Below are 144179 nucleotides of genomic sequence, written 5' to 3'. Positions count from 1 at the left end.
ACAGGCAACCACAGCAAAAGAGGGTGCAGAGCCGCTTTAACCACCATCATGCTAAAGGCCCGTTCCATCATAGATCGGGCCTTTGGCAGGTCGAAGGCACGTTGGACATTGCTGTCCTTCGGGGCTCTGGAGGTTGACCACACTTTTGTCCCCTCAGTCATCAGTGTGCAGTGTTGCACAACATCTGCCTCACAGCGGGGGAAATCCTGGAGCCAACAGAGGATGTCAGTGACATTGGTGTGGTTCCATTTCCAGTGAGGGAGAAATTTAGTGGACATGGCTGGCATTATAGACTGGCGGGGCTGCTCTACGCTCTACGTGTGCACCCTGTAGCATTGCAGGAACATGACTATCTGTAGACCATGGGAACATGACTGCCTGGGACATCACACTGTATGATATGCCATGTGTCACCATGTAGATGGTTAACAATGTGTCTACCTCATGTGACCAGCCTTGTGAGTGTAGTGCCCTGCTAATTTTTTGTTTACATATTGTATTGTTAAATGTGCAAATTCAGTTCAGTTTTTATACTGTAGTTCTGCTAAGTTATGGTTTGTTTGGGTAAATTTTTGCCATAAATAAGAAGAAATGTGTATTTTGGCTAAGTGTTGAAATATCCCGCGGGTTTGGGTAGACCTTAAAAAATTTAAGGTCTTGCAGATGTGTTGCAGATTGGTTAGTCAGATGGCACCATAGTCAATCAGTGTCAAGTCCAGATAATTTTGGTAACCTATTGGATTAAGTGAAGGGGCAGGACTTTACCCAGGAAGGGCAGAGGTAATTGAGTGAAAACGGGAGAGAGACAAAGGTAACCAGAGGTATGCCCGTTAGCCTCTAAATATATATCCCAGACAGTGAGAGTCATATTTTAACCTAGACAGTTTCTTTACATGTCTCTTTCACCTTATGATTATACATTTCAGTTTGAAGACCCTTAATGCTTTATTTAGTGTAATGCAGAGGGTTTCACATTTCACGAGCTGATGGAAGGGCTACATGAGTTGCAGGATACTTAAACTTACTTCAACAACAACCTTGCATTCACTCATTCCCACATGGTAGCTAGGCCACCTGCTCATTACGAGCATTAACACTTTCATACACCGATGCACAGCATCTGGAGCAGCTTAGGGTTCAGTATCTTGCTCAAGGATACTTTGACACATAGACTGCCGAGGCCACAGTCGCCCCATACAAATATACGCTCGTACATTCATGCATTATATCATTCGTCTGAATTCTACTTTTACAAATGTTTAATTAAATCTGTTTTTTTTTTTCTTGAACACTAGTCTTCACATCCAGTCAGGTAGTCAAGCTTTTGACTGAAATGCCGCTTAAAGTGCTTGCTACAAATAAATCAGTTTTCAGATGAAAAAGTTCAAAAGTTGCTCCTTTTTTAGGTGCACTAATAAAACAAAGAAATGCCACAGGTAACAAAGTTGAAGGGCATGAGTGCATAAAAAACCCGGACTATTCCACTGGCAGATGTACGTGTTATTTACTGTTGCCACTATTACTGCTGTGTCATAGTCAAACTGAATACACTGTTTTAAGACAAGAAGCTACTAGTGTTTAAATGTGAGACAGAGTAAGATATAAAATATTGATGTAGTTTAAAGACTACTCCACTACTGGTGGTATCTCACTTGTCATACTGACAAACTGTATGTATGTATGTATGTATATATTTCTTGGCAAAGGGTTAAAAAGTGAAATCCTTTACATACATTGCAGTGTAATCATCAATCAAATGTCACCCAGTCACAGTAATTGGCGGCTTGTTTATTTCCGCCACAACCCAGAGTAATCTATAAACTGTATCTATATTTTACATCTGTCTCTGTCTCACATTTGAATACTAATTGCCTCTTATCGTAAAACAAGGCAGTTATCAGCAATAAATACTCAACGACCACACATTACACAGTAGAAAATAAATGACATAATTAAGCTGTCCTATTGAAAATGCGCCATTCTATTCCTCTTGAATTTTGAGTTGGAAATAAACAAATCCAAAGTTGCATTTGTGTATTTCTGTTGCAATTTGCAACCTTGTTAACCAGAAAAGTTAAGCAGGGGGTCATGCTGGACTAGAGAAATAAACTTCCATATATCCTAAGGGTCATGTTTACAAGAACAACATCCATGTAGAATCTGTTCTCAGACCTTCAGTACTTACTAGTTTGTCAAAAACAATTTACATATCACAAGAAAGCATCATCAACAACAACCTTCATGATGAACTGATAATGAATATGTGTGGAATTGATGAATCATCAAAAGTTTATTATTATGTTATCAGATTAGTACAACTGTAGTAGCGGGACTTTATTTTCTTAACTTCTTGCTGTGATGTGCATGTAAATTTTCAAAAGGTTAATATAGATGAACAAATCATCACTTTTACTGTAATTATACTTTATATCTGAGTCTTTAACAAAGCATTCACTCAGGCTGTAATTATTCATTTTCAATTATTTGTTTGGATATTTCAGGAATTGTTGATTCATTTGAAATAGCAGCAAATAACATTCAGTACAGTGAAGTGGCATTTGAATTCTACTCAATTTTTGTGTAAGAAAACATCATGATACAACAGCTATTGTGCGTATTTGTCTATATTTAAAGTACAAAGCCATTTTTGTAGAAACAGTGTCTACATGTCAGTCTGCATGAGGGCGTGTTCTACGACATTATTATAATTTAACTTGGTGTTAAACAGCCACAGCAGAGGAAAAAAAAAACAAAAAAAAAAACAAAAACAAAGCTAAAATACAGTGGGAGGAATTTTATTTATCACTTTTGATATGAATTACACCACCACAGAGGTTGGTTTTATTAAAGTGAACATAATTCTCTTTTCTCTTTTCTTTTTCTTGCTGAACTTCCATCTCTGACTGATTCATTGTCACATTTTCTACTTGTGTGAAAACAGCCTGAGCATTCAGTCCAATAGATGTGTTTTCAGTTTCTCACAGTGATCGTCTCCTGTAATTAGACAGAGACAGATGTTGCTTCCAGTTGGCTGTGCCCTCCATGATTGACAGGTATCTCTTTCACTCAGCTCTGGCCATGTGAAGTTGGGGGGGTTTGAACAATGAAATCACAACATCTTCCTTGTATTGACATTACAGGCATACACGAACACCTTCAGCAGGTCACACTCTAAAGCCACTTAAAAAAAAAAAAAAAAAATCTCTTGTCGTGCTTCTTTGTGCTCTTAGTCCATTAACTTTATTGCTTCTCTTTTTTTTGTTGATTATTTTGTTAGAAGAATATTTTTCCTCTCTTGATTTTGAGGATAATTTTACCATCATTGCTGAATGAATTATATCCTTCATTTTTGTATATTTCCCTGTGTTGTTTTGTACATTTTCTTTGTGCCAAATAAAAAAAAAGCTGCAAATCCACCTTTACATATTCATTTTTACTATCATACTATTGGTGGAAATTATTTTATGTGCTGTCACATGTAATTAGAATTTGATGAGGACGTCTTGCTGCATTGGTAATAACCATGTGTTTCCATTAAGAGAAATTCTACATATTTGATTTAGACTTTTTAATTACAGCAGACTAGAAATCAATGTATGAGTTTTATTTTATCTGTATTTTTTATATTAAAATACATGATTTGGCTCTTTATTAATTTCCTTTATTGACTGAAACACAGATAAAATGAATTATATTTTGATTATTCCGGCAGCTGATGTCAGAATGAATAATGTGTAATAATGTGCTGCCAACTGATAAAACAAACACAAAGCGTGAAGCCATGTGAGAAGGAGTTCAAATTTGGGAGATATCACAGAGCTGTTTATGAAATTGACAGTTTATGTTTCGCACTATTCATGTGTTAATTACTACACATGATTTGGATTTCATTCACTCCTTCATTTAGAGGTGTATTCAAAGGAAAATGTATTCCTGTCCTGTTTGAGGGAGATACAGAACAGAAAAGACCTGACTGTGACGCTCTGGAGCCGTGTCTGTCTTCCACTAGAGGGAGGCATTTTAAAAGTCAACTGAGTTGCTCCTCATTAGGAGTCATTTATGGACCAGGTGCAGCTCATAAAAGTGCTTCAGCTCAAGCAATTAACTTCATTAGCTTTGCTGAAAACATTCCCCTGCATATCACACAATGCAGCTTTTATTTCATTTCCAACCAGGCACAAACGCTGCCGGATGCAACATATTTATGCAAAGACTCTGATCTGAACTAAATGCATGGAACAACAGCTTCAGTATCATTTAACCCAATTTGCTAACATTTTTAGACAGAATCATTTTCATCAGCAGATTCCCACTTGTGTTTGCTGTTAAGAAGTAAAGTGTACTGACTTGTATACAGTAGATGTGTCAGCTGCTGATATGATGAATGCCTCGTGCTGCACATGAAGGTGACTGGCTCTAACACAGAACAGTGAAACCCATGGGTGGGCACTGTAAATAGTAGAGTGAAATTACCATGAAGGCTGCTTTGGGCGGCTGCTCGTCTGCATTGTGTCCTGTCCCTGTATAAGTAGAAGAGTTTTATGGGAGCTCATTTGTTCGGGACCCTTGGCCCTCCAGGGTCTCTCATTCCTCAGACAAACCAGGCATTTCACAGCTCGGGTGGAGGGGGAGGAACACCCCGACCCCCTTCTATAACTAATAACCTCAGACACGCCAAGCACGCCTTACTCATACTGCATGCAGTGTATACTGGACTCTGCAACCTCGCCTGTGAATTACCTTACTCTCATATGCAACAATTTTACAGTAGCATAATGTTTTTGCAATTCTGCCTCTGTTTTGTTTTTCTAAAAAAATATCAGAATATTAATATTGGATGTTGGATTGCTGGCCACACTTCTCAGCTGGATATTCAGTTAATATACACTTGTAGCAACTAATATGTGAGTAATATTTGACTATGGTCAGATAACTAAAACACTGGTTAAGATTAGGGGAAAATGGAAGTGACGTGAACAGATAAGTCGACACTGACTCGCAGGAGAAAGGACATTTATGTTTTGGCGGTTTTGAAAGTAAACACCTGATGGAACACTAGGCAAGATTGCAGAGAGAGTTCACATGATATGAATTTTAATCAGCTCCTTATGTCCACGAGTGCTGTGCAGTGGTCTACACAGGAGGGCCACGAACTGCCCCAAAAGTTAGGAGCACATGTGTCTACAAATTACCAGCTGCACATGTGTGCACCACACCTGCATATGAACACACAGAACTGCATGCCCATCCAGTGTTCATGCTGCTGTGCACCTCCACATTTGTCTTGGAGTGCATCAGGGCTCTTGCTCTCATCCACCTCTCCTCCGCGCTCTTCTTCCATGCTGCTCTATATGAATATCCCACTCTTTCCTGCATCTGCCCTGAATGTTACCACTGAATGTGCACTGCTAATGCAGATTAGTTGAATGTATGTAATTTGTTGGCGGCAGACTTGCTATCTGTGTATGTATGGATCAATCCTGTCTCCTAATCATTATGTTCATATACAACCAATTTGCAGTATCAAACTTGCGAGGCAGGAAATGAAGCTTAGCAGAAGTTCAATCAGAAAGACTATTTGCATGCTAAGTCTGTTTATTTACATTCTCTTTTCCACTTCCACACATTTTGCCACGTCTGTGAGTCAATCATCTTGCTACTTTTCAGAGTTTTAAAACTGTTCCTGTTCTGCTTTTGTTTATGAGACATTTCTATTGACTGCATCTGCAAGCACAAGATGGCACGCCTTGTCTTTTTTTTTTTTTGCTAATTTGAACCAAGAGTCACCTAAACCAAACAACATATGGTACGAAAGACTCAAATCCTGCTTTCCAGTGTGCTGTGGTTTGCGCACCTGACCATCAACCACAACCTCATCTCTGCAACCCCTCAAGGATTGGAAAAAAAAATGTTGACATTGAACAATCTCTGCAGCAATTACATTTCCTCCAAAACATATAAACAGCATACAACACATTTTGTTGGCGACAGGGTTGCTACGGCTGCACATGCAAGCATGTAGCCTACACAGTTTTACACGTGTGTCTCCGTCCTCCTCATGTCTCCTGCCTACTGTACTGAGGCGCCTCATGTATGACGGCCTGATTAGATGCAGTGGTGTCTCCAGTTGGAGATGTTATCTCCGTGTGTCTGTTCGCTTTGCTTTGTGTCTGCGTTTCATTAACTGTCATCCACATGCCTAAGATCTTTCCTGTGCCTTATTGTTCAGCTGGTTAACTATACAGCTGCTTAATTAGGCACAACTTCAAAGTCGCACTCCGCACCGGTGCTGAGGTGGGCCAGATATTTATATCATACAACGGCACCCAAGGTCCTGAAAAATTAATGAATGGTTAGAAGGAATCCGACTCATGGCTGGTGAAGGGAATTATGAATCAGTTGGGTAACACCAGGTGGACATTTTGAGGCCACATTTTCTTTACTGTCTTTCTTCTCGCAATAGAAAGACGTTGTGAAGTTGTATGAGCGTAGGCTGAGCATTTTCAGCCGTAAAGACGCAAGCATGGTTTCATCCTAGCTTCCTCCTGCTGTCTCTGTAGTCTACAGTACAACACAGGTACATGGAATAAGCTAAAACATTGCTTATCCTCTCAGCACTACATCTGTAAATACACACCTTTACATATAACTAAATAGCTTGTGTGACTATAGCGTATGCATCTCCATCACAACACCAATGCGATATAATTCACCCCTAATTCACCCCTATTTCAATGCAATGTGATTCAATGTGAAAGAATATGATTTGACACGATGGAAAGAATACGATGTTCAATTTGGTACAGGGACTTTGATTTTATGTCATTACTTCTTCATAAGCAGACAGCAAATCATAAATTAATGAAAAAGGTGCCATTTTGCTTTACATATTGGTTTTCTTATTACTGCAAACTGGCCATTTCACAAGTCCTTTGTAGTGAAAAAAAGTTTATAATAAAAGCAGGCCTCTTTCTCTCCTATTCTCTGTCTCCAGTTACACTTTTATAACACCTCACTCATTTAACAGTTAAGCAGTTTAAGGATGCCCAGGATTAACAATGGAGCATGGTGCAATGAGCCGCAATAGACCGATGAGCTGAATACTTTCAGCAGGTAGGCTAACTCAGCGGTGAACAGAAAGCCGTGGTGGTGTTGCTTTATGAACAATAAAAAATAACAGTAACATTTCACAAACAGGTCTTTCATTACTGCTTTTAAATGTAAAAAAGCTAAACAATTGTCATCAGTCACTGCCTGCTGTAAACACCAGTCTCGCCATCGTAACACCTCGCAGACTGAATCAAACTCATAAGTCCTACTTTAAGGTTTTTCTTCAGGAATAGTAGTTGATCCCCATGAGCATGTCACTCCTTCTGCTCAGTATTGTCTTGCTGTCTGGCTCCATCCCTGTCACTGATATCCCAAGGACTGAGGCGCAAATGTCCATCCGTCAGCCTGGATCTCAGCTTGGAGAGAGGCGATTCTCATGGCATGTTGACAAAGCAAGTTGAGCCGATGAAGAAACTCCTCTGTAGAACTCAATGAGATTCTTGTCTCAACACTGCAAATGCTGCACTCTCCTCTGAGCACTGCTGGAGGTCACTGAGCTCAAACTGCACTTCTATAGGTTGTTCTTCGGGTGCACATTTGAAAGGGGTGATCCCTGTAGTCTGCAGAGCGGTGGTGGAATTCCTCTTGCATTTTTCCATCATTTTGTGGTTGTTGTCTGAGCACAGTTGATGCAAACCATCACGTTCATTAACTCATGGAAATGGGCCAGATTCCCCTCTTTTAGCTCCATGCAACAGTTCAAGTTTTCTTTGGAAAGATTTGATGCTGTCAGACTATGCGGAAATTATCTTTCTCACCGAGAAAAAGGGTCAGGTCTACAGTGAGCACTAGGTCACAGAGTCCTTCAGTCTCACTTAACTGTGGCTGATATTGTCCCTTTGACAGCATGAACTTTGTTACTTGTTTCCACAGGTTGAAAAAACACTCTGCTCACATCCTTTCTCCTCACTGAGCTGAAAGGCAGTGAAGTTTAGGACATCCCCAAATCCATTGCTCCAGAAATGTTTTTAGTAGGCACTGATTCAGACCTCTGGACTTAATGAAATTAACAGTCTTGACAACAACGTCCATGACATGCCCCATTTTCTTTCTGTTCTTGAACACTTTGTCACAGAGCAATGAGACAGAACTGGTCTTACTTCTGACCATCACTGAAGATCCATCTGTTGTGACACCAACCATTGATGACAGCTTCATTTTGTATGCATTGAGAATATGACACACAGATTCCCCTTGTCCTCTTTTTATCCGACTCTCCATGCTTAGCAGTTCCTCACCAATGTCAAAGTCCCCGGAGATGGTTTGAATGAAAATCACAAACTGTGCTGTATCACAGATGTCTGTGCTCTGGTTCAAAGCTATTAAAGACATTCTGTTGCTATATGAAGTTTCAGTTACTCTTAGAGAACATGGCTTAAATCCTCAATGCCTCATGTCACATTTTCCTTGGACAAACTTATGTCTGTCAGCTTCCCTTTTTGTTCGGGACATAAAATGTCAGCCACTTTCACCAAGCAGTCCTGAACAAACTCGCCATCACTGACTGGCTTACTGCATTTAGCAATTTCATGAGCTGCCACATACTACAGCTTGTCTACATTACAGCTTCACTACTTTTCACAGGATTTGTGGAGACTGACTGTTGGGCAGATAAGCCTTGTTGAGTCCATTCAGGTTTAGGTTTACAATCTTCACTTATGAGCTGGTCATAGGATTTGTCATTGGTCTCATAATGTTGGTTAACATTAAATTCCTTGAGCACTGAATTCACTTGTTTTCAGATAAGGAAGATCACTTTATCTGTCCCATGAGGTCTAACAAAGAACTAGTTGATCCATATTTCCTGAATTTTCTCTTTCATCTCAAAAATATGGCATTTTTCCATGGTGACTCTCAGTTCCATATCCACTGAAATTGCTAACTTTAGCTAAGAGCATGTGCATTGGTGACAGAAAGTAACACCTGCGATATTCGCCAAGTGCCACCAGTTGCAATGCAACCAGTAGCTTTGCACAAGTTGGCAGACCTAACCTGAACGATGCTCGTTAGGGCGATACAGTTTTATTGTCAATGTCCTGCCCAAATTGCATCTTGGAAATGAATGGTAGATCGCTCTCATCTGGCTGGAAATGCCTCTGTAGTTTGGCCTCCACTGGGGAGATCATTGAGATGGTGGCTTTTCATTTCCTCACAGGGGGTGTTGGGACACCAGTTTGATGATCTCTTGGATCAGTGTCCTGTCTTCCTCTGTCAGGCTTTATCTTTGTCAACAGCAGGGTGTTCAACATGGAAAGCTACTGCTCCCAAAACACTCAGGGGACTGTTCCATCTGTGCCTGCACTTCACGAAGAATTGCTTTTGGGCTTCTGTGAGTTTCACCATTGGCCATTATGAACATTTGTACTGACCTATAACTCCAGATTCTATGAGTGTATGCGCTGCCTTCGCACTGTTCTTCAGCTACTTAAAAGAACCAGCGGGATCCATGCTCATAGAATCTGGAGTTATGGTACATAACTAACATCCTATTTTATTTGGGGACTCACTGGTGGGATAATGACAAAGCAGGATATGACCTATGCCCCTCTGAGTCCTTCTGTGTTACAGTGCAGTGATGCATCACAGTACATCACATGCGTACAGATGGCACAGAGTACTGCATTGTACTGCTGTGAGAAGTTAGGATGATGGCTACGCACTTTAACAGTCCAGCACAGAGCAGAGTAGGAGAGAACAGCTCTCAAAGAGGCATGAGGAACACTGTACAGTTAAAACACCCCAAATAACAATCACTCTGTCAAAGCACTCAGAGTGAGTCAGACAAATGAGAGACATCCTGCAAATAGCAACGAATCAAAGAGCAGGGGGAGTTAATATGCAATTACAGTAGTTATAATTCTCTTTCAAATCAAACATCTTAAATGTGTATTTCAATGCTGGAAAGATGGTTCTTTCATAAAACTGGGCTGTCTATGTGGTGTGCTATGTGACCAGAGAAAACAGCAGAAAGAACTGTCGTATTCCCTTTGCTCAAAAACCTACAGCAACCACTACGCACTGGGCCCATTGCCCAAGGCCACTCTCAGGGTGCTCCTATTGGATAGGCCTGTTTTGCAAGCATATGACTATTTAGGATAATGAGTTCGGCTTGGGTTGCTAGAGTGTAAACTTCAGAAACTCCTATAAACACCTACTACTGTTAGGCTAAACTCTGATGGCACCACCGGGTAACAGATTGGGGCAGTGTATGTGCTGAACAAGTCTTTCACAATGTAGTTGCTGTGTTAGTAACAAAAGGCTCTCGCTGGTGCACTTATTATTTACTTATGCTCACAAGTGAAACACTTCATCTGGTGGACTTTTGCTGGAAATGGGCAGCCGGCTTCTGAGTCTCTCTCTCTGTTGTTTGTCATGTTGTTCCATTGACTGATTTATTATCACATCAATAATAAGGTACAAGGAATTATGGAAATTTTGGAAGTAAGCACAGAACAAACATGCATACCTTATCCTGTTGTACTTAGAAGGATGGATGTATATTAAGACAAATCAGCCAAACTACAGGTGGCCAAAAAGAGTTGACTACATTCTGGGACAATCACTCAAAAACAGAAAATGCTGCATTTTAAATTGTGTTAATTTTGCCGTCTTTCCAGTGTGGTTGTTTTCTACAACTACTACACACTCATCAAATCACAGTAAGGATTACAACACAGTAAGAAGTCAGAACATTGTTTAATAGACAGTAATTTGGTGAAACCCTTTTAGGGCAGGCTTAATGGTTTGGGTATGGTTAGGTTTAAATGGCCTTCTTTAAAAATAAAAATACATCTCAGACCCTTTGACTTCAAAATCTTTACTTTTCATCTGCACATTTCAATGTCTCACAAAAGTCTATTGCTAGAAGATTTGTCTCGCTCAGTGTTTGGAATAGTATTTGCATTTTAAGGCATCTTACTCATTTAAAACATGATATGACATCAGACTAAGAAGACACACACACACACACACACACACACACACACACACACACACACACAATCCAAGTTGACCCTTCCGGCCAGCTAACGCTTCTTCATATGTTTCAATCTGTGGCTGAGTGAGGCTGGGGTCAGCAGATTGCTTATGCTGATCCCAGTGATTGGAGTGCAGGTGATTACCATAAGCAATTTAAATGTTATTGATTTAACCTCCCACATGCTGTAATTGAACACAGTGGCCGAGCACCCAACTCTACTCCCCCACCTCCTAATTCTCTTTTTCATTCCATTTCTGAGGTTTTTCTTGCCCTCTTTCCCTGCGTTTTTCAGCTCACTTTTTTATTTTTTATTTTATCGGCCTCTCTCCCTTCCTTCTGTTCTTCCTGACATCAGTCTTCATGCTAAACTGCAGGCCTCTCTGTCAGTCTGTATCTTCTGGCCAAGGAAAGGGGTGGAAGCACCAATAGCCAATCAATAGCAGTTTGTCATGGTAACAATGGGGATGTTCAATTAACAACCAGTAGTGGATAATTTACAGTCTCACCATCATTACTTTTCCATTGTGTGTGTGTGTGTGTGTGTGTGTGTGTCAGAGAGGAATTGGGAGAGGGGAGGTGGCACACAAAACAGTGTTTTTTGTATTCATGAGAATCATTTTCTGATAATTCCACTCTTCAATAGACCATCATTACTAATCACCAAACTTAACACAAAAGCCCAATTTCCTACTTAATTACAATTTTGGTGTTTTTAGATAACAAGAACAGTGTGATTGTAAATTACAGAGTGGAATTGACAAAAAAGACAAAAATATTTTCATTAAAATATTCCCAAATCTGTTTAATATCTTCTTCATTATACTGAGCCATAATGGAAGACTAGATTCAGCGCTCAGATCAATTAATAAATGGAGAAAACTCCACCTGGGAGACACACTCGCACATTCTCCATTTTTCATCATGCTCTGCCATTCCTCACGAGGGATCACAATTTCTTGTTTTAATATTTTAGTGTTCTAACTTAAGCTTCAGGATTCTCTCCAGGTAGCATACTAGATCATCTTGACATTTCAAAGTACTGAAACCTTTGGAATAAAGTGTTTTTTATTAAATTCTATTAACATAATTTATGTTTGTCAGACACCCCACCTCAGTGGCAGCTGAGTTGGGGCTGTGGAGAGACTCTGCCGCCATATTTCATCCTCTGGCCCTCTCAGATGGAAGACTGGGCTGCTAAGACACATGTGACACAGTGGTGATGATTAGTGCAGGAGACAAACTGCCCAGCACTCAGTGTCATCATTCACTTCCTGCTTCAGCATGGCATGAACCACAGGGAGTGTCTGAGGAGGATTAATACGTAGCTCTTAATTTAGCTATCAGTTCAACAAAGAACTTAACAAAGACATTGTGCTCAGTAATCAGTCAAAAAGCTTATTAGTAAATTAGCAAATTATATTGACCACTATACCAATCTTTTAAATAAATGCTGTGGAAATGCATGCAAATATGCTTATACACTGTAAAACTAATGTTGATGCTGGTGCTGGGTTTGCCCACATGACTACTCATCAGTTGTTTGCTACATTGCAGGTTGTACACTATTCCATGCAAATGCAGATGGAGTGCAAATGGGACTACGGTTAGGTGGAAGCTTTTGCAGCAATCACAGATTGGGGGGTTGGAGGATAACTCTTATTACAACTTAGTTTTGTAGTTTTGGCCACAATTTCCATTGGTTGTGACTGTGCACACTGCACTCACCAAAGTAACTGTTGAAATCTGGGAACACACTACACGAAACCCTGCAGAGCAAAAAAATATACAAACAGTCAGACCATCAGCCAGGTTGTAAACAAACCAAACCATTTTATTTAGCGTTCAAACTGACAGTGCGTACACCTGAAATGTGAATCACACCTGAACCAGGAGCAGTCGTGGGCTATGTATTTTACCTAGGCCTTAAGTGGACTAAAGTCTTTTCCTGTGGCCTGTCTGATTTGTAGGTCCCAGTGGAGCACTGTTGTCTGTTGCTATGGCTACCTGTAGGTTTTTTTTATTTCACAACACAATCTGGTTTGTGGGCGGGGCTAAGATTTTAGCACCACCCCCAATCTGGTTTGTGGGCGGGGCTAAGATTTTCCTTTGAACTGTGACGTCACTTGCTCTGTGACATCAAAGCACATCAACAGCTATGACTTCTCATGCTCTGCTGTTCACCTCAGTTCTAGATATTTTTCATTTTTTCATTTTTATATCGAGAGACAACAAAATAAGATAAGATGGATCGGTGGCTGAAACGCAAAGAGGACAAAGAAAATCTTCTCGACAACATTTGTGTAGCTCCTGAGGAAATAGACGCCTCAGAGCTGCACAATATGTTCTTGGAACAACGAGAAGACGACCGCAGAGGACAGTCTCGTGGTCGAGACCTAGAAGGGAGATATAAATGGCTTAAAGCTGGGAAAAAAGCAATCAGTGACTTAAGCAAAGACCTTCGCAAGAAATCAGGCAACCTGCACAGTAAACTCAAGCGCCAGATAGAACTGGAGGAAAAATGTCAGGCTGCTGAAAAAGAAATAGAAATCATAGTCCAAAACAACCACAGTCTTGAGCGAGAAATTGTTGGAGGACAGAGGCAAATGAGGGACCATCAAGTTTTGGAGGATGAATATGAGGCTAAACTGAGCGTAAACAAACTCGTGAGCCGGGAATGGAAGAAGCTGCAGCAAACGGTTCAGGACCTCCGGAAGATAATCTCCAGGCAGAACGACTTGGAAAAGAAAATTCAAACAACGCAGGAGGAGAATCAAACCTTGAGCCAACTCATCGCTGACCAAGAACGACAGCAGCAGGATTTGACCGAGAAACTTCACGATGAACAAGAGATACAGGCCGCGTATGCATCAGTGAAAGCTAAGAAAAAGGAAAGGATGGACCACCTTCACAACCTCCAAAGCAGAATCCTGGATTTGACAGCAGAGTACGAACAGGTGAAACCCTGGCTCGATCGGTATCAACAGAACAAAGCTGAGCTGAACAGGCTTGACAATAAGAAGGTTGCCCTCGTGCAGGAACGTCACGAAATTCGCAACAAGATTAGACAGCAACAGTCTCTTGTAAGGGAGAATAAAGACATCACATCTGCCGCAGAGACCATTCGCCGAGAGAATTCTGTTCTCCGCAAACAAGTTCAGGAGCTCCGTCAGGAGCTCCAGGATTTTGGAAGAGTGGAGGGCAGATAGGAGGACAAGACGCTGGACGGCTGGACAACAAGCTGGGAAACGAGACGGTTAGGGCTGAAACCATCAAAGCCAAATAAAGGAAGGAGGACGTGAGCTTAGATAAGGTCCTGCTGCACATTGAGAGGAAGGACGAGGAGCAGGTCCATCAGTCCCTCTTAGACTGGCCAAACAGGCGCTAGGGGGGACAGCACGTGCAGCTGGACCGACATAAGCGCCGTCTGAATCAACCAGAGGGGACTTCGGGCTGCGTTGTAGTTTTACTGTAACACAGTAAGGCTTCAGCTCCCAGCCCTGCTTCCTTCTGTGTTCTTCCTTCAGATGTGGGGTTTTCTCCGGGTGCTCCGGTTCGCCCATTGACAAAGTCAATCAAAAAAATGTAGCAGTCCACACGACTTGTTTCCACAAGGCATCAAGCTTGTTTCCATGATCCTTTACAAACTTCTACACTGAATTTTGTGGCGAGGACGCAGGAAACTTTTCTTCTGATGACTTCCATGAAGGTCATTATTAGTCCAGTTGTTGCTGCGCTCCTTTGCTTTTTTCTCTAAAAGAAATAAATAAAAGTTTAATCTTCATTTTCTACTCACTTAAGTATTCATTGATAAGCTCTGTTCTGATGTGCAGAGCAAATAATACCTATATATCTAAATAATAAATATCTAATATACAGTATATATCAAATATATTCTCATTTTATTCTTTTATTTTTTCAAAGATAGCTGTGTTACATATTTTTGTTTCAAAGGCTTTTAAATAAGTACAATCGGTGTCAAGTATGTCTCAACAAGCCTACATTTGAAAGAGGAGTAATTAAAAAGCTCCTGCATGTCAATCTGATTTGTTAAAGGATGTGACAATCGACATCATCCCATTTGCTTCAACAGCAGAGGGGTTCACTTGAAATTCTGTAGCCTTCAGAGTCGACCTGGAGATCGCACAGGGGGGACATTTGATTGGATAAATGCTCTAATGAGTAGCACTGGAAACAAGACCACTGAGAGAGAGAGTAGCAACAAAATGACGTTACCAGACTGATGGGACAGAGCTTATTAAAAGACATATAACATTAAAAATATATTAATTTACAAAATGTAATTTGTGATTTAAAAGTCTCCAGGCCAGCAGAGAAGGCTTTGCATATTTTCAACATGTCTGATCATCTGACTGTTTTTGTTCCGAGCTCTCCTCAGTGAAAACTGAAATTCTGTAATTTTCTGACACTGTATGTCCATGAAGCATTTTATACCAGCAAGTTGAGTTGGTCGAGAGGTGTCATCCACTCTGATGACTGGACTTGTCGAACTCACGATCCTAGAGTGGTACAATTTTCTTCAGAAATAGATATGAATATATGTCATTCATACATAGTATGAATTATATGATGCGTATAAGAATATGCAAATAGATTCCTTCAAAACAGAAAATAGCATTATTTAAGTTTGTGCAAATGTTTATAATAATATAATATTTATTTATAATAAAGGGAAACTTTTATTGAGTGAAAGTGACAGAGATTAAAACTACTATTATCTTGTTCCCGCAATAATTACAAGGAAACTTCCTGCCTTTGCTGCAGTGGCGGCTCCTGATTTCTGTCCACATGTAATAATTTAAGCAATGCCTGTGATTGATATCATGCTGAAACTCCAACAACGTGGGTATCCCATGCAGCATTTTGAAGTAAACTGCAACCATGCCATTCAGGCGGTCTGTTTGGAGTTAATGAGTTCTGCGGGAGGAAAATCAATAACCTGGAGGGAGGCTAATTAACTGCTAATCATTCAGCCCCATTTTGGTAAGACATAAATGTTGCCATTATGAGAAGTCAGCTTAATAATGGATGATTCTGACAATTTTTATTAAAGAAATAAAAGCTTGCGTATCAGCTGCTAGGTCAGATGTTGCTCAAGGGATTACATTTTTAGCCTCCAAAATGATGTCCACATTATACCAAGATTACATTTGAAGAATTTATGCCAAAGCAAAAGTGTAAAAAATATTATTATTGTAAATAACGGTATAGGTGTAACCTAACATATGAGCCTATACAGCCCAGCAGGTCAGGGATACTGCCAGTCAAAAGTTTCACAAAACACTTTAGTATATTTATTCAGGTTTCTTCCTTTGTTGTTAGGTAATCTGCACAAAAGGTGCAAGGCATGGTGTTCTTCCTCATGTAACAATCTTTCATTTGTGAATTAAAGTTGAAAAGCTAGCCTTTTTTTCTGGCATTTACCTCCCATATAAACTGGGGCATAAAAAGAGAAGATGCCCAAAGTTAAATGACGGAATTGGTCCAGCTAAGCTGTGGTTGGAGCTGTGGCGAATGTAGGCATCCGCTCATGTTACAGTACTGAGCTAGCCGAGCATAGTAAGAGGCAAGCCCCACAATGGGCAGAAGGATGAAGCGACTTTGACAGACGGGGTACAAGTGGACAGCTTCAGAGTGGCTGAACTTCATGTTCCCCTTGTTCTTCACTTCTTGACTGCTTGATGCTAAAGAAAATTTGAGAGTAGAGCTCAGGTCCTGCCAGTGTTATGATATTGTACATGAGGACCTGAAAGAGGCAACTGTACAGTGTACAGAAGCAGGAAAGAAAATCTGAAAAACTGAGCATACACATGGGGATAAACCTCGTAGCAACAGGTTTAAGAGGGTCAATCATATTCAAAATACAACACTCAGAGAAACACTGACATATCTATGTAATCTGTGTCATCTGCCTCTAGCCACACTGCGCTACCTGGGACTGTAATTATGGCATAGGTAGCAAAGTCACACATAGTGTACAGATGTGTGCTGGATGGGATTAAAATCCCTGAATAGTGCTTTCAATATTAAAATCTCCATATCTCCGCTGGGGAAATAAATCCACACTAAATAGGAGTTTTTTCATGATGGACCTAAGATTTTGTATTTCAGGAACAATTAAAGGATAACTTTCGCTTTTTACAACCTGGACTTTATTTGTAGCATTAATTACGACCATTTACACACCCCGACAACTTTGGTGGCATTTGGAGTCGTTTTGAAGAAATTAGCCCCAGAGGAGCGGCGCGTATATCCGTATAATGCGAGTAATTGGGGCACCCGTGCGTAGCCTCTATAAACGCATAATCTGCGGCGAAACTCGTTCATATTCCAATATTTTGTTATGATATGCTGGTGCTATTCCCCTCTGAGCCCATGGTGGCATGTTATCAACATCCAGTGTCTCTATACAACTACTTCTGACGTGGATGACGTCATTTTCGAGCGCCGCGCGCTGCGAGCAGCCAGCCACAACACGGCTAACACTGCGGCGGTCGGCTAGTTTAGCTGTAGTTCGTGACTGTTATTTTTCACAAAATGGATGAATATTTTTCCGACTCTGATGTGGTGGACGATGACTTTGTTTACGACGGACGTCCTTACCGTTTTGAGCCAGAGTACACGGACGAGGAGCTCGTTGAAAGGAGGACGCGGAGGCAGAGAGAGGAACAGCTGGCCAAACAACAACAAACGGCTGCGCGTCCACGAGTAGACGGTAACTGGTGGTGTTCTTGTGGACAATGTTCATCGATGACAACAGATGAGGATATGTTCATTGATGACAACAGAGGAGGATGTGACAATAAATGTCTGTATCACAACACTGGAGGATTTCCGCGCAATGATAAACCGGGCTGTGGTGGAGACGTTTTTTCGTGTCCCTAAAGTGAACTGGAAGACCCAGCCAAAACCTGCTGGACCAATTCGGCAACTTTCGATTGAGTAAGTAGCTTACACAGATGTATAGATTGTTTATTTGCCTTGGTTTTGTTTGCCAGAAGTTTATCATTGCGCGGAAATCCTCCAGTGTTGTGACACAGACATTTATTGACACATCCAGACGCATATCTCCTGGCCGCCACTCTGAGCAACAGAGGCATTCCTCCTCTGTTGTCATCGATGAACATTGTCCACAAGAACACCAGGAATAGCACCAGCATATCTTAACAAAATATTGGAATATGAACGAGTTTCACCGCAGATTATGCGTTTATAGAGGCTACGCACGGGTGCCCCAATAACTCGCATTATACGGATATACGCGCCGCTCCTCTGGGGCTAATTTCTTCAAAACGACTCCAAATGCCACCAAAGTTGTCGGGGTGTGTAAATGGTCGTAATTAATGCTACAAATAAAGTCCAGGTTGTAAAAAACGAAAGTTATCCTTTAAAGCTTTCAGATACTGGCAGGGGGGTCAAGTAGTTAAACCATACTCCCATAATTCATAAAGCAAATATACCACATGCTTTCTGCTAAGAGATTAGTTAGATTTTTAAGGATCAAGGCCGTTCCAAAATTTAAAAAAGACAAATATTTCTCAGTCTTCTAATTCTGCTACAATTTCCAATTTCCATCCATACATCCAGCCTGAGGTTGAGTTCCTACAGCTGACATCAGCTACCACACTAGTAGTTAGAAACCTCATTATTCTGAGTCCTACTATCTTGTTAATGCATAATTCTGACTGCTGTTATAGGTATAGTACATGAAGTGCCACATGCAGAATTAAATTTCTCCATCTTCATTTCAATAAACTCCACCAAGATTCATAGTTATTAGCAAATTAAAAATGCTAAAAATGCAGTAATGGGGGTTGTCAGTCCAATAGCTTTGAGGGATGCTCGAGTGGTGGACATTTCAGTAGCTGCTTGTTATAACTGTAACACTTTCTGTGAAGGTCATATCCATAATGAATTATAAGCACATTCATATGTCATTACAATACAGCTATAATTTATATATGTTTAGAATCCTGCATGACAATTTCTAACACGTTTTGTACAGGGTTAGAAGTGGTGGACATAATGCACTTTAAACTTTCATAATGCTTTAGAGTCTGAGTCCTGGGTTACACAGCGCATCATAATCACCATAACTTTAGCCTTTAGCATTTAGCCTTTTATAAAGACACACATACTGCTCTAATGTATCAGAAGTTGTCTTATAAATGTCATATAAACATCAGTAATATTCTATAGCTCGACTTTGTGACCTTTAAGTACAGTGAAAGCACTCTGTAAGGCTATTAGCAATTGTATGATACTATAACACAATTATGAGGACATGTGAGCAGCACTTGTCTTACACTTTACACGCAGACAGCAAGAAGTAAAGAAGCAAAGAAGTTTACACACTTTAATTAAAACAATCAGTGGCACTATCGCACCAAACTGTGGTCAATTTTGCATGACTGGGGTAGTGTTAGGCAATCTCTTAGGACAGGTGTGAATGTGCAACAGAGAGTGAAGCAGCTTGTTGCTGTGAGCATGTGAGCTCAGCCGACAACATCAAAAAATAACAGTCTCTTAAGAAAAGAAAATCAATACAATTTCAGTTTAAGGCTTTTAGCCACAGATGAGAAAATGTTGCTAACAGCTACCTAGCTTTTCAACAATTCAATCATGAACAGCATTTCCTAATGCTGTTCAACAGATGACCAATGAAATGAAATCCATGATTCCTACCCAGCCCCTTCATACGAGGTGCTACTGCTAGGATTTTGCTGTCATTCCTTTCTTCTTCTTCTTCTTCTTCTTCTTCTTCTTCTTCAGAGCCATCATAAGGTGGAAACTGGCCCCATTTATGAACTGATTGAAGAAAAAAACAATGAATTAGCCATTCAAACATCCACAGATGGAACTTTAAAACCTCAGTACTGCTTGTCCTGTTCAGGGTTTCAGTGGACAGGAGCTTATCCCAAAATCCACAGGGTGATGGGATGGGTCTACCCTGGACAGGACACAAGTTCATCATAGGGTAGATAGACAGTCTGCAGAAAACACAACCCCACCCAACATTCCAAATTAGGTTTTCTAATTTAAGGCTTTTTACAACCATTTTACACTTCGACATGATGAAATATAATGTAAGTGTGTTCTTAATCTTCTAACAGAAAGTCTGCTCTACCTGAGTTTGGAGACCGTATGTTGCTCAGGTCTGTGCTACAGTGATGTAACTGACTATTACAGCAGTTTGTGTGTGATCATTTCAACATTTCTCCTAGCCGACGAGGCGTAGACAAATCCGCTCCTGGTAGGCAAAGACTGAGTACAGAAGGATGTCGGTGTGTGAGTTGTATTGCTAGCCCTCTGACAGATCAGATTGTGAGGATGAGGGGGGAAATCTGTCAAGGCAACATCATACACAGCGGAGATTCCTCTGATGCTGCGGTTGAGACTGCAACACTGCACTTGGGAAAACCAGAGCTGCTGAAGGTTTGAGCGTGCCGGAGAAACTGGGATCTGGATATGGCAGCACGAGGAAGGGAAAGATGGAGACAAAGCCTAAAAAAGTGCAAACAGATTTATTGGCCTGCGCATGGTATGCTCCGGCTTTCACCCTGTGGCCCTTGCAAATCAATAATTGAACAGAACAAGGATAATAGCTGCTACACACACCGTACACTCTGAGCATGGTGAGGAAAACTCATTTGGGGGCAAAATAAATTGCTGCTCGTGGTCCAGAGTCGCTCATGACCTGTCTCCTTACTGAAGAATGGATGGAGAGTGGTGTCAGTTTCACACACACATTAGCTTGTATGCTGGGATTGTGTCAATGCCTTACATCCTTTCCTCCAACACATAAAGCGCCCATCTGTTTCCTCTCCCACTCCCTGTCACAGTAGCTCTTAAAGGTGTGACCTGATGCCTAATTCCCCAAATTGGAAAAGCAAACCAGTCCTGGATTCTGGTGACATCCCCGTTGTGAGCTCTGCTTTACTCTATTCAGTCCATAATGAGATTGTGAAATACTGGAGCACAACTCCTCAGCTCTGGAGCTTTACTGGGAGGCAGATTCTTGAGTTGTAATTGTGGATGAAGACGGCACTGGAAAAGAAATGCTGAGCTGTTCAGGGATGAGAAAGCAGGGCTGCTGCTCTCAGGGAATGGCATACAGGCCCAGATCAACTTACAGTACTTCTGTTGCACACCGAAACTTACACCTCACCTAGCCAAACATTGTTTTTCCAAAATGGAACGAAGTCAAAGGTCGATTTACTCCTTCCTTGTCATGTATTCAAATTTTGCTAGCCCAAGCAATCTCATTTCTATCAGACAATTCTACTGGACATGTTTTATATCTAATACTAGCTCCAGTGCAGGAAGTAGTATTGTGGAGGCTGGAGTGGTGGATCGCATCTCTGTGAAAACACATCTCCCATTTGTTTTTTTTACGATGACCATGATCTTTCCCCATCTTTAACAGAACTAAAGTAGCCTAACACTTACCATTTCTCAACAATAGCTTATTTTTTTAATCATTATTAGTTTATTATTTTATTATTATTATATTGTTATTATTATTAGCAAATGTGTTAGCAAATGTGTTAGCAAATCCTTCAATAACCACTGTCTTTATCTGACTGTGTAGCAGTCTGAATATCTGACTTACTGCAGCTACGTCTGCTGTTTGGAGCCGGGCAGGTGGGGTTCAGTAGGCTTATCAGAACTTTTTCACTGAAGTAGCTTCCTGTTGCTGAAGAATGTGTGGACTATATATATATATAAAAACCCCTGCAAAAGGCCCTCTCTAGAGTTGTTCTGGATTACTGCAAAAATATGAGGTAAGAAAAAACACGAATCTTATTTTCAGGTAATTCTTCACTGATTACATAATTATGAATAATGTATTCCATTTTGACCAATACGTAGATCCCCCTAACTCCTACACACAAGACCTTTAAAAGCTTGATAGAGCTGAGTGGAACTGCAGAGTTGGTGATACTCCGCTAAGGGTTTAATTGCCCCCTTTCACATTAAACATGGCCACTTGATAATTTTTCCATAAATAAAAAATGTTGGTTCGTGCATCTTTTAGTCAAAACAGCTTTCAAAGTCATCATTGAACATAATCCAGGGCGTTGCAGAATCATCAAGTAACGCTGGGTTGATTTATGCCCCCTCAGGGGCTGGGTCTCATGTCGCTCGTGGGTCAGATGTGAATTGTTGGGATTTATACCTGCAGCATTTATGTACAGCATGATCCAGATTACCATGACATGTGGTATCTATGAATGAAATCTGACGGTTTGTCCAGCACCAAGGAACGGACATGTCACCCAGTGCAGCGTTGTGGGTTATAGATGTGTTTAATAATTTTTGAACAACAGTAGAGCTCTATGACATATATAAAATACACATACAACATCAGGCACTGAATACACTCAATGCTCTTTACAAGGATATATTTCAAGTTGGGTTTTTGTGCTTTTCATGCATAAGGAGAAGAATTGGAACAAGAATACTGGGGAGCAACACGTTATCCTATAGTCATCAGCATGTTATTTGATGGTATTATGCTGTGTCACAAACATTGCAGCCTATAGATGCTGCTAGTGGGACTTTTAAACCTTAAGCTTTGTTGTTTTTTAACACATGGGATCATCAATTTTTAAAAGTTCACCCAAAGACAAATCTAATACAGGTTTCTTTGAATCCTATAAGTCCTCTCCTTGTTTCCTTATTTAGCCGCTGCAGTGGGCTGTACACATACCTACTTGCATATGCATCTCAATTAAATTGTCCGTGCATAGATAAAGCAGAATGAAAAAAATAAAAATAAAATTCAGGAGGTCAAACTGCATCCAGAGAAAATAAGGAGGTAAAACGGAGATTGGAAAGCAGCACAGCTTTGATTTCTTCACTTTCCACCAGTCTTGGCAGGAGGAGCAGAGCAGCAGATTCATTTTTGACGATAGGATCAATAAAGATATTTTTGCCCCCTTTTCCTATCCTCCTGACACAGACACGTCAAATTTATTGTTTACCTTGCACTTATTGAGTTTTGAACATTGTTAAATCATACCTTTCAGCTGTTTAATTTCACCTTGCGCCAGACCTTCATTACCCCCCCTAGCATTCTGTCTTTATACGTGCTATCTGCTCCAAGTACAGAGGAGGGATAAAGAGAATGGAGAGAAAGAGAAGTGGAGGGAGATGAAGCCACCCACAAGGTGTTAAAAAATCTTTCCTCTCCATTATTTGGTCTCTCCTCCCTTTCCTATGGCTTAGGTTCCCCTGCATGAAATGCTGATGTGGTTTCCCCCTCCCTCCCCTAGGCCTTTCTTCTCCATCTTTTCCCTGTGGCAATAGATCAGATTTCCTCCAGGGAAATCATTACTTGGCATCATTACCATTCCCAACACTTTTATCTCCTACTCCTTGTTTCCTCACTCCATCGCTTGATTAAGTTTAGGGAGGGGAGGAAAAGGGGGGTGGGGGGGGGTACCTTTTAACGCCAGTCCCAATAAATAGGTCTTGGAGGAGTTGCTTTGATTGGGGTACTTTGAGGGTACCAGTGTGGATGTTGTCTTATGGGACAGCTCCTTTTCTGTCCAAATTTAAAATAAAAACCTTCTGTCATTGGTGGAGACCAACTGCAGCAGATGTTCCAGTTCAACCTTTATTAGCAATGGTAATTAATTTAGCAGGCTGCTGAGTGTGTGTGTGTGTTAGTGTTCCCTCTCACATTCAGCTGTAGCAAACAGTGAGCTTATATACATATACACGCAAAAAAGCAAAGGAAGGCAAGAAAACATTCAAGCAACACGGATTGATCATAAGGCAGCTCTATGACAAAGCCTAGTGTGCTTTGTAAAGGAGAACACAGCATAGAGACCTGTGCTTCAGCTGTTTAGGGTTTGGACACATGAGCAAGAGCTGCGAGGAGAAGCTGTCAGATGTGTTCTTTTACACATGCCACACTCCTGCACATACAAAGACAGGATGGTGGAGCTGAGAAAATCTCCATCATCTCGAAAAGCTGACAATTTGACAGTCGTGGTACTGCAATGGTCTCGGCAGTTAAAAAAATGTGTTGAGGCACTGAGGCCGGTAAAGAAGACTGTACTGTATCAGTAGTTCCTGTCTAAGTCAAAACAATGGAAAGAAACAGTGGAAACTTGTGTCTTCCTTGAAAAACCAACTGCTTCTGGACAAAGACATTAATGAACCAAGTTAAAGTCAGTGGAAGGAGAACAAGCATTTTGCTGAGATCCATGGGCGATGTTGAGGTGTTGAAGTTAAGGCCTGTTGAGGTGTCTGGCCTGGAAGTCAGTAGCTTGTCTGAGGACCTTTGAGATTCTAAATGCCTTCATGACAAACACCATTCCTGTAAACAAAGAGGACATCTCACGATGAGGATTTGAAATGACGGTCTCACCTTAAGAAATCAATCAGGCTAATGCACACAAGGCAATGGAGACATGGTACATTGTAATTATTGTCAGTGACAGACCCTATGCCACAAGAGGAAGGCTAGGACGGACCATTAAAGGAAAGTGCTGCTAACCAACAAAAACACATGCATGGCTTTAGTAAACCAAATGTCAGTAGCACGGGCTGATGACTTGTGGCAGCAGCAATTTAAGGCGGATCATTGTCTCATGGACATGGTCACAGAATCACCAAAGTTTGCCGCAAGGTCCTCATTTAAATTCCCAGATAGTCAACTGGCCAGTGACACACCATCTGGAGTCTGCCGCAACCTTTCTGTGCCGGCACACCAGTAGCAATGCTTTTTATGTCAACCAGCAAAGACTGATTTGCCAGAGCTGAAGGCAGAGTATGGTGGAGTCTATGGCGTCAGAGCATGTCAAAAGTGTTTGTGTAATTACTCTCACTGCCAGAAGGGAGAGACGAAAATTATGCACTGCAGATTTAAGTTAAGAGAGAGCCCAATTACTGTCTGGTGTTGTAGGATCAAGTTTAATTTGCAGTTAAATTAAAGTTATTATTAACATATTGGTATCTGCTCATGTATTGCATTTAATATACATTGAATTTGCAATAATATTTAATTTATTTGTTAGTGTAAGAAATATATGCATGAGGCTCTAGGACAGACTGTTGCCACAGAGCAGAGCCTCACAGTTTTCTGGCTGTGTAGTGGACTGTGTTGGTAATTCGGTTGTGGTTTAACCTCTTGACAAAAACAAATGGCACCATTTTCAGAAGAAATGTTTTGTTTCCACCTGCTTTCTTATGTTCAAAGGAAAGCGGATCAATGTAACCCTTTTTTTGCTTTGCTGTAACGTCTGCGAGTTACAAAGTAAAGCTACAAAGTAACACTTTGTAACTGCCAAACTTAACAAACTACTCAGTCCAAAATATGGGCTGTCGCTAGCTCCAGCTTTCAGCAAACTTGTTGCAAAAGTGTTTTTGTGTGTGTGTGTGTCTGTGTGCGTGTGTGTGTGTGTGTGTTTGTGTTTTTGTTTTCTTAACAGTTGCCATGACGTGACATTGTGACTGTGCTGTCTGGACATCTTTTTTGTATGTATGAATTGCCTCATGGGTGGCATCAAATGGTCTCGCTAGACAGAGTAGTCAGAGGTTTCCCACCTTTGGTTTAAGTCCTGTGAAAGAAGTTTAAACAACTAAAAACCTTAAAGAAGTATAAGATTACTCGGCAGAGAAGATAATCTATGATGCTGAGCCGTTTTGAGTGTTGACGCCTGTGATTGATTAGTCATTCCTGCAGAGGTCAGGAGGGGATGCTCTCGGCCACGTTGCCGCAGTCTCAGAGACTAGCTCCTGTTTTCACGTATAAAATGAGTATTTATGATTTTTTGTTTTTGCTCAGCTGTTTCATTCATGTTCTGTTATTGAATGTTTTGGAAGCATTATTTTGATTTTTAGGTTGCTAATTGGTGTACTCTTGGTATACTACCATGTGGCCAGCATAGGTATGACACATATTGTGTGCATTTTGATCATATTTAGCTCAGTGAGACACATATACAGAGCATGAGGTTGCCATGTATGTGTGTGTAGTTAACTTTTACTATGTGACATTAATTAATAATGCATTTGTGTCTTCATTTCTAAAGTAACTTTCTAAGGTAAGGAACAACAGATATAACTAACCTGTCACATTTGATTTTATATGTTTAAAAGTGAGAACAATATCCTTACTTGTTTAAAATGGTGTTTAAATAGATGCAAATGTAGTGTGACAACAAATATATTAATGTCCTTCAAAATCACAAAAGGAGGGATGTTGTTGATTACTCATCTATTTCCTGTGGATGTGGTGAATACAGTTCCTGTGAAGTCTGAGCCCTCCACATCTGAACTCTTTGTCTATCTTCCTTCAACTTTGGCAACTTCTCCATGCCTCATGAGTGGAAGGAGCGATTGTGCCAAAAGATGATGGAGAGAAAAGGTTTTTTTCCTGCAGTGAGTCTGATGTTCCTTGTGCCAGGAGTCCAAAGCACACAATTCAGGTGATAGATGACAAACCCTTCAGAGAGTGTTCAAGACTTTTGCCCCCAGGTGGAAGATTTGAGGAAACAATGAGGCTGAAATCATTTCAGAGTCTGGAAGTCCAAGAAGGGCCCAGACGTCCTTGATAGTTGTAAAAATTGAACTGTATGCATGTGTGTGAGCTACGGAACGTTAAACAGGAGAACTGTTTCAGCCCAAGCACTGACCCTCATGTGAAAGATGCTGGGTCCTGTCTATAGCCAGTGATTTAGCGTGCTTGACCTTGGAAGTGGCTACTAGCAGATCCATTTAATTGCTGCTAATGAAGGAAAAAAAAGACTGCAGACTGCCATCTGCCCAGTGGGGTTTTATAAATTCAAGTGAATGTTGGCAGGAACATATGGACGGCCAGTCATATTTCAATGCTTCATGTAGGGACTGTCTGTGATATAAAGCTTCTCCAAGTGCTGGCGTACCAAATTGTTTTGAGGAAAACATTAAGATGTTTGCTCTGAAGAGAAACATGAGCAGTACCTCTTTAAAGTGCTGGACCAATTGAAAGAGGAAGGATTAAAGACAAATGTCAGTTCTGCTGTCCTTTTCACACCTACCTTGGACACCAAGACCCCACCAAAATTGAAGCAGTGAAGTCATCCTGAGAAGATCACTGCTGTTCCCTGATTTGTGAAAGATCTCTCCAGATTCTGACATCCACTCAATTAGTTGTTGTGGGGTTGTCCTGTGGTTGAGAGGCCATGGAAAAAAGGCAAATACCAAAAATATGTCAGATGGAGGAGGGAAAGAAACCAAAAATGAAACAAAAGAGTGGTACAACCCTTCAGAACCATTCAGTTTGTTATCAGAAGCCTCTTCCCATCGGAAATAATTATCCAACACATAAGCTTGAATTTTTGGCCTTAAAGTGGGCTGTCACAACCAAGCCATGTTCGAGTTCCACATGGACAACCATCCCTTTATGTACGTCCTACCCACAGCCAAGTTTGACACTGCAGGGCATTGCTGGCTTGCTGATCTGGCAAGTCCACCGTCAAACATCGCTCTGGAAGAATGTGGATGCATGTTCAACAACTGTGTTTGACATGCCTTGAACCCTGGATACACTTGACAAAAGTAACAAGAATAACTGAATAATTGACTTTCTTATTAGTCATCCCTCTACTTCTTCTCCTGTACCTGATGTTGAGCCGTCTGAAAAAATTCTGACTCAGTTTGTAAAGAAGGTGGAGAATATCAGGTTCCAAATCCAGCTTGAACGTCTTTCCATTCCTCATGTCAATGATGTTGATTTTTACCCAGTTTCAACCATCAGTTTGAGTGTTAGAAAGCACAGTCTCCCATATGAACCATGAGTAGGTATTCTCTTAGTCCTTTTCCAGACAGTTTCAAGCATGCCATTGTTGACCAAAATAAAAGCTAATTTAGAATTTAAGTAGCTACATAACAATATCAAAACACTATAGCAAAAGTGTCTTTTTATCTCAAGTTTCTGGAGAGTAGTTTCATCCCAACCAATATTTTTTTTATGGATAACAAGAGTGTTTCTAACAGTTTACAGGTTTATAGTACCAAGACTTTAGCACAGCTCAACTTCAGTTCTTTTAGATTGAAGTGCCTTAGATGCAGTTGATCAAAGTATCCTCTTAGAGACTTAGAGGCTCCAACAGAACTTTTTCTGTTACTCTCTTCATTGACTCCTTGACTCAGTTGAATTGTGATGTCCCTCAAGGCTCAGGTCTTGGCCCCCTTCTGTTTTCTATATTCCTGCAACCTCTTGGCCAGGTTTTTCAAAATCATGATGTTTCTTTTATGCAGAGGACATTCAATTATACACCCATTAAAACCTCACAACCCACATCTCTGTTATCAAATCCCGGAGGCCTAAGATTTCCTTAAATCTAATGATGATAAGTCTGAAGTCACTCTGTTCTGTCCCCCAGTTTCCATCAGCTCTTTTGGTGCTAATCTTGGTGTTCTCTCAAATATTATGCAGCTGCTAGGAATCTTTGTAATATTTGATGCTAAGATCTGTTTTGATGATCAAGTGTTGTTCAGTCATGTTTCTTCCAGCTCAAGTTAATCTCTAAAATCAGGTCATTTATCAGTTGCCGATGAGAAGTTGTACATGCTTTTATCTATTCACAGCTTGATTATTGCAATGCACAACACACTCAGGTATCAGCCGGGGCAAAAAAACACAAAACACTGCGGCTCGACTCATTATAGGAACAAAGAGGCATGATTGCATCACCCCTGTGCCTGCCTCCCTACACTGGCTCCCTGTCAGATTCGAATTGATTTAAAAATTTTATTGATTACTTTTAAGGCCTTAAATAGCCTTGCTCTTACATATATTTCTGATTTCTGTTGCTATGAAAGCCCCCACACTGTTGAACTCCCTGCCTGCTGAACTCAGACACACTACGTCTCTGGCTTTTTAAAAATCTCTTCTTAAAACTTTTCCTTTTGTGAAAGCTTTTGGAAATGTTTGATACATGTTTTATTTATACTTTTTTTATTCGTATGTATTTGATCTTATTCTCTTCTTTTTATTGTCTTCCTCTGTGCTTATGTCCTTTGGCTTTTTTTTTGTTGTTAAGCGCTTTATTGAATTACATTTTCAGTCTGTTTTTTTTTTTTTTTCTTTTTTTAAATTTTTCATTACAGACAGGCCAGAAATACACATACACACACACAGTTCTCCACCTACCTGTCCACATTCGACAACTCAGTCCAAGCTGAACTACTGCCACCCTCCACCTGATGAACATCCAGTACAAAGAGAGACTACTGACACTGAGATCCCAAGCCTGAGACACAGAAAATAGATAAAACAATCAGAGACAAGACATTGTTACAGAAACCAAAGAAGAGACCGCAAAAGGCACCAAACAGACTAACCTGTAACTCTTTATTGAGCCTGGCATCAGTGACAGTGAGCACACGTGGTGCTGCACTAATGCAGGTCAAGGAAAAGAAAGATTGTTTTAACCTTTCCTCCATTAATAAATACAAAATAACTTGTTATAAGTGGATTGGCTAATAATGGGAATGATTTTATATAGCTACTGAAATACACTACATTTAGAGCAGTCTTTGAGCAGTATTTCTCTGTTCTTCTATCTATCTATCGCTAACACTGGCTGAGCTAGCGCTGTGGTAACGTTATAAATTTCTAGTCTGAAAAATAGCTGGTAACCAAAGCTGTCGGACATATGTAGTTAAGCAAAAGGCACAATATTTGCCTCTGAGATGTGGTGGTGTATAAGTACAAAGTTACAATGGAAATACTGCAGTACCTGGAATTTGTACTGGAGTAGCTGAGAGTACAATGACAAAGAGACAGACTTGTACTGGACTACATTATAAGATATCTGCAGCGACTGCTCATTAGCTCATTAAAAAAAAAAAAAAACAGAATAAATGAACGTGAACTAGTAATCTTTTGGGGATTGTGAGCCCAGAGCTGCGGTGGAGGACATGCCCTCCACCGCAATGATTGAACAGCTGGACAGAGGGCTTGAACAACTGTTTACAAGGAACCAGGAGCGCCGGACAGGAAACTTTTCATGTGGATTCAAATGAGGTCTAGCATGTGGGCCAATCAGTGTTGGGCAAGCTACCTGGAAAGTGTTGTGAACTAAGATACCACATCAAGGGTTAAGGGTTACTCTACATCAAATGAAGCTTCACTGCACTGGAGCTACCCCCAGAGAAATGTAGCAAGCTAAACTACAGCAACATGGCAGCTGTTTACAACATCAAGCTATTTTTTTTTTTTTTTACATTGACCCAGCTTCATTCCAAGTCAGTGCTATGTGAGTGATCAATGAAACTGAGTCAAACAGAGGCAGGCAAAAGTGTTAAGTTCAACTATGTTATAATGTTTGTGTATATGTGCGCGTGTGTGTATATGTGCTTATGTGCTTGTGCTTGTGTGTGTGTGAGCACAGGTGCACACACATACATTGGGGGGCAGGAGGTGGCTCAGGAGGTAGAGCGGTCGTCTATGTTATCAGAAGTGCAGTGGTTCGATCCATGGCAGTCTACATGTCAAAGTATTCTTGGGCAAGACACTGAAGTTTTGTGATTTTGTTAATGCTTGTAATGATCAGGTGGCCTTGCTAAAGGGAGCTCAGGAGAGGCAAAGAGCTACAGGAGGAAGCTGGAGGAGCACCTGCAGGGGAACAACACCAGAGAGGTTTTGCCAGTGACAGCAGCAGGAGCCCTGATTCTGGAGATTGAGAATGGCCAAAGAAAAAAGGTGGAAACACTCATGTCTGTTTTAGGGTATTAGGGTAGTGAGTCGTAATTTGAACGTGATCCAGTCAGAATGTGGTCTGTGACAAGGGTTTAGAAAATCCATGTCAATGCTTATCACAGTGGAATGAACTGGAATACAGGGAAGTTGTCACCAATTTTGTTGACTGGTGTGAACTGAACCACCTGCACATTAACACCAGGAAGACCAAGGAGATGGTGATTGACGTCCGCAGAAAGGTTTTAGAGATCACACTGGTGAGCATCCAGGATTTGGACATTGAGAGCATGGGGGAGTACAAATACCTGGGTGTGCACCTCAATAATAAACTGGACTGGGCCACTAACACAGACGCCCTGTACAGAAAAGGCCAAAGTCCTTTGGAGTATGTAGAACAATGTTAAAAACTTCTTACGACTCTGGTCGCTTCTACGCAGTGGTCTGCTGGGGCTGTGGGAGCTCCGAGAGGGACAGGAAGAGACTAAACACACTGGTCAGGAGAACTGGCTCTGTCCTGGACTGCCCTCTGGACACCATTGAGGACATAGGTGACAGGAGGATGTTAGCCAAGCTGACATTGATCATTGACAACCCCTCCCACCCCCTGCATGACACAGTGGGGGCCCTCAGCAGCTCCTTCAATAACACACTGCTGCATCCACTCTGCAAGAAGAAATGCTACTGCAGGTCCTTCAGTCCAACAGCTGTCAGATTATTCAATTCAGGGATTGTATAATGTTGCACTGTGTCCACACATATAATGTTTTTTGCACTACTGTTGTTTAACATCATTCTATCTCATACATGCTATACCCTGTGCAATACTACATTCCTTTATTTTCTTTAAGTACTACACCTATGCATATATTTTTATTACTGTGCAATACAACAAATGCTGTACTGCACTTTGAATCCTTGTGCAATTTTTCAATATTTTTTCAATATTTCCATTGGCAAAATCTTTTTATAGTCTTTTGTATAAAATGTACAGCTATGTATAAAATATATATGTATGAACTATTGTTAATCTGCCTCTCTACCCTAGCCAGAGTAATATGCTCCATTTGTTGTCTTTCTAGACACCTCATTATAATACAGTAGACCCGTCACCAATTTACCTCCCATGCAAAGTGCATTTTCAGTTGATGTTAAGATGTATGCCGCAGCAACAGTTCCCAACATGGGAACAACAACAATTATGTCTGTATTTTATTTACCTCATATAATCTGTCGCTCTATATTTATCATACTATCTATTGTTGAGCTGCACTGACCAACTGATTAGTGGACTGACAGAAAGTTCAGTAATTCTGCTTAATCGATGACGTCATTTGTGAAAGAATTTACCAAAAAATATCTAGTTTCAGCTTCTCGAATGTGAATATTTGTCTTCTAAGTCTTCCATGAAGTTAGGCTGAATCTCTTTGGACTATTGGCCAGACAACTTTAAAGGCATCACCCTGGGCTCCAGAAAATGTGTTGGCTTATTTTATTATTTTCTGACACTTTATAGACCTAACAATTAACAAGAAAATAATCGGAAAATTAATCTATAATGAAAATAATCAGTAGTTGCAGCCCTAATTAACGGCAAGTCTTTCCATTGTGAAAGAGGTATTCTTCCTCTGATGCTCCTCCTAAGGTTTTTTCCCCCTTTTCCTTTCTATTCTATTCTATGCAATACATTTAAGTTTGAGTAATGACTTCTGAACAAAAGCAGTCTGATAGAAGTGATAGCAAGAAATGCATGGTATTGTGTTTTAAAATCATCATAATTGTGCTTCCTATATACCTTCATTAAATTGGATAATGCAGTGTAGAAACAGCCATATTGTGAAGTGACTGATTGTATTTCCTCAAGTTGCTCATATTGGGATTTGTATATGTAGATTTGTGTTAACCTGACTTCTCTGCCACCATTGACACTAATTCTTTATTAAGTGTTCATCTAGCAAGACCCCAACGTTTATGGGAGAGTAATACCAAATTGTTCAGGGTATTTTGAGGTCTGAATAAAAAAAAGCTAAACACTTAAACACATGGTGTTGAATGCTAAAGTCTGCATTTGCATGCAGTTTCACTCACTCTATGAATGTACTGTATACAGATCACATATTTCTGATCAAATATAAATGAAAGTGATAGGCCTTCAGTGCATTGGCTGTGATGATTTTTTAAAAAATCCCTTATGCAACATGTTGATTATAACTGTCAGTCTTTCCCTGTATTTGCTGTATTGTTAAGCAGCTTACCTTTGTGCCACATATCTATAATTCATACTCACAGTTTTGGTTTCTTTGTTGTCCCTGCAGGCAGTCCCAGGTAAGTCCTGGTGCCTCAGTGGTGCTGTTTGGGGCTCGGAGGCCCTGCGGTAGAGCCTTGGGCAATGACTTTGGCCCAGCGGCTCTCCAGAGACAGTCCCGCTCATCTGGTTCGCTCCAGAGACAAATACAAACACTCCAGTCTCCATCAAGCAGACACTCGGCCTCTCTCTTCTGCTTTCTCTCATATTCTGTTTCTCTCGCGCTCTGCCCACGTATTCAACCCGAAGTGATTTACACCATACAAGTGCTGCATGTGGGCGTGCTCTTCCAAATTGTGCAAGTGTGGTCAAGGGGTCAGTGGTGGAGGCAGCCAAAAGACGTCTTTCATGACTTCACCAGCACAAATTCATCTCGCCAATCAAACTTAGACAAGAGGGACATGATGAGAGTCATGCTGAAATCAGCTGTATGAAGTATGAAAAGTAACATGTTGTCACATCTAAACACATATTTATTACTTAACAACTGCTCAGACATCTCTACTTCCTGTGGGATTGAATCTAAACAGCAAACAATCACAAACTGTCACAACAGTAACTCCCAGGTGACAATCGAATCCAATGCTAATACAAGCTAACAGTGCAGTTTCTGGCGTTGGGGTGATTTCTGTGACAGCCCCACAATCCAACTGCCTTTTCACAGCTCCTGCTTTTTGACGGATCAGAAATGAAGCTCCCTCAGCCTCTGCAGGCCTCTGTGGGCCACCTTGGCCTTTCAGGCTAGGGCTTGCTGGGGTATTAGGGGTGTCAGGTTCTGTGACAGGACGGTGAACAGTAATTACAGTGAGGCCTCCGCCCCCGTCAAGATCCCATGGTGTCAGGAGGACAGCACTGGATTGGCAGGAGGAGCACCAGCCCCAGAGTCTCCAGAGGACCCATTAGAACGGAGACCCAGCGTCCTGATCAAGCCAACCCCAGTGCACTTCCACTGCACAATTACAGCAAGGCCGCTCAGTTGTGGAGCTCACTGTTGTTGTTAGCATCACCTCAGTCCACAGCCTCCTTAATAACGCACTCAGTAGCGAGAGCTTGCAGTCAGCAGGGTGAGACGTGCAGGTTGAGTTAATGATGGGGGTTACGGCTTCCGTGTGATGTTACATGAGATCTGATTGGTATAGAGATCCTGACCTTGTGGTGCACTGGACCTATTATTGAGGAAACAGGACTGCAGGCTTTGTAATTGCTCAGAGTTTGTAAGTATAGTTTTGGTTAATATTCTATTCAGGGCACATTCTGGATGTCTTACTACTGAAATGAAGACAACATGATTTTGCTGAGGGTTAGGGGTGTTTTCCATTTTTTTTTTTTGTTTGCTTGCATACTTTCACTCTAATGATGTATGTTTGCTGTTTATGTGACACAGCTGCTTGCTGCTCCTAGAAGTCTGGGACTGGAAGCGTGTGGAAGACTACACTTGCTGATACCACCAGTAACCACAGGTGGTGACAAATGTACAAGGGGCTGTCATTTTAAGGATTATATAACTTTAAAGCTGTATTAACTGTTTTTTTTCTGTTCCTGTTGTACTCATATGAATAACTGTAAGAAGCAGAGACTTGCCACTTAATTCCTCTCCTTTTAAAAGATAAAGTATTAAATTAGCGTGATATTTGTGTTACTACAGTTACTACTATAGTATGTTCTGCTTCTGCCTATAATGGAGAAGTTTTACATTGTGTCATTGACACTTTACTCATGTAAAGGATCTGATTATTTCTCACAAGACCATTAGTGAGGTCGGGAATGCGTGCACATTTTACTGAAAGTTTGTGCATATGTGTTGTGTGTGGGTAGGCGGCCTATTGCTTTCTATATTTTCTAAAACTGCACCTCTGTTTATCGCTGATACACACAGTTCTCCTCAGATCCCCCATCTGCCCTGCTTGATTACACTCATCCTTCAGAGAGAGGGGAGGAGAGAGAGAGGGAGGAGTGCCTCTGAGTCTCCTCCGCCATTTCACACAACAAAATAAGATGTTTCATCACACAACGCTTCTCCACCAAACGAGCTGGGTGGGTTGGAAACTGAGAGAAAATTGCCTTTTGAATAATCCGCTTCTTGATTTTTTTTCTTTTTTCCTCCTGAAAGGTTTTCTGAAGGTTATTGTTGAGAATAATGCAGCTCCTGCCCCCTGCAGATGACAATCATCTTTCCAATTTGTTTGAGATTAGGTCATATGGAAACAGCGCATCGTAAACACACAGGGTCGGCACGGCAGCGATGGAGGATGGGGAGGGTGGCACCGTTTCCCCCTGTTCTGGGTGCATCCAGCCTTGATTGCCATGACACTGGCAGTGGAAGAAACCAGGGCAACAGACAAACAGAAATTCACAGATCTCTGTTACTAACTGGGAGAAGGAGAGAAACCGACCCCCCGCCCTCCTCCTGAAGCAGCATGACCAGATTGGATGTTTGATTTGCGGCTGGATCAGTAAACACACTACGGCTTCGGCTGTTTCTTTTGATTCAGCGTAAATCATATCTGAGCAAACAAACGAGTTCTCAGTGTTTGAAATACGACAGTATTGACATCAGCCCTGCCATCTGAGAAGAACATTTGTATTTCTCTTAGCACTACTAGAGGCCCACTTTTATCAGGAAAACACATACAATAACATTGCAGTGCATGGCTTGCATTGGTCAGCTGTGACGTGCCTGTGTGTGTGTGTGTCAGAGGTAGATTGCGGTAATTTTTCTTGCATGGTTGAACTGTTAGACTGAGGCCTGAATGAGCATCTGGTAGAGGTTACCCTGCTACATCAAAAGACAGATTTCTGAGACCCAGGAAGCCGAATGCCTGCAGAATCCTGCATCTCCCCGACCATTAGCTATGAATCCTGACTGCACTGAGGCTAATGACAGACAGATTCCTCAGCAACGATAACTCGTCTGAGGCGCTCTCTGAATAGAGGATCAGTTGACAGGGTCAGATTAGTGCTGGAACATGTGTTGAGATGCAACTACACAATCAATAGGGTGCTAATTGTGTGTCTCGGGGACATTGAAATCTTTTGCTATCTAGAATGTCAATAATCAACTGGGTTAGCTGCACCAAATGCCTTTTCTTTACTGAAGAGACATGAAACCATAAAGCTTAGAAATAAAGATTAGCCTGATGGTAAGACAAAATCAGACATATAATCCACTGCAAAACCAGAATATATTGTAAATGTTAACAAGTTTATGGTGTGTGGTGCCACAGGCTAGCAATCTGAACAAAATCTAAATTCTAGGCCCCTCTGCTGACCCTGTGGACACAACTGATAGTGGGAATGTGTACATGTAAACCATAGCTGTTCACTTAGTTTGCAATTTGGGCCAGTTCATGAAACTGAACCCAAATGAGGGCTCTGAGAAATATGTCTTGAAATCTAACCAAAATACAGTACGAGTAATCATATTAGCAGCCATAGATACAGTAAAGTACAGCTACAGCATGGGAGTGCATACATTGTATTTTGTAAATACTTAGCAACAACAGCAGCACTCTATCAAGACACATCGGCCCAAAGCATTTCTACATTCAAATGGCAAGATACACCATGTTCAGAAATCAGTCCAACACAGACATGAGTGTTTGTGTTTCTATTCAGTGTTTGGCATATAGTTATAGTTATAACAACGTGTCAGTGCACAGTATTTCATCTAGACAAATTATTTCTACACTGAAAGTGCATCGTACATCCCAATAAAAACAGTAATATTCAACCTGTTCAAGGCTTTGATGGGAGAGGCAATGTAGCGATCTTAGCTGTGGAGACCGACAACCCAGTGGACAAGCCCTGTGTCCTGCCCCGCCATCCCAGGCCCTCACCAGTATATTAACACATTCCAAGTCCAGCTTGTTCTCCTCAAAGAATGAGACAATTTTATTAAAAATGACCTCGCCGGTCAGGTGTCTCTCCTGAGGAATTAGTCCAAGTAAAGCCTCCTGAAAGTCATCGTCATGTGAGAATCTAACATAAAGGCATACCTGTGCCACATCGCTGTTGTCTGTTGGTTCATCTACCGCAACAGACATCACGTCTGTCTTACTCTGTTTGTCCAAAAGACAAATCTGGCATTAGGCATCTGATATAAAGACCTCTAATCTCCTTGTGGTTGACATGTCTGATAATGGAATTTTCTTCATTGAATCAATCATGAAGTTTCAGGTTTTTTTCATCTGTAACCACCTCATCCATTGATGCAAGCATGTACTCTTTGACAGGCTCTGATTCAGGAGACAAGGCTGACGATTCAATAGCCCTGATGTAAACTGTGTCTGGCCAGTTACGCTACAGGAAACAGCAAAGAGTCATTAAACTCAACTGATCTCATCATATTGCAAGCATGCAGCTTTGAGTGTCATCTACCAACTGAATTACGAACCATCCTGTGTGCAACTTGCGTGTGATACTTGATGGTGGTTTTAATATCTGTTGTGTACAAGGCAAACGTTGGCCTACAGCAGAGATCATAAAAAAGCTGCGATTTTTCCTGTGTTTTCATCCTCTCGGGATCATGAATATAGGGTTCATGGCATCACCAGATTTAGCAGGAGACATTCATACTAGGAGACCACAAATATCTGTATTAAATTCAGCATTGAATCTCCGTTCACCTCAGTCAGGGATGCTACAACAGCTGTTTCGACAGTTGATGGAAAGCTGCTGCTTATACAGCCATGACTGAGGTGTGGAGGCATCTGCATTCCTAATACCACAGCTGTTATAGTATTGTTTAAAAATTAAAGAACATAGTACAGAACCAGTTTACTGCTCATTGCTCCCTGTTCAATTCACTATTATATCAAAAATGGCGTTTGGTTGCGCTCAAAATTTGATCAAGGCCCCTTTTACAGGCCCTGAATAGTGTCAAAGTGGGTCTAGTTTTAATGGACAACACATTACCAGCACAGATGGAACATCTACATAATTGGTGGTGAGATAGTTCTCTGGCAACAACTTCAGAGAGTCATGACTTTGGTACAAACAATCATTATCCAGATAATTATATCCTAATTTGATGTTCATCTTTTCTTTTTATAGAGCAAATGTCATAATTAGTTTTAGCTACCAGCGTCTGATTGGTGAATCAGTAATGATGACCAGAGTGTAGCGTGTTGTTGCTGAGGACTGACTAATCTTTCGGAGGGTCGTACTCAGTTGGGTAATACATTCAAATCAGACCAAAAATACAAAAGTCCATTATCCCAGCAATAAAGAGCTAATGACCCAACAACGGGAATATATTTGCCAGGGCGCCCATCTCCTTGAAAGGGCCAAAGGATAAGGAATCATTAAAGCAGTGTTATCTGGTCCAGATAGCATTGGCATGTCTGTAAAGATCATTATTTTTGCCCCTGGAGCCGTTTGGCAAAGGAGAGCAGGGCTAACTGCACACCCAGCGCTAACTCCAGGGTCAGCTGCAACACAGGGATGAAGACGCTAACGATACGCAGCCTGGCAGCTAATGCTTTTTCTAAATGCTCTTAATGACTGCGGACCCTATTGCGGGAGAGCTCGGGATCTCTGTTTTTCTTTGTGCTTCGTCAGCTCGCTGTAGCTGAAAGGGACACGGCCAAGTTGTTGCTTTTTCATTTTATTTAGTTTTGTCAGGGTTTCTTCTACTTTGATGTATTTTTTTTTTTACCCTCTTTTCGGGTGGAGGGAGGGGAGTGCGCATCTCGCTGAAGGCCCCAGTGAGCTGTGAGCGGCTGATATTGTAATAAACACTCTTAAATAAAACACAGTCTTGCAGTGTTGTGCCTCCCAGTTCAGCTTCCCTTTAGTAAAGCTGAGTGTTTATGTGAAGGACTAATCCAAATTTCAGACAGATGCAAGGGAGCAAGAGGAGGCTGACTTTAGCTCATACACAAGTAACCTCCTCAAGTCTGCTACTTGTAGGAAATATTCTATGTGGTTCACTCCACCATTACAATGATAATATGCAAGTTAAAACAAAAAAAAAGCAATATTTTTTGTGGGTTATTTATTATGGATAAATAATACAGGCTTCATCCTGATTTTGTTCTGTATAAGTAAAGTGCCAATGTTCATAATAAACCAACATGTTCTATGTAGACCTGCAAGAATCAGAAGGAATTTCTGCCAGTGATACTGAAACCTATGTATTGTCAGTGAGCAATCAGTGTGGCAGAGTCAGCTCAGCTGTTACTTCCTGGTCAATTATGTGCCATTTTTTTGCATCAGGCAAAACAGGGAGACTATAAGTGCTAGAGCAAGAAAGATATAAGTCCTGCATAACATCAACATTTCAGTATTGGCTTTAGTAGTTTGAATAGTGAAAATCACTTCAGGAACAATGATAAAGAATACTGCAGCATGCGAGAGATGTTAACAGGAGCTCTGCCCACAGCCAGCTGAAGCTCATGTCAGCCAGTCTTCACACAAACAATGTCCAGGCTACAGGATCCACAGGAACCGTCAACTACTTCCTATCAAAGATATAGTTCCAGTGAAAACAGTTGAAAGTGGGTTCTGTGGATTATTCACTGTAACCTGGACACTGTTTCCAGAAAAAGATATTGCTGCTGAATATTTTAAATGGAATTTTTCCAATGCTGTGAGTACTTTGGACTAAAATGTATTCACTTCCATTGTATAGTTGTGGAAGCATAAGGTCAAATAATAATTAAAACTGTTTGCATATACCACTTGAAGTAAGTTTTTTTTTTCTGTGTTTGTTTTAGGTAATTTTGTGAACTTATCCTCAAAGTCTGGCCAGAAAAAATGCAATTTGTAAGAAAAATACATCACACTTTGGGGAATTTTCCATTAATGGGGCGTACTGGGCAATTCACTGTTAAAATGTATATGTATATACAGTATTACTAGTTAGTTTAATTTGAAATCAACTAATATCTGTGTGGAGTAATAAGTTACAAATTACTTGTCAACTTGCACCAAAATAAGTACAAAAATATGACGACTATTAAATGTGGCTATATATTTTATGGCTATATTATGGTTTGTAATGACACTATTGCTAGTGTAGCCTCAGCATAACCTGGTCAGATACGCTTTTTCCTATCCACACTTCCGATGCAACAAATGCGGTCTAATTTTAATCTATGCGAGGCTGTCTGCAGCACTCCATGCAGGCTCAGGTTCAGCTATGTCTCATGGGTGTTACCCTGCCTTAAGTGTATATTTACACTTCAAGTCTATTTTTTTGGCAATACGCACATAAAGGCATGGTTGATGCCTCATAAAAAGGAATTAATTAATGTATTATTTACATTTTGCAGGAGGAGCAGAGTGTGCTGCTGTCTGGACACAGCCAACCACACACACACACACACACACACACACACACACACACACACAAAAAGTGTCTGCTCAGAACATGGTGGTTTATGTTGGTAATTAGTGAGGTGGCTGTTATGTGTCTTGTCACCAGATGTATAATGTTTTTGAGTTCTTATTCCCTTGGTTGAATATCATTAACGGGTTGATATCATTGATGTCTGGTAAATGCGTATTAGCCAGCGGTTACATATTTATGGTAATTGAACCAATATTACCAAAGTCTTGTTACTTGCTATATATATTACTTCATTTCCACTAAATGGAATACATTACCCCCAACACTGTCCAGAAACCAGTCTTGATGAAGGTCTTCTAACACACTGTATTTTAATGCCCTCATATTATTTATCTCAAACTGTGTGTAGGTGAGTTGATTTCAAGCTGTCAGTAGCATTTTTTGCAGCCAAAAACATTTATTTAGAGACATCTTAAAATTGTAAAAGTGTACCTCAATAGTTAAAAATTAAAAATGAACCTAAAAATTCAAAGAGAAAATTCCTCAGATGGTAGTCGCATAGTAGCGTTACTGTGTTTGTCAAAAGTGAGGTTTGTGTCCCAGCTTCCTGACATTTCATTTAATATTACTTTAAAACCAAGAGAGGAGGTTTGAAGTCTCAATAGGCCTTTGTACACAAGTGTGTCATCATCATAGCAGTGGAAGGAAATTTTGTGCCAATATACAATGTGGCCAGTGGGAGCTTTTATAATGAGAATAACATTGGTCTCAATATCATCCCCTGAGGGACTCCACAATTTACTAAGGCATGAGGGGAGACATGGTTACCAATTCACCAGCATCAGCTGTCCTTAAAAAAATCATTTGTCATTCTAATAAACAGTCTCAATACTGTGATGTAGTCTAAAATCTGACTGAATTGTTTCGTAAATTTTGTCTTTTCTCAATGCTACGGGGAGTTGTAGAAGGACAGTCTTCACAAGGAGCTTTGTATCAAAAAGGTAATTTTGAAATTGCTCTGTAATTGCTGCATTCCGATGGATGCAAGCCAGATTTTTTAATGAATGGTTGCACACAGGCAGTCTTCAAATATTGTGGGACACAGCCAGAGGAGAAAGAATTTTTTATAATTGAGAGCAACCGAGGGGCAGTCATATCCATTACTTCACAGATAAATTTTGGAGTCATTATATCTACAGGGCTCTGCTCTTTTAAAAACATAAAAGCAAACTGATTATAAATGATGAAATCATTACAATAGAAGTCTTGCTAGAGAGAGCTCTCACATTAAAAAACCCCGGCTTAGCTGAGGTAGATGGAGGTAAAAAAGAAACAGTAGGGTGCAAATGAACACTTAATAAATTAGATGACACAGTAGACCTTACACAAAACCTCCTTTTGTTAATTTTGACCGGGATGATATAAATGAGTCAAGTAGAAAGAGTGCTACTGTCAAAAGTGGAACTAAAAACGATAGGGAGTAGGACCTGGGGGACACCAGTATGATGGACTGGCCAGGAGGCACAGGCCAGCAGTTTGGAAAGCTGCCAGATGCAGTAGTGCAAGCATGGTGTATGCCATATGTGTGAGTTATGTTTAAGTGCAGCGCATCTACTCTGAAAAGATGCTTCCTGTCCCAAAAATATCAATATCATACTGTCTACAAAGCGCATACTATGGGAGCTGCAGATGGAGGAGAGCCAGGTGTAGGTGTAATAGCCCGGGAAATTTCCCCACAATGTCCAGTCTTGGTGCCCGGAAAAGGCAGTGTATGAGCACCAGTCATTGGGGCAACGGTGTCTTCGGTAACTAGGGATTCTATGAACGTGGTTACGTAGAGTGGAGATACTTTTAGTCAGTTTGGCAATGGTTTGGGTCAGGTGGAGACAGCTGTCACACCCAGATGGACAGGTGAGTGGTGGCATGCTAGAGTCAGACAATATATGGGGAAATTAGAACGGCTAAGCAACAGCGTAGGGCATGCTGAAATCACGGAAAATATTAAATACAACCAGCACCATGCAATCTCTCCAACCATCTGCGCTCCCCTCCACCACCACCACCACCACTGTTGAGTCACCATGTTCACCACCAGCAGCTCCCTCAGAACTGAACAGCTGACAGAATTGTATGTTTAAAATAGTGGGGTTAGGCTAAACAACCTTTGCATATTTCGCTAGTCTTATAAATAATAGGATGCACTGTCAGGTCACAGTTAATACATTAGCCCAAACTGAATTTTATGTGTCATCATTAACTCATAGCGTTCGTATTCTGTGACTTCACAGTGTGGTTTGGGTCAGTTGTGACCAAACCCAAAAATCCTATCGTAACAACTGTCTATACCAAATTTTGAACTGCAGAAAATATATGACTGGCCTCTCTGACCTCCACAAATAGACGATTAATCCTTAATTAGTCTTTCAGAGAGCAGGGAGAGTGCATTTTTTAGACTTCACACTACTTTTTTTTGGAGACGACAGACATCTCCTATCATTCAGAACCATGTCCTACCTATTTTAACTAAGACATGAAATACACAATGACTTGAGTATATTTTGTGAAAGCTGAGAATAGGAAGAAAAATTTGGGAAATGTGGGGTTTGTAATATAACATTAATAACATTACAAACATCAAACACTGTCCTCACTGCTATATCATAAAAAAAATCCTCATATACTATCTAATTCTAACTATTAACTATTAATTCAACATAAACTAGCATTTCACATTTCACAAACAAACAAAAAAGGATTTGGCAATGGCAAACTAGTCTTTGCATTAGGAAAATATAAAAATAAAAATATACACAGACATGACATGTACAGTTTCACTGTTGTAAGATTCCTTAAAACCACCTTTTTCCTTGTTGGTGGATCTAAAATCCATTTCAATAAACATGGGTCAAATCTGACCCCGGAACAGCTTCAGTGTGCAAACATGTATGGAGCCTCTACAAAAATAGATTATTGTTGATTTTTGTGAATTTTGAAAAAGAATGACATTTAGGGTGTTTTTACTGCTGCTGAATGTCAAAAGGGGTCAGATTTGACGACAACAGCATATAAGGGTTAGAATATACAATTAATAAGCATGTCATTTCATGGCATTCTTTTAACATGTACATTTAATAATAATGATTTTGAATTACTGAATGAATCTGCTGGTGCATTAAAAAGTTGAAAATATAAATGACATGGATTGCCAAGGCCTGCCAATAAAAATCACATGCCTGGCTAGTTGCTTTCCTCGGGCACTGGGACTGACAGATAATTCACCAACCTTTTTTTTTTTTTTTTTTTTTTTGCTTCAAGATGTAAGATATTTACATTGTTTTTGCAAAGGACCTGCATGGACTCTGCACATGAAAACACTGTTTTGACCATAATAATCATAACACCATTTGTTCCAGTTTAGAATAGTTTTAGAGCATAAAGGGACTACAACCTGCATTTCATTGTGCAACCTTGTGTTGTAGACTGACAAATCACTGAACTTTGACCCTACACAGTATATGGGCAAATGGTCATAGTGTTCTCGACCTCTCCTGAGCTAACAACAGACATTCCTTGTTTGCTAAGGCTGTAAAAAATCATACAAACATCACCTTCATTCATCTGCATGTTGTAGTGGTTCAGCCGGCCGTCACATTGTGTTGCCTCGTCCCGATGACACCGAACAACATGGCAGTAATTGCGCCACATTATCAGCATCAGGATTCCGGGGTTAACATCTGACTCCAGAGCAGCTGAGCCATAATAATACCTGACACATGCTTGCCATTAGTGAGAATTCTCCTTATGGTTGCCACACTTTCTTTTCATTTGACTAGGCTGTAATCTTGATCTACTCTGAGTGTTTCATCTACTAAGGGGCTTTCAACAGCTTGAACCTAATCAAAGAGTTTCTCTCTCTGCTTTGTGTCTTTGGATAAAGAAATTCAATTAGCTTAATTGGCCTGGATATTATGCTCTGTAATGTGATGTAAGCATTGGTGTCGACAAACTTCACAGGGCACTTTAGAAGCACCTCGCTAATTAGAACAATAACTTTAATCCAAATGTTTTACCTCGACGTTCCAGATTATTCTAAATTGAAATCCAGGTAATTAGTTGAAACAATCCACGAGGTGATGGCTGACGCCCCGTCTTGAAAGCTGCTGACGGCAAAGTAGAAATGAAGCACTGGTTTCTCTCTTGTTCGATGTTTGACACATGACAGTGCCACAATAGTAAACCCACTTTTTCCCCTGACAAGATGAAAGCCTATTGTCTTTTTAGAGCTGAACAAAAGATGCATTTGAAAAATGTGTGAAGATCTCATTTGAATGGGAAATTTCAACCCTGCAACCAAGGCTCTTCACTCTCTTCACTCCGCGGTTTTGTAAGCTCCCTTTCATCGGAACAAAACTGAAAAGGGCATTTTGCAAACAGCAGAGACAACAAACTGAGGAAATGATTGCACTTTAGATCAATCATAAATCATAGGTTGCAACATGCTCTGCTGGTTAGGGTAATGGACAGGGAACAGGCTCTTTCTTGCAGCTGGTTTGCATCTAATGCTGTGCCCTTGAGCTAGATACTTAACCTTAGTTGCTTGAGCAAACACAGTGACATGTATATGGATATGTATATAATGGATATGTAAACTCTGATGGTTTAAGTTTCTTCAGATATAAATCTCAGTCTGACAACTATTGAAATAACAGTTCGGACTTTAAGAGCGAGAAAAAAAGACACCACACTCACTGGTAACACAATAAAACTGTATTACATTTGTGCTTAAAATTATTACAATTACAGTATTTACAAGCGTTGTCCTAAAAATAAACATCTCATGCTGGATGACACATAAAAAGAAACCATTGTGCAATAGCAAGCAAAAATGAATATTTCTTTCATATCAACACAGTATCATGACAGTTCATGTCATAGTCACGAAACTAAATCTATAGGATTCGCGTACATGGACACAAATTTTCAATTTTTTTTCAAAACACTCAACATGACTTTCAGACTAATGTATTTCAGCTGGAGGTATCTTTCGTGCCTGCACCACTTTTCTGTTGAATGAGTGAAGCACCACATTTATGAACTGCGCTGGAATCGCACAGAGGTAGTCGAGGATGTCTGCCACACAAAGGACTGTGACATCAGAATCCAGAGTTCACGTCATGTGGTTGGGTTTAGGCAACAAAAGCACTTTAGTTAAGGTAAGGGAAAGATTAGTTTTGGTTAAATGTTAATACAACAATTGTTAGTCAAATAGTCAATTTAATCTACAGTATTTGTGTACAAGAACATGAATTGAGTGTCATGAAAAAAATGGAAAATTCACGTCCACGTACAAGAGTCCTCAGACTGAATTACGTGACAGTTTCACAAACTGCCGCGGTACTGGATTGTTTATGTACACCCACAATTTACAAATTAAATAAGGTTTTTTTTTCTTTTCCAGCTAAGAAATGTTGCTGAGCGTTGTCGCACACGCTCAGATGCTGATATTTAATCCTGAAAGTCAAAGGTTTGTTTTCTCCTCTGCAGAAAAGGACGTTAACTCCTCTGCAGAAGGGAGCCATTGTGGCCGAGCTGACCGGGTCTTCAGGTGACTGAACCCAAAGCTTTGTTGAAAAAGAAGCGGCCATCCTCAACATAAGCCAAACGCCGATTGAGGAATCATCGATTGGATTCAAGTATCAGCATGTCAAACTATGCCAAATTTTGGACAACAGGTGATACACTGAATGCTTATCAAATAAATAGTATACAAAAAGTAACCAACCCCCACCATCCCAACTGATCCGCAAACCCCTACAACTGCTACAACAACCTGCCTCCACGAGAATTTCCCCACATTTCAGTTTGACCAGTCGCCACCTTGGAAATATGAGTTTTATCTGAGTTCCAGGCAGTTTTGAGATATTGAGCTTCAAAGTTTTTGCATTTAAAATAGCAAAAATGATATGTGGACCAAGTGTCTTTTATACATGAAAAACATCCTTAACACCCTTAAAATCCTATCAGATTTGTAATTGCGTGTTTTTGGAACAGGTCACATACAGATATAACATAATTGTAAGAACTCACTTTCTGCTTGGAGTTATAAGGCCTTCTGAAGAACAGTAGTACAAAAGGCCAGGCAAGTTCAGTCTGTTATTTTAGTCATTTTAGATCTTGCTGAGGAGTTTATTGTCCTTGTTAGCTAACTATCACACTATCCAGCTAATGCTGTTATCCAGCTCAATACAAGCACATTGGGTGGAATAAGATCAAAACATAACCTCCATTGTTCAACATTGCCCGTGAGTGGAATAAAGGAAAATACTTCAAAAACCCGAACGTGTCCTTTCAAGCTTGGGTCTTAATGTTTGCATTAGCTACATACAGGAAGCTAGCATTAGCTGGCTAGTGTGACAGCTAACAATGAAAATAATCTCATCGAGATCTAAAACATCAAAAAAGTAAATAAATAAATAACTTGCCTGGCATTTGTACTGTTGTCCTTCATGAAACCATTAGTAAAATCCTCAGTTCTGAGGTTTCTTATAAACATTATGTTGTGTGACACTGTCTCTACTCGCTGTCACTGAGCACTGCAGCGATGCGACGAAGAAGCGGAACCTGATTGGTCCTCTTGTGCGCATCCGAAGTGATGATTGGCTCACTGATAGAACATAACAGAACCAGGTCAGAGTTTGACTTTGTAGATAAAACATATTCGTTTTCTTCATAAAAAGTCCAAAAATGCACACAACTTAAAATATCACCTCACATAATGTTAGTAAGCTGTCGCAGAATGAGGATATGTGAATAACTCAATTTTGACAAATACATCAGATAACCTTCTAATTCCCAGGTTACGCAGTGTGAAAGCAAGGTTTTAATAAATAGAAAGACTGTCTCCAAAAAAAAATGCCATCTTTCACAAGAATGAGGCTGGAGTCACAGCCCAAACTCGGGCTGCCCAGAATTTTGTCTACAGGCGTCAAATCTGATCAATAAGTGGTGCTTTAATTTATCTTTTTGGCCACTTGGGGGCAGTAGTGCAAGCTGAAAACACAACATCTGACATACTGTTATACTGAAATTGAAGTTGTTGCCTAACGTGTTCGCAGCCAGCTGTAAAATCCAGCAGACACAGAGAAACATTAACATTTAATCGGAGTTGTGTTTATGTTCACCTGAAGAATGGAAGTCCAATATTCACTCTCCTTTTAGCTCTGCTTTGGTCTGCACTACCTCCTGTCAAAAACATCTTGCTCTTTTGCTGCTAAATATTTTCTTCACCAACTCGTTGCTCACTTCGCTGGTTGGTGCAGAGCAGGCAAGAGGCTGAAAAGCTCTGAGCTGAAAGTCACATAATGATTCTCTGTGGCTTCACTGCCAGAGAGGCCTTTCACATGGACGGCAGTCATTTTATCCAGACTTAATAGAAAGACAAATACTAATTAGTGCAGCTTGAAAGTATTCAAAAGCTGATTACTTTGACCAGAAAAGATCTTCTCATTGACTTCAAAACAGCCAATGGCACTTTTGCACTTACTCTGAAATGGTGATACCAGACCATTTCAAACCTAAGACCCACAGCATGTGACGCTAGCTTTCAAGAGTCAACCGCACAGGGGCTCAGTGGTGGTCTAAAATATATGTTAATAGAGTGTGCAAGGTTCAGTCCATGGAGAGGAAAGCACTGATCATTTCAAAAACTCTGATTCATTGCTTGCTGTGTGATTTGTAGCATGTTGATGCACTTGATCAATTTTGGAATCTCAAGATTGTGAAAGGACTCTATGGACCAGACCAAGCCTTGTGAGACTGCAAGACTGAGGTCTTCGACCTGAAGAGGGATCCACATGCTCATAGACACACACACACACACACACAACTGTACTTCTATGCTTGTGAGGACATAATGCATTCCCTAGGCCCTAACCCTTAACTTAACCATCACAACTAAATTGTCTAACCCCAATGCTTACCCTAACCCTAACCCTAGCCTAATTCTGAGCTAACCCCTTAAACCAAATCTGAACTTTCATACAGCCTTTTGAGGGTCTGTCTGAAAGGGTGGAGCAGCCAAAATGTCCTCACTTTCCAAAAATGTCCTCACACCCAAGGTCTAAAACTCTGGCTCTCACAAAGATAGCTGTACAAGTATGTATGCACACACACACACACACACACACACACACACACACACACACACACACAGACTTAATTAGGTTACTTTTGGAGACACTACATAGACTTGCATTAACTTCCAGGAGACTTACCCTATCACTACCCCTAACCACAACTTGTCTAACCCGAACCCCAACCCTATCCTAACTCTTAACTTAACCACTGACCCAAAAAACAGCTGTTTGAACCGGTCGAACTGAATTGGTGAACGGCTTTTGACCCAATTACGCCAGCCCATCCCCAGTTAACAGGCCTTTAGCCTGAAATGTGTCCACAAAAGTAGCCTAAGTCACACCTACTCACACACACACACACACACACACACACCAACAAATCAGTCATCAGCATTATTTTTGATGCTCTTCAGTTTACATTCACTGTGTTTTTAATCTGATATACAGCAAAAAGGTCTTTATCTCAAAATTACATTGATTGACAATACTTCAGTGTATTTTAGATTCAAGTACAAGTTGTTGGACTGTGCAGTCAGGTGTGAACACTGTCTGTCCTCGTCTGGTACGATGAGACAAGGTTGCTTTTGGATGGGTCATTTTTTTTTTTCTTCCAACAACCAGGATCAGCGGTCGGTTCGAAATTGCTCTGAGGCAGGCGTTTGTTGGCCGGGAGAAAAGAGGCAGCATCCGTAAGTCACAAACAAAGAAATGGACAAACTATTTTTTTCATACTTGTAGTTTGTTGTAGGCTTCCAGGGCCTTTCCCTGCCACACTGGCGGTCTCTATGGCTATTCTGTACAGCAGTGTGTCCCCCTCCCAGGGAGGCTTGCTTAGTTATGTACATGTGGGGGACAGGAGCTGGACAGGAGGCAATAGTGCTTTTTCTTGCGTGATTACAAGCTCTCCTTCAGTCTCTCTCTTTCTCCCACTCCTCCTCTTCCTCCTCCATGTTGGCCTACGAGGGTCAGCGGACCTGGGGAGCGTAGCCCTCCTTCATCAGCCCCTCCTCGTAGTCTGTCTGGCACAGGATCATGTTGTTCTTCAGGAAAAACTTGTCTCCCACACAAAACCTGCACCATGCAAAGAGACAGAGGAGGGGAGGGGTTTACATAAGCATCAAAGCAAGAATCTCATCATTAGTACTGAGCTGTAGGCTAGCAGGCCTAGCCAGATGCAGCACTAGCTTCCTGACTATCGTGCCGCCCCCGCCCATGTGCAGATGAGGAGTTCTCCTCAAGGAAACAGTCAGCTCAATTACAAGGGGGGATGGGGGATATGCAGGGCTTAAGGGGTGGGGGTTGGTTTGAGTGGAAGGGGGCTCTGGTATATTTGAATGGAATTATATCTGTTTCAGGCAGGGGTTCCTTTCCACCTGCAGCAGGGGTGGCGGTGGGGGGGGGGGTATGGGGGTTGCACAGTTACGCTTGACCTTTCAGCACAGCACCAAGTGGAGATTATGTTGAATGCATAAGGGCAGTAACTCTTGCTGTATTGTCCTGAGGGCCGCTTATCTCCCTCAACGTGCAGGTTGGACAAGGTCGGCAAGCAGCGATGCCAGTGTTTACCAGGGGGGAGGTGGAGCCGGTGAAGTGGGATGGGGACAGTGAGGCTTGCCTCCGTTGACTTCCCTGGATGTTAAGCCTGCTGAGTTCAGTGCTGGGAGCTGCACGCAGCGGGGGCACCTGATGAGCTTGGGTTGTTTGCAGCATTTATTCAGGGCTGCGGGGCAGATTGAGAGCATGATTTGTTGCATCCATTTGGGACCAATTAGCAGGATTCAAATACACCGTAGGTACTGGCACAAAATACCACAAAGTGTGAGAATGGTGTGTTTCTGGAAATAAAGCCAAATGTTTTGGAGGAAGAGCCGGATGAAACGAGCATTCTCGTCTGTCAGTCACCCGTCCAGTATGTACAGTAAGTGACTCCAAGCCCATCTTAAGTAAACCATCCTGCCAAACTTCCCAGTGCTGTAGGAAATGAATCAAGCGCCCTTGATTACTCCTTCTTGGAAACTTTGTTCAAGGAAAATCAAGAGCATCCTATCAGGAAGTACTTTTAAAGCTGGGCTCATTAATGCCCAGGCCATATGGGTAGGAGACAGAAAGGCAGACTTTGCACATAAAATCAGCTCAGTCACAGCTGACAAATATAATCTTATGTGTTTTCTCCAAAATTCCTCCTCACTCACCCCCACCAACCTTTCACTCCAGCAGTGTGTTATCATCTCAAAAATATTTTCTGTCAAAAAAAAAAAAAAAAAAAAAAAAACGAATGTGAAGAGATTTAACAAAAAGAATCGCCACCCAGTGTAATTTGTGTGTAGTTGTGGAATATAAACTCCATCCCAGACACGGGACTGAAGGCATGACCTTGCTGTTCTCAATGGTTGAGACAGCCCTGAGGAGGGAACAGATAAATGACACACATATGGTGTTAGACAGGAGTGAATTTAACCGAATGGTGTCTGTCTTGTGCTGTACACATACCGCAGGTGAAAGCCAGCAATTATAACATTGGATCGGAGTTCTGATTGGAGCTCAGCAAACTAAACTAAACCCGTATCCATTCATCTGTGCAGAGATAGTTTCATGTAATGGTGTCATCCACTCTAATAAAATGTCCTGTCTGTCCAAGAATCTATAAGCGTCTGTCTTTACTGAAACCAAGCCCACTTCAACCTCATCTGCCTTCATTTTATTTTTTTTTTACATCTTCCTTCTACTGCTAGCACTGTGTCTCTCTCTTTCCTCCTCCTCCTCCTCCTCCTCCTACCAGCCCTCCACTTATTTCACACGGCCAAATTGTTTCTGCTCGGTTAAATGTCAACAGCATATGTGACATCTGTGCACCAATTATGATGAGGATATTGCACTGGGCCCATCACAGGCGTGTCGAATAAAGAACCTTGTGTTGCCCTAGTATTCACACTTTCTTAAAAACAACAGAAGAGTACATCTTCTGTGTACCTCTCTCTATTAGATAATGCTGATATATTGGTTTTGTGCTACTGAAGCTAGTTTGTATTGGTCAGTGCTGATATAATAATAAGGACACAGTTTTACTGCATTAGCTTCAGCAGTATCAGTCTATAAAACCTACAATGAAGCCTGATTCACCCTGATCTGATGAGATGATCATCCACTTTAAACTTCAGCCCTGCTTTCAGTGGAAAATTATAGCGTCCCACAGCAGTTCAAAGACCTGTCTGCTCTGACACAAGCACACATGTGGATAAAAATACTGCAATATTCAAATCATCAAACCTCAAATATACAAATATGGTTCATTTGAACAAAATATCTGCGATCACCAAATGAAAGGAAAAGTCAACATGAAGTGTTTGTTCCACTGTGAGCCTCAAACATAGTTTGAGCCTCATATTCAGAGTGATTTCATTCAGTAGACGCAGTTGTCAGAAGTTGAAGTATTGATGCTTCGATTTATGTTTGGGAGGAGGGGTTGTGTTGTTTTGGAATGCCCTGAAGACTCATTAGCAATGAGCATTTTTGTCCTGGCAACAATGTCATCTTGGTTATTTCTACAGGTAGACAAACAACCTGCATAGCTGAAAATCCTGCAATTCATTTTTTTCTGCATGGATGCAGATATTTTCCTGGCAAAGGAGGGTGGCATTCCCATTTTTATTGCCACCTGCATGACTGACTGAAAGGGTGCGCTGTTCATCCCAGTTGTAACCCCCCTCTATCCCGCTGCATGACGGAAGACTTTTCATCCACAGTGCAGTCATTTGAAACACACGCTATGCACAGTTTGCCCTTTAAACCCTATACACATTGTCAGATGAGACGTCATATGAACTAGGTCATTTAAAGCATCCTCATGTCTTACTGTGCTGCTCCAAAACCTGCAATTGGTGTTCAGTTTGGTTGAGATCTGGTCACTGTCAGGACCGTAGCATATGGTCCACATCATACGCACACTCATCAAAGCATTCATTAAGCCATGTGTCCTGTATGGAAGCATCTGTTTTCATTACTTTGTTTCTCCACTTCTTCAGGTTCAGGCTTTCCCTTTGTTTTGTCAGCCATCTGTACCTATAACACATGTATCGAGTGTGAGCTCGATGCTTCGGAGCTAGCTGGGGCTCAACCTTCATTAAAGGTGGTATGTTCTACTTGTATTCATGTTATCGTGTGCAATCATATTATGGTTTCTAACCTTACAGTCACTCGTTCTGCCGGTGCTGTCCTCCTCTCTCGCTGCACTGCCTTCACTTTCTTCCCTCCATCTTCCTTCCTTTACTTAGAGGTGACTGTGACTAATGAGTCTTTAGAGACCTCTTGTTGTAGGAGTAAGAGAAAGAATGGCTTCCACAGGCACACACTTTAAAGATGTATTGCGATGCCAGCAATTTGCCTCGGAGGCCTGTGTTAACTAGAGTATTCACTTTCCACTCAAATGAAGAAACAGGGAGATTGTCAAAGAGAGAAAATACTCTCAACTGCACCAAATCTAATTACTGTTAGGATGCATACAGGTTCAGCAACACTTGGCCCTATGACACTGATGCTTAATTGTAACAGCATGTTGTAAATCTTCTGTGGCAGATTGCTGCTGGGCAATCAGACAGCAGCCGCACAAGGACGCGCTGAAGATGAGTTTTTCTTTGGGGAATGTAATGTGGAGAATATAATTTCACATCAGGAAAGGAGGATGTTGCCATTTTTTATTTATTTTGTCTTCATCTTTGGTGCTAAATGTTCACTGTGGCAGTTTTTAAAGTGCTCCGGTCTTTTATTTTTTCTTTCTCCATCGGTGATGCTCAGCGCTCACAGATGTCAGGATTCTGCACTGTACCACTGAAAAATCAATTGGTAATCAAACAATGTGGCCATGAATGGAGGAAGCCATGATATTACCTGTGCTGCACCAACCAATTTAATATGACCCTGCTCTGCCTGAATGTAAACTCCACAAAAGGAATGCATCGTTGTCTGCAGTCAGCGGTGAGACAGAGGCGGATGCACCTTGATCTCACCGTCTGTATCTCGCTAAAGGTGCCTTCTCCTCGGCAGTGGATAAGTTGTCTGGACGAGCTAAGTTATCTGCAGTCAAAAACACTGGCATTTTCTCTGTTTTTTGACATTTTTTGACTGTCATTGGACGAATACGAGTTTGACTGCAATGAAGATAAGGAGGCTACACCATTCTCAATTTTTTTGTATGCTGAACTTGAGGCTTAATTGACAAATGACTTAAAAATTACATAAGAACTTGAAAGTGACTAAATGGCATGACACAAATAAAATGTAGCAACAGTCATCATACTTGCTGAAACTTGTTTTGAATTTTTTTTAGAAAGAATGAAAAAAGTTTGAAAAGTTTGTATTTTCTATCCAAGCCTAAATAATGTCTTTAAGAGGAGGGGTTTCACTGATCAGCTGCAACAGACAAAGGTGGGTACATTTGTCTGGTTCATGTTTTTTGGGATGCTGGAGTTATCATCAGTTAGTGTGGATAATTTCTACTGGCTGAAAAGCAGTGCTGTCAGGACGAAGTGAAGACCCCACCTCTGGCAATGTGCCGCCTGTCTGGTGTAGCTCAATTTATTAATTCCACTTTGTGAACTGAACTACATTTTAACTTTATTCAGTGGGGGCTGCTGAACCTGAGTACAGGTGAGCTCACCACCAAATAAAATAGAATAAGCTTCTAAATGTGGGGCTGGCCTGGCTGACAAAATGTGTAAAAATATGTTTTAGGCTGGAAATGGTATATTAAAGGTTTTGTACGTATATAACAATGTGTGTGTGTGTGTGTTTATTGTTCTTATGCCATATTAAATACTTTTTAATGTACTGCATTATGTATTTATTAGTAAATAAGACAGATTTTGAATTGTCTCAAAGTTGCTTTAAAATGAATGACAAGAGTTGCATTTACTACTGAACCTCAATTGTTGCCTCCAACTATTAGCATTCAAATCAATTCACTCAAACAAATGAGTTTCTCCAGTATAAGTCAGGCCACTCAAACTCTTTAAAGCATTCGCTTGTCTCCAGTTTTCTGAATAAAGTCAACTTGTTTCAGTTAACAGTGTATCACCACTTTTTGCATGACGATGCATGATTCTAGTTTGTCGTGCCACTTTCTGGTGTCACCAGGCATTAAGCTGTACCTCGTTTTAAATGCTGCCTCACATTTCATATCCACATTTCTCACCAAAATATGTAAAGCAATGATTTGACAAGCCTTTGTCATTCCAAAGGCTTTTGCATCCTTTGAAACGGACATCCTGTGAAATGGGACTCAGCTCAAACCAAACTAGTGACGGGCAGATTACTAGCCGATCATGACGAGTTCAGTCTTAAATTGCTGACTTTGAGGGAAATGGCCTCTGATAGCCCAGATCTAGGACCCTTAGAATGTTGAAAATGTATGAACTTGCTATTGGTTGGAAGACTATTCCGTCATTGCCAGCCGTGGAGGAAAACTGACATTTATTCGTATAAAATTTGTCATTTTGCTTTAAATTGTGATTTTTTTTTGCTCCTCCAATAGTCCAGGATTAGGAAGTGAAATTGTATTCTCAAGTACGCTGGCTGCACAGGCTCTGAGTTCTCAACACCAATCATACACAAAGTGACAACTGTGTCCCTTATTGGCTATTAGGCCCCTGTCTAACAAGCCTAACTCATGACATACAAGGCACCAGTGGCTGAGCTAAGCTGTGCTGAACCCAAGTGGTGTCAGTCTCTCCTTCCAAAGCTCCAGTTTGGAGCATCCGCCCTTATCAGCACTGACCTTCCTCTGCACTGTCACCCATCGGGCTCCCCTCTACTCTAACCTTCCTCCAGCCTCCCTAGACTGTGGCCTCCAGCTCATCAGGGGGAAATTGGGCCAGCACTGGCTAGATGATGAGGCTGGACGACAGCCCCATCGATTAGCTGTCCCCCAGGGCTGATCTGTGGCTAACTGCTTGCTGGATGGAGTCTCATATCTCCGTTCTTATTCTCAACACCCCTACCCTCCACCAGCACCCCCTCGCTCCTCAGAACCAGCCCCACATCCCGTTGGCACTAAGACCACAGTGGTGCTTCCTTTCCCCCAGCTCAGGTAGGGAAAATAACAGGTCTGGCTGGTGGGAAGGTCACGATGGTAGATTTATGTCCAGTCTAACAGAGTAAGGCCGCATTGGGTGCAGACATGAGCAATCAGAACCAATGTAGGATCCTATATTTTCACTGATAGACCAGGGACAGGAGCTATTCACTCCTCTCAGCTTGATACCGTTTCAAAGTCATGCACAGAGTGAAGAAAGAGGGGGAAAGAGGGGGCTTTTGCTCTCTGGCAGATACACAAGTAAGATAACTGGCGAGGCTTTCCCATTTATATTATTCCTGAAGCGGGTTCAGCTCTCAATTCTTCTTTCATGGCGAGCGAGAGATTGCTGCCAATTTGATGGTGATGATGACAAATGACAAGTAAGCGGTCACAGGTTACGATCGCAGTGACATGTCCACTCTCAGCTAACTGGCCTGTTTTTCTGCCTCTGTCCTGCACTAACTGGCCTATAACTTAAACAGGGTCCTTAATAGCTGAGCATGGCAATGACCATTAGAGTCCTGCAGTGAGTCCCTGATGAAATCAGAATAATGACTGGCTTTGAGTTCCCCGTCCTTGATCTGTGGGATACAGTAGGGTATATATACCCACAAAGCAACTGATGGCATGGATTGATGCATGAGCGACTACATGTGTTTGTGATGGGGGTGGCTGTATGTTCATACTTGATTGTAGCAATTCAACCTTCAAACGCCAACATGGGCCGCGGCTGACCTGCAGGAGGGACGGATAATTACGCTGCGTGACCCTGGCGACCTCGCGATCGCCTGCTCTTTTTATCAGATTTCACATTTGACAATGTTCCACAGAGAAATCTCCGGGCCATTTGTGAGATGGATTAGATTGCTTTATTGAAGGGCCCGTGGGGGGGAGGGGGGTCAATGGGGGCTTTCATGTTTGTTTGAGGTTGGGAAACGAGAGGGGACAGAGCTGGTGTAGATGAACAAGGCAGCAGATCGGTATGCCAGACAAAGAACAGGCGCCCATTTCCAGGCCGGCTGCAACAAGACGCTGAGAAACTATTCAGGGAATCTTAAGTGAGATCTCCTGATAGATCTCCGGCTGAGGCTGAGAAAATTTGTTAAAGGTCATTCTATTAATCTGGATATAAATGTTGAGAAACCCACTTAGACGAGACTTATTTAGCAACGTTGTCACTGAGAATACATTAAACCTGCTCTGAATCCCAAATCTATAAAAGACAGACATCAATTAACTCTGTCACAAATGTTACATTTAAGACCTGAGAGATTAAATCTCACTGTGGCATAAAGCTCCAAAACTGATTAACAGCCTCCTTAATAAATAATAATAAAATCATTGAATAATAATGTAATTTGTGCATTAGAATTTGATTCGTCAGTTATTTCAGTTACTTGTTTGGCAATGCTGTTCTTCTAGGATGTGAAGTCACGGCAGACAGAGTGATATTCCTGCACTGGTGTCTCTCCACCAACAGCCTCACCAACGTAAAGAAACAAACTGGAAAACAAAAAGTCAGAGGTGAGGAACAGCTTCAATTAAAGCCGGTGCCACACCATAAATCTTGGCCAGGCCCCGCTGAAATTGTGATGGGCATCTGAATGTTGGCTGCAAGGCCACGGCAGACCATGTGAAACGCACTGACGTCAGTTTTATTCAACAGTTCATCAACTGGCCTAATATAAAAAGAAAGATTTGCTCTCGCTTAAATGGGTTTTAATGTGGGAGAGCAGAGTTGGCCTGCCTGGGCCTGGCTGATGAAGATTAGCTGACTTCTTCCATTAGGAGAGGCTGTCTGGTGCAGCCAGCTGAAGTGGCAAGACAATAACCAAGTGCTAATTGTGTGTAACCAGGTCCTTTGCCTTTAGCATGCACAATGTGTCTGGTTTGTGTGTGTGTGTGTGTGTGTGTGCGGTTGCATGGAGGTGCGTGAGGTGCTTGTGTCTAAGCCGAGTTTGGGAAAAGAGATGAGAGAAATGCAGGAACCCACCCAGCCCATAACCTTTCTGACATTCCCATGAGGTTTTCTGTTTGATAGTGTTCCTCGTAACCTTGAGAAAACCTTTGATAACATTCTGGCTCGTCCATTAGCTCCAAGAATGTTACTAGAAAGTCGTTAGCATGTTGGTATTAACATGACAACTGTCTGTCGGGGCGCATGGATCCTTTGAGGTTCTCCAGCATGTTCGGAGAACGTTCCTGCAACATAACGTGAATGCACGGGAACGTGCAACATATGTCATGAAAAGGTTTTGGGTGTGCCTGTGTGGTATTATGTATGTGTGAGCAGCTTTCGAGTGCGGCCCTTCAGAATGGATTGGACACTGGTGCCTTTAGACGTGGCTGAGCGACGTGTCATATGTATTAGTTCATTTTTTTAAAAAAGAAGAAAAGCTGAAGTTTTTGTGTTATTGTGAAACTTGTTTCTCATACTCTCCTCATGTATGTAAATGAGGGTGGACAAAACAGAGGAACACTTAAACCATTACAATCCAATCCACCACCACTAATTGGGGCAATACTATTGCAGGGCTCTTGTATTAGATTACATGAAATTGTACCAGTGTGCATAATAAACTCATAGTAGGGATACCATAGTCAGTGGGGGTGATGCAGTTTATTACAGAAGCCTTTTTTATATCGAGTTCAGTGCTTCCAAGTTGCTCCCTCTCCTCAGGTGTGTGGTAAGAAGCGGCATCCTGAAATCTCAGACCACATCCTGTCCACAGGATACAGGTGGAGGCCCAGTAATGAAGACTGATCTGAAGCATATGTGTGGCCATTTAACTGCACCTGTAGCTCGAGGCTGACACTGTACAATGGTAGCACAGGATTGGAAGCACTGTGCTGGGTCCAGCAGGTGTCCCTACGGCCCCAGATCTGTCTGCTTAGTCACTGGTTGGAGTGATAAATCTCCAATGTGGGATCTTTCTTCAACTATCAGCAGCACTTGGGATTCACTACACTGCAAACTTGCTTCCCTGGCCGGCCATCTGCCTGGATGCAGGTATGGGAGAGGAGCAGAAGTGTGGTCCAATCACTCACCTCTGATTGCAGAGCTGGCATGCGAAGCAGTCCAGGTGGTAGACGTTCTCCTTGGCCCTCATGACCATCTCGAAGGCTGGGATTAGTTTGCTGCAAGCTGCGCAGTTCCCTGTTACACCGAACAACCTGAACACACACACACACACACACAAAAAGAAGATATATGATGTAAGTCATTCTCCAAGCCTCAGTTCACAAAGTAACTCTGGAGGTGTCTATCTTAGCTTAGCACACAGGAAACTGTATGACTAGCAGGAATTCTTAATTTACAAGTGGCAACTCTCAAAGTGGCAACATGGGATGGCAGCAAAACATTACTTATTTCTTGCTTTTTATTTTGCAAATCATAATATTTATTTTACTTATGCATGCACATTTGTTTTTTAGGTGTTCCGGATCCTCTGCTTGGTGCACAGGTGTAATTGTTTTCCCACTGACGGATGACTGCACGTGTGTGGGATATGTCATTTAATAAGAAATTCACTGCTGTCATACATGCTCGTGCCAGGGGATTTGTCATTTGTTATCCATTAGTTTTAAATAAAACCAATAAAAATGATCACGGGTTACTTTTGCAGCGCTGCCTTTCTCATTGTACACAGACGTTAACCACCATGACCCGCTGGATGGAACAGAGCTATTTCATTATGTCACTAAGTACCAAATTTGTGCAGGACATTTGAACTCTTGAAGAATTTGACAATAATGCATCCCATTATAACCAGAAATACAGCAAACAGAATTACAAGTGCGACAGCCTCTGCTTGGTGACTCTGAGAATGAGAGTGACAGCTGTCAGAGAGATTGTGGCAAACACACTAACATGAGCTGCTCAGACTGATAGGGTCTCTGAATCAGTCAGAAAAAATAGGTTGGACAGAGCTGGGCTACAGTAGCACAGTAAAAAATAGCAGGGCCACAGCTTGTGCCATAGAAATAGATGGGACATGGGTAGCACTACTGCCCAGGGAGGACCCTATTATTTCTTTGCCTGCTCCAGGGACATTAATGTGAGTATTCATTAGGGATTCAGGGCCGCTACTACACAGCGACCTAGACCAGACTACCAAAGGAAAAAATATCTGATAACAAAATCATATAACAAAATAACCTATTAGGCAGACTTCTTGAGGCACTTTTAGCCGTCGTTGTTAAAATGATAAAACGGCATGCCACTCTCAGAGTCTGTAAGAGATCGCAATCTGATAAATGATCTCAGGGCTTGGGATATGCAGGGTTGTTTATTAACCTTCAGAAAGTATGTTTCCCAGAGGCAAAGGAAACAGATAGATTGTGCCCTCATGAATACCTACAGAATTAAGAGCCACTGTCAACACACCTTGACACAATGAAGGATATCTCCAGCAACATGATAGGTGGGTGAAAACAAAGCAGGCCAATTGGATGGATTAGTGCTGACTTAATTAAAAGAATTATGCCTTTTCCTTTGAGCAATCTAAATTTAGCTACATTTGTGGTATCTCTTGTCATTTCTCTTTTCTGCATAAATGTGCATTGCCGGAAGGCCTTCACATGAAATAGATGAAATGATGATTTCTCCTCTTACAAAACCAAGTAATTCATCTAAAAAAAAAAACGTAAAAAAAGGGGGAAAAAGAAATGATATATTTAGTGTGAGATAATGAGCACGAGTGTTTGAGCGTAACAGCAGCACTTTGTATGGCATCCTATGACAAAGAGGCACAGTGTAGCCACCTCTCAGGGTGCAGGGGGGATGTCCTCGTCTTCCAGTAATCTGAATCATTTTCAGATAGCATGCACTCAAGGCTCTGGATTATAAATGATGGAAGGTATTTGTGTCAAAAAGCAATGTTTTAAGCTTTCTGCCTGTCAGCTTGAATCAAAACGGTGTTCTGTTTCACAGTTTGCCACGTCTATCCATGCTCTTCTCTCATCTCTCGCAAATTTAAGGTGGCCTGCGCCGTTGAAAAGGACTGTCACACTACTTTGCTCTGAGAAATTCTGGGCGAGAGTCCTTGTATCTGTGAATATCCAGTGTTTGTGTGCGTCTCCCATCTGGGAATCAATAAATAAGCCCACTACTTTCCACGGAGGTCGATTACGGTGAAGTGAAAGCGAAAAGCCAAAATAATACCACCAACAGAACCTGACTCCACACTGTGCAAGCTCACACATTAAAGAAAGCAAGAAAAAAGCATCTGAACATCTTCCAGATGATGTGTCATGCATCAAACTGGTGTATACAATAGACTGTATATTCAATCATGCTCTACGGCTTAAACATCAAGTCGAAAAAAATGTCACAGTGCTGTGCATGGATAGATCTGGTCCAAGATATGTATTCTGGACTGGTGAGATAAAGGTCAGTGTGGCTTCCCTGCTAATATAAATATGCCACAAACAACAAAAATAAGAAAATAAATGAAAAATATAATTTACGGTAACAGTAATAAATATGTCTGTTAGAACAATGGCCATATATCAAGGTCACAACTCTTTGTGTGTCTTAGCATGGCTTAATTCATGAGTTAGAATAAAACAACACAAAGGTGTTTTCAAATGACAATATATTAACATCAGCTTCTCTACAGGAGGAGAAGCAGTGTGTTTCAAATAGTCCTTCACCTCTGCAGGAACCCGGTTCTTCTCAGAACCTGAAGTTTTCAGAACTTGTGAATCTTTGATACAAGGCTGTTTCCTGCGTTTCCACTGTTTCACAAACCAGGAGGTTTCAGATATACATCATTAAAAAGGCGACAGCGACACCGGCTCAGGTATTTTATGTGCAGTTTGGTAAGCGGTGATTCTAAAAAAGTTGGGACACTGCGTCAAACGTTGATAAAAACAAAATCATCATCATTTGCAAACTGTGTTTACTGACAACAGTTTTCTGAAGTTTTCTGAAGAGTTCACGTATTAATCAAGTGGTGAACCTCTCTCCATCCTTTCCAGGATGCTCCTTTCATACCCAATCATGATACTATCACCTGTTACCAATCAACCTGTTTACCTATGGAATGATCCAAACAGGTGTTTTTGGAGCGTTCCACATCTTTCCCAGTCTGTTGTTGCTCCTGTCTCAACTTGTTTGAAACGTGTTGCTGCATCAAATTCAGATTAAGCAGATATTTACAAAAATCTATAAAGCTGATGAGACAAAACATTAAAAATGTTGTTTTCAATTGAGAATGTGTCAAAGAGAATTATCAAATGAACACATTCTCTTATGTACATATCTGTGTTTCACACAACATCCCAGCTATTTTGGAACGGGGTTGTAGGTGCTGCTATTATTATTACTTAACAAACATCAGCAGCAGGTTGTCTGTAACAGTGATGCTGTGTTGAGTTTTTGATCTGAATGTTCTCACTTTCAAAAAAAAGGGGAATTTTATTTTTCAGAATATTTTTCAGCTAATGCATACATTGATTTTTCTTACTAAGGAAATGGAATCCATGTTAAAAAAAAAAGAAAAGTAAAAGAAAAAAAAAAACTCAATAAGATAAAATTGAATTAAAAAATTCCAAAGACCCCCAGGATTCCCAAACAGAACATCCAAACTCCTAGCTGCTTCTCATCCACTTGTTTGCTGCATAATTCATGCCGCACCTCCCTGCACTGCTTTAACCACTGCTTTAAATGATTGAACACCACCCCCCCCAACCTGTGCTGACTATTGGGAACAATGCATACACTGCCTCCTCAAATCAAACAATCTTTTTGGATGAAGACTGAGTCGAAATATGTTATCCATGATTTACAGGATTTTCATATTCATTATCAGAGTGCCACAGATTCCTTTTGGGCTCTCAAACCAATACCACAGACTTCCACTGTTAGTAACTTGGACACTGTTTTTTCATTTTTACTCAACTACTGGCTCTTTTATTTGAAGAGAACCAGATTTTTACTTCAATTTTTACCAACTCTATTGTTCTTGACCCAGTGCAGCATTCCCTATTTTTTTCTTCAAAAAATCTTTTTAGTGTCTCTGAAGAAGAAGTGAAGTAGCTGATAACGTCTTCAGAGATTTACCCAAACTGCGCCTGTGGCAGCATCAGCGTCTGTCCGGCAAGGCTCGCCGGGCTCTTGTGTGGCAAACGCTGCTCAGACCGGCAGCGTACAGGAAGCCCCGGCTCACCCTGTGGGGAGGGAAGATGGATGGAGCGTACCTGCCACTGGTCTTTCACCGCTCCGCCAGTTTGATGCCACAGATGCTAATGGCTCTCAGGGGAGGAGGCAAATTAAGCGTGGTTTGGTTGTAATGAATTCAACGGCAGAGGCTCTAACACAATCAGAGGATGATGGTTTAGAGGCCTCGTGTGCAGGACCCAGGGCCGGGGACTCAATGCTTTCAGCACTGTATTCTAATTGGTAATAAATATATAGGTTTCTAATGCATCTCTCTCAGGCTGACAACGGCACAGCTGTCTGCCAGATCTAGAAAGCTGCTTACTGTGGGTCTGCTGACAAAAAAAAAAGAAAACAGAATAACATATGTAGAATAGCAGGCTTGACATACACTTCATATCCATGGCTGACAAGGCGGCATGTATATTTAAAGAGGTGGAAGATACAAGATGAAATTAAAATTCATGCTTTGCTCAAATCTGAATTTGAAAGAGAATAGAGGCAGTCAGTGCCCGATACCTTGTTTCAGTCAAAAGGCATTCACTGTGCATTACAGCCTGGTACGGCTCAGTGGTACCTATTTGATGAGAGAAAAACAGACACCAATTAAATTATTCCACAAGGCTTTAGCCCAGTGGACCCCAAAACCCAATCTGAGCATGCAGGCCCCCGCCCCTTTGGAGAACGCAGGAGTGGTGTCATGCCAGTGCTTTTTCCTCAGCTTTGTGGAGCTAAATCCAAGACACAATGACCCCCTATTACCGGGGTGGAGGAAATAGATGCATTAACGTGGAACATGTATATACATGGAGCCACAGATGTCGTATAAATACAAACACATCTGATGGTGGAGTTATTTGAATATCTGTGCAATATTATGTTAGAATATGTCATATTTCAGACAACAAACTGCTTCAGTCGGCACTGATTCACGTCGGACAGAAAGAAGCTGCTGCACCGTTTCGAAACTTTCCGATCATCTGAAAGAAAAACAGATATCTTCCCTTCCACAGCTGATAGGAGACATCCAGGCCACGATTAGCCAGGACTAAATGTTTGCCGATGACGATGATTTTAAGGCTTTAATCTTGTTTTCTTATTCAAACAGAAACATTGGTGCACGTGAAGTCCTGCTGTAAAGCTTTGGTTGTAGCTGCCACATACTGTTGAATTACACAAAATGACATGTTGAGGTGATACACCCAACTTATAACTCAGTGTGTCAGGGGGGTTATTCACACATCAGCATTTAGAAGTCATGGTAAGTTCATTTATCTCATAAAATGAACTTTTATTCTGGCTGACACACAATGTTTTACTTCCGTACAGCTCTGGTTTGGATCCGTTTGGAGGAAACACCTTCAAACAGCTCAAAAACACAACACATTCCCCTCAGCGCTTCAGACAGAAAATCGGTTGCACCTTTAATTTTGACCCAACTTCAGTTTTCAGGGGAACCTCTTTTTTTTTTAACCAAAGAAATAATCCCAATCGAAACAGTTCAGTGTCTCATGTGGAGAGTGGAGAGAGAGTGGAGAGTGACAGGGACACTGTCTCTGGAGAGAAATGCTGCTGCTGAATGGTTTAAATGTGATTTTCAAAGCTGTGCACACTACAAACCATCATCTGTTCACCTCAACTGTGCTGAGGGAGAGGCAGAAATCTTACAGACAGATATCTCAATGCCTGAGCAGAAAAAAAGAAGCCATGGATAGCTACCACTGCAGAGGAAACATGTTTTATGGTAATTTGGGTGAACCGACCTTTCAAAACAAATCGCTGAATGCTGCCTACTGTATAAACTTTGGTCAGGAGAATCAGCTTTTCTATCATTCACCTGACTGAGTATTCCAGCACCATCAAGGGCAACAAATGAAGCTTTTTTGGGGTTAATCCATTTTGGAGAGCAGCGGAGGGCGGCGCCGACAGCACCAGTGCCTCCAGTCGCCGTTTGAAATTCCAGCGGCAGCCTCGCTCTCCTCTTCCCTCCCCCAGCCCACATCCCTTCCATCCCTCCCACCACTTCAATTGCTCCGGCCTCGGCATGCATTCATCAGCTGCCGGATTAGAATTTGTTTCCTCACAAACCATTGATCATCGGCCTATTACTAGGCAAATGACAGTTAATTACCCACTACATTAACCACCGGGACCCGGGGACCGACTCCCTGTGCCATCAGTCAACATGATGAATGTGGCAAGTTCAGTAATGCACGGCCGTTCCCTCGTCCGCCTGCCACGCTGAGAACAACCTCTGGATCTCACTTCCAGGCACCCAGAGAAAATCTATGGCAATCTGCATAATTACAGGCTCAGGGTTAATAACAGACAAATGATTTGTTGCATCTCAACATAGGCTTTTTAATGGGACTGTGCTTTGTCCATTTGATGATCCCCCCTGAATGGAGCCACGCTGGTGTCCCACATGGAATTTAATCACATCGAGGAAAAGCTAAAGTTGGGCCGTGCAGCCAAGGAGTCTGCCATGAAAGGGACAAGAGCGGCAGGAAATAACCGATATGCTTTGCCCGTCAAATGCTTCATCTCGAGAAAATCTTGACACATGCAGGAGAACAGAAGCAGAAAGGTGGGGCTGCAGGAATCCGAGGTGCTGATGTGAACTGTGTCAGGCGGGGGAGGGGAGACGGTTAAGGGTGGCAGATGCAATCAGACTCATGCATTCCTCAATTTTGTCCCCCCGCATGTGTGATTGTCAGTGATTAAACAACTCTAGGGGCAAAATTATTTCAATTACCACGGGCATGACCTGGGAATTGTCCCTGGGATAAGATTTTCCTCCTTGAGTGCCCCGACTTGCCTGGCTGCCGGCTCTATCAGTTCTCATCTGCACCTGGACTCTGATATCCTAATGATGAATTATGGCCTGCTTTCTGAGAGACTGCCGACCATACAGAGGAACATTCCCCTGGACTGTCAGTTTGAAGAGCAGCCGCGGAGTGCTACCTAATTAGCTCCTATAGAAACTCCTTTGAAAAGGTTGGAAAACACTCGCCGTTCAACATCACGCATCTCTGAAACTGTGAGAAGAGATAGATTACAGGGGGAGACATGTCCTGCCTTACTATCAACAAACATTAGCTCCATCTGAAGTGAGTGCCTCAACACATCTTTACAAATGACATTTCTCCAAAAGCAAAACCTGCCCCAACTCATTAAGAGATTATCTTTCACCTTCAACCCCTTCTCCCAAATCTACTCACACCTAACATCACACAATTTCCGTCCTTAGATGAGAAACGACTCTTTAAAAAAAACGCACACTCCAAAAAAAGTCGCCAGGAAAAAGCTCTCAGCATAGTTTTTTGGCAGTGCTGGGTTTAGGTACATTTTGAAGAGGGTGTAATGAAAGATTTCGAGCCCCGCAGGAGCCAGATGTGCAGTTCGATAGGCAGTTCCCCACGCCAACCCACCTGCAATCCCAAACTGGGTGCCAGGCTGTGGCACACTAGCCCTGCAATTATCTGCACCAAACATGCACAGTCCCACGAGTCATTGCTCTTCACAGCTAATTTAGCTAATCTCAACCGGAGGGGACGGTCAAAACAATAATGTGTCCAGGCGACTGAACTGAAGCGTTTTAGTTAAAATCAAAATACCGGGTTTGTGTCCCGAATGGAGGCAAAATGGTGACCTTGGTATTGAAGGAAAGTGAGAGAAAAGCAAAAAGCTGCCAGTGCACAAAATTTGACTGTTTTCTAATATTAACCAAGTGTCTGTATTTTCAAACAGGAAATGATTATGCAGGTTGTTGCACTGGAATCAAGAAAGACTGAAGCATGCTTCTGAAAAATACTGAGAGAGAGTACACAACAACGAGCGCAGTATCAGACCCGGGGTTATGGATGGGCCCCAGGGGGCCAGACTGGCACATCCAGGAATCTGGCCCTCCCAGGAGAAATCAGCGTTATTAGTGTATGGAATATCATGTATCTATTGTGGGATAAAAGTCGGAAAGAATTGGCTTTTCATATAGCTACAAGTCTGTTACTAGAGCTGTCAATGTTAGTGTGGTCGCATCTCTGTCCACCCCCGACTCCTCCCTCTCCCTCTCCCTCTCTAACCCTACTGGTTGAGGCAGACGGCCACCCACCCACAGCTGGGTTCTGCTTGAGGTTTCGGCCTGTTAAAAGGTAGTTTTTCCTTGCTACGACAGTGCTCAAGTGCTTGCTCACCAGGGAACTGTTGGGTCTCTGTAGATAAAGAGTCTGGTCTGTACCTGCTCTATATGGAAAGCGTCCTGAGACAATATTGGTTGTGATTTGGTGCTATATAAATTAGTCTAAAAAGAATCAAGTGACATACTAACCTTACTGTACAGCAGGTACATCTTACAGAGTTAGGAAACCCAAAACTGCTTTCTACCATTACCTCGCTGGTGTTTGAATTTTTTGATTATCAGGTCAGCCCGGCTCAGCTGTTGCAACAATAGCCGAGTTTAGTTATAGGACAACAGGACACAATATGGGTCACTGGACACTGGATTTCAGGGACGCCCCGACTGCATTACATTCCTGTTGCATCCATCATAACCGCAACCAAAAGCTGTTTCAGCGTTCATGCGTGCACCTGGTTATTGTTTTAAGACACATTTAAATTGCTAATGATGATAATTGATACTAGTTCGATTTTTGCAATGTGAGGTTTCAGAAAAAGCCATGTTCACGAAATTCATCTGCACAGTTTTTGGGATTTGTTCGCCACCTTCATCACCTTCTTGGGTTTAGCTGTTCGTTCATGATAAGCTGCTTTATGTAGTTATTGGAAATGACAAGACCACTCAGAGCTTCGGTTAATAGCTTTGTCCCTAAATCATGCAGGCTATACTTCAAATCCAGGCTAAATGATATTGTCATTGAAGGCCTCTCATTTTTCCCATCAAATGACATTCCTTCTGTGCTTTCGGGAAACAAAACAAAGGCACCCCACTTTTGACCTCCCCTTAAGGAAAAGTGACCCCTCTCATCAGGACAATTAAGCGCTGCATGGAAACAGACCCTCCAGTACGTGTGACCCTCCTTCAGACTCAATCACTCGCGATTACCGGCGCCCAGTTTGACCTCTTAGCATTTTAAGATTACATGTGAAAAGCCCAATTTAATTACAGGAACTTCAGAACACATGCATTTGCGAGCTCGGGCATTATTGGCAAGGTAATTGCTAGATGTGTGAAGTGAATTGTGGTGTTGGGAGGTTAATGGCAGCCAAGCTTTCCTAAACACGACATAACAATTATAGGGTGCTTTCAGAGCTTTTAACATCTATGTGCCATCTCATTAAACTGCAAACTGAGGTGGAGGCTGCAGAGGCACACACACACACACATTTCTGAGTATCATATTTTCTGCCATTTGAACCTTTAAGAAACACAGAAAAACAGAACAAATGATTGAGAATTCAGAAAAAAACAGGTGATGCATTCACAAACATCACTCTGCAAATTCCTCTTTTGGTTTGTAGCTTGAAATTGTCAAATCAAATGTCTGGTCTGGTTCACGTTCAACAATTGAATTATTTTTTCTCAGAAATATTGTTGACAGAAAAGGAATAGAGTGCAGCTGAACAATTCCACCAGCAAACAACCAGAGCTGAGGCATGTTATTACACCTCCAAATCAGCATCTGGAAGATGCGGGCATGACGTATGACCCATCAGGTGAAATCTGGCTGATTGACACACTGTTGAAACACTGACATGGATAGGAATATTATAAATATTCCCACCGCTGCCTCCAAGCCAACTGTCACAAGCTGTCAGCAGCACTATCTTTTCATATTCGTTGCATTTTCTTATTATCTTATCTGCTACATATCAGAGGAAATCTCTGAACAATCTGCCGTCAAAAAAAGGTCAACATTTTCTCCCAACAGTCATTCTTTGATAAATACTGTGGCTTATGCTGTCCTTCAAGGAAGCTGGCAGAAAATGTGTTTATTCATTTCTTCACTTTGAGTGTGTTAAAAGGCACTTCATGCAGGATTATAACGAGGTGAGAAATCTCACACTGGAGAGTTTTGTGTAGAATGTAGTTTGCATTTATATACACTTCTATCAACATGGAAATAAACATGAAGAAACTGATCAAGCCCTGCAACTAATGCTTATTATCTTTGTTGATTATGTCTCAATTAGTTTTTCAATGAATCTATATATTGTCTAGTCAATAAAATGTCAGACAACTGTGTGAATCGAGAAAAAATTAGAAACACTTTTTGAGTTTAGAATTTAGTCACAGTGATGTTACTCACCGAATAATGAAGGAAGCAACAGCTCATCCATTTTTCTCGTATATGTTAGAGAATCTAAATATTCATATCACTGAGTATCAAAAGCATCCCCGCTTTGTGATTGAGTACATCCGGGTATCACAGAGAGGCATTATGTACAGGAACACCGCCATTTCCTGGGGTACAATGGTTCTTTATTGTTTGAAAAACGTGGTGATAAGGCAAAAAAAAAAAGTGTGAAAATGAAGCCAAGCAAGCTGTGGAACAAAGGAGACCTTGATAATGAATGGCCCGAGTGCAGCCAATTAAATTAATGAGTGCCTACAAAAGCCTCAGGTCTGGCCAAACCCAAATATGGAAAAGCATTTAAGTGTGAGCAGCTTTCTATAGCACTGATGTGGAGCAACTTTTAACCGTTTGTGTTAGGAGCAGCTGGGGAGAGCCGCTGCATCATGAGCGAGAAAGCATGACTAAACCGTCATTAAGACCACTTGTCCTGTCAGACCGCAAGGACAAATGTGCTTTGTGTGAACGAAGTTAAAAACAGCCGCTGTACAGACAGCGGGTTCTAAAGGCCGACACCAGCGCCAGTGTTTCTTCACTCTCTCAGGATCTTTAAAGATCCATCACTCCATGATGCTGTTGGTAACAGCAAAGCAGCTGCATTCCCAAATTTCCTTTCAGCTCCCTGAAATTCAGCATCCCCCCCCCCGATTTGTATCTACACATGCTCTTAAGTGCTCTTGTTGCCTCGATCGCGCTGACGATGTGTTCTGAGCATTTATATTCACCGACGCCACCCTGGCAAATCAAGCCATTTTAATTTGAAGAAAATAATAACTCAACAGCATTTACCAGCTTTTTTCCTGGGGGGGGGGGGTTCAACCAACTCCTAAAGCCTTCAATAGCAATGATCCTCACTTGCTGAGTTTACTTGGAGCAAAATCAATGTCAATAAAGCTCTGAAGCACTCTGAAGGGATTTTAGTAGACATTTAAATATATAACTCGTGTGTAATTATTTTACATCAGTTTTTAGCTGAGCAGATCTTGCTATTTGTTTTTTTCTGTGCTGCATATTTTCTATTATTTTCAAGAGCTTCTTTCAAATCTGAAACATTACATTTGCAAAATCTGATCAGCTGCTTATCAGTGCGGGTGAAAAAAAATGCACGTTACCACCAGCACGCCGTCAGATCCTCGTACCGTGCAGAAAATGAAGCAGAGTTGTTATTTTGGGCTGCGTGATGTGTTGTAAAGTCAGCTGGCGGGATGATTTCTGCAGCTCGCCACCGAAAGGCCCGGCTCTCCCACCCATTGATCAGGCCTCCTTAATGCAGCGGAGGTGGCTGAGAAATCACCAGACTGACACACGGACGCTGCTCTGACAGCACGGCGGCAGATCGCTTTGATTGCCTCTTTAGCATTTCGCAGATTAAAAGCGTATGGAAAACTGGTGGAAGGTGCAATCAATGCGGCAGCTGCCCCTCTGCAGTCGCTGCTGTGTCCTCCAGCCTCTCACCACCGTGTACTCAGATACACATCAGATATACAAGAGGCAGGCATGACCTCAGCAACGCATCGATTCTTTTATACCCCAAAAATCAATTATAGATTGGATGCCTTCTCAATAATGAGTCTTTGTATAGATTTTGTCTGACTGATTTCTTTCAGTTTTAGGGTCTCGGCTTGGATAAAAATCCCAAGATGATGCCTCAGAACAGTTGAAGCTAACACTGTTCTCTGGTTATATACGGTCTGAAAATGTTTTTTGGCAGCTTCTGTAACGGTAGATGTCTCTCGCATCCTCCTGCACAGACAAAGTGATGCAAGCCTGGATGTTCCAACACTGCCAGGTAACTTAATGAAGTTGTTAATTCCTTTGCTGAGTGACTTGTTTGTCGATGTGCCCTGGCCAAGGGCAAAGCGCTGTGTAGCATTAGCATTCCTCTCTTTCTTTTGGCTTCCTCATGAATAAATCAGGCTGTTAAAATTGCCGCATTTACATCTCATTTTACAGACGCGTAGCACAGCGACGACAACTAGCTCAGCTTGGTTACGCAAGCCGGGCTCTCTCCTCCCTCATTGTGGCGTGTGTTATCACAGAGATTCAGGTTCGACCCTTCACAAAGAATCACGCTCGTCCGTTCTGAGCAGCGTGGCTATCATGAGGGACAGCACGGCATCAAAAGCACGACGTCGTGTTCAAAAAAGCTTGTAAAAACAACACGAGCCTGGGAAGTTCTTTCAGGGCTTACAAAAGGATTCTATCATAGCATGTTCTCACCAAGTCAGCGCAGAATAACTTGACCAGCGGTGATCACTGAAGAGATCTGGCTGCCATGCGTCCTGGGAGGCAGCGGCTGGATCAGGGCTGGGGGGGGAGGCGGGGGGGCACAACAGTGTCTGGCAGTTCCGCTAGGCCGCCCACTAATTGAGAAGTCGCTCAGGGGTTCAGCGCAGGCCTCACAGCTCTGCCTATACCATCCAAATAACGCCTGTAAGTGGGGCTGACACCAACCAATCAGCATTTTGAAATCCTGTTTTCCACAGTGATGCCCCTGCCCCCCCTCCGCTCCACCCCTCACTGTTCTAACAGCTGCAGCCAGCTCCAGTCTCCCTGGCTAGCACTCGTCTCCACGTCCTCCTCTCCCGCACCCCCACTTCATCTCCATAAAGGCCTCATTAACCAGGGGTGGCACCGAGGGCCTGGATGAAGCCTGCCACGTCCTCACACACCGCCACGTCCTCACACACCGCCACGTCCGCACACACCGCCACAGTAATTGCTGGCGATCTGAGCTGATTGACTGCATCTCAGGTTCAGTGTAAAACATGTAGACATGCTGCTCGACTCCATCTCACGCACCTCCGTTAACAATATGAGGTGACCTCTTTAATGTGAGGCGCCAGGAAGGCTGCAGGACAACTGCTATGGCAGACAACTTGTTCAATAAACAAAGTACAAGCTACTTTGAGTTTTATTAATATTTGTTGTGTGGACCAGAGATCTTCACAAGTCATTTAATGCAAGTCAAGTCTCAAGTCTCTTTTTGGAATAAAGTGCAACAGCTCTACATCAGGTTAGAAATAGCCACTGTGCATTCTAATGTGTTTATTTCTGCTTCATATAATTATTTTAATGATTATTTCCGTTTATTTTGTTCCAAAGCTAACAATAAATCACTCCAAAATATCATTCTCGCTAGCTGGCTAGCCTACGATTGTACGTAGGGGGAAAATGCATCACGTGAAAAAACCAACAGGACTGTTTTATCCACCTACATTCACTCTCTTCTAAGGATTCTCAAAAATGAATGTTTCCTAAATGAATAACAGTCGGTAGCCTACTGATAAAAGCCACGATCACTTTCAATGGCAGTATTCCATTTAATGAATTCATTATCGGGCATCGCGATGAAACAAAGAGCAACTGATGTGAATTCGAGAGGAGAGTAGGCTAATTGCCACACACAGACAACCATTCACACCAACAGTCATACCTACAGGTAATTTAGAGTGGCCACTTAACCTAACCTGCATGTCTTTGTACTGCAGGAGGGAGCCGGAGCACCTGGAGAGAACCCACACAGGTGTAGGGAGAAGCAGAACCTGGCTGTGAGGTTAGCGTGCTAACCACTGGATCAATGTGCCACAATGTTATTTCATATTGTATTATCAGCTGATGCAGGGACTGCAACGTTTTGCTGCTGTATTTGTAAAATGCTGTCGGCGATGAAGAGGCTATTGTGGGACAGAGCCATCTCTGACGCAGACACAGAACTTTCAGATGGAGCCACAACACTGCAGACATGTCCTCACTGCTGAAAGAGGCCATGCACCGTCTTTTCTGTCTCTGGACATGATCAGAGTTCAAACGAACCCAGGCCCTGTCGAGGCGTCGGCCCACAGCAACCGCTGGAGCATCCCTAGCGAGCGTGGGGGAGAGATGGAGCTCTCAGGCCACAATCACCGGCTCTCTGAACCTGCAGCAGCAGCACCCCCTCGCCCCAAGCCTCATCGGCCTCAGCTGATCCCAGACCAGAGCCCGGGCCTCTGAGCTGCTCTCAGCCCTGCAGCTACATCTGGCTGGATCTTCAATGAGCTGGTAACGACTGTGATTGCACAGACACCTGCACACACACACACACATGCAGAGGTTAAAGGCTGAAGTCATACTGGAGGGGGAGTATTTGACTAACAGGTGCTCTATCTCTGTATTTGTCCTCCACCTCTTTGTATATCTCCCTCTTCTGCTCCATCTTCTCACTTCATCCTCTCGTCATCGGGCACAAAGCCAGACACTCGTCTGGCTTCGTCTGCTCCGGCAGGACACATTAATCATGCATGGCTGTATTTGATCCTACCCACCACTACACATCTGCTTTTGTCACTTGGAGCAATTTAGCATCAATAGTTAAAAACAGAGAGAAGTTCAGGTTCACAGGGGAGACGGCTGTCTTCCCTCTCGGGCATCAGATGGGTCCACCTCGCCCTCCACCACTCTCAACTTTCCAGAGGTGAGGGGGATTTTTTATTTTTTATTTTTTTTGACTGTGCGAGTGGGATTGTACACAGGCTGTAAACTGTGGATGATTCCCAAACACACAGCCCTGAAACAAAACAAAACCGATGTATGCCAAAGCCTGTAGGGCTGAGGAGGGGAGGGGGCGCTGCATATCACTGTGTGTCAAACAGCAGGGCTGTTATCATGCTCTCACATGCCTGCAGAAGAGAGGTGGCAGCCAAATATGTGGTGGCGCTGCAGCCAGCGGTGTGTTCCAGGCGAGGCATGGGGCCCGTGCTGCAGAGGCAGTGATCACAAAGGGCCCTTTACATATACATAACAATAAACGAGACGACAAAAATCACAACGCTGCTGCCCGCGAGCCGCCGAGTTCAGCAGCGACGCAGCAACAACAAAAACACAATAATGATAATTCTTTTATTTCCTTCCACAGGATCAGATTATGAACACTCAGCCTTCCGTCTGATGCCTTTTTTTTTGTCAATCCTCAATCACTGCAAAACCACAACCGTTGTGGGGGCAAGATCAAGTCAGGATCCCTGAGTTTCATACGCCGGGATACTCACATGCAAGCGCGAGTGTCTCCTCACAACAGGGATTTACACTCCAAAATACTCAGCACACTGCTCCAGTATTTGCTGTTGACTGCACTGAACAAATCTCTCAACATCCCTGCTATCTTCACAAACTGTGCACATCACATCACCTCATTTACTCCCTCTCAAAACGTACTTGTATATATTTGTGTATTCGTGTGTTGATGTCTAACCCTCACACGCTTTCCTATTTGGTTCAATGACGCGTTTGTAAAATTCTAATCTGAAGAGACCAAATCACTCAAATTGACACTTGCTCCAATACAAATTCCTTGTACACGTGCAATAAATTGATTTATTCTCATTCGGCCAAATGAATAAATAACTAACGAAATGAATAAATAAAATGAAAAAAATAAGTCAATTCATCTTTTTAAAATTTTCTTGTGGCTGGTCAAAAAAATTCTTCAGTGGACGAGGTTGCCTCAGTGTTTACAGCATTTTCAAATGCTTCAAACGAATAACGGCCGCTATCGCTCAGAGGCAAAGGTAAAAATTGCTGTTACACTGCCATAAAACCTCAAAGGGATGAGATCTGGGTCGATGACTGAGCATACAAAGTATCTGACTTTAAAGACACCTTATCTATTCCACCTTAAAATAACAGTGTCACAATTATTTGGATGGTACACTGACTTGTAATGGGGATGATCGTGCCTCTGTCGTTCCCACCATGCCTGTTTGTCACTGTGTAGCTTGGGTCAGAGGATAAGATGTCCTGCGACAAGTGAGCGACACACGGCAAAGTAAAGTGAACGTGACCGTAGCTCAGTTAGCTCAGTTAGCCGCGCAGCTTGGTGGCTCTGCAGACCAGAGTGGGAGCGCTGGGGGAGTGTTGGTGTTTCCACCGCTGGATAGGACCTGGAATGGGCGCCACAACTGGAGCGGGCAATGAAACTGAGCTCAGCAGCCGAAGAGGAGGCTGACAGAGGAAGCTAATAAGAGAAGGAAAGAATGATCAAGCAAGAGGCCGGATAAGAGTACATCTCCCACTGACTGTGAAAAAAACTGCAAGACACACCGAGCTTTTACTTTTGTCAGCTGTTTTTCTCTGCAGTCTTAGTCTTGTGTCAAATGTCCTTTTAGATTTTATAAGATTTAGTAAACTTCATTCTGTTTTTTGGTCAAGCTTTAGTTGAGAAAAATTCTTCTCTTAGACAAAAATAAAGAGATGAACAGAACTCTTTTAGTCTAGTTTTAGTCACTGAAAACTGTGAATACACACACACACACACACACACACACACGGTGTAGTCCTGACATGGCACACACAGCTCAGAACAGGAAATAATATTTCATCTCCTCTTCTCTGTTGACGACAATAAAGCGAGACTTCGGTCAGGTTTTTATTTTTTCTAAACTACAAGTCAGTTTTTTTTCGTCAACAATATTGCATCTTTAGATAGTCACAGTGTTTAATCTCGTGACCATCGTGGTCATGGAAAAAAAGGGCATCAATGAACATATCAACAGTATTGCTATGACTTGCTTGATTTTGTCGGTGTTGGCAAAGGTGTTGACTGGCTTGCTTTTGACCATGTAATCATAAATGCACATGTACAGCTATTTACAGCAGTGGTGTGTTAGTGTATGGCACTCTGAGACTGTGAGGCCGCCAAATCGCAAAAACAACGGCCCACATCTGCTACCACTGTCTTTCCATAATATTAATCTATTAAGTAGTTTTAGCTGCCTACACCAAACCAAACCTTAACAATAGCTGTGGACGATCAGGAAATATTCACATGAAGCTTTTATGTATGTATTTTGCACTGACAAATGTCCTCCTTAGTTGTTCTGGTATGAGGAATAAATAGCAAGTAGTATGTAAAAGACTAACAAAACATCTAGAACATTTCCTAGCAATTAAATAGTGAAATCTTCATTTGGATTTCTGTGTTTCACTTAATACAAGAAACACATACTGCACCTTGACTGACACACTGAAACTAGCAGATTAAGAGCACATGTGTAATATTGTGTGTCAAAAGTAAGGGAAAAAAAAGTTTTTTTTCTCAATTTTAAAGCTACTTAAAAGGAAACTGAAGGGGAAAAAATCAGGGTTCAGGAGGTTAACCACGGCAACAGACAAAACACAATCACTTAAAACACACTTCCCCTTAACCATTTTAACTGAAGCCTTGACATTTTGTTTCTTCTCTATCAAAGAACTTCCCGCATAGCAGATTAAAAATGGGCAATACTTGAGAGCCAAACCTCTCCTTAATCCTCAAATCCTTGTGGATCATTGCCAAAGAGGAAAAGGGTGGAGGGTGAGCCATTAATATATGCATGGAAATGACCTGCAGCACTCCCCATAAAGAGGGGCCAGCAAAGGTCAACTAGCCTCCAAACTGCACTTGGGTTTAATTAAAAAGACAAAGAAGAGCATAATTTCGGAGTGGACAGGCACGATAACTGTTTGGTGAGAAGGGGAGCTGGGCTCAGGCTCTTTCAGCAGGCCCATGTTCCCCTTCCCATAAGGCATAGCGCCATCTTCCCATCCCTTTGATGTCAATATAGACCATTTATTAGGGCCATAAAGGTTAATCTGGAAGGAGAGAGGATATCAAATAGTAGGGATGAGGAGAGGAGTCCACATGAGCTACCACTGTGGAAGAGAGTTAAATTTAGCCTGAGTCCAGTCAGCAGGTAATAGAGTTACCAACATCAACTTCTACGCTGTTTGGAAAATTAAATGAAAACCTTGAAAGAAATTTAATGCTGACACTTTGGCGCCCGTGACCAGAGTGGGGCACGGTGGGTTTCAGACATTTAAAAGGCTTGATTTGCTTCAATGAATTTAACGCAAAACGAGTCAATATTCATTACAAAGACGTCTGCCTGGTCAGAGGGGGTTCATGACTGGGTGGGTCACATGATTTCCAATATTACAAAGTATCAGGAGATGATGGATGTTTTCAATTGCGCAAAGTAACTGACTCAATGAATTTTTCATTACCCTGGTTGATATGTTTGGGACACTGAATTAGATAAGCCCACTGATGAAACACAGTGCTGGGGCTGTGTATCAGCTGGCCCTCAGGGCTATACAGGAGGCAACGGACTCATAGGATCGCAGTCGATGTGGAAATATGATCGGATTTGGGTGGATTCTACACTATGCGGTCCATGTGCATAGTTGAGCATGACCAACGCTATAATGACTGAATGAAGGCTGCATGGCAACACTGAAAGATAGACATTTTGAGATATAGTGGCCCATTAGCCTTGTGTCAACACTAAATACATTAGCATGCATTGAATATTCCGTTTTTCGCCCTTATTCCAAAAAAGCCAATGTCAGTATTCTACTAAGTGTTTTCGTGGCCAATAAAAATGAATATTACACTCATCCTGTCTACATGCTTACAACGATTAACGGACAAAGCCTTTATCTTTCATTCAACCTTCATGAAAAGGCTCAATATTTGTGCATTTCAAAAAACTATACTCCAGCCTTGGAAACTGCCCACTTCTTATTCTTAAAACATTTCCAATGGCCACCTTCTCAAATAAATGAGAAAAAAACACACAACATGACAAAACTAGAATTACTGTCTCATTTTTACATCCCTCCACCAACCAATGAAGTTGCAATTTACATCCATGTCCGTCCAGACTGATGATATACTGTATGCAGTAGGTGATTTGTTCATTTTTAATGATGGGGTGTATTTGCAGCAGTGCAGATGCTACTGACTGATCACAGGAATATTACAGGAACATCACAGGAATACTACAGGCAGCACTGTGTCTCTATGATCCTCCCGCTCTTCCGTGACTATATGTTGCTACTTGTCAGTTTGATCATGAAGGTGACCCAACTCTACAGAGTATATAGGCAACAATACAGTACAGAATTGAGTATTTATAGTATGTAGTTAGAGAATACTATAGATCCAAGACAAAACACCCACACAAGAGTGGGACAGAGAAAGATGGAGACTAACAAACCTGTCTGCTACTTCAGCACCACAGACAGCACCATTGATTTATCAATCCACAGCACAGTTAGGCCAGTGATATTTCAGAGCCATGGTCGGGGCCAGAGATTCGAACTTGCACAAAGATCAGTCAGATTAGGCTCAATGAGTCAGGCAGAGAAGACTTACATATTCAGCTAACTTTCTTGAGCAGTTGGACTTGTTGACACTGTCTTCACAGATGCTGGTATTCAACTTGGTCAGAACAATATTTACAGTTCAGTTAAAACTGAGAGAAATGATGTATAAAACTACAAAAGCAAGATGAATTGGTTTAAACTGGTATTAGCATTTAAAATCTGGTTCAATGACTGCTAGACTAGCTTTGCCATTAGTGGAAAAATTTTACCTTTAGAACCTAGACAAGCTGTCATCTAAAAATTACAATTACAAAAATACAGACACGCAATTGTGTTAGATTTTAAAGAAGGGTTTAGCAGGAGGAGAAAGCAGGATAAGATGAGCCAGAGTGTAAATTGAACCACTTCATGTACATTGGCAATGATGAACAATTTGTGCAACCCGATATCAAGCCAAAGCGTGCAATACAGCTACTGATCCAAGCCTGCCGACCGTGTCTGTGTTGGGAAAACAATGGCTTCTTATTCCTCTTGCTGATAACCTTTAATGTGACGGTCGCAGTTTGTTTAGGCTTGGAAAAAGAGAATGGTTTCACTTAAAATAACTGAACCTTGGTCTCCTTTGTCAGGGTCATGTGTGTGGTCCACCACTCGCCCGACCTCCTCCGCCCCAAAAGGGACTTTTGTTACCTTTTTAACTACATTTGTCATTCGCTACTGTCATTATCACCCCCTGCTGGTACTGCACCTTCACACACACAGGCCTTTTCACGTAAATTCAAGGCAGACGCCACACCAGCATACTATCCTCTAGTGGTTTGGTGGGTGTATTACACACTTTGGCATGAGACTGGGCTGATTTGTGTCACGTGACCATGAATTAACATGCAGACCTTTCATGTCATTATGTCTGTGATGGAACCAGACATAAAGCCTAACTTATCCTGGCTTCCATCCACATAAGGACTGTACATAACTAGACTGAGTGTCGGCTGTAAAGTAGAATAAAAAAAACTTTATATTGGCATTATATTACATAATGTGACTGTCAAACAAAGTATTTGTATTCTATTGGAATATTTTACAAATCATGTGGTGGCTCAGTTAGTCCTAACCTGAGACCCAAAAAGCACTTATTCATTTAAGAAGCTGCATTTTCATTCATCCATTCTTCCATTCGTTTGGAATTCAGCATTCTAAATAGTTCTATACAGGATTATTTGTTTCCAGATATATTGGTGCATAAAGTCGTCATGAATGAATGAGTAATGAATATAACATACAAACAGCAATACATACACACAGATAATGATAATAAGACTAGCTGGAAGAACATTTATAGGCAGATTTGCCATGAAGTTTCTTTGTGTATCGTCATCATTACAACACAGATGCCTGTAATTGTTGGAGTCGGGTGGTAAGTGAGAAGATGCGAGGCAGGTGACACCTCTGGTGAAGCTGCGTGATCTCAAACCTTGGACAATTACATAACTCTACCAAGAATATGTGGCTGTGAAAAGAATCAATACAACAACAACAAGAGGCACAAAGCGAAGGCTGCACACGCACAGCCCACTCCACTGCTGAAGCGTTACAGCGAACGCCACGCTCAGCTAGTCTGAGCTCTCTGTTCACCACTGTGATGATCATCATCCCCTCACCTCCCGGTCACACTCAGCATCACCGCAACCAAAAGTGAATTCTCTGATAGTCGACCCCAACACCAAATCCCAGGAAAACCAACAAGTGCAATGATGTTTGTCTAATTAATTCATGTGAAGCAAACGCAGGTGCAGTTTATTCTGAGGCAGAGTCAGGTGACATATTTCCAGGCCTGTCTCCACTGTTTGATGGCTGAACACCATGACTCCACTCATACCAATGCACAGCTACATGATACTGCAGAGCAAGTTGATGAATCAGCTGGATGATGTCTGAAGACTTGTTAGAATGTGTTATCCACAAAATTACCGTAACATATGACACAGTGAAACACCCAACACTTCCTGCGCAGAATTTTCACATTAAAAGCCTTCCAGCAGGTCAATGGGCAAAGTAAACTTTTAATGTGAAAGAACCACAGGACAGCTGAGTCCTCTTTAGGTATGTATATTGCATTGTATATTATCATCTGGAGGGACAGTAGGTCCCCACAGAGGTGCATGTATCCACTTCACTGTAACTGTATGAGGATCTATATTATGTCTGGGTTATAACAAATTTGTATTCATCATATTTGTCATCTTTTCCTTGGTCAAATTAAGCCTTTGTCACTGATTTCCATTAAGGATTAAACCACTATAATCTACTTGTGGTGAGTGTAGTCTGTGCGTTCACATGAAGGGCTCACAGCTGTTTTTACACACAAATTAAAAATGGTGTTTTTTTTTTAAGATGCTTGTGATATTTTTTGTATCTTTACATTTGATTGTTTAGGCAGAACCATAACACATGTGAAGGTGCATAATGCAGGGTTGTAAATTAAAAAATGTATGTGTTGAAAAGGTATTAATTAAATATAATCATAATCAATGATAAATATGATGGCAAAATAAGTAAAAACTATCAGAACATTTTCTTTCCAAACAAAGGGCCGGCAGCTGTGAAGCACACCGCAGGTCTGTCACCTCCCACTTTACACGCAGCTTTAAGGGAAATCATATGTGGAAAAAACCAAGCCTCTTGTACACACAGGCCTCTTCATTCATTACCTACAGTGTGTGGTTACATCGCTGCTGGTTCATCAGCAGTGGAAAACACAAACCCGAACAGGTTTCTTAGAGAGGATCATCTGTCATTCTCAGGGATCTAAGAGTTAACAGAATAAATAATGTAGGAGTTTTCCTCCTCCGACAATCTTTGACATCATCCCTCTCACTGTAACAGCCTGAGCCATCAGACTCTCCTCTCGCTGATCGTGTGGGAGGAATCACTGCAGCAGGACACATCTCAGCTCCTTTCAAATCCCCAAAACAAACAAGAGAAAGTCATGCAGCAATTTTACGACTTTATGCCGAGCCATGAAAATATTATGCTATAGGCCTGATGGCAGCACGGGGAGAATTACCCCATTCTATTCCTCAGCACCGATCAGATCAAGTCATAACACGGGCCGCACCATGAACCTTGACCCCACCAAAACCAATTTCATTCGGAGAGATGGAGGGGTGAATTATGCCGAGGACGTTAAAGCTGGAGTTGTGATGCACGCAAACTGAGCGAGGCCTAAAGAAACCCTATGAAAAGGTTAGAGGGAGGAAATTGCAGTCGCACATTCCCCTCGGTCAAAAGAAACAAGAACATGTGGGATTCAGATACAGTGTACTCTATTTCTGTGTGAGCCGCGCTGGAGCAAAACACTGTCCTGCCTTGGATAAAAAACAAACAAATTCATGTTGATGTTGCCATGTGATTACTTGGCACCGCATGCCACGCTTTCAAACCTTGATCACACCCGCTGCATTTCCACCGAAACTGCGCTGTTGTGCCGCGCAGCTAAAATGCCCATAAAAACCCCATGAATTCCACTAACTAGAGATGTCCCATAATTTGACTGGTGATTAGAGCTTCTCCCATTTTCATCTCGGCTCCTCCCGGTGGCTCCGGTTTAAATTCAAACCAGCCGTTTGAATTTAACGCCGCCGTCAGTAGTTTATGGACAAAGCAGGGGTGTAGAGAAAGAGACGGAGAGAAAGGGTGTTGAAAGTTATGGCCCTGACCTATTCATATTCTAATACCTTCGGCTCAGTGGTAAAGGTGTGCTTAAAAGCGCCAGGTGGTGACATCTTAATTTTTCACGGCCGAAAAATGTGGCTTGCGCGGCTCTCCCCTCTCTCCCGATGCATTATTCTTGTTTTAAGCAGCGTGTCTCCTCAGGGGGAAGGGGGGTATTGTTTTACAACACGCCCAGCTGCGGCCTACTTGCCTTGCCTGGGGTTCTTTTCAAGGAGTTGTCTTGGGTGACCCCTCTCTCTGGCAGTTATTAATAATAACACGTGCCAGGGAATAGTTCACCTTGTAGCGCTGAGGCCTCCTCGCCGCTGCATGTATGTCTAGCCTCATACAGAGGAGTCTCCAGGGGGAGAGGGGGAAGAGGGGTGATGTGGTTGGAGGAGAGGAGCGTGAGTGTGTGTGTGTGTGTGTGTGTGTGTGTGTGTGGTGGTTGGGGGGCAAAGGCAGAAACACATAAAAGACATCAAAGTTTCCCCCTTGTATGTAATTAGATTCAGGTAATCATCTGTGTCCCCTCAAAAGTGATGGAGAGCCTGATTAACAGCATCAAACACACCAACAGGGCTGAGACTAGCAACCCTGAGTCCAAAAAAGTTGGGACGCTGCGTAAAATATAGATAAAAAAAGAATGCAGTCATTTATAAATGAACTGTGTTTACTGACAATCCTGATACATGTAGTAACATCCTTTATCCAATCACGTGCTCCATCCTTCCATCCCTCACTCCATCCTCGCTTGTGACTGACTGAGTCTTTCCTGGATGATTCAAACCCAACCATGATACTATCAGCCTGTTTACCTGTGGAATGATCCAAACAGGTGTTCTTTCCCAGTCTTTAGTTGCTCCTGTCCCAACTTGTTTGAAACGTGTTGCTGCATCACATTCAGAATAAGCAGATATTTTACAAAATTCAATGAAGCTGATGAGGTCAAACATTAAATATATTGTCTTTGTGCTGTTTTCAATTGAGTACATAGCAAAAAGGATTAGCATGTTACCACATTCTGTTTTTTGTATGTTTTACACAGTGTCTCAAGTCTTCTTTTTTTGGAATTGGGGTTGTAAGAGGGAAATGGAGAGAGGTGTGTGTGTGTGTGAGAGAGAGAGAGAGAGAGAGAGGAGCGAGAGGGAAAAAGATGAAGGAATAAGAAGGTAAAGTGGCAAGGCTGACAGACTGAGTGCTGCATTCTCCACCTATAAGTCCCATTAAAAGCTCGAGCAGGAGAGGCCCTTTGTGCCTGCTGAGAGCTCTATTGTAATAACAAGCAGCAGAGACAGGATTCAATCTGGGGTCTGAATGAACTGACGCATTCCAGGCAAACTCTCCCCCTCAAGTACTCAAGGGACTCAAAAGAGCTGAAGGCTGCTTCCTTTTCAGGCCTCAAAAAATTATGTTGTCCTGAGAGGAATCTTTGAGTTAAGCACAAAGACCGCTGCATACCGGTTTTAAAACTTAACCTTACGCTAGGTTTATGCCATTTTTACATATCTTAATTAATGATACCGCCTCAAACACAAGGAATCACATAAGAGTATGAGCCGACGCCTGCTGGCCTGCAGCGCGTGACTGACTTGACTTTCAGATTTAAACTGCAACAGAGCGCAGAGGAACGAAAATGTGGCAAAGCACAAGGACAGAGTAAGTAATGATGATGGCATTCAGTGGCACAGCAGGCACCGTAACCTTTCAGAGCACCACATCCTTCAAAAAACAAAACCCTCCCTGTTCTCCTCCAAAACGGAAAAAAAAAAAAAAAACGAAAAAACAATTACAGCGCAGGTGCAGTCATGGGAGAGAAAGACACAAACATTATCTTTGATGCGACGCTCTCGCCGAGGTTGACCTTGCAGCCGTTAAACAGTGGAGTGAAGACGACGCGCCGACGTGAACAGGTCCTTCAGCCCGCTAAATTAATCAGTTCTCCTCGATTTGAAGAGCGACGCCATTCATGACACCGCCGCCGTCCCCTTCCTGGTTTCGCAGAATTCCACATCGATCACTGCTGGCTTACAGCACATCTGGTTCTCGCCGTCTTGCCGAAATCAAGGTTGCACTTTTACTTCTGAGCAGCTGTGTGTTTTGAGTAGTGACGCTGCGCCCCTCTTTGTCCCGTGGGAGGGGGGGTTGACTTGTAATTTGCACTGTTCTGCACATACAGGTGCAGGTAACACTTATTTCCAACAGCGTGTCTTTGCCATGTAAACAAGCAAACATCCTCATTTTGGCTGTGCCGTTTACACACTAATGTTAAATGTGTGGTCTCGATGGTCTTCTATCTCAATTTAAGTGGTCCTGGTTTTGGTTCTGGTCTGGCCTCTAATCATGTAAAAGGAAATTCATACAAATTCCTGTTTAGTTTTTCTCAAGACGCCTTGGTTATTACAAAGCATGTAAATGAACATGAGACTTGTAAACATGCTTGAGTATTGTTATTTCTAAATGAACGTCATGTTTGCGCTGATTTTTTTTTTGAAAGACTGACATTATGCTATCATTGTGTGAAGTTTAAAAATTAGCCTGCACTTCCAGCTGCTATAATGTAACAAGCAAACATGACATTCACCAGCCACCCTGCTCACTGCTTACATTCAGTGACACTTTTTAAGATGTTTTATTTGTAGGCTACAATATCTGTGCAGACGTATGTATGAGGGAAGCTCTAACTAAAGGATGCACAGCGCTACCGTGATTCTCCTCTCTGAGCAGACCCCACACTGCAGCTGGAGCCGAGCAGCCGAAGAAGAGGGAGCTCTGGTGTTGTTGACCGGCGGCCTGGCTGAGGATGTCCTCGTGCCCTTCAGCGCTCGTCGGGAGAACGGCTGAACATCTGCGCTAGTCATTAGAGAAAGAGGAGCTGGCCTGAATCTTTCAGCCTGCAGAGAGTCGGGGAGGAGAGAGCTGATGACAAACTACACCCGGCTTCCTGCAGATCTCCCAGGAGCACGGCTATCGTCAAGTGAGCGGGATGTCGTGCGGGGGCTACTCGGAAATCGCAGGCTTTCGGCTCTTTTTGCGGAGGTGTTTGCGATCCGTCGACGCCTCAATAATGACTGAACGAGCTGGGAGTCCGATCCGCTCTGTGGAATGAGGCCGTGTGTAATTTGGCCATTTAATTACCACTCCATTATTCAGTCCGACACTGGCGGCTCTGTTGCTGCTTTCTCTCTTTTTCAGGGGGGATACATTTTATTTTTCATAACCAATCACTACTCAGTGATGCATCCGTATCAGTAAAGCTACATTAGCCAGTTTACAGTTAGCAGCACTCATTCCTGTAGGCCTAAAAGAAGTTCAGTTTGGATTCATGTCCATTAGAAGTGGCTCTAAGAACAGTCCACTGTCCTTCCATATGCTCAGTTTGGTCCAATAAGCTTCCAAGCTGCTGTTAAATATCCTGCTTCTATATCATGTTATCGCTCTCCTCATCTGTCCCACTGTTCTCCGCGAAGGCGCAAACTACAGACTTCTTACAGCCATCTTTCAAGTCTCCAGAGAGCGAGTGTCTTATCCTCAGATGTTGGCTGTATCACTGTAGCGGAGTGCTAAGGCTGAACGTGAAGCTAATTCAGAGGTGACGCACAGAGGCCTAATGCGAAGGCGCGAGCGGGTGTGAATTTGAGGCGAGGACGCATCCGAGCGCTTGAAAGTGTTTCAACTTTGGCAAGAAACGGGGGCTTATCTCGAGGCTTTTTGACTGTGAATCACTCAGGCACAGAGAGGGGAAAGTGAAATGACGGCGACACAAACAAACTGCGCGAGCCGTTGGCGTACGCTGCAAGCTGCGAAGGCGGCGCCTCGGCTGTTTGGGGTGATTAGACGTGAACGGTCCAGCGGTTAAACGCACTAACTACCTCACCTTCAACCTGAATGCTCATTAGGCCTGTTTAACACGGGGAACATTAGAGACACACACAGAAAACGTGTGAAATACGGACGATAATAAACGACGTGTGCACAAACACGCTGAAATGAAATGAATTCAGAATTTTAGATCATGGTTTTAAACCCTTCACTGGATTGTGCGTGAGGGTGTGTCTGAGCTCAGGAAACTGCATTTTGCTGCTCTGCGAGCAATCACACGCCGAGCAGGTTTTTTTTTTATTAAAAGGTATGACACATGCTCATAAGGAAGAATGTATCTAAATGAGATTTCTGAAAATAATAGATGCGCCTCAGACAGCCTGAGCCTTCTCTCTTCATCCCCGCCGGTCCCTGGAGATAAAGCCTGACTTGATGTCACAGTCACGTCTGACGCCGACATACAAACTGACAGTGCATCATAAGCCAGATGTGAGATGAAAAAAAGATACATTTTTCATTTACATTTACATACATGGTTATACAAGGTGGCTGCGGACTACAAAGTTGATTCTGAAGGAGGGAAAAATGTAAGTTATTACACTGAACCATGCTCTACATGTTGGTTATCTCTCACTGATAGCCAGCTTTCCAAAACGTTAATAAATCCAGCCATGTTGACGGCTCTGTGAGTTTGCTTGCATTTACAATCTTAGTAAAACCACTGTAGAGGAAAATTGAAGTTGGATTAAAAAAATGAATGAATAGATAGATAAATAAATAAGTGTTCTCCTGGTGCTGTCTTTAAAATGGATGCCTGGAATTTACAGTTTTCCATTAACTGATGCCCAACAGCTTTTTCATGCCTGCGCCCGGCCTTGGAGCCAGCGCCGCGTTGTGTGTGTGTGTGTGTGTGTGTGTGTGCGCGCGGCGGCACTCAGCAGGCCGCCGTGCCGCAGTCTTCATTTTCTCAGCGTTTTTTAAACTTAAACGTGTCAGTCTGTCTGCTCCTCTCCCTCCTCTGGGCTTTCGAACATTATCGCTCTGTACTGTGAAAATCACACATCAGCATAAACAGTGGCGTCGCGCTATTACCAGTATCATCAATGGAGGCTTTGGTTTCAAAGGGATCATTTGTTGATAAAGTGTTCTCGCCGCATTTCTCCGTATTCAGAGAGAGCAAAGCACAAATCAAGCTCTAGGAGATAATACCTGTAATTATGTTTGCCGTCGCAGGTTTATGAAGGGACGGCTTGGTTACACACACACACACACACACACAAATTCCTCTCTGTACGTCATATTTGATCACACAGGGGCTGCTGAAGCTTTAAGATTTTTTACCCAATATTTGTTTTTTGTTTTTTTTTTTGACTCAGTTTTGTGTGTGTTCCAACAGAGGATTATTATTTCTCTGCTGGTGGGATCACATCGCTCATGGTTGTAGACCCCTGAAGAATTCTATTAACCCTGGTTATGTCAGGTCTAATAACATGCCACCCTGCTAAGAAGAAAAGGACTGGCTTGGAGAAGGGGGTGCGGGTGTGTAATGAAGGCCCAAATAATTTCCCTTTAAAGCCAAGGGAATATAAAAACGGACTAAAAGTGAAGCCATCCGTATTTTTTCCTCTCCTGTCACTAACCTGGGCTGAAAGACCGAGATAAACATAAGTAGAAATAATATAATTGTGGTTAGGTTTGAAGGAAGGTGTGTGTATTCCTGCGTGTGTGTGTGTGTGTGTGTGTTTGAAATTGTACTGCGATGCGACGTTGCAGCCATTGATTGCCTCAGTGATGGAGCCCGGCTTTCTTTGTTGCTCTGCAGATCAGATGTGGAGTGCTGCGGTTTGCTATATTTGCCATTCATTAGCCAGCATTGAGGAGATGTCAGGGCGCATTCGCGGGTAGGCCACTCGCGTGATAGCGGGCGTCAAATCAATTCAGTCACCTTGAACTTTGAAGATGAAAGAATAACATGTTGGAATTGGTCTCCCTCTTACCCTGCACGCCTGTTCAGACATACTCGCTTGGCCTCGCTGCTACTGTATGCATTGGCGTTGGGCAAACAATGTCCACGTCAACCGATTCACTGATGGCGTTTACGGTGTTTGTTCTGAAGCTCTGCAGTCGGCAGTAAAGACCTGTGGACACTGGGCAGCCGATGGACGAACACTTTTCAGTGTTGGCTCGACGTGTGGAGATATTTACGTGACACTTGATCACAGTTCAAAATACTGCATTTTCCTATTATCAGCAAATCTCATGAAAAGACCCCAAACAATGCATCACTCTGTCCACAGTGAGCCCACTGGCTCCTACTGAAGATATAAAGCTATACAAAACATTTCACTTATACATAGCATCATTTTTCACTGTAGTTTTTAGCAGATGTTCTTCAAACAGGGGGAAATAGTGCATTTGTTAGGGACTATTTCCAGTGGCGGACTGATACACATGTGATACCCTACATAGTACTTGTGTATGTCGAATCTAAATAAAACTACTGTGTGTTGATGGTAAAGCAGCAGTAGTTTTAAGGTGAGCCTGGTCACTGGGAGGAGGTAAATATTTGGTCTGTGTACACATGTGTGGAGCTAAAAGAGAACCAGAGCGCACAAACAAGAGATGGAGAGGGACTTTCTTCCACACTCAAGTAGAGTTTAGGCTCCCAAAAAATACAGCACTCTATTTCCCTCCTTTACTGTTTTCACAGCAGGAAGATTTCAAATTCCCTCAAAAAGCAGTTAAACTGAAAAGTGCCAATAAACCGTGAAACACCTGTTACACTGTCTCTGTGTTACTGTGTCACATCACACCGACCACCTGGGTCAGCTGGGGTGCTATTCTAGGACACTGCACAGTTCATAAGGAAGTCTGACAGTGGAGTCACTCTGCACTCCAAACGTATGTACGGTGCAGCTGCATGACGGAAGATATAGCATGGATGAGCATTAGCTTGCACTCTAGATGGGAGGATGTTCAGCATTAAAGAACGTGATTGGGTCAACGTTACTTTTGACTTCATCCATTGACGATTCGACTGCACTTCAAACAGAGGGTCTGGCTCAGGGCCTGGTCGGGCCGTCCAGTGCCTGTAACTTTTCTTTCCTGCCTGTCATTGGCTACCAATTTGGGGTGACGTTTTCAAAACCCCCGTCACTATGGGAAACAGCAACAACCACCTCCGAGCTGGCAACCTACACACTGAAAATGGCAAGTTTATCCCCATGCGCAAATGCTCCACCAAAACAAGTGCAACTATTTTGCAGGAGCACCATTGCTGCATTCTGGGCTTTGTGCTGCCCAGGACCATTGTGATTGGTTTAAAGAAATGTAAACAAGTCAGGGAGGTTTTTTTTGCCCAATACCCAAATGATAAGGGGTGCAGCGAGACGATTCTCCAGCACTGCAGTTAGGTCTGGCTATGAGGTGGACCCTTGATTACAAAGCAACTTCTACGTTCCCCCTCTCATAGGGAGCAATTTGGGGTTCAGTGTTTTGCACGAGGATGCCTCAGCATGTGGAGCCAGGAACCAAAGCTCCAACCTTCCCATTAAATGATGACTTACGTCATGTTTTTTCTGTGTGAAAATGTAAAAAGTGCATAAAAACAGGCAGATGGAAACATATTTTACTTGATAATAAAAAAAAGTGTCTCAAATGATGTTCCACCCACACCTGACTGCACACTCAGCTAGTGTGAGTGTTGCGGCTGAGTCAGTGAGTAGGTTGATAATCCCACAGTAAGGCTCAGGACCTTTTGGTTATTCTCTGTCACAGCAGCCTCTCCTCAAAGCCTCTTAGTCCACAGCACCTAACAGCGACTCTCTCATCGCCGATGCTAAAACGAAATGAAGTGTGCGAGGGCCTGCAGCAGGCACACAGGACACATACGCCCACAGTCTGACATACATTAGCTACAGTGCTGTGCGTTCTCCCAGAATGCTGCGTTGCGGTGAGACGGCAGCACAGTCCGGAGAAGTCGGATACGTTGGACGCGAGCGGGAAATTCAGCTGGAAGGCTGCCTGCTCTCGCAACTGCGTGCTCCATATTATCACGTGACACATCCTAAAATCAGCTAAAAATATGAAGTTGTACATTTTTCCCGTTTTGTTTTCAACGACAGATCAAACAGGCCTGGATTATTTTAATTCTGATCAGGAAACACTTGAATCATCTATTTCCTCTCGCAGAAATCAAACCTTCCTCCAGCTGAACGAAAGTAAAACACGAATGGCTTCACGTGTACCTCGTGTCAGTACAAAGCTTGACATGTGTCGGGCCTCCACAAACTATAATTTCATTCCTCGTGCGGACACCTTTTCAGCAAGCGGCTGTTTGTCTCTCAGCAGGCCTCAGCACAACCCCAACACTGGCAGCTCTGGAGGAAACCGACGGAGTAAAATCTCCATCTTAACCAGTCAGTAAAAAAAAGTTACCTGTTACGCTCTAAGAATACATTAAAGTAGTCTGTCAATGAGGAGAGACGGCTCGTTTGTGTGTATCTGACCTCCTATTCACATATTTTTTAATCAATTAGTTATTTTTGACCATATAAACTGAATGTATACTCACGTTATTACCAAATAGACTTTCATAGATGCAAGAACTAAGTTTGGGTTTGTTGAATGAATCAGACGTTGCTGATGTAGCAACACTTCACAGGATTAGAGAAGAAGACTAGCCTCTGGTGTATGTTTAGATCACTGATTGTTCCTTTAATACCAGCTCGAATGCACTCACTACGTCTGCTCAGTGACAGTGACGCTGATAAACGATAAAACCAGGTGACAAAACACCTGCAAACAAAAAGGATCTCAACTTCTGTTTCTGTGAATCAAACAGCGATACATTCGACTGCAGCTTTTGGAGTCAGATTCTCTATTCATTCGCTGCTCCTTTAAATAACAAGAGCTTCTGATGTTGGCGCAGTCACATGAGACTCCTCAGGCTGATGTAGTGAAATTTCAATCCAGACTAATGAATGGAACAAAATAATCCAAAAGATGACAAAATATATGAGCCTGAATGTATTCAGTGAATATGGTCACATTAAATGCTGCTGGTCCACCTGCTGTAAGTTAGACTTCAGCTTGAACCGGTTGGTGCATCCCTCTGTCAATCAACAGATGCTGTTCCTTTATTGGCTCTAGCGACCTCTTGCATTTTGCTTTGTTACGTCTTACTCTCCTGAAACAGGGAAGAGGCTGGAAAGATTTTGTTATAACATATCATTGTGTTATCTTTTGGTTGTGATTCTTTTGAGAATAATTCACGCTAGCAATGTGAACTCTTGACCTGTGTGAAGTCAGAAAGGGAAGCAGCATGGCTTGGCTGGACTGAAGCTGAGCACAGGTTATTAGGTCGCTGTTATTTATTACTTCTGATGCTGTTTTAGACTCATAGTTTATAGTCAGTTTCCCTGATTAGTTAGATTACTGGTCTGTAATGAGCTGTCACTTTAATGTTTAAGTTTAGTACAAATCTAAATTCTACATGCATATAATCTATTAAAATCTTGATTTCAACTATTCTCACCGGATGCCTCGTCATTTTAAACAGCTCGGAATATTCTGAAAAGGTGCCATAACAACCATGTTTGAAGCCAATTTGAGATAAATACATGGAACTAGTAGAAAAATGAAATTTATGCGGCTCCTAAAACTCATACTGAGGTTTTCTAAATACAAAAAAAACAAGAATGAAAAGATTCTGATACATTAATAACAAAATACAAATTCAACTAAATAAAAAATATGTAGTTGTCAAATTTGTCAAACTTAAAAGAAGGTCACAGGGCAAAACCCAAAGAAAGCGTTGCTGTAAATAAAAATCAGTGTGAGGGGAGCTCTCTAACAGCCCTGCACACGCTGCCAGCAGACTGCGTGTTATCTGGATGGTACGCAGCGTTTGTCACACAGACGCTGTGAAGACGTCAGCTGTCTTTCTTACCGTAGGTAGTCTCTCCGGCACAGGATGAGGTTGGCTTTGGTGTAGAGCGTGGAGCCCACCTCGCCCAACCTGCAGTCGCAGCAGGCACACTTGAGGCAGTCCTCGTGCCAGTACTTATCGAGGGCCTTCAGCAGGTAGCGGTCCTTGATCTTCCGGTTGCAGCCGGCACAGCCTTTTGGCTTGGTGTCCGGCTGAACGGAGAGCATTTGTATACCTGGGAGAAGCACAGAGAGAGGCCTCAAGCACTCGTCCAACAGCAGCATTGACATCTTCATGATGGAGGAAAGAAACACACAACGATTCGAAGACATGATGAACTAAATGATGAAGCAAGGAATGTGATATATTAAAGTGCCATTTAACGTGTGTGACAAGTTTTGTTTAATTGGCAGGAAAAGTGAAATGAAGCGTCGATACACTGCGGCTGCTTTGATATAATCACTCTGCATACACCCATTCACACACACACACACACTCACACAGTGATGGCACAACCATCGCGAGCAATTTGGGGTTCAGTATCTCGGCCAAGAACATTTCATCATGCAGACCGGAGGAGCTGGTGATCGACCCGCCGACCCTCTGAGCAGTGAAGGGCCCGCGCTGCCTCCTGAGCTGCAGCTGCCCCAGTTTCTGACTGGTTTTCATGCTGCTCTGTGGCCGTTAAGCAGGAGTGGTGGTGTAAGTCCAACATTCAAATGACACTGACATTAAATGAGACACAGGTGAAAATGTGCTTTCACACGCTGACACGCAGATTTTAGCCTGGACTGCTGAACAGCATATTAGGCATCAAACTCTTTATGTGCAAAAACACAGATTAAAGTTCTCAGGTTTGGAGCAGGTGGTGTGTTCACACTGGGAAAGGGACAAAATCAAGAAGTCAGTATGCAAACTGCTCTTTTGCACATCGTAAAATCTGCAAAAAAAAAAACAATTAACAAATTTGCAAGTGATTAGACAAACAAAAACAAAAACGGTCGTCTTAATTCAAAACCAAAGGCTAGTAATCCTGAGCAGGATTTGAGTTTGTAGTGTGTTCACACTTGTGATGAAATGTAACAAATGTACTGAAAAGGAAGCCCAGCGCAGTGCCGTGTACATAAAATTAACTGCAGACTTATTTTTAAGTACACTAAAAATTTCGTTTGGTAAAATATGTCATGTATACTAGAAATTGCTAGATTTTGGAGTTTGCTGCTGAAACAAAGTAATGTCCCACAAAGCGATGCACAAAGGAAATGTCCAGTCCAGGCCTGCATAAAACACAAAGAATATTTCTCGCTCCGACAGCACGCAGCAACGTGAGCTTCTGTTCAAGTCGATCCAAATGTGAAATGAACAGGATGCGTGTTTAAAGCTCACAGAAACACAAAGACGGAAACAGGTGACTTCACTGATTAGCACATTACTCTCGACTCTCTGTGGAGACAGAAACACACACTCATTACACTCCTCTTTGTATGGAAAACAGTGTGAGGGGACCCCTGCCCTTAACTTAACATTTTCACGCGTATTTTGTCGTCTTTAAGTTATTTTTTTCATTGTTAAAGCGAAAAAAAAAGACATTCATATTGTTGTTATGGACTGTGCCAGCGGTCAGCAGACTGGGCTCTGACTGCTGTTTAAGTGTTGTGAGGGCGGCGAGCAGCCCACACAGACACAAAGCCACAGTTTCACATTTCTTCCTGGACACCTTTTTTTTCTCCTCCACGTTGACCTCCTCTGTGGTTAAAGGGGCGTGGCTACAGACGAGGAGCTTTGCCGCGGCAGCATTGTTTGGCCTGAGCTGACTGTGGAGAGCCTTTGTTGGCCCACTGGGGGGGGGGCAATGTGGCCTCGCACCGGGCTGGAATTAGTATTCTCCTACCATTCCCTGAGGAGAGTCACACCCCCACTCCCCTTTGTCCCCAATTCACCACACACACACACACACACACACACACACACACACACACAGAGAGAGAGAGAGTGGTGTTTCCATCACTTTAGGGGACATTACACACACTTACATTCATTTCCTGGAGTCTAACTCCAACCATAACCACAACCACTACTTGCCCAACCTTTACTTTAACCCAAGTCTTCTCCCTAAAATTTCAAATTGAATGATGAGGAGTTGTGTTTTGTCCCCATAAGGACGGTGACTCCCCCAAATGTGACTGTGTAAACACATTTACGTCCCCACAACATGAGTAATATAAGGCCACACACATGGACACACATACACACACATACATAAGTGCATGCTTAATATTCCTTAAAGTGCAGTTGTTGGTTTTGTCATTTTGAAAGCACAGAAACTTTCTTTTCGCCATTTTAGCTCAAACACGTCAGGAAGCAGATTCATTGATTATATTTAGAAATGAGCAGCTCTCAGATCGTCACTTCCTATGAGGAAAACAGATGTTTTCCAAACACTTTTCCTTCCTTTCTGGACGCCGGCGATTTCCTTTCATTTTCACGACAATACCGGAACATGAAAGTTCCATTTGGCTGACAACCCGGTCACCTGTCACACTTGTGTGTGAATGCACCTGGAGCTGCAGACTGACTCGAACAGGATGTAGTGAGCACACAACACTGACTTACACCTGATGTTCAAGATCTAATGTCATGATGAATAAATCAGCAGATATGTGGGAAAAAATGTTTTTTTTTTTTCTGTTTTAAAGTAAGTTCAGTGACAGTGAGGCTCACAGTTGAATGAGTTGTATTAAAAGCTCTTATATGAAACACTGACATGGCCCTTTAATTGAAAAATCTGTCACTACACATTAAGATGATTTTTTTCCCTCACCTGCCGCAAATCCTATTCCTATTTTTTCGTGAGAAATGATTTGGAAAGAGAGCAGCGAACAGGTTGCAGCGCGGTGAGCAGCTCAGCTCATTTGTTCCGGCGCGCTGGGGCTGCAGATTTGTTAATTGGCTGGATTTAGAGAGCGGGGCGCGCGGCTGCTCGGCCGGCTGCTCTCCACTGCGCCTGTTCAGCCGCACTGATCCGTCCAGCCTCGTTAACACTACAAAGTCCCCGCCACTCATTACCAAACCAAAAGACGGAAGAGTTTCGACTCCCCTTTTGCCGTGCAATCAACTCGGGGGAGAAGCGGAGCAGGAATTTGACCACTCCGCTCTTCCGACTGCCGGGGGGAGGGAGAGCTGAACAAAAGCTTAATTTTCTGGAAGGGAAATCACAGCTGCTCGGAGCTCTAATGATATCTGTTTTGCTTGCGCGCTGGCTCGTATCCTCCCTTCCCTCCTTTCCCACTCGCTGGGCTCCCGGGCTGCTGCCGCTGCGCGTCCCCGGCCACATGTATCATCATATGAGCTCAGAGCGGATGGAGGATGACGGAGGGATGGAGCGGGTGGAGGATAGCCTGCTTTCTGAGTCCCAGCTGTTCGGTAACAAGATGCTGACATTTCACCCTATCAGTTTAATTACTGTTGCCATGGCAGCGGAGTGCTGGTAAAGGCCAATAACGGATTTAACACGGAGGCTCAATTTGCCATACACAAGCACATAACACTGGAGGCTGCACAGCGATATATCAGCTGTGCGATCAGTAACATAACATCAGAGCAAACCTCCCGAACGTCTTCCTGAAAGGTTATCAGCGGAATAACGGAGATAATGGAGCGGGTTAGCGCAGCGGCAGCAGGTCAGATCTGGACACGTCGCCCTCGACGCAGGGATGCTGGAACTTGTCGTCGCAGGGCACATAAAACACACACGAAACGCGTCGCTCATTCAAAAGTAAACACCTTACCGAAACTTTTCTCCCTTTTCTGCATTTGTTGAACCGCTGAAGCAGCCGAAGCACCACCATGCAACCCGGAGCCGCCTGGTCCGGAGAGCAGCTGTCTGCGGGCAGGCTGGGATCAGGCTTTGTTAGAGTCGGAACAATCCAGCACGGCGACCAGAGAGGAATGAAAAGACGGTGGGGGCGGCGGCGGTGGTGGTGGTGGTGGTCGTGGGGGGGAACGCTGGCCAGCAAAAACACAGGCGAGGGAGCCGGAGCGAGCTGTCCGCTGCCGTCGGGCGTCACGCGGCGAGTGAGCACACGTTAATCGACGAGCGGAGCTGTGTGCGCGGGGCGGCGCAGGCGGCGAATGGCAGGACGACAAAGAGATGCTTCCCCTCCGCGGCGCAGCCACCATCTAATCCTACTGGCCCCCGAACACAGCGGCTCCTGCTGCACGCCGCCGCGCTCATCAGCGCTTTGACGCGCAGCCGGGCATCGCGCACACAGAACGAAAAGGGGGACGCTTCCCTCACCCCCGCTCCCCCAGCATCACCAGCGGAACATCTACGCTGCTCGTTCACAACTGCCCCCCCCCCCCCCCCCCCCCACACACACACACACACACACACACACACGCGTTTACATTTCACAGCCCTACAGTCGTGACACCTGAATTCATGTCAGCCTCGTTTTAATGATTGCTTTAATGGTTGTTCCAAAATTAACAAATAATAATAATAACATAATAAAAATCTGAAATAGTAACACAGCTCGTCTCCAGCTCACTCACCTTTCTCAACAAGTTAAGCAGAAGCCTGAACTCCAGCAGCGGATTCTAGCTCCAGATCCCCTCTGAGCAGGAAAAGTTCACCAAACTGACATCGCGCGTCGCGCCGCACTGATCTTCAGGATGGAAATAATGAGCTCCACATGGATCAGAGCGAGCGGTGTGCACGATGCTGCCCAGCTACAGGTGTTTATCCGCCCGCCGTGGAGCATAGTGTGCGGGGCTCAGGCCCGTCCCCGCGCGTCAGCGACTGAATGGCGAGAGACGGGGGGGGCGAGTCAAGCTTTATTATCTCCAAACCCCCCAATCCCTCACCGGTGAGACATTACACCGCCACGATAAGGTCATTCACTTATTACCAGCCGCTCCGCTGTAACGGAGGGCATGCATCACGTGCGCGTCCCCGGAACGCCCACTTTTTTCCAACGTCCTTCAGTGTTGGAGCCGCGGGCGCGTGCAGACGCACGGCGCTCATTGCATTAGAAACAGAGAGGCAGGTGGGTTTGTTAAAAAGTGCACGAGAGCGGGTTGATCGCCGGGACAAGTTCATGCCGACATTTCTCTGAATGCAGGCGGACATAATGCTGCTTTCAGGGGCACTTAATCGCGCGGAAAAAACAGCATTCCCTCTGACACCTGACTTGACATCTGTCCTGCATCAACTACACCTGAGAATATTCACACCTAAAGTTTAACAAACAGCAGCGTAAAGCACACGCTGTTCAACTGAGGCGGGTTACAGACGTGAACAGGACTCACACATCGAGAGAGGTGATTTTAGGCCAGACACCGAAACAACACCACACGAGGGCCCACATCATGACACGGTTTAAATCAGGAATTTATTTCAGTCACAGTCAGACCTGTGGTTTAATGTGTTCGATTTAACTAGACTGCTTCAACAGGACTCCCGAGTTTATTAGAAGCCCTAATTAATGAAGCTTAAAACAATTAGTGCACAAAAGAGTACAGAGCGTCTCATTCACCTGGATTTTTGTTTTTCTTCTTCTGTTATTGACAAACAAGGTGGACAAAATAAAACCAGAGTGCAAATAAAGAGGGAGCAGATCTAATGTGGACAATTGAATCAATCTTCATCGAGGTCATCGATTCCTCTTTCTCTGGCCTTCTTTCTCCAGGAGCGCACACACACACACACACAAACACACGCTCGCGCGCGCGCGCGTCGTGGTAGGTCTCGCGCTCCGCTGCGGACTGATTATCGCCTCTGCACACTCTTTATTTAAATCATTCCTGTAATTAAAAGACGAGCTTATTCTTCGCCCTGTTATTGCGCCAGTCCGCATCAATTAGCGCTCCTGTTTGGACTGGATGAGGGGCCATGATGAGGCCCACATGTCGGGGCACCCCCCCCCCCCCCCCCCCCCCCACACACACACACACACACACACACACACACACACACACACCTCCACATCCCCCGCCACCGCCTCCCCATTGCATGCACACCACACAGTGTTCCAACACACAGCCTGACAAGTGTAAGTTATTCCCTTAAATATTCTGGTGGGGGGGGGGGCTGTGGGAGGAGGAGACACAAGTCAATAGTTGGCATGTGGCTCCAGCCTAAAATGCAGCGATAATGAGATGGGTCATAAAATGCTCTCTGCGCCATTATGAGTGATGAGATGCATTAAAGCTGACAGGGTATTACCTGCCAGTAATTAGGTTTTGTCATGGATTGAATTATTTCAAGGCGGCCTATCTTGGTAATCATGCAATTTGCTGCAGAGTGTGTGTGAGTGTGTGTGAGGCTGCCACCTCTCTCCCGGTGCCCTTCCACCCTCCCTTCACTCACTGCGTTCCGCCAGTTATTCATCCTCCGGATGAATGGAAGATGGAGACAGGAGGCGGCGGTGAAGGTGGAGGACGGAGAGGACCGTCACAAGGCGCGGATCAAGTGTCTTCATCCAGCGGAAACGCGCACCTCCATGTACCCATCATACATGCGCGAGCGGACGGAGAAGCAGCTTGTTTTGTTTGTACCTGACCTCAGCCCACCGCCCCTTCCGCTAATGAAGAAATACTCGGGGACCTGCACCTAAACCCGACACCGCCACACCGCCAGAGGAGAGGACGGAGCCTGTTCGTGGAGAAGCCGAATACAGCAGCTGTTTGCCGGCTGGGTTCAGCTCGCCCGACACTTTACGCGCAGGACTCGCTCTGCGGAAAGCCTCACATTCACGACCCAGAAACACACGTACCTTGGAGTGCAGCCAGGGATGCCCAAAACAAACGCTCAGGGTCGCTGCGGCGGAGTTTATCTTCTCTGCTCGGCTGGCTTTGAATCAAAGTGTCCACCAGGCAACTTTCTCGCGGCTCGTTCCGCTCCGGATCGGCTGAAGAAAACTTCGCGACAGTAGTTGGAGAACAGTTGCTTCTCTGCAAAAGTTGTGATGGGATGTGAGATCGCCCCTAAACTCGACTCCCCCCCCTCGCGGCTCTGCGCGTCCCGGACCAGGCTCACAGAGCGTCTCTGTCCCCCCTTGCTGCTTCCTCACCTTCTCCCTCCCCTGTCTGTCTGTGTGTCTCTCTCTGGTTCTCTGGCAGGGAAAAGCGGCGGAGAATGAGCCTCCTCTCCTATTTAAGCCCCTCCACCAGGTCCCCAGTCAGCAGCACACTCCAGCTCATCCAAGAAGCTGACAAGCACCGTTAGGGAAGGCAGCGCATGTTGCTCTAATGGACCTCATTAAGCTCTACTTACAGATGTTCTCTTAACATAATTGATCTGCAGCGAGTTGAGAGGACGGCAACCTATTCCCCAGCCCCCAATTATGGCCCGGTAATTAGATCCCCAACCTCCAGTTCTCCACATTCACCCTTCTAACATTCCGAAATATCAAAGTATCTCTTTCTCTCAAAGCGACCGCCCCCCACCTCCCTCCACCACCTCACCTCCATGTCTCCTCCCTCCTCCCCCTCCCACCCACAAGACACTATTGACAGTCAGATCTGCTAACCTTTGTAGTGTAGCCAGACTTAGCAGTGCACTCACTCCAATTGACAGAGCTCACTCACTCTTCTATTCCTCCTTTCTCTCCTTGCCTTTTTCTCTCCGTTGGGAGGCAGAGAAAGAGAGACAGAGTGGCACAGATGGAGAAAGAAAGAGAGGAAGGGAAAAAAGTAAGTTAGCACTTTCCATAAAGGGTTGTAATGATAATATCTGTCAAGGGATAATCTTTTTTTTTCCCATAGTGTCTTTTATCTTAAATAATTCCTCTGATGGCAACTTTGAGCAGAGTGGAGAGGGGAGGGGGTTACTGGGAACTGGTGAGGAGTGATTGTGCAGCTTTTATAATGTCAATCAGTGCCACTCCTATCACCCATCTAATTAGCTAGAGTGCTAAAACAGAAAACACTTGGGGAGATGGTAATGTCACGCTTTTGCACTTTAAAAAGGAGGCAATTTCACACTGATGTATAAAAAACTATTTGTGATGGGGTGTAATCAGGTATTTTCTGAGCAAGCGATGTTGGATGAAATGTTCTCACATCTTTATGCTGTCACAGATGTACTGCACATAATTTTTCTGGATGTCTGGATACATGACCCAGATTGAAATGTTCCTTTGTGTGTGTGTGTGTGTGTGCGTGTGTGTATGCGTGTGTGTTTCCACAACAGCACACATAGGCATGTGAAACTTCAGCACTTGCATGAGGCCTGACTCCTGACTGGAGGACAGACATCATGTTGGTGACAGTCTATCATTATATGCGTCATTTTTATTAGCGTGCACAGGTGTATCGCTCGTTGTTTAATGTGTTTTCTTCTGTCCTTGAGGTCCAGTTCAGAACACTTTGGGGGGTTTATATTCTATATTTTTCCTGTTGTCAGTAATTAATGTATCTTATTAACAGGAATTCTGTGTGTATCCACATCTTGATATATATTCCTGACATGGCCATGGAAGGAATACAGTCACTGTTGCACTGTGTGACTCCTTAATCATCATGAACACACACTCTGTAGTTTATTTTGGCTCAATCCAACATATAAAACCTGCTGCCAAATTGAAGAATTAAGCGATGCTACATGAGATGAGAAGAATTTATTTTCTCTTTATGCATAAAACAAGCCTGCTGCATAACGTCAAAAGTACACTGCCATCAAGCTTTACAATGTGTTATGGGTTTCACCCCAGCTGGTGCAAGAATGATCAACTTTTACTTAAACCTGCATGAATTGCTTTTGTGTGAGCAACGTCAGCATTCTTTTGGAGTCGTGTTTGTGTCCACCTGATGAATGTTAGTCTGATATTCCCTCCTTTTAGCTCTGATTTGGTCTCAACTGACTCCTCAGAGAATATGTGTCTCTTTAGCTGCTAAATGCTTCAGCGTGTTCACTGGCTAGCAGTGTTAGTCTGCTGTCTGGTGCTGAGCAGGTAATGTACAGTGAGTTTTTAGAGCTTCCTCAACGCCTGCTGCTGCTGCTGGAAACAAGGTTGACGAGTTTTCAGGCCAGAAAACAGTCAAAATTCTAAATCCTTCTGTAGAGCTTAGGGGTTGATGATAATCGCATCAGTGTGTAACATGCAGCTCTATGTCAAAACAGGAAGACCACTGTCATGCTGTCATGTTTTGTAGCCTGTGTGTGTAAAATTGTCATATGCAACCTAACTAGTGCTGAAAAAAATGACCAAACAAAGCTTTTGTTCAGATTATTTTTAAGTTCAGTATAAATTGGGTCTGCACTGGTTTGCACTGCCTGGAAATAGCCACATATTAGTGTTTGAAATGCACCTTTGGTTGCTAAAAGATGACAAAGTACCATCTACAGTGGCCCGATATGCAAGAACGCGTGATAAAGTGCCGTGGCTGCCCTACATATAAGACAATTTGTTCAATAGTTAATATTTCCCTGTGTGTTTTTATGGCAGAGGTGTAGTGGTTTTATTTCAAATCTGAGTTTTATAATAGAAGTGAATGCATCACTTTCTGTGCATTGGTGCCCCGGTGCATGCAGCTAACGCCCTTTACATTTTTTTCACCCCTGCCCCTCAGACAGCCAGAGCCCGTCGCTGCATATGACCAAGAATATTTAAAACTTCAAAGCTGAAAAGAAAAAAAGACATAGAGGAACTGGTTACCACTTGTTTTGTGGCGTTTTAAGAGTCGATAGAGGGTTATTTGCTGCTCTGTGCACACAAAAGGGCACAGGCACTTCTGGTTGAGCTACATGCGATGGGAGCACACCAGTGACGAAGTCGAGGGCAGTGAGACACATTTCGTGGCTGGGATCCCTTGGTGCCCCTGTGATACACTTGGGTCCGGGGTGGGATCAGAAAGACTACATTATCATACATTTTAGGCACATTAGAGGCTGGGGAGACTTTTTTTTTTAAATCACCTTTGTCAGAGGGTCCTCCTCGTCACGACACGCTGACAGTCTAGCTACCCTTCTTGTTGTGGTCGTGCACCACAGTCAAATATGAATACAACAGCTCAAATACTGCCAAGAGCTGAAGATAACTCTTTTTAGTTGAGTTCACTTTTGTGGACATGCTGCAGATCTGATGGTCAGATGGTCAGATCTGATGCACAATTTTGTCATCACAAAGATCCAGACAATAATCATCTGCTGTTCAAGACCACAAGTGCCATAAATAACTTGAGAATTTAACATGTGATCTGCTTTTTGCATGCTGTTTCCTTAATTTAAGTTTAATTAAGCTAGATTTGACTGTTTTATGGGCAAAAATAATTGATGGCAATCATTATACATATTAAATATAATTTCCTCTTTAATCCTCAAATTACCACATAAACGTGATCCTGGGAATGATCTATCAATACATTTTGAAAATAGCAGTTTTTAGATTCTGGGAAAAACTGAGCCATTTCTATCACAATATGTTGATCATCACAGCCACCACTCTGCTGGTATTAAAATTAGAAATGTGGAGCTGTAGGCCACAACTTTTCCAGACTCATTAAAAAAAAAAAGGTGATGCACACCTTTTTTTTTTTTTTTTCGCGGTTACCTCGTGTTTTGGAGGGAGACACCAGGTGAGGACAGGGAGGAATAGACGGTCCTGTGAGGGTTATTAGCACAGAGAGAAGTCTTAAGTGATCCGCAATTTTTCATGGAACTGCGAGTGAGTCGCTGGTGTAAAGGCCTTGTGCAGGCTGCTAACTGGCTTATATTGCAGAGCTGGTAAGAATCCAGCCCAGGCGCCGGAAACCATGGATACATTAAATGTATGTGTATGTGTCACATCAGTCTCTCTACAATAAGTATCAAAGACTTTGGCAAAGGGTGTGAACAGTTCAGTTCAGTATATTTAGGAACAGGGAATGGTGAGAAAAGGCGAGCTGAGCTGGAGTGAACGGTGGAGCGCGGCAGGCGAGTGAATGGCTGGCAGGCCCTGAGTGAGCAGAGCTGAATGGTGGAGCGCGGCAGGCAGAGAGAGCTGAGCCATTGGCTGGAGAGTGGACTGGCAAGACACTGTGCCGGGCGGCCTCCGCGGGAAAATCACAGGGAAGTGAAGAAACCTGAAGCGCAGGTAAACACAGGATTAGTCAGAGATGCAGAGAAACACGAGGAACCCCAGAAGGAGAGTTTAATTTGGCCATAGTGTGAAGAACCAGGGCGGAGAGACTGCAGGGCTGATGGGTTGCAGGTGAGTGGCTTGGAGCAGGTGTGTTGGCTGAACAGCAGTATGGAAAAAACCGCAATGATCCCTAACCAACACTAAAACAGACAAGTTTTATGGGCGTAAGTGTGTATCTATATTATGTATTTAACTTATATCACGTACGTAACTGAATGAATGCAATACAAAAGATTGCTTCCTAAATTTAATCAAGTAGTTTTGGTGCCCAAACCCAACCAATCAGTGACCTTCCTCAACTTTACCCATGTGTTCATCATTACCATGACTGCGAAGGTCGCTAACCATGATGACGAACGTCTTTGTCCTTTCCTGCGTGTCAGACACTCATCAAATGGTGTTAATTGACAGACAAAAAGCTTAATGTGGATTCTGTTAAATAACATGTGAAAAGCATATTTTTAGTCTCGCTGCTGTCAAAGTTCGAAAATCTCCGCCGCTGTCAGTTGTCGTTTCTATCAAATCAATCCAGCTCTCTTCAAGCCTACCATTCAGTGCCCAGGGGTTCCATCCACCGCCCAGCATCACATCCATCTACATCTTCAGCATCACTCGTCACTCCTTCGCCACCACCAGTGTCAGGACTCCAGAGGAGTTGTTCTGAACAACCCGCGGCATCGCTGCCCCCTTAAGATGATGCTACCATGGGATGTAATCACCAAAGACTCCTCACGTTCTAGAAGGTATTTTCTTTTTGAGCACCTGTCTAATAAATTTACTGGATTATTCTTTAAATCCCTGTTATAATTTCCTGATAGAAATCTTTTGGAAGAATATAAACTGCTTTACTTCCATTTGATATTGTTGGTCATCCTGTCAGTGTAAAAAGCCCTCTAAAAGGCCGGAAAGGCCGAACACTCATAAACCCAGAAACAAAAAGAAAGTTAAAGATGTGTTTAGAGGTCCGGACCTGGGTACACCAAGGTTACACAACACTTGAACTTTCTCGCACTTAAACTAACCAGTGACTACAGCTGTCAGATAAATGTAGTGGCGTATAAAGGGAAATACTCAAGGAAAGTCATTCCTCAAACTTCCTCAAAATTACAATTAAATATTGCACTTGAGTAAATGTACTTTAGTTATTTCCACCTCGACAACAGTGAGGCGGCAGTGCAGATACATACCACATGCTTGACATACAGTATTACACCATGTATTTTCTTTTTAGACAGCCTACTCTTTCCTCTAATTTATCCCAAACACCTGAAATATAAAACACATGACAGCACTCACAGACAGCAGGTGTTCAGAACAGCTGATGGAAAGGTTTTCATGAACTGGCTGCAGGTTGAGGAAGTGCAGAATACTGATATCAAGCTCGTGATGTGAGTGTTTGTCCCGTCATGTTTCAGATCTGTGTCCTTCTAAGAGAATCTCCTCACTGAGGGCTCTGACATTTACTAGAGGACGCTCTCGTCCCTCACTGCTATCATTGTCCTCCTGTAGTGGAGTCCTCACAGACCATCCAGGGGCTTACGGATTGGATACTACACTCTGGTCCTCCAGCCCCTCTCTCTCACTCTCTCTCTCTCTCTCTCTCTCTCACACACACACACACACACACTCTCTCTCTCTTTTCCCCCGGGGGGATAAGCCAGGGGACTGTCTACACTAACGACCAGCAAAGCCTCTCCTTAAAGACACACTCAGTAATTGCTGCCAGTATACGACCTTCAAGTGGGGTCAAGGGATACGTAGTTTTAACGACAACTTTTCCTCTCCCCCCGCAGGCCAATTTTGTCTTTTGGCATAAAGAGAAGTGGTACTAAGTTCCAGAGCCATCTCTCCTCAAAAAGTCTGGAGAATCACCTTCGGTAATAGGTCAGAAGGGACCCCTCCAAATCTAAAGAATAGCCGGGCCAAAGAGTATTGACCCTTCTTATTACTCCACTGAGAGTTAATGGAGATTACTTAATTCAAGCGCCTATTCATTTAGTCAGAATATAAAACGAGAACAGTAGCAGTCAAAGAGCTAGGACTATGGTAATAGGCTGTTTCATTCTCTCCGACATAAAAAAACAGGAGCTGGTGGCAAGTGGAAGACGGTAACATCAATCAAACAGAAGCCACAGCTTTACCTTCAGGAAACACTGAGGATTCATACATGATTTGTGTAATTTCATTGAAACAGATCAGTAAAAATCTCCACCTCCTCCACGTTCAGCACCCTCTAAATTTCCTACCCCCTACCCGAACAAGGGTCTGTATCCAATCCCTACTTTCATCTTTGACTCAACCTCTTTACTTTCTACCCCCTACCCGAACCAGGGTTTGTATTCCCACCCCGCTTTTATTGGTGCAGTTGGTGAGAGGCAGGGGTAGATGATGGTAGTGTGGCAATCGGCAGTTACATGTGGCATCTAGGCCTGTGGTAGCATTGTAGCAGCTAACAATAGCTAAAGTGGTGGTAGTATGATAGTATCTTAGCAGTTAGTATTGGTAGCTAGCAATTAACATTAACAGTATAGGTGAATCTAGCTTTATTGTCTTCTTCTGTTCCTCTTAGCAGGTAGCGGTTAGCACTTAACATTAGCTAAATGGTAGCATCAGAACTGTATTGTCTTCTTCTGTTCTTCTTAGCGGTTAGCATTAGCATTAGCAATAGTTAAATGGTAGCATTGGTACTGGCCACTACCTGGAGCATCTCTGGGTCAGTTGAACGTGGCGGTGCTGTTTGGATTGTGTAGGAGCAGTGTGAACTGGCACTAGGGGGGGTGACTCTGGGACGCTGGAGTTCACTGCCTAACCTCCTGGAGGTGTAGTGGGACTAAGTTGGCGAAACACTGTTGAAGGGAGGTTTCCACCTGATGACCCCCAGAGACGTGTTAGGAATCACTGCTCTATGGCATGTATAGAGGCAGATTAGAGCTCCAAGGTTCTTCACTGAGAATGAATCCTCTTTTTGAGCACAAGTATCTTGTGTTTAAATTAACTAACGCAAGGGGTGAAGATACCAACCACAATGTTCATCTCTCTCCCGTATTTCCTGTCATATCCCAGCTACCTAACAAAGGCATAAAATCCTCCCAAAAAAAACAAAAAAGGAAAATTCACAATGTGAGCATAGTGTAAACTAAAATAAGATCTTCAAACTAGATTTCAACAGGGCCCCTCTGCACCACATGGGCGCAAAATGAAGTCACAATCATAGTGATAGTGCAGCCAGAGGCACCGGAACGAAGTGAGGAAACAGGATATTTGCATTGATCCAATCATCACTGAAGCGTATGTCATGCAAGAGAGTCGGCTGAAACAAACAGAAGGGTCAAAGTTGTCATAATGACATTTAAGGTGTGCTGATCGAGTCACAGCGTCAATTGATGAATTGATTAACACGCAAGAAAACATTCCACGTTAAAAGATGCCGGTAACCTTTGAATGCAATGAATCCTTGAATGAAATGATCCTTTCTGTGGTCTGAACGCTTAAACGTTTTCTAGTTAAGAGGAAAAGGCAGCAAAGCATCCTTTCGTTCATCATTCACGCTATTCTTCTATACGCGTTCTTCATTCATGATGGATTTGTAGAGAAACTTTACAAAGCAAACCCGTTAAACTTGGCCAGCTTGTGCTGCGTCCATAATGCTTGCAGGTCATGAAAGCTATCTTAGCTTGGCTACGTTTTCACAGCTGAGCCGATTCGGTGAGCTTGAACTGTTCTTGCACAGCAGCTTTTCCTCAGAATGGATGTTTCGAATTTGCTCCGCACACATAAGTAAAGCAAATCATTCAAAACACAGACGACTTGTGTTCATTTGCCTGCATTCCTTAATTCCACACTAATTACAACATCCATGGTATCACTTCATGCTTCTCAGCTCGATGTTTGGCTGACTGCAGTGTAACATTGTGCACATAATGAAACTATGCATAAAGTCAGTCTAACATTTGATCATATTATCAGTTATAGTTCATAAAAATACTCATATACAAATACAAGTAACTCTACAATGCAGGACTTTGCAGGACCAATTGACAAGCCATGAATATGAGCTTTTTGAAGGCCCTGGAGGTCTGAAGTGCTTTCAGCAGCCTTGTCTTTATCTTTGTGTTGTATGTAACAGCATACTAGAGGCCAGACAGGGTTCTGGTATCCTCCAGGAAGACTTTCGTGAAATTCAGAGCATATACAGTGTGCTGGTCACGTATACCATCGGGTCAAACATCTCAGTTGACACACAACAAAACGCTTACAGCCAGTGGGTTCAGAGATTGACTGGCCTCATCTGGAGGCATCTCAAAAGGCCGACTGTGTACTGTGCTGTGTAATCTAAAAGTGAAAGAAAGATTTAAGGTTGAAATTATTTTCCTAACTTCATAAAACCATAAAATTATTGATGTCATTAGCCGCCAGTCAAGAGCCAATGTCAGCAGGGAGAGACACAATCAAATGGGGGGTGCACAGTCAAGTGCACCATGCGTGTGGGTCATACCGCAGACGCATCTTAGATATTTTTGTGTCCGGCCTTCCTGGTGCACTTGGGGCACATTTGGGAAGAATAAAGGATTGCACATTAAAGGTGGGATTTAGAGGTTGGGACAACCACTTTTGTTCCTTTCATGCCCTAGAAAAACAGGGCTTTCCCCACCAGACACAGTCATGTTTTCCATACACAACAGTGCACAATTTTGTCACCACAATGATCCCCACATAGAAATAATAATACATAAAAAAATACTATTTAGAATAAATCATATAAATATATATAAATAAAATAAATAACAACAACAACAACAACACTAATAATAATAATAATAATAATAAAATATTTTGCATGTTGTTTGATTGTTTTTTTAAGTTTTATTCACTTAGATTTGACTGTTTCATTGTTCCTGCAAAAGTATCGCTTTGTCCGGGAAACTAAATAATTGCCCCTTTATTTTCATATTACCATATTAAATCAAATTAATAACGATCTAATAAAGTGGGATTTAGAGAATAACACAGAATATTGCTAAAAATGTTGCTCATCACAGCCTGTGTCAGTTAAAATGCATTCTAATAGTTACTACACTGTAGCGGACATTTGAAACAGTAACTGTCATTGTCTAAATAGCTGACATCCATTACAAAGGAAGCTGGGTCTGAAGCAGTTAGTTCACCCAAAGCGGGGGAAAAACGTACGTTCTCTTCTTCCTCTGGTGGTATCGATCTATGCATATAACTTTGATTTTATCTCTGCATCTGAGTCCACACGGATACCAAAGAGGTCAGTGAAATTGAGTTTGTCGTGGTCACATCACTGAAATATGACATTTAAAAAAAATCTAGAGACAGTGCCCCCATTAAGATGGATAATCCACAGAACATCGACTAACAGTTTTCAGGGAGGATATTTCTTTAACAGAACAGAAGCGATGCTCTCCTTATCAGCATAACCTTTTTTCTCAAGGCATTATTTCAATATGTGGTAATCACGAGATGATCTGTAATCCACCTGCTCACCCTTGTAAATGAACATTATCGTAGGTTACATTACATTACACATGATGGGAAATCTTTCAAATGAAATGAATGAGTTTGACATCAGGTAGTGATGTGATGTGAATGCTGAAAAGAAATGGCTGTTGGACTACACTGGGTCAATCTCTACTGCACATGCTTCTCAAAAGAAAAAGCAATGTATTCATATCCGACATTCTCACAAATAGCTAAAATGCATTTTGTTGCATTCCACATGTAAAATTCAAGGATTTATCGATTGGCACAATACAATAACAACTTTTTTTCCTTTTGCCCTCGAAGTAATAAATTCAAATTAAAGCTATGTACATACTATTGAATTAGAGTGGACATCAAAACAGCACCTGTAAAATGAGCGGAGTTGAATCTTGTGAATTTGTTATGGAGAAACAGACCTAACAAGGTCAAGACACCAGGCTTTCCTGTAGCTGGAGGAAAATAAAGCAAAGGCCTTTTTTTTCAAAATCAGCTCAGGAAAAAACTATTGAAGAATAAATATTAGCAATGCTTGAAAAGGAATGAAAGGTCTGTCGGCGCTGATTTACCACGATCACCAAATGACTACTCACGTTAGTTGTACATTCTATTAGCATCTCAGAACCAGACACGTTTCTATAAAGCCCAGCAGGTATCATGGGGTGCATACAACTTAATAAATTCTGCACTTGAATAAATCAATGAATCAATAAACTGTGCATAAAAAGTATTAATTACTGCACAGAAATTAACAAACATGTTCTCATTCCCAACATGTCAAATACGACAGCTTGGTCAATGGCCCAATGCTTCTAACTATCACACTCTACGTACCCGTCAAGCATCAGTTTTGCATGTGCAGAGCTCTGGGGTGAAGTTAGCAATAATAAATATGCAAGGCCAGGTTAGACTTTCAAAATAAAATGGCTAACAACAATAAAAGAAAATGTGGTTAGTGCTGTGAAACTGTTATAATAATATACAATACTAATTATGTTAGATACGTGCATTAAGATATGCAGCTTCACTTCGGTGCATACGTTAAAAATAAGTCAATGTTCACTGTCTGTTTCACTGGGGAACCCGGACTCCTGGGTGAAAGTCTGTTTGATCCGTCCACCCACCCCGACCTCCACCATATGCAGACTTTTCTCACTGTTTCTACTAAGTCCCCTGATGTTGACTACACATTAACACATTACACTAGAGAAGTGTCTCCAGAAATGATGCAGAGGGGCAGCGTCATAGTTTGAAGTATAAGACCACTGACCGAGCGGACATGTTTGAGGCATTAACATTTTAACAGAAAGATAGATTGCAACTGAATACCCCTCACCACTCCCTTTCCAAGCACATTGGAGAATCTACGGTGGCCATGAAACCGACAGAAAGCCCTTTCTAGACTCAGTGTTTGGTTTGTCCTTTTCTGGGCAACTGTGGAAGTCACAATTCTTATTTTCAGGTGATTATACAATAATGAAAAACATCAATTTTATATTCCATTTCCGCCATATTCTGACAACAGATCCCCCTAAATTGTACATTGGTTACATCCACTGCACATTTATGCACATTTATGTATTGCTATCCCAAATCCAAACGAAACTGCATTTAGATTGGATGAAGTTTAACGCTACACAACCTTATGGGATGACCCTTTACTCTGCTGAGATGACATATGACAGACACAAACTGCAGACACTAAGAGGATAGAGAACAAAGAAGGGCATACTCTACAAAAGGGAAAAATAGTTAAAATAGAAAGGTAAGCATTGTTCCATATAATTTTTCAGTGGCATTGGTAGTATTTCCCAAAATCAGTCTGCATTCTGACCAGACTTAACATGAGGCTACAATGTTCAGAGGTTACTAAAATAAGAAGCAATGATGTTCACTAAATATGGCTAAAACCCTAATGGACTTCTGAGCTCAGGACTAAGACTAATTGGAAAAAAGGTGACAAAATCAACACTAACTTGCAGACTGATATTACAACTTTAATGTAGTTATTATTCCCTCTGTTCTCTGATCTTGATTTTTTAATATTTGGTGCTAAAACATAATTTGGTTGGTGCTTTGAAAGTGTTGAAATCCTATATCCAGCCCATCATAGACCCAGTTCAAGGATCTCAAGGATCTGAGGCCTGTCCCTTTCCAGGTGCTTTTTATTATTTGTGCCGAGTCACACTGATACATAAAAACTGATATTTGTATGGAAATGACATCTGCACTACAAACACACGTTTTATGCCATTGCATGTGCCAGCACGCGCACGCACACACACACACACACTCTTGTACTTTTATCCTTGTGAGGACACTCATTGACATGATGCATTCCCTAGCCCCTAAAACCATGTAAAACCATGTCTGAACAGCCCATTAAGGCTGTGAGGACTGGCCAAAATGTCCTCACTTTCCAAAACTGTCCTAACTCCATTGATTAAAATCTTGTTGTGGTCCTATGTAGCAAGTACAAGTACACAAACACACACACACATATGCACACAGACATCATCTTAACACAAGCTCTCTCTGTTTGTATCTCCTACTAACATGCAAACCCATTCAGCACCATATGATGAGCCTTTGAATAATATTTCCCCAGGCCTTTAATGATAACCTTGAACAATGCAATGCTGGTAACTGCTACATAATATCTATCGATTCCATCCGGTGTGATTTCCTTGAGTAGCTTGGGCTGAAATTACTTGTGTGTGTTCAGAACTGAGCATTTCAAACAGACTGCTGTATACCTCAGCAGCAATCAATCAGCCTTAATCCAAAACCAATTTACTCCGCCTGAAGAGGAAAATATCTTTTAATCTCTTGCCGACAATCCCTGATTGCGGTGCCGAGCATCAGTTGACAGTCAAACTGTGCCGCTTAGAATGGGATGTTTATATTGGATTTGTGGTTGCCATTTTTACATACACATGAATGAATAGTCAATTTAATACCTGTGAGTACAGTTTTTTTCCTCATTGATGATGGGATATTGCTTTCCCCGACATCTTTTCCAATATCATTTTCCGTTCTATCCTCCAAGACATTGTAGCAAAAAACACACACACCCACCCACCCACCCACCCACACACACACACACACACACACACACACACACACACACACACACACACACACACACACACAGAGAGAGAGAGAGAGAGAGAGAGAGAGAGAGAGAACTGAATTATCTGTGTACAAATTGGAGAGAAAAATGCCAAAGTGTGCCAAGATCCATTCTTTTCACATTTTATCAAATCTCACTCTGGATTAAAGGTTTCAATATAAACAGAAATCTTTGAAATATTCATTATACCTCTGACATTAAGCCATCTGTTGTACACAGGGATTGTTTGTGTTGTACTCCATCCTTCAAAGCAGAGATTGTTACCTCTGTCAGGTGCAGGACAATAGTCGTACTGAACCCATTATAACCTCTGCCAGTGGAGCTGGGAGGGATACAGTAGTTGTTTGTGCCACATTCTGTCTGTTAAGAGCATGTTAATCAAGGGCGCGTTTGCACCAAACTACGTAGAGAAAATAGTCATGAAACGTGATTAAGGTTAAAAGTGGTCATCACTGAAGGCTGCTGGAGCCTTAGAGGAAGACCTACAGAGACTCAGAAATGCATAAATACTGAATAAATCATAAAAATAAACTCAGTTTTTATTTAGACTGAAATTTCTCCAAGAAAGACACAATAACTAAATGCCAATTTAAGATAATGCAGTGGCAGACAGGATACTTTGTTGTAAAAATCAAAGAAATAAAGTAAACTAAAACAATGCATATTTGATTATATATTAATCTCTCAAGTCAAGGAAACCAGAAGTAACCAACTGCAGTTGCTTTACAACAGAGCTCAGCATTAGCTCCAGTAGTTTGAGCTCTGCAGCAAACCAGATCATCATCATGTGGTGATTCTCTCTTTATTCACAGCGCTAATGAGAGGACAATAACAACAGTCACAATCTCCTCTGGCTATAAACAATAACGTGTCAATCATTTGCTGTGGTACATTTTCCAGTGCAGTCTCTCTGAGCCCCACAGTAACCAAACTAATTGAGGGCCATATGTAAGCAAGTAGTTCTTGCTTTAGAGTAGCGCAGGGAGGGAGTCTTACAAATGAGCCCCCCTGGAGGGAAGCACAGCTGAGCCACGGTCAAGCAGAACATAACCACGTAGAACAAGACAGAGCGAGCCAGGGACGGTGCTCCGAGTGGTTTCAGCAGCCAAAACTGAGCTGTGTGTTTGGCATGGGGATGATGCTCGAGTGCAAGTGCAAGAGCGAGTTTAGAGTTTAGAGAGCAGAAAGCAGGAATACCTGGTTAATAAACGGGAAAACCGCTATCAAAGTAATAACAACATGGATGCATTTTCACTGAAAGAAGGCAAAACACTTGGGAGTGTTAGTTATTAGATAGCAAATGTTAAAATCACATTATGAAAAGTATTTTAGATGTAAAACAAAAAAAATCTACTTTTCAGTTGTCTCATGTTTGCAATTGCAAAACTGAAAAATATGTTGCCCTGTTATTTCACTGTCAGAATCCCTGAGAATTAAAGTGTCATTCCATGTATGTCAATCAAAACACTTAAACGGCACAGAAAATGACCTATACTTTATCCTTCCACTGTAATTTACTCTATGTGTTTGACGAAACAAGTGTGTGAGATGTAACCACATAGCCTACTACAGTATAACAACAATTGTGACATTTTTAGACCACAGTGTCTGCTGTTTGATTATCAATGTGTAAATCTTTTGTCACAAACACTTGTCTTGACCTGCACTGACTCCTGACACAGTGATTGAATGTGTATTTGTATTTTTAGTCAATTAGTCCCCACAAATAGGATGCCTACAATGCTATATTTAATCTTTTTCTGGCAATAGTAAGTAATTGGTGTTTTTAATTTGTGGGTTTGGAGACTGATACCAAATTACAGTTCTAAAATTGGGAATGGCCTGTAGGGCATACTAGATGTCTTACTGTGGCTGGTGAATTGCATTTTAACTTTATGGTCCTTTGTAACAGAGTGTCACTCTGTATAACTCTGGAATCTAAGAGTTTATCTCCCTAAGAGCATGAATCAAGAGAGCAACTTCCATGGTCGTCTGCCTATTACATAAGTGATATTATGCATGTGGCCTTTGTAGGCCAAACTATCAATTATTAGGCCTTAGTCCATTAACCAAGCCCATGTGCTATTTAGTAGGAGGGTTCATCCTGTGTGGAGCATGAATGTGTTCAGTTAATTTCAAGGCAATATGGCCGTTATACATTACAACATTTGGGGCTGGTGGTGGTATTAGGTTAGCAGAAAGGGATCATTCTCATGGGGTGAATGAAAATCCACCAACTGCAAATTTAATGGAAACCCACTGATGGTTGGACAAAGGTGGTTGTCAAGGAGATATTTTGTCCTGATAGAGAGTGCTTGACAAAAAGGCAGGAAAACGCAGGAAAATGCAAAATGGTCTCACACAAAAGTCGATCCTGGTTCAACCTTTGCCAAATCCCAGTCCAACATCATCCAGCAAAGCACTGCACTGGCCAATCTGCAAGCACACATTCCTGGCAGAATACTAAGTAGTATGTACCGTGCACTATGCAATACTGGGGCTTTAGCCTTTTTTTTTCTAGACAGTTCAGGGATCTGGACTGGACCTGGATACCAATGTTTGGAGAAACTGAAAGACTACATTATTCCTCTATTATCCATTAAACATTGCAGTATGGTTTCCTTTAATATTGATTCACAAAAGAGGTCAAAGGTGTTGAGTTCAACAATAGTTGATGTAAAAAGCAAGAAGTGTAACACCTATTGACTAGATGAATAATGAGCTGAACAGATGCCAATAGTGAGGGCAAACAGTGTCCTCTATCCTAAACAGCCTGCCCACCCTCGCTTTCTCTCTGTTTTTCAGCTTCCAAGCAGAGGAATGGTTGATTAAGAGGAGGCTTGTGGGTGGCTGTTGTTTTACTCCCTATTGATCCTCGGAGCACAACTTTCCATCATGCAGAGAAGGCCAGGGCCAAAGACGACAGCTAATTAAGATGGCTAATCACTTCATTTCACAACGGCTGCAGGCTCTGTCACTCTTCTTCCCAGCACCTGTTGTTTGGTATCAGGGACATAATAATAAAAAAAAAAAAAATACAAGCTGCAAATTTCTAACATTACTGATCTGCAGTAATGGTGAGATCAGATGGAGGGTGGTGTATGGTTTAAGACAGGTCTTTAAATTTGGCACTCCTGTGATAAAACTGTCAGCCAATGATGGAGCTTTTCTGATTAAACCTTGACACAGACAGACTTTTAAGCTTTTGTAGGACAAAATAAAATGCCCTAATTGGCCATGACATTTTGAGCAAAGCTTTGCAAAGCTTGGATGTTCTAGCAATAAGCATGTTATGGTTACAAGAATTATAATCCTGTGGCATAAATATTATTGTCGGCTGTTCAAGTCAGATTTTTGTAAATGTGAAGGAAATGAAGTTTGGCATTGATGTGGCAATACAGATCACAATTGAATGTGAATGGTCACACTGAGGGATACGTCAAATAGAAATTGTATTTCATTGTTCCAACATTAAACATAGTCACAACCATCATACAAGGCACAAGGAGAGGACTACATGTAGACTACCTGGATAGTATGCCCTCAATCCACGAGTACCCGAGGGATCCATACTCGGCCCATTATTATTCTCCATCTTCACGATGTTGTGGAAAATGTGGAAATAACATGTTTCTCTATGTGGATGATTCCACCATCTTTGCATAATGTCATCAAATGGGTTTGAGGTGGCAGCAAGCCTAAACCAAGACCTGGAGACCATCAGAAAGTGACTTTAGAAGCCAGCAAGTGTAACACAATAACACTGAAAGAGGAATCTCTGATCTTGCCCTGATCTCTTTTTTGGAGCACTAAAGTCAAGGTGATCAGATCGGATGGAAGTTCTCGTACTATGCATTGTCCACGCAAAACTCCAGTGGACCAGGTATTTGTGTAGCGTCTACAACTTGTTGGACAATGTCTTGGAGCACTATGGAAGTTGACCAAAAAAATGGATACCTGAGGCAGAGCCCATGTCTACAAAACCCAGGTCAGGAGTATCATGGAGTACCCCTGCCTTGCCTGGATAAAAGCCTCACAAACCACTCCTGGGCCACTAGATATCATCCAGAAAAACGCACTAAAGGCCAGTGGTGTGAATGGACGACTATGCCCTAAAGGGTCATACCAAGCTCAGCCCTCACAGAGCAGTTGCTGCAACAGCTGTGCTTTTCAAAATACATACTCCCGACTTTCCAGCAGACTTGAAAGCACTGCAACCCTCAGCTCATGTACCAGGTCAAACCACCCAGAGTTTACCACTGAGCCACGCCTTGCCATTCCCCAGTGCTCACACCAAATGCCCTGACAGGAGCTTTCTCCACCCTGCTGTAACAACATGAAAAAGCCTTCCCCCTTCTGTTGGAAACATCACATCTAGTAGTGCTCTTGCCTTCAAGAAGGGCGTGAATAAACTCCTCAGCAAGAAACTGCAATTTCAAACAAACACAAATCCGCTTCATATATATTCTTGAGTAGGTGCAGATCAGTGATAGGCTCTCCGAATGGTATTTATTAAGCTTGTATCTGCAAAAGACACAAAAAATCATGCTTTGACTGTTCAACATTAAATCCAGTTACTGACAAGCCCGGAGGCACGTGGTTTTAGGACTCAAAATACAGACCACAGACAACTCAGCGAGGTTTCAAAATAAGGAAAATTTATTAACTCAAAGCGCTCAGGATAAATGACAAAATGCAAACAAGGTAATGTAACAAAGCACAACTGAAAACGCTAAGGATAACTAGACTAGGTAAGGAACAAAATATCTACGGCTCAAAATGGCTCAACAACAAAGTATTAAACAAATCACAAAAGCTAGATAACAAAGTAGCAAACAAACGATTCGAGATTGGACTAATCAAAAGGCTAGATAACAAAGTAGCAAACAAAAGGTACAACTAGGCTAATAACTAGACTTTCAGGGACACAGAAGACAAGGATCATGAAACGCTAGATAGCAAGGCATGTACAGGACAAGGCACGAGACAATCTGGCACAGGACAAAGGGAGACGCAGACTATATATACACGAGGTAACAAGGAGCAGGTGGAGACAATCAGGGCGGGGTAGACAATCAGACAGGTGGGAAACACACTGGGAAGTCAAGGGCCTGAAACGAGAGGAGAGTTAGGTTTCACAATAAAACAGGAAGTGCAAGACAAGACATGACGCTCGTGAACAAAACACATTAACCAATCCGACGAGACATGACAGTTACATTCCCAAATATGAGTATAGTATTTTTTATTGTATTTTGACCCAAATGTGGAATATCTTAACAAATATCTCAAAGAATATTAAATGGATTGACACAAAATTGTGTACAGACATTGATGGTTATCAGAGTATGTATGCTGATGGCTTTGGTGATCCCTGATCTTTTCACCTCGCACCAGCATGAGTCCTAAATGTAAACTTGAATGGCGTTCCCATCAGTTTCAGCTGTGCTGTGTTCAGTTCTGATACAAATATTGGCATGCCAACACCGTAAACTAAGATGGTGAAAATGGTAAATATTAGGCCTGCTAAACATCGGCTTGTTAACAGTGTCATTGTAATCATGCTAGCGTGCTAGCATTAACTTTCAGCTCAAAGAACCTCAAGCCTCATAGAGCTCCTAGTGTGACTGTAGATATTATGGGAATGTTAATTCATTTTGAAGTCACTTTGAAATCCCTATACACTAATAACATTTTCTAGGCCTTCCAGTGAAAAAATTGAAAAAAGGCTCTAGAGTAAATCCTGACAGAAACATTAGCATTGCCAATATCCTGAGCCAATTTTATCTTATCACAGATATATCAATATCAGGACATATGTCAGCTGATAAATGACAAGAGATTGCAGTACAGAAAGTTTTATTAAACTGATTTTTAAATGGAAACTGTCTTCCCAAGAAAACCACAGTGTCAGTCATTTCAAATACCCAGCAACAACAAATGTTCACATTTCTTTTACCCATGACCATGATTGTTCCTTAACCTGAACCAGCTTGTCACATTAATGTCACAGTGGTTGCAGGCTAACAGGAACACACAGGAAAGGACCCAAATACAGATTTTTATGGCCAAACCAGAGGACATTGGTTCAGCACAAGCAAACAAATCCAAAAGTAGCAGGCAAGTGCCCAAAATCCAATAATGAGGCAAAAAGGTAAAACAGGCACATAAGGCAGTCAGAGAGACAGTATACAGGAACAGAGCCAAGATATGAAGCACAAGGTAATGCAACTTAACAAACTGGACAGATTGGTATATACTGTGTGTGGCTGATGATGGAATGAGTTGCAGGTGAGGAGTGGGCAGAGTAGGCCAGGTAACTCCAGGACCAATCAGAAGTGGGAACAGGTACGGAGAATGGAGGGAAAATTTGACAGCATCTGGAGCAAAGGTGGAGAATGGCAGGTCTGTACATGGCCAGTGAGAAATGAGCAGAGCTGGAGTCCAGGACCTAGAACAATGTGGACAGCTGGGGATAAAAGAGAGACAGGACAGGGGGACTGACAGATGTTTACTGCATCATCTACAGACCTGTTGGCTCTGTAGGCAAACTGCTGGGGGTGCAGGAGTCGGGCAGTAATGGTTTTTAGGAGGAACAGCTCAAGGCTGCTCAAATGTCTTCATTACCACAAAGGTCAGGGCACCAAATGGTTGGCGCAATGATCCAGGCTATCAATGTACATGGTTTCCAATACCAATATCAAGTTTACAGAAGAAAAAAAAGGGTAGTTGGCTTCATCAACAACAATGATGAGTCAGCCTACAGTGAGGAGGTCTGGCACCTTGTGGCACGGTGGGCAGAGAACAACCTTACCCTCAATGCCAAGAAGACCAAAAACTTACTTACTGCATCTTAACATATTCATATCACACTGTTCATACTCATGCTGCTATTACTCTCCATATTAGTGTATTCATATCTACCACTTTCACACACACATAGAGAAAACCACCACAAGGCTGACCAATTCTACAGTAATTGTGTAATTATTCAAACTATGCAGTAATTCCCGTCAAATCACAGACTAAACAGACCAACAAGCAAACAAATGTGATCACACAGTTGCACAGACAGGGGGACATGTGGATAAATACACACAGAGTGTCACGGTGAGCATGGGCTCATCACTTTGCGGCCACTGATGTACAGATCTGTGAGGGTTTGATGGGAATCCATTGTGTCGTCAAACTGCAAATTAGGCATGTAGTTCATGCTGCTTTGCGGTTCAAAGCCCCTCAGGACGAAGAGGGCTTTAACTCAGACGCAGCACACAACAGAGAATAACACGGTTGATGTACAAGAAAACTCAAAGTCTTTACATCTCACTTCGCCGTCGTCTTTTCATTTTTTTATTTTTGCGTAGAGCACCCGTCCTCCTCCTTCATGTTTTAATTGACTGCTCTCCCCATGCGTCAGGGGACCCTGCACAACAGTCTGCTAATCCCCCTGTGATCATCACACCCAAACCTAGCCTCAGAGGGACCAGCGAAACTTGAATCTGCTGCTCTATATCTGAACGTCGTGGCAACAACAGCTTAGGAATACATTGCGAGACAAGAGCTTGTTATACAGTACGAATCCAGGAAGAAGTGAGTCACCTCAGTCCTTTTCAGAATCACTCTCCATGAGGTATTAGATGCTGCTCTTTGTGTCAAGTGGACTTATTCTGATTCTTAGAGGAAAGGGAGCAAAACATCACTCAACTGGTGAAGGTGGTGGAGTGCATTTATGCATGGCAGGCACAAGATCACCAAGCACAGCTTTTCTTTTTTTTGCACCAAAACAATACTGATAACGGCGAGGTCTATCTGGAAAGCTGACCTCAGCCCAGATGTCACTCCCATCATTTATTTGCTCTGTTGACCATTCTGAAAACGTGATTTGTGCACTGGGAGAAACACAGCAGAGCTAAGCTCCGACCAGTGCTTATGAAGGGAACCTGTTATTGAGTGATTTCCCACCTGGATTCAGCCTGAATAAGGCAGCTGCTTGTACACTGTTGACTGCATTACTGAATCTGTGTGTGTGAGGCCACAATATTGCATCACTCCTTCATTGTCTGATGCAGGAGTGCCACTGCACCACGGATCGACTGGGACAGAAAGTCTAAGAAAAGAGTCTGAGAAGTTGAGTTAAATCATGCCAAGTTGTACAACATTCAAACTTAGCAAGAGATTATAGCTGGAGTCACTTCACATCAGGCAGATCCACCAGGGAGCTAATAGAGACAGGAGAAACAGGAGGAGCTGTCTCTTCTCACTCTTATCCATTGGGGGGATTGATATGCTGGAAAAAAGGAAGGGAATCACAAAGGATAAGGCTGAGAGATCCAGGCTTTGCTACACATTGGGCCTGTCATCTTCTGTAGCCATTTTGATATTTTTCCCCATCTTAGGCTCCTTTCAGCTTGGCTAAGGGCTGTTTTCAAATGCACTCCACTGATCAGTCTGGGGGAGGATGAGCGAGGGAAGGTTTGGGAATCCAAAATAGTTGACTGATAAAAAGGAGAATTTGATATTTAATTTCCTTACATGTCAGGTGTCAGTTGTCAACACACTGTAGCTGTCTGTCTTTGAATGAGAATTTATTTTAGCGATACTGTGGGTGACACATCTAATAGGCATTTAGCTATCATTGTTGCTTTGACTGCGCCACTGCTGCTGAAGTATACGTTGAAATGTTGGCACATTCACCAAACTGGATGAGGCTGTGTGGTTGAAAAAGGCTGAGAGAAAGCAGGATAATTGGATGGGAAAACTGCAGGATGTGGCAAATCTGAGCAATGAGCCCGGTGTCAGGATGTATTAAATGGAGCTAGGTCATCTGTAATTATGCTTCTGTTGCAAGGAAAAAGACATACGATCATTGTGTCACAGTTTTGGAAGCTTTTCAAACTCTATTTTGATGTGAACACTTGGGCGAAAGGAAGCCTGCTGCTGACTCAGGCCTGCTTCCCTTTCATTTTTGAGATTGTTTTCCAACATCAAGAGCTGATTGGTTGATCCCCTCCAACCCTGTATACAGAGAGTAGGCAGATGGCCGTCCCCAGAGCCAGAGCGTTCTGGCTGCGACACGGCCGCCAGAGCCGATCACGGCCATTCCAGACGAAAGCTTTACGAGAAGCACCGCAGCTCACTTCAGAAGCGTCCGAGAAGCCAGTGTCAGGCAGGAAGTCAGACACAGCTTTCAAAATAAAACACCCTGTGCACACTCCCGATCATATATCAACGAACACAATTAAAACAGACAAAAAAGAAATGACTTTACTGCGTAGCCTATTGTATATAGTAGAACCGTAATGTCAACAATATTAGTCAGGCAGAGCCCTCTGCTTCTGAAATGCTCTCAGCGGGCTATGAAGCCGCATTGCGACGCTGCCGTGCCCAAAGGAATCTTTCACCTTTACCTTTTCTTTCTTTATTGTTGCAGCACAACTGCAAAGAAGTGGGATGTCTTCAGATGCCCTTCAGTCATTCTCTAACGCAAGGAGCGAATAATCTCTGCTGTCTAAGGGGAAACTTCACAGAAACAGTTGCCTTGGAATAATTGCTTCAAACAAATGAGCTCTTGAAGGTCCATTAGGCAAGTATTGTTCCTATCAAGCAGTGTGTGATGCTGAGGGGTTGCTCAGAGGGCTTGTGTGAAACAGACAAGGCCACACTATCCACATTTCAAATGACAATTCAAACACTATCCAAGGCCACGCATGAGACACACTATTTGTCCATGTCACATGCACTGATGAATGAGCTGCTGGATTGTCAAGAGACTTATACAACCGTGATGAGAGAAGAAAGTCAGAGTTTAACAATGTTCAGGGATTCTTCTCAGAGCCCAAGGTAAAGAAACCTGTGGAAAAGTTCTGCAGCAATCACACAAACATCATCTGGCGAATTCTTATTCCATTATAAACAGGTTATGTATCCAAATGCATGTGCATAATTTTATGTTGTTTCATAAGAAAATACATAAAGTGAAATGATTTATGAGATAGTCCTGACGAACCTGGTATAAAAAAGACTACAAATTTCAGTGACTTTGAGCTATTCAATTTTCAAGACCAAGCTCATTGATGACATGTCCTGTTTGTGTTATTATTACGTAATGATTTAATGTTATTTAAGGCCCATTTACTACTTATTTTAAGTGTCAATCCGCTCTCACATCGAAATGATAAATACCTATGTGCCCACAGTGCAAACATCAAACATTTCACAATAACAGCTCTAAAGGTTTAAGAAACTTTTACCCTATTCTTTTATAATGTCCCATATCCATGTCGTGTGACTGTCAACTTTCTGTCTGTGAAAACAAAAAAATGGCAGACATTTCTTTCACTGTCAGTGGCAAACGCAATACTTTTAGCACAGTCAGTCCATTTACTAGGCATAACTGTTTGTTTCTGGTGAAGGTTGAAGTTTTTGTCAAAGATGATATTGCCATCAACAGTAATGCTGTAATTGACTAAAATAACAGTATCATATATATTAGAGCTGCAGTGTGATAAGCCTATAATGCCTGTTGACAATGCATTAATTACAGTGCTCACGTTGGGAGAATACTACACTTCTCTATAAAATCTTCTCATGAATAGCTGCTTTACAAGCAGAATATTGTTAAACCAATTTTCAAAAATGTGCTTTGTTTCTGGACGTTATTCCATAAGAAATATACAGCACATGAGAGGAGAATGCTTGAACTTATTGAGGGGACCAGCAGCAGGCAGTCTACTGACAGCAAGGGCACATTCACTGAAAATTAAGACCACTTGCTTTTTTAAACAGAAAGTTTGGGATTATATTCTATATATCTTTTAGAAATCTTTTGATCCAAATAGTTTAGATAATACGGTTGAATGAGGAAAAGCCCAAAACATTAAGGCCTCCTTCTGTTTTCAAATGAAGTTAAAAAGAAGCCTATTTAAACAAGCGGTATTATGTTTGGTGGGAGCGAGAGAGGAGAAGAGAGGCCTTTTGCCTTACAGTCACTGTGCAGTATTAGCTGCAAAATGTATTGGCTGCTGTCATACATTAAGAGAATCAAGCTCTACAGTTAATGTTTCAGTCATTACATCTGTTATTCAAAATACTGGACTCATCCATACATTATAGACAGTTCTTTCCTATGGTCATGAGTTGAAAAGAATGTAATTATTTAATGATGTTGTATTTGATATGATTGTTGATATTTCCATATTTTTGTATTTTTCATTGCTAATCATCTGTCAATCTGAAGATCTGTCATGCCCCCCCAAAATGTCTTTGTTCTCAGCCACATATTCCTAGAAATATTAAATCAAATGAGCAACCTCCCATTGTACAAAAATGACAAATAAAACGTAACTTTGCAGAATCAAAATAGAGATAATGAAAACTGATGGACATATTTTCATTTTGTTGAACTATCTAGAACACTTTAGTGTGTTTGTGTAGAGAAATGTTGAGGATATCATTAAAATAAAACCTTAAGATGGACAACACTGTGCCTAGCCTGTCGGAAATACGTCCTCACAGGCACATTCCAGGAAGTATTTGGACTCTGAAGCCAATTTGAAGCTCTATTATGTGATTAGATAATAATTAGAAATAAGATCAGACATATTCACTGAATGAAGAGTCTGAAAATACTTACAATACCCATTTTCACTGAGGATTAAAGAAATAACCGACATTTATTTTGACACTTGATTGTCACGTGACTAGAAAAGGTAGAAATAACGTGCGTAGCTCACAATTTTAGAGTTGTTATGAAACAAATTTGTTTTGCGCTGTGGACCAACATAGCTATTCCACATTTCGATGTGAGACTGGGTTGCAGCTGTACTATTTATTACCCAGTATTGTATAAACTGAAATTCCAAAATGTTTCATGTTGCACACATACCAGCTCAGCATAAGCTCATTATGATGAGATGAGCAGTGTAATGCGACCCGATCTTTGTCATGACCCTTAGCGTCTGTTATGCACAAGGTATCCCTTAGCTTCTGTAGGCTTTCAACTAACTCCAATGCCGCAAATCCTTCCTGGTCAACGTTGTGAAACGGTCACAATTTGGTGATGCTGAGGAACTAAAAACACTTACTTAGGTTTAGGCATCAAAACTACTTGGTTAGTTTTAGGCATATAAAGTACTTGGTTAGGTTTAGGAAAATAAAAGATGGCCACTTTTCTCACAGGACACAAAACCTGGAAACAAAACAGATGAACTTGATGGTCAAACCCATGACTAATTTTGAGTTAAATGATTCTTTCAATAAATGATGCAGATAATGGGAAAAAAAAAAATTGGTAGTGATGTCAGATGCTTGCTAGGAAGCATTTCACCACATCAACTGAGTAACCGGTATTTGTTCTATACCAACTGGATTTTACTTAATTGAATCTCTTAATTTCCCAAATGTTTATATTTGACATTTCAAAAACCCAGCAAAAAATAATACATCATCTAGATGGGCTGCTATGAAGCACTGCACAGCTGCTGGAGTGTGTGCATGTGTGTGTTCATATGCATGTGTCACTGTCAGGAACAGCTGAGTGGAGGAGTGCCAATTTAGTGGAGGAATGCCAATTTAGTTTTCAAGTTCATTTTTGAACAGGTGGGACATGAGGCGGCAAGTCAACAACTGAATACAAAGGTTAAAACAAAACTAAAAAACTAAAAAACTAAAAAAATAAAAACAACTGATTGTTCTTAGTTTTATTTACTAGACATCTCCTCTATGAGTTCCTTTCTTTGCAAGCTCTGCATGGTTTGCAATCTATATATATGCAGCATGTATATACAACATGTATATATACAAATACATATACATATAAACACATATTCATATACCACATTTTCTTATTCTGGTTAAGAGTTTGTGTGTATTTGTGTGTGTGTGTGTGTGTGCGTGTGTGTGAGGCCGTGCACATGTATCCATGTGTGCTAATGATTTTGACAATTTCCCTGGGTGTTGTTAGGAGGGCGGCGGCAGGCAGTTCTGGCAGACTCCTCAGCTTCGATTATGTATCCTCTTTTATTCAATCATTGCATTGCTCTATAGCTGACATTTGGTCAATAATGCAATCTTCTAGTGATAAGAATATGCCAGACAGTCTTCTCCCCAGAATTCCATTAGTTTTGTCTTCAGATTGATGCACTAAAACAAGATATTGAATGAGAAACAACAATTTGATGAGTATTTCCCAGCTTTACTCTGGCCCTTGAAGAACATTTCTGAGCACAGTTCACACACTCCTGAGTGATAAATTGTTGCACACATATTTAGGATTAATACAGGAAATTTGGCCAATATACACAATATGTACAAAAACATTCACAATAATTACAACACTCAGTAAAATGTGACTAGCACGTATCTGTTCTTCTTATATTTGAGCAAGTAGTAAAAATTGTTCAAATATTGAAATTCCAAAGTCACAAAATTGGTGAGACTTGGGGTTTATCTTATCTATGAAAACAAAAATGGTTCAGCCTTCTGAGAAATGACATATGGTTGGCATATGTTTCCTAAACTGTCAATTCACCAAATCACATAGAAAAATCACAAAATATGAGAAAGGCAAAAAGATTTGAATGTTCATTGTCACTCCTGTGCTGGCTTATACACCCAAGAAACAGTAACATTTCTGTGGCCAATAGTACGCTTTTATTTATTATTTGATATAACTGTTACTGACAGTATCTGTCACTATTTATTTTTCTTTCACACTGAATCTTCGCTCTTTATTTTTCATATTCTTATTATGTGTGTTTGTTCTTCTTCTGTATGTTTATTGGATCTCTTCTACTGACACATTATTCCAAATTTCAAAAGTAAGGCTTATGTGTCTCATGCACTATGAGACATGTTTTGGGATGATTGGTACAAGGGTAAGGACAGCCAGGTAAATTTGAAAACCACCTACAGTTTAAGTTAAGATGCAGTGAACGCAGACTCATACCAAAAGCATGCATCTAGGTTCGACAGTGAAAGGCCACAAAGCTAGAAAAATCCCAGAGAAGGCACAGGAGACGTAAGACAGGTTCACTTCATGATTGAAACTTTGAATAAAGCAGCCGACAACTTGAAATCACATCTACCCAATACAGTCCTGAAAAAAGGTCAGTGATTTCATTAAAGAGGCAAAGCTATCACAGCAAACCAGAGGCAAGGAAAGGTGGACGTGGAAATTCCAAAACCCACAGTCCCAGGAAAGCAACACCAGGAAAGAAGAAGAACTTACCTGGAGGTAAAAGAACCACACAGCAGATGGGTAAAGAACCAGAACAAAATGTCCTAGTCAAAGGGTTAAACTTTGCCATCACACCACAGGAGGTACAGATAGTTGACCTCATCGCAACAACAGGAGACAAGAACCTCTCAGAGCTGAACCTTGAGCTCCAGCAGCTTCTCAGCTCATCAAATATGAAATCATTTGAAGCAAAACAGCTGTGGCAAGTACTGCTGGAAATGAGGTACCACTGTGCCTTTTACTTCCCTGCAAGAACAAAAGCCTGTCATGACATCTGAATATGTGTGTAAGTGTGCAAAACTACTTCAGGCATTTGGTGAGAGATTTCAGGACATGAAAAGGACAACAAAAGGAAACTGAGCATATTTGCTACACTGTTTAATGTGGAACCAGCTAATGTGCCCGACAACCAACAACGTAAAATCACTGAGCTGCAAAGCAATGACCTACTACTGTCAGCATTCTTTTCAAAACTGACTCGTGCAAAGACTCAGTGCTGCTCCATGCTGACTGACCCAAACCTGTAAAACCAGCTGGAAAACACAGTGGGACAACAGCATGAAGCCTTACTCGTGTCCACGCTCATCCAGATAAATAGCTACATTTATGTTTCAGGCAATCCATATTTTCCTCACTACACTATATATTGGCTATCTAGACTTACTTTTAGGCTATAAATGTTTATATTGAGTCCCTTTACTATATTTATCATTTAAAACCCTGTGTTATATGCCTATTTGCACAGAATTCCTTGATTCGGCTGTAAATCACCAATTGAAGCAGCATATCCTTGTTTTTGGAATTACATTTCTACACAAATCACCAGTCATCTGCACAGTTCATTGCAAATTAGTTAACTTACTACTTTGGTGTCATATCGATTACATTGTCTCCAAGTTTGGAATGGGGAACTTCATTCTTCTTTCCACGCTAAGGTGTGTGAGCTGCAGCGGCTATCCTGGCTAAGTGTGGAGCAAGTCCTCTGTAATTCACGCAAATTGTCACATTTGTTTCCTGATCTCTATGTTTGGCTTATGCAGCATTTTTTGGTCTGAAATTTTGTGTTTCTTTGTTGTTGTTTCAATGAGGCCCGAGGAAGACTAGCGGCCGCTTTGTGGAAGCTAATGGGGATCAAATAAAGAATCCTGTACTTTTAAGTCGCTGAGGGAACATGTCCTTCAAATTAAACGACCAAATACATTGTTTGACCGTGCCCTCCAGAACAACAGATTTGATCTGACGCCCCTATCAGCAGGATGATGTTATTTCTCTGTGTCCTCCGAGACCCTTCCAAACCACTGTTTGAAATGAATCTGCTTTATGGTGTTCCATGTAAGTCTATGATAAGGAGTCATTTAGGCTTTGAAACAAAAAGTTAAAAGGTTAAAATCCCTTTTCTGTTGTGATTAGGTTTTCATTGTCATGCTTACAATAATAACCTCTTGGCAAGGGTTCAAGTAAGCTCATGGCCATGGTCAGTAGGAAACAGGTAACAAACAGTGGTCTCCCATGTTAAAGTCTGATGTTTTGGTGACCCATCCATCCGCCCTGACTGCCTCCTATTGTCGCATCAGCTGAATTCCTTCTTAGCCCCGTCATGATTCCTGTGATTGCTAAAGGACTTCGTAAAGATCTCTTTCAGGCATTTAGTGAAATAAGTGATTCATTTGTCAGCTGTTTGTAAACACTGACCTGAACAGCTGATTACCACAACACACTGATCCACACATCACATCAGTGACCTGCTATAAAAAACTACTTGTGTTCCTCCATGTTGTTTTTTTTTTTTACTTATTTAATAGCTAACTGTCCTTAATCCTTTTTATTTTCTGTGTGCCGCCTCATCTATTGCTCTGGAGACAGAATGCACGTCTCCATAGATTGCCACAATGTGAATATTTAAAGGAAACAGCATGAATAAATCAATGCCCTACAACTGGATGTACTTATCAGCAGCCAGAGCTTGTGACAGACAACTGGATCAAACCCAAACAGCCTCTGGTTCAGATACATCACACTTGACTGGGATTCAAACAACGGTGGAACGGTCGGGGGTGGCATCTGGGGCTCCAGCCACAAATGTTTTCTCAAAAGCATCAAATCTTTGAGGTTTTTCAAATAATTTCAACTTTGTGTCATTTTCCCTCAGTCTTTGACAGTACAGGCAAATCAATAGAGCAAAAGTGCAGAGTGATCAGGAGAAGATACAAGTAAAGTACCTGAAGATAATAATGTATGCCCATGTTGTTCATCCTACTAGGCTTTTACCTGAAGAAAGCTAAAATAACTTGGATAAATGTGGATTCAAATGCAGCTGATTTGTCAGCTGAACGTTCATTCTGTGAGCTCTACTCCAGCATAGTATAACAATCATGTTAAAATAATGTTTTAAGATTACTACGGTTGGTCGTGCCAAACTGTTACTCTTCCTGATAGTTTAGAATAGTGAAATCAGACAAATTTTTGCCTTTTTATAAGGGGCAGCTGTGAAAATTAGTCATGCTAAACATCAGTTGTGCAATTAGATACAAAATAGGATGTATGCTGTACAGGATCATAGTTTTCCCTGGGCAACTGTCATCTGACTTCATCTGGCTTCACCCCTGGATTCAAATGCTTTATGTTCTGCAGAAATCCTGACAATGGTATTAATTGCTACTTTTTATTAGGTGTTTAATTACCATTCAATCATCGCTGCTGCTCTGTCAGTATATGCTGAGCCTGGTATTTTTAGTGGTGAAAGCATCGCAAATATGCTACAGTAGCTGCAGAGTTCCTGGTCAGATTGTTAAAGTAAAACAGCTCAAAGGTTCAGGCCTCCGTGGAAACAGATTCTTGATATTTGTAATTATTTTGAATGTGTCTGTGCATCAGATGCATTCTGAATGGCTATGAAGTGTGTAATTATGTGAGTGCGTCTCCAAAACCCAGCCTGTTTCCTCAAACACAGAGAGGGAGTAATTCAGATTCCTTTAGAATCACTAATTTTACCTCTTATTTTCCACAGCATCAAGCCAAGTTACATAGACTATAGCCTTAGATACAGAAAGTAGGACCCAAGTTACACAAGATGAGCCAGTCAGCAGTGGGAAAGAGGACAGGAAGCAGAATTAAGTGGCAAGTGCTAATGAGCAAACAGTGTGCAGTGACATGTGTGCCATCAGCTCAGATTTGCCATGGATTCACCAAGAGGGAAGCCATCCAGTCTTACAATCAGCAAGAAATGATCCACCGAATCCTTTCATCTGTTTGGCTGGCACAGTGCCTACCAGCCACCAATGAACTGTCAGGAATATCACGTGGATGTTATTTGGTCCTCATGTGTGTTGAGAGGGACCCTGGTTCTGTTGAAAATGTGTGTGTAGCTGAAAAAAAAAAACCTCATTATACATTGAAACAGTCAAATTCATTATAATATTTGATTAGTATAAACAAATTAGACCATGGTTGGATGGCATGGGTGGCACAATGACAAAGTAGAATAAATATTCATGTAGGTGCTGCTTAGTTTAATGTTTTGCTCAGTTAAGTACTTTCTTTTTCACTTTGCAAATTGTTCGTCAAATAAAAAGCTTTCTTTCTTTCATTTTGAGTTGCACTTTATATTGAGGTCAACATTGTATATGTTTAAATTCATCACCATTACTGAACTTTTATCACTACCAACATGAAGGGAAATATCAAGAGCATTCAACAGTAAGAAACTGATGAGAGCACTTTTGTTTTTTCTGTCTTCTGTACCTTAGATAAAGTGAAATTGGCAGCTGGTGAGGTCAGTCTTACCCTGCCTGGTGTGTTTGACTTTACCAAATAATTGCTTTTTCTATCAGCTTTTGAGACCTTGTGCCAATCTGTCATTGCAGCAATTCATCATCAATCACCCAGCTGAAATAATAATTCATGGCTAATGTGCGCAGCTAAAGGTCTCCTGTGGGCTTTTCTTGGAAAGAATCACAGTTTCTCTTTACAGTGTTATTACAGTGCTGCATGTAATGGTGCTTTTTAGCCACCTGAATAAGTTGAATTTTTGACCTGATGATGGTTCGGGATCAGGGGTTCCCTGACTCTTCCAGTATGGTCTTGCATGAGGCCCAATGTTTTTGGGTTCTGTTGGGTCCAACCATAGTTGAACTGGACATAACAAATATGGAAGGTTTTGAGACACTTTCACATTTTCCACATTTTGCTACAGATTCATCTTAAAATGGATTCATTTTTTTCTTATTAATCCACACATGAAACTCCACAAAGACAAAGCAAAGACGTGTTTTTAGAGTGTTTTGTAAATATGTTAAAAATAAAAGACTGAAATACCCTCTTTACATAAGAATTAAGACCCTTTACTTAGATTATACTTGGCAACTTTGGCAGCAACAACCGCCTTAAATAGTTAGTTCTTTGAAATGACCCTTTACGCTAGGTACACCTTTTTTAGACGTTTCTACCATTTTTCTTGGCATTTTCAGATCTCTTCAGAGATGCTCAATTGCATTCAGGCTGTCTCCCTGAAGCCACTCCTGTGTTTTGTTGGAGGTATGCTTGGAGTTGTTGTCTTGTTGAAATGTAAACCTTTGCTTTTGAAAATGTTTTCACCCAGGATTGCTCTATTTTTTTTCTTTTCTGCATCCATCTTTCCATCTATCCTGACTAGTCTCCCATTCCATGAAAAAAACCAACAACCCCACAGCATGATGCTGGCACCAGTTTGTTGGACTGTAGAGATGGTACTAATGAGGTGACCAGTGACTGTTTTCCTCTATAGATGCCGTTGGGAATTGTGGCCAATCATCATTTTTTCAGATCAGAGCATTTTGCCTCTCATGGCCTGAGAGTCATTTAGGTGCCTTTTGGCAAACTCCCTGCAGGTTGTCATGTTCCTTTTACTGGGCAATAATTTCCATTTGGTCACTCTATCATAAAGACCTTATTGGTGGAGTGCTGTTGATGATTGAAAGATGGTTGTCCTTAAGTAAGTTTCGTCTCCACAAAGGAACTCTGGATCACATTCATGGCAATCATTGGCTTCTTGGTTACCTGTCTGACCAAGGCTCTCCGTCCCCTATTGCTCAGTTTGGCTGAGCGGCCAGATCTAAGAAGACTGTTGGTGGTTCCATTCGAGAATGATGGAGACTATCATGCTCTTAGGCACTTTCAGCGCTGCAGAACTGTCCTTGTATCCTTCCACAGTCCAGACTGTGCCTTGACACAGTCCTCTCTCACAGATCTAATTCTTTCAACCTCATGGCTTGGCTTTTCACTCTGACATACACCATCAACTTTGACCTTATACCTTCCTAATTATGTCCAATGAAATCTCAAGGAGCATTGATAAATGTAGAATACACAAGAGCTGAGTTGCATGGGTCATACAAAGGGTCTGAATGCTTATGTAAATGGTATACATCATATGATAAACCTTTCTATGTCTTTTATTGTTAATTAAAAAAAAAACTCTCCAAAGACCAGTTTTTGCTTTGTCGTTGTAGAGTATTGTGTATAGATTGATGAGAAGAAAATGAACTAAATCCATTTTAAGATAGGTCCGAAACATAACAAAATGTGGGAAATTTGAAAGGCTCTGAAAACTTTACACATGCGCTGAACTTGAAATTCTAGTCTTGGGGGTTAGCGTTGCTTTAAGACCTGCAACCAGTGGTACACACAGTGGTGTAAAATGCATGATTCCAGTGACAGCTTGTTTGCTAATGACACAGATGTTCATGCCTTAAAATAAATATTGTAATAGCTCATTCATGGTAACACTATCATGCATAATATCTGTAACCTGATGCTGCCGAGAAGGCCACAGTAATATAAGCAGAAAAGTTACACGCAAACAACAAAATGCAATCAAAGTCATATCAAAGAGAGAGCAAAGTAAAAAATTCCAAACATGTATGTGCCTCTGTGCGGTCTATGTGGATATAATAATGAAGGAACCTTAGCCTCCACAGGCTTTGCCTCCCTCACAATCCCACAGTATCAATTGAGTCAATCAGAGCTTATTCCAAAGGCTGGGGTAGGACACCAGGACCTTATTTCCAGATAGAGGCTTGGCATTATCATTCATATTAAACAATAACCCAATGGCACTTATTTTCAGAGAACAATATCAGCGGTCAATCAATAATGCATCCAAGGTTCAATTTGAAATTGATATTCTGCTTGCAGTTAATATCATGTGGCTGCTCAGCTACAGCTCTGTGTCTATGAAGGAATTACCTGGCTAAATAATCAAACGCTATAGTGTGAGTGGCTGCTACACAGCAGATATTTATCTCCTGGGAGGACAGCTTAATATTGCAGGAAACATTAATATAAGAGGAGGATAAGCAAATACTTGTGGAGATAAGATGACTGCTATCAAGCAGCTAAACGATTTTCAACTACCACATGTCAATAATAGGAAAGCTTATGCATTTGTAAAAGTTCTGCTTTATTGCCGATTTACATAGAAATTGCCTTATTTTAGACTAAATAAGGACTTCTTTCATTCACTTATTATAGCTCTTTATCCAAGGTCTGGGATAGGATATGGTATTGATTGAGAGTTTCTATGCTAGTGCACTGAGCTGATGGAGCAATTTTCAACACTTAAGAATGGCCTTCCCATTCTATTGTTGCTTATCAGAAGGGGAAGTAACATTTACCGAAGTACTAGACTTAAGTACGGTTTTGAAGTATTTGTACTTGATTTGATCTGTTTTTGGCGGAACTATACCCCTCTACCTTTCTCTATATATTTAATTAATCTGTGAATGTAAAGGGAACTCTAGCAGTGCATAATTTTTAATGAATGTATGTGGTTTGAACTCACTGTGTTCAGTGAGTGAGTCACATGTGTCCTTGAACAAGATATAGAACCCCAAAACTGGTCATGGTGGGTTGTTTATGCTTGGTGTCTTTGGATACTTTTTTTCACTTAGTGATGGAAAATCTTTGTAAACAAAATAATCTTTCCGTGTGCGCAGTTTGTAGTGGTTCATTCATTCATTTTTTGAATAGTTTGAGTGGCCATGGGCTGATGTGTGGACTGAGCACTCAGACACTCATGTGTACTGTTTATCTGAAGTATTCCCCGTCATTATGTCAAGTCTGCAAAGGGATAAAATGTAATATGAGGTAGAATTTAGGACCTCAGTTGTTGTCATGGTTACAACCAATGCCAAGACTTTGACCCTGTAATGTCATCTCAGAACATTTTCCTTGCTTTCGCGAATAAATTGATTTCAGATAGACAAGTCTCACTTAATAAATAATCTTTGTAATGCTTTAGTTTAGTTTTAGTCTGTAAACTTAGAACTATGTCCTAGGATATTGTCTGAAAAGAAACAGGTGTATGTCATTGGTACTAAATCTAGGTAAAACAGACAGTGTTCAGTTGGTACACTAACAAATACTACCACTACTATCAAACTAACTCCAATTAAATGCCAAGCTAGCAAAGCCTAGACTGATAATTGCCTGATGATGATATTGAAATATTTATATTACACTGTATGTCACAGGTAATCTTTCAGAGAAGGCCTGGTTAAGCCTGCAACCAACGCAGATTGAAGGTGAAAATGAGGCTCCTTGCAGACTTGTAAATTTGGCCATCCTTTTGATTGTGAGTAGAGTGTGTTTCTCTCACATTATCATCCCTGTGTGAAGGGTAACAGTGGGAGTATGTTGTTACACACAATCAAAATAGATTAATATCTGAAAAACTCACCCTCAGTGAAGTACTACGTGCTATACTTTTATTAAAGCAAAGTAAAATTGAGCAGTCGTCAGTATTAGACAGACACTAACCTCTAGCCTCTTTTGTCTCTGAGTCTTCATGCAGGCACAGAACTGGTGTACTATCAAAGACAGGTGGCCATTGATTTGGTTTTGACTGACCAAAAATAAGATGTTTGGATGTTTCCTCGGTTGATCACAATGACAAGTTTCCTGCTTCGCCAGCATCAATTACTCAATTCTTTTCTCATGTCTTTCACAAAATATAGTTTGAAGCTGTTTTTGACCTGTAATGTCTGCTCAAAATGTAAAAAACAAAAAACAAAAAAACAACCCAACTCCAGGCCAGTGTTGTAGTATGGTCCATCACAAGACCATAAAGCAAATGAGTGGAATACTCTGTGGCAGGAGATATGTTATCCGTGTAAACAGTGAGGCTGGTGACATGCATGAAATACAGCTGCCTCCACAGACTGCCACAAACCGTTATTGATGAAAACATAATGGTGGATTGTGCTCTCCCTCTGTGGCTCAGCGTTAGCACACAAAGACCATAAGAGTAATTATTATTTCAGGAGAACAAATATTACCCCTTGGGCTCCAATTATTTTCATGCATTGGCTCCTTCAGTGTCTGACTACATTCTTTTTTAACGGTAAAAAAAAGTGTTTTGCTTCCACCCTGTGTATAAAAATCAAGCTGCTATGTGATGCATAATGAGGCTAGGTCATGGAGATATGGACATGATATACTCATTGTATCTGACTTCAAACAACTGAACATATGAAGCAAGACAGGAAATGAAGCAACTGAGCTTGCCTGGTCTGGAGTTTGGCATCACGATGGTACAGTAAATGGCCGAAATCTCATTGGTGAACTTATTTGTGCAGTCGTGGTAAGTGTGATTGGTGTTAATGTACAAGCTGCCACTTCTTCCTGGAATTCCAGCTAGAGCTGCCAGCTGTCTATCAACATGAAGCTGGAGTAAAGAGTCTCACAGAGTTCCCAACAAAAAATCAGAATAATAATAAAAAAAAAAAAAAAACTCTTCGAGCATTTCCCCATTCTTGGGTTTGCCTTCAGCAGTTTAACTGTGAATATATTTCATTAATAGTGCTTGACTTACCTCAGATCCCCTCAACCCTCCCTTTCCCCTTAAGCTTGCAAATTACTAATTTGGTTTGCCCACTAGGGGGCAGTGGAACAAGCTGAAAAGGCAACACTGACATACTATCACCTTAAAAAGCTCTTATGGTAAACTTATAAGCAAACAGTTGCCTGTGTACACGTCCAGCGAGCTCAGTGCAGCATTATCATTCATTTGAAGTGATGTCTGTGCTCAACTGATGAATATTCACTCTCTTGTAGCTCTGTCTTTGGTCTCTATCAACTCCTAACAAAATACCCATTTAACTGCTACATCTTCTACTATGTCACCAGCTTGTCTCTAACGTCTGTCTAACGTCTAGCGTTGTAGCGTCTGTCCACTGTTTGGTGCTACTGTGGTCTCTGGATATTTTTTCTTGCTTCCCACCATTAGCATTTGCGAACTCCTTGAAATCTGCGTTGTTTTGGTTCTTCAGATGTGTGATCATATTGCTTGTGATATAGAAGATACTTTTAACCCCTCTTCTTGGCAATTTAGCAGAGCATCGTTCGCTGACGTTGCTCCTCCTCCCCCTGCTTGCTCAGCTGACAAGAGGTTAGCACCATGTTGCTGCAGTGGTATCCAGCCTGTTTGTATTGGATTAGTTTTAGAATTACAGTTATGAGAACATGAGCACAGTATCGGTGTGAGTGCATCCCTACTTTAAATTACTAGTTCACAAAGTACAACATTACATTTGCTGTATATCATTGTATAAAATGCAAGTTTCGACACTTACCTGCATCTGTATGATTTTATGTTTGAGAATTAAAATAAATGGAAATAATTGATGTGGTTATCTACACTGTAAAAAAAAAGGAAAAGTTTAGAAAACTCCAAATTTCAAACTTTAATAAAATTTCATTTGTTGAGTTTAATATTTTTTCATCTGTTAATTGACTCTGAAATTCTTGGCTTGGAAATTAGCTTGAATTCATTCTATGATTACAAAATCTAAAAGTGCAGAACAATTTAAATTTGAAGCTAGCAAACCTAACTGAATTACACTGAATTAATAATAAAAGTTGATTTATTTAATATAATTTATGACATTTCACAGATTATATAAGACTAAAATTTAGCAGGACTCCACTTTTGTTTAATCAAGAAATTAGCTTGCCTTGTTGGAACATTTCAATTTTTACTTTCAATGTTGATCATTTTCACTTGTAAGTGTTGTTTATTTATTTCCAATATAAGTTGTTGTTTTTACAGTGCAATCATTCCTATTTGCATGTAATTTAATTAGCTAATTTGATTTAGTATTATGTGTCGTCCAATTAGATTTTTTTTTTTTCATGTAGTCAACATGACTCCTCCATACATAGTATCATATTCATGATGCAACAGCTAAATCAGTGACTGACCCATTTAATGGAAAATGACCGAATGTAGCGCAGGAGACTCAAGCCAACTTTTGCTCCATGCAAAGACTGGTATCATCAAAGACAGAGCAAAGTTTATTCCAACTAATTGGCAGCAACATAAAAGGGAGATTGAACAGCATTGCAAGACACAGAAAAACCTCCAAATCTTCTTTTTAATTTGTCTAACTGTTTTCTTTCATACAGCAAAAACAAAGCATTTGCTCGTTAATGATGAAAGAGCTCCATAACTCCCATGTTGATTGACGATCACTGAGATGTATGACACCTCTCAACTTGTCATAGAGGAGTTATTTGTACTCTGCTGCGATCCATTCTGTGAGGAAAGACCAGATGTCCCGTCTTAATTAGGCCGGCAGTGATGTTTTTAATGACTTCTAGCCCATTACAGGCGATGGAAGAGTTTTTAGATCTTCCTCCTGTCACTCCTGTGGGCCTGCTGCTCTTTGTCTCAGGCTTGAATGTGAGTTTTGACACATTTAAATCCTCCAAAGACAGTCAGGGAGAGAGAACATGCACTTGTGCGTGTGTGTGTGTGTGTGTGTGTGTGTCAGGCACGCATACATAAATGAGAGTCAGAGACAAAGAGTTGTTGAATCTGTTGTCGAAGAATGAGAGCAACTTTCCCTAATGCGTTCTATGTTGTTCGTTTATCATGCACACTTCATTTACGGGAATGTGGGCAAGTATTGTAAAATATATTTAATTCATGGTATATAAAGTTGAAAAACTAGGCCATCATAGTTGATGCAGGATCTGCTGTGTGTGCTCCTTAAATAATAGTGCAAAGGAAGGAAAAAAACGCCCTCCAAGGAATCTGTGTAGTTCTCTCTCTAAGGTTTTGAGTCAGACAACACCTTCTTTTCCCTTTCTTCCCTCCCCCTCTGCTTCAGCTTTCTTTCTTGTGTTTGGTTATTCTGTAGTTCTGCTCCCCGACTTTTTTTTTTTTTTTTTTGCCTTTTTTTGTGTTGGCAACCAAGACACCATAATACTGTCTGGGAACGTCTTCCCTCTCATTCATTTTAACTGGATCATGGCTCAATAAATGCTCACAATGAAACGGCATCAGAAAAGGCAGCTCATTTTAGAGCTGCAGATCAAATATGAATATAGCCTATTTGCAGTGATATCCTGCCCTGTGATTTGTCAATGAGTAACATCTGCGGAGCCGTGTTGGAGGATGCTGAGGTGAACACACCACCTTCCTGTTCTATCTGCAGCACATGAACCACCTCAAGGTAAAGATAGAAGTACGTTTCTGAACAAATGTTATTGCTTGCTGTAATGAGGGTATAAAATGTTATTAATATTTTAGAACAAGCCCTATTTTTCATTTCTGAATCCCACTATGGGGCTTCTTTTCAAAGGGTTTCAGTCAAAACCCAATGGGAGATTCAATTGACTTTAATCTTGCATTCGTTTGAAAATTTGAGCCCATTAGTTAACTTTGCCTTCTCTGTGCAGTTTTCATTGCATTTCAATGAAGCCGCTTTCCTGTGGTGTTAAAACACTAATAGTTGCTTCAAACAGCAAATGAGAGAGAGGGAATATGAGCATAAGAGAGAATAAGAGAGGAAGGAAAAAGGAGACAGAGGGAGAGGAGAAGATGGTTAAGACAAAATCAAAAGTCAGAAATATTGTTGTGAAACATCTATATTTTCAATTTGAACATTCTATATATATGACCTTGGGGGTTAGAGAAATCCAATATATGGCTGTGAGGTACTGTCATCATATATTTATGTGCTGGAGTGAATGTGTGCAGATTGAGACACAACATTAGGTATGCTGCGCCACCTTTCATGCTCTGACAACACATCAGCTGCATCCACATAGCAATGCTAATTGGTGAAACACATAATGACTGCAGCAATGAGAGGTCAGAACAGCCTTAATAAAATAAAGGAATAAGGGTGGAACCTGAATTATTCTCTTTGATGTCAGGTGGACCTCGGAAGTGAGACTCTCTAATTGCTACGGCTCTGTACCGTTTCTCTCCTCTCTCTGCACTCTCTGGACAGTGTTTCACATGTCTCTCTTTCACCTGCTGTCACTGTACTCAGCCTGAGTCAAACTTTGGAGATCTCCCCACCTCAGGGTAGCTCATCTCCACTCAGTATGATGGATGTGAATGCTCTTCATACAGTATATCCCCTTTAGACTTTAAGTTCCAAGCATCTCGGAAATTGCCTTTTTGTGGATTCATGAGCAAGGGCATTGAAAACCTCCCAGCAGTGCTTTCACCAAACATTTTTCAAAAGGTGTTTGTGTCACCAAGCTCATCTAGCTCTCCGCTCAGCCAGCCCTTCCAACCAGAAGCTTCACCCAATCACAATGGGCAAGACACCCGTGGGGGTCAGTGGATGGGGCTGCATCCACTCCGTCCACTGCCTTTAACCAAATGTCATTATGCTTTTCATCACAGGCTAAACAGCTCTCCTTTTCACCCAGAATCCCCATTAATGAAAAGTAGGTCAAGAGCACAGCTCCGAAAGGAATGCCAAAACCTCGCACCCCTGCACTACCCCTGCCACCAGCCCGACCCCGTTGAAAAATGCACAGAGAAAAAACTCTCTCCAGCATTTGTCATGCCTTTCAGCCGGCTCTGGCTCACGTTAAATGTATGTACACATCAAAGGAAATGATGAGAATGGCCATTTCACAAGCACTCTCTACGCTGTTAGATTACTTAAATGCCTCTCCTGCTGGTGAGCAATGCTGCGTCAAAGCAAAATGAGTCAACAGATCTCACGGAAATGCTAAAGTATCCCATGGATTTTATAGAATCGGCTCCTGTGTCCTTGCGGGATATCTCATACCTCAGTGCAGTCCCTCCTCAAATGAAAGCCATGTTGTTGTTTCTGCTGCCTCTGTTTAATCAAGCAGCCCCCCCACCAACCCCCCACCCCCAGCATCATCACAAGCTACTGACACAATGCCTGACTAATCCTATGCCCAGCTTTGGGATATGGCACCCACACAGTCAAATGAGCAAACAAAGAAGCTTAAATCCTCTATACTGGATTAAGGAGGTATAGAAATAATGGCAGGCCATAGATACCCAGTCATGTGAGCACTGCTGCTGTTGGATAACCCCAGGCACCCAGTCACACCATGCCAAGTGTCTCAGACTGTCTGAGCCCTGCCTAGCTGATCCCACCTGTCATGACCCTGGTCCTGGACCTTTCACAACATGCAGTGGCTACTTTGACCATTATCGGTCTCGTCCATGCGCATTAACTGGAGGCCGAAGGCATAACATAATATTCTACTTTGAGGAGAGACATTTAAAGGAAAATGGTCCTGTTCCCGTCATATCCATGAACTCGTTGACAGTGTTTCATCTCTGGAGCCGACCGGTGGTAGATCTGGACGTGGTGGAGCATCACAGTGGGCAGCAGTGTGACTTCTAGTCTTCATTGTTGTTGATAGGATAAAGGTGTGCCATCTTGAAGTTTACCCAGAAAAGAGTCTGCTAGTGGCGCCACATAGGTGGTACCCATAGTGCAGAAACAGGGGTGAAGATACTGACATGATGAGATGAACTGTGTGTGTGCGTAGTTGCAGTATTTGAATTACAGTGACATTACAGTCAGACTTGGCAGAGTTGTTGGCTTGTGCCACTGATGCTCACCCTCTGGACAGCTGTTTACTGGGGGAACCACTGGGACTTTGAGCTGGGAGCAATGTGTTGACTGGAGCAGGAGAGCAGCACAGTGGTTGCACAACTGTGATCCAGCCACATGTGCAGCTATGATGCACCAGCTCAACAGGGGTCCTTCACCCCCACTTATAAGAAAAGAAAGTCAAAGAAAATACTTGTTCTTCTCTGTTTAGTTTGCATCGTATGAATTCTATCAGGGTCCAATTTTGGTTTAATAAGAATTTTAAGGAGTATATAAGGCATACCTTCCTTACCAGATCTGTTTTTATTATAGGAGTGAAATTATACTTGCAACTTCTAAATACAGACTGACATGAATTCATTTATTTTTAGACTGTATGAATAAAGAATAAAAACTTGTAAACAGCAGAAAAGGAAACAAGGCAGTTTCTGGGGGCTAGCTACCTTTACTATTGGCTCGAACACATCAGTAATTAGCCATATTCCCTGGAACATGATTGACCAAATGGTAACAATCACAGTAAGAAATCTTTGAGCTGCTACCTTCATCCTACACTCCGGAACCTGACTGCCTTCCTCATGGACCTTTAGCATACATTAACAGTAGCATACCGCCGTCTTACACACAACGCCTGTGTCTTGGTCTGTCTTGCATCCTGAGAAAAAATACTAAGTAGGTTGCTAAGTTGCAATACTGTCCGTCATTTGTCTTTCAAGCTAGTTTATGAATAAAAACAATACATATGCAGACATAAAGCTAGTTGTAAGATTAGGCTAAGCTAAAGGCTTAATTACATGGGAAGTCTGGATGTTTCAGGGAAGATGGAGTGATGACTTCTACATTTCATAAATCTATTGTGATTTTATTTCAAAATGTCCTTATTACTGACAAACAGGCAAACTACATGTTTCCTTCATAAATCATAAATCCATTAACAAGCACTGAAAATAGCAAACATTCATTATCATCCAGTAAAATGGTTTATTTGCGAAGTGACTTGTTATTCATCCCTAAACATAATATATACATACATTTACTTTGATATTTTATGTACCTTAGACCACATTTAACTCCCAATGTAGGAATCCTTTTAAGTTTAAAATAGGCTCAAATTATCACGTTTCAATGGTTATAATGAACAGAACTGGCGGATGGCTTATAAGACCACGAGAGGCTAAAGATAACCTAATAATTCCCTAAATAACTTCTTTGTTTTTTCTTTTCTTGTGTTATAATGAGCAACTATTGTGGTTCAAAATTCACTATGTATACTTTTCTCATGAAAAAAGGAGAAAAGTTCATTAAATTTCCAAAATCAACACTTTATTTTGGTCAATATCACAACAAGACTTATTTACAAGAGTGATAAGAGTCATCTCTGCAAGGTGAGTGTGTGTGTATGTGCAGGGGCAATATGGGAACAGTAGCAGACGCCTGTTGTTAGAAAGCACAGGGTGATGGCAAGCTGCTCGGCTGAAGTCACTACTGTGTGTGTTGTGTGGTGGTCATTCGAAAATATTACTAATGTTTCTCATCATTCATTTCTCTCATCGGCAGAATGAGAGAAACATACTCACCGTTGTCACAAAGTGCTTAATTTAGCTAAGCTCAGAAATAACAAAATAGTAAATGTTGTAAATGTTTATTGTTTTTATCAAGCAAGTCTTGGAAGTTTAGCAGCGTCCTCCAGTAGCACAAGTAGTATGGAGGCTAGTATATGAACCATTAAGTTCACCAGTTGTCTACACAAACATATAGTTAAAAGACAAGTATATCTCTGGCGTAAGAATTCAGGAGACTTTATTCAGGTTCTGGTAGTGGTTACCTATAACCAGTCTCAGGTTGTAGCCTTATACTATAATATATTTATATTTGCGTTCTACGGTATTGAATTCTACCATATTAGTGTATAAAAAATATAGGACCTAATATTTTGCGAAATTATGATAAAGCTTTTTTTTCCATTCCTTTAAAGTCATTGAAGCAATTAATTGATAATAATATAATAACTATGTAACTGTTTCTAAGATCATTATCATACTGTGCAAATTTCAGAACATTGCACCCCTCATCAAATTATTCTATGAATTACTGGACTGGACCATATCTATAGGTTTAAAGGCTAAATAAACTGGTTTAATAACAAATCAGTAGCTTACTAACTAACTAGCTAAATAATTAATCAATTCAAAGGACGATAATATGACTTGCTCCAAATAATTGGTTTAATGTTATTTCAGCACACTTTTAAGTTAAACTTGGACACGTATTAATTTGCCCTTTAGACTTAATGAGTCCTCAGTCCATGAAATAACAGCACCAAAAGGGTGTTCAACCATCTGAGCCTCCTTTTAGCAAAATCCGCCAAGCATGGTGGCTAATTAGCCATTAGCTTAAGGCAACGTAAAAACATATTAAATATGAAAGCTCACCTAGCAGGAAGATTTCTCTCAAGCAGGCGATTTGAGGCTAGCGAGTGCAGAGCGTGGCCAGCTGGCTCTCACAGGCTGCCACAACACCTGCAGTCCCTCCGATCACCATCGGAAAGCCATCATGAAGTAGTTTTGGACAAAAAGGATAATATTATAACACAAGGTGGGTAAAATTACAGCTGGGCGACATCAACATATGGTTTCACAGACACAGAGTGACATCTAGGCTGGGTGAATTCTGCCCGCCGACAGCAGGCAGAGCCACGAGTCCGTAAATGAGCGTAACGTGAACATCAGCTGAGATGGTCTTCAGAGGCTGACAGCATCCATGACAATATACTGTTCCCTGGACCACGCAGATATACCCCGTAGTTATTGCCCTAAAATTATAAAGGGACAATGGAGTTTGGTATAGCATAATAAGGTCATAAATAAAATGACATCAGATTTCCAGACTGTTTTGCGCAGTTCATGCTCATACTGTAGCCTACTCTGTAATAGAACAAGCAGGTAAATAATAACTACAGTATAAATTCTAAAATCCTCCCAAACATCCAGATTATTGATCAGTAGGTCATGCATAGCCCGTAGTAATAGGACTGGTACACCGTTAGTACAAAAGATTACACAATAACTCCAGAGTAACTTCACTGCACGCTAAAATCTAAAATCTTACCCACAAATGCAGTGAAGATCAGCCATGATAAGCAGCTTGAATGCAGGTTCAACAGTCTGTGTGTAAATGTACAGTAACAATATCCAAGTATGTATGTTTGCATCAGAAATACATTTCGTTTATGTTTGGATTTTTGGATATTTTTACACTTTTTACACCAATATTTTGTGTGCATTGAAATGCACTTTTGTGGAGAGAGTAAAGTATACATAAATCACAAAGTACCTTTGTGAATCCTTCTGTGGACACTCATTAATATCGGGACCTATCTAATTCCATGGAGCATAGAGCCGGTTTGTGCCTCTCATAAATAGTTAGCATTAGCCTGATAAGCGGTGGTGGTTAACATCATAAATGAACAAGATTTACTCCTCTCCGGTGGCAGTCAACACAACACATGCGTCCGCTGATAAAGCTCAACAAGATATTTAAGACTGACAAACAATAACATAAACAATGATAAACAGCAGGGCTACGGCTATATACTGGCACTCCGCTGTCCCAGCTACAACACAGGCACCCACACAGCGATTTTCTCAATTCGCCATAAACGTGCTTATAGTGACTGTCAGCGCTGTCTTACTCCCTGTGTTGCCAGCAGAGACACAAAGAGCCCATCAGCACTGGTCAGTCAGGGACCCCCCAGTACACACCATGTAGCCATGGGGCCATGCCTCGCACATACCCTCCTGTTCATGTGTTGTATATGCTGAGAGGCTGTATCGTTGAGGTGAACTTGAAATTGATCCGCTCATCTTAATCTCGGAAAAGAAGACCGAGAGGCCTCAGCCATGCAAGCAGCTCTGTGAAGCAGTGCTCAGGCACAGCCGTGTTTTGCCCTAAACGCCAACTCCAGCACTCCAACATACGGACAATGACAGTGTTATGTTAAGACATTCTGAATCTTTAGCAGGTATGATGTTTGCCATGTTCACCAACTTCTTGTCAGCAATGTGCTAAGAAGTAAACAAAGTACATCCGAGGCTCCTGGGAATGTTGTTGGTTTTACAGTCGCTGGATAAAATATTTTGACATGATGCCGTTGCTGGATGATAAATTAGGGGATCACTAAAGTAATTAGGATTCATCCTTTAGCCACCGAGAATATCTGTGCCCAATTCCGGAGCTACCGATCCGTGGAGCTAGAGGGGAACTCAAAGTCAGTAGTATTTACCAAAATGTTGAACTATTACTTTCAAATGGGAATTTACAGTGTTGAAAAACACTTCAGGAACCAGTGGCCCCTCCCATTTCACAACTTGATTCTCTGATTGGACCACTTCCCAGCCACTGGCCTCAGTAACCTATCAGAGAATGTCCTAGACCAAATCAGGCATCCCATTTTCTGGCCTATAAATCCAATCCGATGGTGACATCGGCCTTCCTTTTTCATCAAGACAAATTAAAATCACTTTGCCATCACAGCTACTATTCAACATCGGCTTATTTTTAAAAGCTGTTGTTTGGAAGTGGTAGACAGGTGCATTGTTTTAATGCACATACTGGGATGGATGGATGGATGATGAACAG

General features: G+C 41.9%; 1 protein-coding gene across 1 annotated transcript; it reads right to left on the bottom strand.

Moving 5' to 3' along the window:
- Positions 1-49502: 49502 nt before the first annotated feature.
- Positions 49503-95524, bottom strand: lmo3 (LIM domain only 3). Its single transcript, XM_041964107.1, has 4 exons — positions 95456-95524; positions 91689-91902; positions 58655-58780; positions 49503-49608 (listed from the first exon to the last, which is right to left on the bottom strand). The coding sequence occupies exons 1-4, from the start codon at positions 95478-95480 to the stop codon at positions 49503-49505; spliced, it is 471 nt and encodes a 156-aa protein (XP_041820041.1). The 5' UTR covers positions 95481-95524.
- Between the last annotated feature and the right edge of the window lie 48655 nt (positions 95525-144179).

The sequence above is a fragment of the Chelmon rostratus genome, chromosome 22 (genome assembly GCF_017976325.1).
Source record: "Chelmon rostratus isolate fCheRos1 chromosome 22, fCheRos1.pri, whole genome shotgun sequence".
Lineage (NCBI taxonomy): Eukaryota > Metazoa > Chordata > Actinopteri > Chaetodontiformes > Chaetodontidae > Chelmon > Chelmon rostratus.
The sequence above is the reverse complement of the archived record's forward strand: the minus strand, read 5'-3'. Positions and strand labels throughout refer to the sequence as shown.

Coding starts and splice junctions, on each gene's coding strand:
- lmo3 (XM_041964107.1), bottom strand. CDS start 95,480: ATGCAGAAAAGGGAGAAAAGTTTCG. Junction 91,903..95,455: donor GAAAAGGGAGAAAAGTTTCG/GTAAGGTGTTTA, acceptor TGCTTCTCCCAG/GTATACAAATGCTCTCCGTT. Junction 49,609..58,654: donor TGCCAGCTCTGCAATCAGAG/GTGAGTGATTGG, acceptor TGCATGGTGCAG/GTTTTGTGTGGGAGACAAGT.